A 110,000-nucleotide genomic window follows, 5' to 3' on the forward strand; every position below is an offset into this window, starting at 1 on the left:
AGAAAAATAGAAACAATTGAGAAAACACGACAACACACAAATTCTCACTACACCTGCAAATGCAGAAACGCACTGCAAATAGCACAGAGCACAACAGAAATGTGTCAAGGACCCACAAAAAATGTTCTGGGGCAATTCATCAGATTATTAGGGCTAAAACACACAGTCAAGCTCAAATTTATTTAGGTATGAATAATTACAGGCCTGACTGTATACAAATAATTGTATGTTCAAAACATCAGCCAGTTCAGTCTCAAAAATAAAACATTTACAAAATAAAGTTGATATATGCACAGCACAAATCGCAATACAAATTACAATTTGTATATTAAAAACTAAATTCATAAATACAACACACAATTTGAATTCGCAAGTAAAAATCATGAATATTTGCGCCAAATGAATTGGATTTGTGTATTTACGAATTGTGTTTCGAACTTTGTGATTAAATTTGTGTATTTACGAATCGTGTTTTGAATTGACGAATTGGATTTCTGTATTTTACGAATTAAATTTGTGTACTTACGAATCGTGTTTTGAATTGACAAACTGGATTTGTGTATTTACGAATTGTGTTTTGAATTAACGAATTGTATTTGTGTATTTACGAATCGTGTTTTGAATTAACGAATTGTATTTGTGTATTTACGAATCGTGTTTTGAATTAACGAATTGGATTTGTGTATTTACGAATCGTGTTTTGAATTAACGAATTGGATTTGTGTATTTACGAATCGTGTTTTGAATTAACGAATTGGATTTGTGTATTTACGAATCATGTTTTGAATTTTGTAATTGAATTTGTGTATTTACGGATTGTGTTTTGAATTAACAAATTAGATTTGTGTATTTTTGAATCGTGTTTTGAATTAACGAATTGGATTTGTGTATTAATGAATTGTGTTTTGAATTTTGTAATTGAATTTGTGTGTTTACGGATCGTCTTTTAAAATTGACGAATTAGATTTGTGTATTTTTGAATCGTGTTTTAAATGAATGAATTGGATTTTGCAAATGTGAGTTGTATTGTGGATGCGTGAATATTTTTTTTGTAAATGTATTCTTTTTGAGACTTGCTCCATAGTATTTTTCCGGATAATGCCTGGGAAACCTCATGTAATTCACTTTACACTATTTTTTCCATGTTTAGGAGATGGGCTTCGTCCAGCTGTTGTCAAAAATACAAACATCTCAGTTTAAGATGAGGAGCAAAGACCTGGTTCTGGATGAGGACATGCTCTGGGCTCTTTCTGATCTGCCTGATCACTACCATTTCGGCGCATATTCACAGTTTTTCAATGAATACGGCACGCATTACATCACGGAGGGAACCATGGGTGGGCTCATGGATTACGTCGCTGTTGTGAACATAAATGAAATGGAGGAAAAAAGTAAGTTAAATACGCATGATACATACAAATGACATGGTATTACAGGTTTTATTTTAAACAGCAGTTTTTATAGGAGTTGTTGAGATTTGTTGAGAAAATTTACTGACAATGTAGAGAAGTCTTAAGCTAAGAGTGAGGGCGGGGTTTACCTTGTTGCTATGAATGATGTCAGTATGGTTACTAACTATGTGCACAGTGATTGGCTGATGGGGCGGATCTCTGTCAGAATAATTCTTGGAAACTTTGTAGAGCTCAGTATTATTTTGACAGGGACGCCACTAGGAGAGGGAAGTTAGGATGATTCTTAGGGTCCATACACTTTAGGGGGCCCCAGGAGTTACTATTAGGCACCCCCAATCAACCTATGCATTTTTGGAAAATCTGAACTTCAGTGGATATTCGCGCTGCGTTAATCAATCAGGAGCTTGCTCTTGTAGGGGCATGATTATGACGTAGCACCTGATGTTGGTGTCCCGGGGGAAATCCTCCAGCCGACACCGGACAACAGCTCATCAAACTGGGCTGGCCTCAGTCTGAAGCAACGCTAAAAGCCTCTATCAGGTCTAGTTTCTGGAGGAGCTGAAGAACTCAGAGCTGCTGCACCTCTGAAAGGATCTAGTGGACTCAAGACACAGCACCGAACGAATCTATGCTGTTTTTCAGCCTTCCTAAAGCACATGAACACAGCTATTCTCACAGTAAAGTCTATGTTAGCTATTTAGACAGAAGCCCGCCCATGATGAGAATCCGTGTCTGTTGTGAAGTGAATGTGACACGCGAATAAAGCGGATTTGACACGTTGTGATGTTTTGTGAATATGGTCCCTGAGCTACAGTAGATGTTTTCATGTTCAAGCACAAGTGAGGTTTATTAATAAACTAATTTCGAGAGGATCACGTGCTTATAATTTATTACAGCCGGTCTCGTATTAAGCTAATCAGTATCATCCAATCATATGAGCCATAAGCTACTATAAATAACCACAGTTTTCAGGCCACTTTATCTTCGTTTGGAAGAAACCCCCCTTCCTCCCCATTCTCCTCCTTCACCTTAGATCGGGCGGCACGGAGGCCCAGTGGTTAGCACTGTTAGCCCCACAGCAAGAACACTGCCAACCCTGGTCCTGTCAGGTCGGTAGGTGTTTCTGTGAGGAGTTTGTATGTTCTCCCCGTGTCCGCGTGGGTTTTCCCCGGGTTCTCCGGTTTCCTCCCACTATTAAAAAAAAAAAACAAACAAAAAAAAAAAACATCATGCATAACAATGAAACATTTGTCAGCCCCCTTTCTTTTCCTCACGTGTTCCCTTAGCTACTGCAGACGGGGAGTTCTGAGATCCACCGAGCTCAGGCTCCCCTCTCGCTCTGCAAACGGGAGGAAGCCCCGGGCTCGAGGATCCCTTGAGCTCGGGGCTCTCTCCCGGGACAGCATGCCAAACAAGCTATTGATGAATCATCAGCTAAGTGTGAACTCTTGAATTACTTTTATTTTCTTACTAGAAATGACTGGGCAGCTAATGGGATCATGCATTGGTGGATCATTCGGGCTGGTGTTTATGGATAAAATCAAAGCTGAAGTAAAAGGAAAATCATGTGGAAAAGTTGCGACAAATGAGAAAAGTACGTGACCCGGAGCCCCATTTATTTTCATAAATTTCTCAGTGTTCATAAATTGTAAATTAAATACTCTTTTATAATAATTTTATCTTCAACAGCTGGTGATGAATCCAACAGCGCTATTAAGGATGTGTTTGGCTTTGTGAAGGGTGGAAACACAGCCTCCAGCGCTGGAACTTTGGGTATCAAAGATGCTAAAAGTTACAAGGATTGGGGGAAGAGTCTGAAATATAACCCTGCGCTAATTGAGTTTGAGGTGCTGTTTTCTTACCACCTAAATTAGTTTGTCATTTAGATGTTTCATGCATTGTACTGCTGGACGTCATTATGCATTGTGTTGCTTTTGGATAAGAGTATCGTCTTGATTCAGTCAGAAAAAAATAAATGCTAAATAGCCCATAAACTATATTTACATTAAGAACTGTGGCGAAATTCGTTTGGGAATTCAATTCTGCTTCATAGATTTTCAAAATACATCACTAATCTCTCTTGAATTAATTCTTAGCATATTTTATAACAGCAGATGGCGATGTAGGCTAGTTTTTAACAGCAGACGGCGCTCTAGGCTAGTTTTTAACAGCAGATGGCGCTCTAGGCTAGTTTTTAACAGCAGACGGCGCTCTAGGCTAGTTTTTAACAGCAGATGGCGCTCTAGGCTAGTTTTTAACAGCAGATGGCGCTCTAGGCTAGTTTTTAACAGCAGATGGCTCTCTAGGCTAGTTTTCAACAGCAGACGGTGCTCTAGGCTAGCTTATAACAGCAGATGGCGCTCTAGGCTAGTTTTTAACAGCAGACGGCGCTCTAGGCTAGTTTATAACAGCAGATGGCGCTCTAGGCCAGTTTTTAACAGCAGATGGCGCTCTAGGCTAGTTTTTAACAACAGATGGCGCTCTAGGCTAGTTTTTAAAAATATACGGTGCTCTGGGCTAGGTTTTAACAGCAGATGGCGCTCTAGGCTAGTTTTTAACAGCAGACGGTGCTCTAGGCTAGTTTTTAACATCAGATGGCGCTCTAGGCTAGTTTTTAATAATATACGGTGCTCTAGGCTAGGTTTTAAAAGCAGACGGCGCTCTAGGCTAGTTTTTAACAGCAGATGGCACTCTAGGCTAGTTTTTAACAATATACGGTGCTCTAGGCTAGGTTTTAACAGCAGATGGCGCTCTAGGCTAGTTTTTAACAGCAGATGGTGCTCTAGGCTAGTTTTTAACAGCAGATGGTGCTCTAGGCTAGTTTTTAACAATATACAGTGCTCTAGGCTAGGTTTTAACAGCAGATGGCGCTCTAGGCTAGTTTTAACAATATACAGTGCTCTAGGCTAGTTTTTAACAGCAGACGGCGCTCTAGGCTAGTTTTTTACAATATTCGGTGCTCTAGGCTAGTTTTTAACGGAAGACGATGGTCTAGGCTAGTTTTTTACAGAAGGTTGGACTCTATGCTAGTTTTCAACAGCAGACGGCGCTCTAGGATAGTTTTTAACAGTAGACGGTGCTCTAGGCTTTTTTTTCACAGCAGATGGCGCTCTGTGCTAGTTTTCAACAGCAGACGGCACTCTAGGCTTTTTTTTCACAGCAAATGGCACTCTATGCTAGTTTTCAACAGCAGACGGCGCTCTAGGCTTTTTTTCACAGCAGATGGCGCTCTATGCTAGTTTTTAACAGTAGACGGCGCTCTAGGCTTTTTTTCACAGCAGATGGCGCTCTATGCTAGTTTTCAACAGTAGACGGCGCTCTAGGCTTTTTTTTCACAGCAGACGGCGCTGCAGGCTAGTTTTCAACAGAAGATAGCACTCCAGGCTAGTTTTTAACAGCAGTTGTCGCTCTAGGCTAGTTTTTATAGCAGATGGCGCTCTAGACTAGTTTTTAAAATCTCAATAGAACTTTGAATGTAAATATGCCAAAAATTTGGCACAGTCTTACTCTTCTTGTATGAACAGTCAGAATGAAGGCTCTGGCCATACTAGTAGTTATATAATTCTGGTAGTTTCAATGTTAATATATATCATTCTGTCATAGATTCTACCAATCTATGAGCTGCTGCGTTTAAGCACCGCCGCTGAGCAGCTGAGCCCTAAGTTGCCCCATCTGAAGATGGCCTGGGAGGAGTACATGCAGAACTTTAACCCATGCCGCTGCGCCCCCTGCATGAATAATGGCGTTCCAGTGCTTTCCGGGACAGACTGCAGTTGTTTATGTAAAAATGGATACACTGGTGCTGCCTGTGAGGAGACTGAACGGAAAGGTAATGCAGCCCGTAATTTTCACTTCATAAATATTTGTAGTTATTAAAAAACTGTAGTAATTTACAGTAAATACTGTAGTGTTTTGACTGATACTTTAGCTAATTTTATTATGCTGTAGTATTTACACTTTATTTGTGAATGCTACAGCATACTGTAATATTTACTATGGTAAACAGATCAACTGTAATAGTACGCTTTGTTTTTACTACAGTATAGTGTGGTGTATTGTAGTATAATATACCCTGTACAGTATTGGGTCATTTGTTTATATTACTAATGTTGTTGTGTTACCATAGCAACAGTATGATTACCTTAACAAATTAAAGTCCGAAACAAAGCCATGTGTTGAATCTGCCACTATGCTGACACACAGGCATTAGTAGCTCCGCCCTCTTTTGAAGAGAGCACAATCTCATTTGAATTTAAAGCGACAGTCACCAAAATGGTACAATTTGACTTGAGTAGTGATCGTCTTTAAGGCTTTAAATGTCACTAATCTGTTGCAAAATAACTAGTTAAGCATTATGTACTGTCCCCTTAGCAAAGATCAAATAAATTAGTCATCATAAATGAGTTACTAAAACTATTATGCTTAAAATGTGTTGCAAACAACACTTTGGAAGTATTAGAAAATTATTGAAGGAGTTATTTTGTCCTCAACTGTATTAAACGAGGCCTTCATGAGTGTTTGTCTTCTAACAGGCCCCACAGATGGAGTGTGGAGCTGCTGGAGCTCCTGGTCTTCATGTTTATTTGGAAAAAAGACACGAAGTCGAGAATGCAACAATCCCTCGCCAAAAGACGGCGGTCTGCCTTGTCAAGGAAAGAGCACGCAGAAAAAATCCTGCTGAAATTTAAATAACTCTTTAGGATATACCTTTACCAGCTATTGTTGTGTTAAAGGTAGTTATTCTATGGTTATTTTTCATAATAAAGAAGACTTTTATTTTGAATAACATCTCAAGCGATATAAGCTGATTGCTAAATCAATGTATATTTTGGGAGATTTTGTCTTAAAAATATTAAAGCGTCCCACTATGCATATTTTTTGACCGTCTCCGCCTCCTGAATCATTCATTCTATTATTTTCATTTTATTTTATCATGCTTTTCTTGAATCCATTCTATCCTTTGCTTTGGTGTCGTGGTTTGGGAATCTCTCTGTCAAGAATAAAAACTCACTAAAGCAAATAGTTAAGTGGTCCAGTAAGCTAACTGGGGTGTCACTAGCTAATCTAGAGGCTGTGTACACCAAGCAGCTAAAGAGAACCACAAATTCAATTTTAAGTGACACTGCTCATCCCCTGCACTCAGAATTTCAGCTCCTTCCTTCTGGTCGCAGGTTTCTAGTATTAAGCTGTAGAACAGAACGATATAAACATAGTTTCATACCAGCAGCCATTAGATATTTAAATAAGGCATAGACTAAAGCAGAGGTATTTCGGTGACCTGTATATTTTTATCGATTTTGTTGTTACTGTGTGAGTTCCTTTGTGTGGCACTGTTGTGAGATGAGGACTCTTGACTGCAAACCAAATCTACCTTCGTGTATAAATAAAGTAACCTAACCTAACCTAACCTAATTCTTGGAAAAATATCTGTTTGAAGCAAATTTAATTTGGTATAATTTGAATCTTAATTTTAATATATATTTTTGTTGGTCAGTTATCTACTAGATAAAATAGAAGGACGAATAACAAATGATGTGAAGTGCTTTAAAACAAGTTCACTATATGCTTCAGTGCCAAAACACGAACTGGATTGTCAAATAAAATAATAATCTAGCCTAAATAAAATGAAAGTGAAATATTCACAGTTTCAGCAAAGCCTATATTAAGCTGTTTTCACTGTTAATGACAAAACTATCCATTGCACAGGTCAATTACAATTTAATTTAATCAACTAAGTGATTTGAATAAGCAGGACAGGCATTTACAAAGAACTCACAGCAGCACTGAATGTGTTCCCACATTACCTCAGAAGAACAAACTCTGTTGAAGGGGTGAGAGAACTCAGAAACTCGTTGTGAAAATGAAGATGTCTGCTTATTTGTGACAGTCTGCCAGATAAAATTGTTTGAAACACCTTGAATGGTAGCGGTTCCATGCGAGGAGGCTGCGCAGCTGGATCTGAAATGTCAGATGAAAGAGACACCGGCTCGGCCTGGAGTTTCCCCGGCTCAGGTGCTGTTGAGACTGCAAGAATTGTAATTTATAGTGTGGGGGAAAAACTGTGGATCCAAAGACACTTGGCGTGCTGGATTCACCTGGTTTGTTGGCAAACAGGTTGCGAATCCATTCCCTGGCAGTTCATGGGTCCTTCACTGGGTCTTTTCCCACTTTCCAAAGACATCTGTTTTTGCTGCTTGAGGATTAAATTTTAGTGCTCAAGTGACCGAGATGCAACCGAGAGATGTAGTTCACCTCAGATCTTGAAAATAAGATAGACGCTTAAAAACTAGCAAACACTTTGAAAATGAAAGTCAGAACTATGATTCAGTGCAAACAAACACCAGACACCCAGTAGCTTATTAATAATGTTAAAGAGCTTTAATATGTATTCATATACTGTAGATTACAACCCACATCAGTGCAGTGGCTGCTATTTAAATGTTTCTATCGTGTTGCATTGTGTTTAGTGCAGACAAATCGCTTGCAATTGGAATCTTGTCACATAGCATACAGTTAAATCAAAAATATTCACCCTCCAGTGAATATATTTTTCTATTTCAATATTTCCCAAATGATGTTGAACAGATTCAGGAAATTTTCACAGTATTTCCTATAATATTTTTTCTTCTGGAGAAAGTCTTATTTGTTTTATTTCTGCTAGAATAAAAGCAGTTTTAATTGTTTTAAAGCCATTTTAAGGTCAATATTATTAGCCCCTTAAGCAATATTAGTTTTGGATTGTCTCCAGAACAAACCACTGTTATACAATGACTTGCCTAATTACCCTAACTTTACCCTAATTACCCTAGTGAAGCCTTTAAATGTCACTTTAAGCTGAATACTAGTGTCTTGAAGAATATCTAGTGTAATATTATTTACTGTCATCATGGTGAAGATAAAAGAAATCAGTTATTAGAGATGAGTTATGTTTAGAAATGTGTTGAAAAAAATCTCTCCGTAGAACAGAAATTGGGGAATAACACTTATATATAACAGGAATAACAGGAGGACTCATAATCCTGACTTCAACTGTGTTAGGACACAATGTAATCAGTTTCTACCTAGTAAATAACACACTTTAGACACAATCCGCTGACTCCTCCTGAGCTCCAGCACATGTTACTCCACCGTTGTGTGGGGCTGGATTGTTACACTGACGGGTGCGATGTTGGATCTTTCCTGAGCAGCTCGACCATGAAGACCAGCAGCTCCAGTTTCCATCTATTGCCAAACCTGTACATGTTTGGATAACAAGAGAAATCAAATGACAATGATTAGCATTTGTTTGCAATTGAAGTTTTTGTCCTAAGCATTGACTGAAGGCCCTACACTGTGAAAAATATTGGTGAATTAGCAGTTTTATGTATTTAGTGATACATGTTTTTATTTTATCCCCATTTATTTATGCTTTTGAATTGCATTATGGGAGATAATGATCCAAAACACAGCCAAGGAGACTCTCAGATGCTTTCAGAGCAAGAAAATCAAGCTGCAGAATGGCCCACCTCACTCCAATCCAATAGAAAATACAAAAATAAAGCTCAGTTTGGATAAACAAAACTCATTGGATCATTATCCTGCTGAAATGTCCACCCTGGTTTCATCTTCATCCTCCTGCTAATGTAGATGTTGGACGGAAGCAGCTGATATTCATTTACACCGAGGAAGGGCAGAGGGTTGCTGAAGAACTGAGAGATTTCAGCTGCTGTCTGGGCGTTCACTGCAGAACTACACCTTCCTTTTTTCATGTGTTCAATACTTTTTCTCTGTGTCGTTTAGTTTTATTACACAGAACTTCATTTGTAAACTAATTGGATTTGTTTTCTTCGCATTTACAGGGTTTCTTTGGTTGTTATCAACATCTGGTGAAAATTTCAAGTCAACGGCACCTTTAAAAATATGTTTTCCGATAAAAATGGTGACATGTTCAACACTTATTTCCCCCGCTGTTTATATATTGTCTTGCTTTAAGTAATGATGTGTCAAAATTAAGTGAGTTGTTCCTTAAAACAAGCAAAGTAATCGGCCAATGAGGTAATAATAATTATATTCCAAACCACAACAAGCAAACATAGATATTGATTGACACTATGCACAATTAAAAAGTTCAATTAAAAATAGCTGAACTAAAGTGGAATTTAAATAGGGAGCTTGCAACCGTGCGTAAATGTGCAGATGTTAATAAATACCAATAACTGTCCAGTGAGTGTGAAAAGTGACTATAAAGGCGTTTTTGGCCATATCACCCAGCCCTAATGTGACGTATCAGTTTTATAATGCAAACTTGAGGTTTTATCAATGTTTTTTGACTTAATGGACATCCACATTGATTGCATTACATTGGATTTAGCAAAACAGCAGAGCACACTGACAAACCTTTTCTTTGAGTTATCTCACAGCTCACTCCTTTAACACCCGCTGGACAAACACAAGTACATCTTGTGCCTATAATGAGAAGAAATGAAGACAGAGAAAAAAATGATTCATAGCTATTATTAATGACTCATTACTCAATAATTCAATATATCATGATAATGAACATGCACAGTGTTTATACTGTGCATTTCAAAATGCAGTGAATAATGATTTATTATTTAAACATTTAGAGACCATTCATTAATTTTCCTTCGGCTTAGTCTCTGATTTATCAGGGGTCTCCACAGCGGAATGAACCGCCAACTATTCCAGCATATGTTTTATGCAGTGGATGCCCTTCCAGCAGGAGCAAAGTACTGGTTCATACACCTATACACACTCATACCCTATGTCCAATTTAGTTAATCAATTCCCCTAAACCCACGCCAACACAGGGAGAACATGCAAACTCCACACAGAAAAGCCAACTGGTGCATCCGGGACTCGAAATGGCAACCTTCTTGCTGTGAGGCCACAGTGCTAACCACTGAGCCACCATCTCGCCACTTTGGGGATAATTTTATCAATATTTAGATTGGTGTCCATAATAAATGATAAGGATAATCATAGTAAACAAATGCTTGAGTTTCACATTATTATTCTGGCCTACTGTCTGCTGAATTATTGATCATAAATATCATATAAAATAATACACGTCAAATATGTCATAAATACAATTTATAGGCCTATTGTTCATTAACACTGTACAGTATAAGGCTCAATTTGTTAACATCGGTTAATTTAACTAACAATGAAAATGAAAACAATCCATCTTTCTGTATTCATTTCTTAGTTAATGCCTAATAATGGATTAAAAATAAAATTCAGTTGTATTATTTTATCATAGTAACAATAGTTAAACCCCTACAAGTTCTGAAAGAGATCAAGCCTCAGCCAGGCAAGAAAAAGTAACGCAAAAGTAACTCAAAAGTAATGCAACATTACTTACCATAAAAGTAACTAAGTAGCGCAACTAGTTACTTTATTGGGGACTAACTCAATATTGTAACTCATTTAGTGGTCATTTTGAAAGATAATACATTTGTAAAAAAAAATAAATAGATAAATAAGTAAATAAAATTATTTAATTAATTAATAATAATAACAAACAATAAATAAAGAATAAATAATAACAAATAAATAAATAAAAATAGACAATAATAACAAATAATAACAATAATTATTATTTAATTATTATTAATAATAATAAATAAATAAATACAACAATAAATAAATAAATAACAATAAATAAATTCTAAATTATAACAAATAAATAAACAAACAATAATAACAAATAATACATAAATTAATTAATTATTATTAATAATAACAAATACTTTCCCAGTGACGGGTTGCAGCTGGAAGGGCATCTGCTGCGTAAAACAAATGCTGGATAAATTGGCGGTTAATTCCGCTGTGGCGACCCCAGATTAATAATGGGACTAAGCCGAAAAAGAAAATGAATAAATGAATGAATAACAAATACATAAATAAATAAATAAATAAATAAAACAATAAATAAATAAATAAACAACAATAAATAAATAAAAAATTATAAATTATAAAAAATAAATAAACAACAATAACAAATAATACATAAATAAATAAACAACAATAAATAAATAAACAAATAAACAAACAATAAATTATAACAAATAAATAAATAAACAATAATAACAAATATTACATAAATAAATAAACAACAATAAATAAATAAACAAATAAACAAATAATAAATTATAACAAATAAATAAATAATAATAACAAATAATACAAAAATAAATAAACAACAATAAATAAATAAACAAATAATATATTATAATAAATAAATATATAAATAAATAAATAAATAATAACAAATAATACATAAATAAATAATTAATCAACAATAAATAAACAAAAAAATAATAAATTATAACAATTAAATAAATAATAATAACAAATAATACAAAAATAAATAAACAACAATAAATAAATAAACAAATAATATATTATAATAAATAAATATATAAATAAATAAATAAATAAATAATAACAAATAATACATAAATAAATAATTAATCAACAATAAATAAACAAACAAATAATAAATTATAACAATTAAATAAATAATAATAACAAATAAATAATAATAAATTAATTAATAATAACAAATAATATTGTATGGCATTTTATTTAAAAGTAACTTTCCCCAACACTGGCCACTGACATAATAACGCATATGATCAGCCATTTTGGATGTCAATAGATAAGGTCAGATAATCATTATAGGTAATGTAAACGCCGCTAAGTTTTCTGTCTTTGGTGATTAGTGGTGTGTGGTTGCTCTCACCCTTGAGCACCGCCAGGCCGTTATTAAGACACGGTGAGCATCGGCAGGCGCTGCTTTCACTCAGGTACTCTGACAGAGCTCTCCTCAGGTTTCTCTTTAGGATGTTTGCGTTTGCGTCTCGTGGTGGCACCAGCTCATAAATCGGTTCGATCTGCAGACAGGATATTAAAGTTGAACACAGTGAAAAAGGGTGTACATGTGGTTTGGAGAACAGATGGAGCAATAATAGAGGCTCTTTACACTGCTCACTTCATGCTGTAAGTGTGTGTGTGTGTGTGTGTGTGCGTGTTTGTGTGCGTGTTTTCCACTGAAATGTTCAGTATTTGTCATTTGACTGACAGTCAGTGCACTTGTTTGAGCTCTTTCTACATCCTGCACTGTGTAATTGTTCACCTTCTTGCTTATAAACTCTGGATTGTAGAAGACGGCTTCTCCCCACATCTGCATGATGTCTGGAGTCGGCAGCTGTTTCGCCGCCAGACGGGAGACGGTCTCACTGTCGCCCCCTTTGACCACAATAAACACATCTTCCACCATATCCCTCTCCTTAGTGGAATCTGAAAGGCCAAAACAGGATTTTATATTAATGATGAGCTCAGACATTTATTGCTCACGCAGAAATTATTAGGTAGGTAATTCTCTCAGGTGGAGAAACGGCTCGAAGGTGTTTCAATTTCAACCTTTTCAACACGTTTATGAACATAATATTTATATACATAACATTTCTTTTGTCCTTTTACATAATAGTTTACAAGTTATTTAGCAAGACACTAGTACATAAATAAATTTGTAAAAATAATAATAAGTAAATAAAAATGAACAAATAAATAATAAATTAGTTAATAATAATAATAATAATAATAATAATAATAAACAAATTAAAACAAGAATAATAACAATAATTAATTAATTAATTAATAATAACAGGTATTAAGTAAATTAATAAAAATAATAAATTAATAAATAAAAAATAACATTATTTTAGTAATAATAATAATAAACAACAACAAATAAACAAACAAATAATACTAAATAAATTAATTACTTAATAATAAATTGTAAATAAATAAATAAATAAATAAATAATGATAAATAAAAATAAAGAAAAATAATTAAATGAATAAAAATTTATTAAAAAATGACAAAATAAATAAATAACAACAAATAAATACTAAATAAATTAACTACTAATAATGACAAACAAACAATAAATAAAGAAATAACAAAACAAATAATAATAATAATAACAAGACAAGCAATGTATTATTTAATTAATAATAAGTAATAAAAATAATTAGAAAAATGATAAATTAATAAATGAAATAATAGTTCTATTAATAATAATAATAATAAATAAATAAACAATAAGAAATAACAAACAAATAAATAATCATAATAATAAATAAACAAATTATAATTAATTAATTAATTAATTATTAAATAATAATAACAAATGATAAATAAATAAATAATTATAAATAAATTAATTACAAATAAATAAGGTATAATAAAAACTAAATAAATTAATTAATAATAACAAATAAATAAATAACTGAATAGATAAATAACAATAAATAATAATAAATAAATAATTAATTAATAATAAAATAATAATAAATAATAACAAATAATTAAGTAATAATAAATACATTAAAAATATAAAATAAATAAATAAATAAAAATCTGTTTACATTTAGTCATTTAGCAGATGCTTTTGTCCAAAGTGACTTACAATTTAATTACCGTAAATGTTTTTGAACTACAGTGGTTATCATGATACAATATGCAATGTCCCACATGTATCTTAGAAGTTAAGACGGTTTTCTGTTAGCAATTAATTTCTTTAATATTGTTGTTTAATCAATCTCCTGCAATGTCTGTGACTGGAAAGCTGAAGTGGCTGAATGTTTTTTCTGCTGACCTCCGATCTCTTTCAGCAGGCCTTCACAGCTTCCACCTGAAAGTCCTAGTCCCACATAGATCTTTTTAACTTGGACTCCAGCTTTAAGCCCAGCCTGCACACATTTCTTGGTTTCGTCAAGCGAGTAGCCTATAATGAAAGAAAAAACCCTCACATTCAGTACAAGCACAACCTTTAAAATCATAGGCCACATGACACGAAAAATACCATAGTAATTCAGAGCCAATACTACAGTGTTTTTGAATCATACTACAGTAAAGTACGGTATATTATACTGTATAATACTATTTACAACACTTTGGTTGTAATGAATGCTCCAGTATACTGTAGTATCAACTCTCATAGATTGTAATAAATACTGTTGTACACTTTTGTTTTTACTACAGTAAACTCTGGTGGATTGTAGTATTATATAGACTCTGTAGTTGTAGAAAACTACAGTATTGGGTCATTTGTTTAGATTACTATAGTTGCAGTGTTACTATAATAACAATATAATTACTGTAACAGATTAATGCAAGTACTTTACTATTGTATGGATCAAAAACACTACAGTATTTATAATAAATTACTTTATTACTATTATAAATGAGTATTTTTTATGATCTTATTCGTGTTTCTTTCATTTTCCTACCAGATTTCTCGAACTTCTCGTCATTGAGGATAACAGTGTACTCAAATTCTCCACCCAGAGTTGCTTCCTTGATGAAATGTGTGCCGTAGTCTTGGTAGATCTGCCGGTATTCTCCGTATGAGTACTCCAGCGGCAGCGCCTGCAGTCGGGACACAAACTCAGGGTGTAGCATCAGGTTTTGTGGTTTTAAAGCGTAGCGAGCGACCTCGAGCTCAGAGTGAGCACGGATGAACTTGTTTTTCTGAGGACAACACAAAACAAAAACTCATGAATGACTACAAAAAATAAATATATACATTTAAATAAAATAAATAATTAAAAATACAAGAGAAGCACCTGAGATCTACTGTATATAGAGAGAATAAAAAATAAATAAATAAATAAAAATCTACATTTGAAGCTAAAATAAAAAATAATTGAAAAATACAAGAGAAGCACCTGAGCTTCACCAAAAAATTATATAAAATAAAAGCACCTGAGATCATTATATGGAGCATAAAATAAAAATAAAAAAATGTTTAAATTGGCAAAAATTAAAATATTCAGATATGGCTTATTCACAAAATTCAACAATCAAACTAAACTAAACTAAACTAAACTAAACTAAACTAAACTAAACTAAAACAATATTAATAATAATAATAATAATAACATTAATAACAATAATAATAATAATAATAATAATAATAATAATACTAATAAACATAATAAACATAATAATAATAATAATAATAAACATAATAATAATAAACATAATAAACATAATAATAATAATAATAATAATAATAATAATAATAATAATAATAATAATAATAATAAACATAATAATAATAACAATAATAATAATAATAATAACAATAATAATAATAATAATAATAATACTAATAAACATAATAAACATAATAATAATAAACATAATAATAATAAACATAATAATAATAATAATAATAATAATAATAATAATAAACATAATAATAATAATAATAATAATAATAATAATAATAATAATAATAATAATAATAATAATAATAAACATAATAAACATAATAATAATAATAATAATAATAAACATAACTATAATAATAATAATAATAATAATAATAATAATAATAATAATAATAATAAACATAATAATAATAATAATAATAATAATAATAATAATAATAATAATAATAATAATAATAAACATAATAATAATAAACATAATAATAATAATAAACATAATAATAATAATAATAATAATAATAATAATAATAATAAAACATAATAACAATAATAATAATAATAAACATAATAAACATAATAATAATAATAATAAACATAATAATAATAATAAACATAATAATAATAATAATAATAATAATAATAATAATAAACATAATAAACATAATAATAATAATAATAATAATAATAATAATAAACATAATAATAATAATAATAATAATAATAATAATAATAATAATAATAAACATAATAATAATAATAATAATAATAATAATAATAATAATAATAATAATAATAAACATAATAATAATAATAATAATAATAATAATAATAATAATAAACATAATAATAATAATAATAATAATAATAATAATAATAATAATAATAATAATAATAATAATAAACATAATAATAATAATAATAATAATAATAACAATAACAATAATAATAATAATAAACATAACAATTAAAAACACAAGAGAAGCATCTGAACTCTCTATAAAAAATAACTTCATTAAAATTTTATTAAAATCCAACTGATTTACAGAGAAAAAAATAATTTAAACCTGAGCTCTATATCGGGAGCATTAAATAATAACAACAAAAACAAAATAAAATGCATTATTAAAATAAGAGAAGCACTTGAACTCTCTATAGAGAGCTTAAAATAAAACACTGAAATTTGCTTATTCAAAATAAAAATACAACAGATTTATAAAGAAGCACCTGAGCTCAATATATACAGCAGATCCCATATATAAGGATTAGATAGCCTATTATTAACCTTAAGACTAAAACTTAATATTAATATGTAAACATTTTAGTTTCTTCAAACACATTGTCTCATTTTCTGTCATAAACATTAACATAGTTCAATCTACAGTATTATTATCCCCTTAGCCTCAGAAAAACACTCACCGTCCCTGAATATGTGCGCATCTTCTTGACTGAGCGCTTGTATTTGTGGTCATTATAGGCAAAGCTGAAGTCAAAGGCATTGGGGTAAGCAAATCCAATAGACACACTGGTTTTGGACAAAGTTGCATGACTTTCGCTCTTGAAGTATTCACTGTAGGAATCATATTCCTTCATGTTGAAATCATACGAGCCCTTCGTCTGGAAGTAACAAAGACACATCATTTAGATTCACACACAGATATACCATAAAAACTGAACTTAAAGGCCACCAAAGTTAACAACCAATCATTCATTTTCCTTCGGCTTAGTCCCTTCATTCATCAGAGGTCGCCACAGCTTATCCAGCATGTGTTTTACACAGCGGACGCCCTTCCAGCTGCAACCCAGTACTGGGAAACACCCATATACACTCATTTACACACACACTCATACACTTCGGCCAATTAAGTTCATCCAATTCCCCTATAGCGCATGTGTTTGGACTGTGGGGGAATCCGGAGCACCCGGGGGAAACCCACGCCAACACGGCAAGAACATGCAAACTCCATTCAGAAATGCCAACTGACCCAGCCAGGACTCGAACCAGCGACCTTCTTGCTGTGAGGTGGCAGTGCTAACCACTGAGCTACCATGCTGCTCGGGATTTAATTGCAAAGTAAAAATAGTCACATATAAGCCTCAGCTTAGGTCAAACATGCCGCTTACCTCTATTGTGTACTGTTGTAAATTATATGGCTTCCTAAAGCGGACGTCCTGGATAAAATGAGGCAGGCAGCCGCCAGCGTAATATCGGTTGTCAAGTACCACAGCTTCCATTTTACCATTCAAAATGTTGAACCTATGAACAAAAAATAAATGATGTCCTCATATCTAGGGATTCAAGATGTTCTAGATTTGCAGCAAGTGCAAGAACAACAATGAAAATGCATATCAGATGCTATATTATTGCGCAACGTGAAATATTTTACATAAATATTTTACTAAAATCTGTTTTGTTGCACGCTTCAGATGACAAATCCACTAGAGGGCGCTTGTCTGTATTTTTGCGAATCTGAAAAACGATTCTTAGGGTGTGTTTTTGTTGCACGTTTCAGATTCACGTTGCTTCCTGCCACCATGTAGTTTTAGTTTGATTTTACATTACTTTTGGAAGCGTGCTTTACGTGAATTTGAGTACAAATACAAATACTGTTATTTTATTATTTATTTGTACAAAATTTATCTATTTGTGGATAATATGTCCTTGTAAATATCATTAGTGTGAAAAGGTTAGTGTAATTAGTGTTCATTTTAGCTAAAAACTGCAGTAAACAAACATATAACAATAAAACACACAATAATAAAATGTGTTACAATAAAAAATACAGATTTTTCATTGATTAGACAATTAATTTAGCTATTCTAATTACTAAATTATTAGTTAAGCAATTATATTTATTAGCATTATATAGATTTGTATATAAGAAGAACAACTAAAAAATAACAATAATAATAATAATAATAATAATAATAATAATAATAATAATAATACAGAGGAGGAGGATGGGAGATCAGGAAAATGACTAATAATAATAATAATAATAACAATAATAATAATGAGTTTGGGAGATCATAAAAATAAATAAATAAATAAATAAATAAATAAATAAATAAATAAATAAATAAATAAATAAAAACAACAATAAGAGGTGGTTGGGAGATCAGGGGAAAAAAACTAAATAATAATAATAATAATGAGGTTGGGAGATCATAAAAATGAAAAAATTAATAAATAAATAGAAATAATAATAATAACAATAAGAGGTGGTTGGGAGATCAGCAAAATGACAAAATGAAAAAATACATAATAACAACAACAACAACAATAATAATAATAATAATAATAATAATAATAATAATAATGAGTTTGGGAGATCATAAAAAAATAAAAATAATAAAAATAATAAAAATAAATAAATAATAATAACAATAAGAGGTGGTTGGGAAATCAGGAAAATAAAAAAATACATAATAATAATAATAATAATAATAATAATGATAATAATAATGATAAGAGGTGGTTGGGAGATCAGCAAAATGAAAAAATACATAATAATAATAATAATAATATATAATAATAATAATAATAATAATGATAATAATGAGTTTGGGAGATCATAAAAATAAAAAAAATAAAATAAAATAAATAAATAAAAATAAATAAAAATAACAATAAGGGGTGGTTGGGAGATCAGCAAAATGAAAAAATACACAATAATAACAACAACAACAACAATAATAATAATAATAATAATAATAATAATAATAATAATAATAATAATAATAATAATAATAATAATTACAATAATAATAATAAAAAAAAATTAATAAAAATAATAACTACAATAACAATAAAAATGAAAAGCACTGAACATCCATCAATGATGTGCATTTTCAAAGTGCGACAGGAATGGGTTAGTAGTACAGGAGTGTATTAAACACACGCACCCTTTGGCAAGATTCTCGATGCCGTAATACTCCTCTGTGGGCTGATTACAAGCTTTGTAGACTTTCTTACAGTCCTGTTCATCAGATCCGTCTCCACAGTCATCATCTCCATTACAGCGCAGATTCTCCAGCACACAGCGGCCTGACACACAACACACACAAATATTACATGTGCTTAGTAGCCATCCTACAAGAAAATATACTAATTTAAAGGTCCCATGAAATTAAAATAGTTGTATTTTAGATGTCAATATCAGTATTGTTAGTTTTTATGATGTCTACTACCTAGTGTGCTCCAAAACAGTGACAAAATTTGTGCTTAGAAGATATAAAACTGATATAAACATGTAAAGCTTGTAGTTTGTCACTTCAGCCTAAATGGATGAGCGGTTTTATTCACGTCACCTCATACTTCACAAATCATATCCAATTAAATGCTCTCTAGTGTTTGACATGTCCCGCCCCTTCTTCTCATTGGCTGTTCATTTGATGTGCTTGAGCTCAACCACTCTCACTGGGAGAGCGACGATAAAACAAAATGCTATTGGCTTTTTAAAAAGGGGAGGAGCTACTCTATGCCCCGCCCTCTCAGTTTCAGTTGAGAATATGTCAAACATTAAATAAAAAACTGCACATTTCAGAGCACTTTGTAGGACCTGTAACATCTCGAATATCTATTATTTTGATATATAGCTAAGGCTCACCTGTGACCGTGCAACGGAAGCCCTGGCAGACAGCAGTGGACTTCTGGCAGGCGAATCGAGCTGGAGCTGTACACGATTCCTCCTCTCGACCATTATTTTGACACGGTTCTCCTCCAAACTCAGATGGCTGGATCAGTGTGGCATAGCGAAACTGAAGATAGCAGAGCAGAACCATCAAAAACATGTACAAGTAGTGATTTCCAAATTGACTGTGACTAGTATCTCATTACAGACAATATGAATACAGAACATTTCATGTTTTGTCTGGTCAACGTCATTTCATTTGTAAATATTCATCCTCTCCTGACATTCAGACCTGCAACACACTCCAAAATAAGTTGTGACAGGAGCAGTTTGGGTGAACTGGTGAAATAATTATGTGATGTGAAACAGGCAGGGCCGGGATGTCCATAGAGGTGACCTAGGCGACCACCTAGAGCAGCATAATAGTGAGGGCGGCAAACCAACCGCCCACCCCACCACCAGGGCGGCAGGATAGTGAGGGCGGCAAACCAACCGCTCCTACCCACCCCACCACCAGGGCGGCAGGATAGTGAGGGCGGCAAACCAACCGCCCCTACCCACCCCACCACCAGGGCGGCAGGATAGTGAGGGCGGCAAACCAACCGCCCCTACCCACCCCACCACCAGGGCGGCAGGATAGTGAGGGCGGCAAACCAACCGCTCCTACCCACCCCACCACCAGGGCGGCAGGATAGTGAGGGCAGCAAACCAACCGCCCCTACCCACCCCACCACCAGGGCGGCAGGATAGTGAGGGCGGCAAACCAACCGCCCACCCCACCACCAGGGCGGCAGGATAGTGAGGCCGGCAAACGCGCAACCCTCCCCTCACCCGTCCTTACTTTCATCCGCGACCCCACTGTCCTCACTTCATGAAATGGTCACTTTTGTTTTCACTTTCAGGTTGAGGGCGGCGTGATAGTCCTTTGACTAGAGCGGCAGTTCATCTTGCTCCAGCCCTGGAAACAGGTGATGTCAACAGGTGATTATAATTATGATCTGGTACAAAAGCAGCATCCAAGAAAGGTCTAGTCCTCTAGGAGCAAAGATGGGCCGAGGATCGCCAGTAAATACTCAGTAAATGAGTAAGAACATTATTGAAATGTTCCTCAAAGAACGATAGGAAGACATCTGGAAATTTCAGCTTCAACAGTGCAGAACATCATTAAAAATCTGAAGGAATTTCAGTGTGTAAAGGACAAGGCAAGCCTAAGCTGAACAACTGTGATCTCCGATCCCTCAGGGGGCGCTGCATCAAGAATCCTCATTCATCTATAAGCCGTAACACCACATGAGCTCAGGACTACTGCAGCAAACCTTTGTCAAGTACCACAATACAGTTACATCCACAAATGAAATGTGAAAACTGTACCGTGCCAAAAGGAAGCCCTATGTTAACAGTGTCCAGAAGTCCTGTTGACTTCTCTGCTCGGAGGCATCTTGGATGGACCATCACACAGTGGAAACATGTACTGTGCTCAGATGAAGCAGTATTTCAGGTATTTTTTGAGAGAAATGGACACTGTGTTCCGGACTAAAGAAGAAATGGATCATTCAGACTGTTACCAGCAATAAAAACCAGGGTCTGTCATAGTCAAGTTCCGTCAGCAAAGGTAACGTACACTTCTGTGATGCTCCATTAATGCTAAAAACTACACAGAGATTTCTTTAGACACTTCTTCAGGGACGCCCATGCATAATTCAACAAGACAATGCAGAACAACATTCTGCACACATTAAGTCCTGGCTGCAGAGGATACAGGTATTGGACTGGCCTGTCTGCAGTCCTAACCTGTCTTCAATAGAGAATGTGAGAAATTAATTTAAATACATGAATGACCTTTAAAGTTCACATGAAGCAGAAGCTGCAATCATTTTTACTAATATTGTTATGCAGTTCCTGGATAAACGGAATATTAAATGAGTGGGCGTGGCTTGTTTTTTATACTGCGAGCAATGCACCCAATGATTTTGCTATTGTTAATAAGTCAATATTGAAACGGCCAGACAGAAAAGGGTACAATGTGCAGAAACTCACCCTTTTTTTTAGGCAGGGGTCACAACGAGTCCATGAAGACCACTCAGACAGTGAACAGTCCACTGGGTCTTTAGGCGCCGGGTCGGCACTGCTAAACGATGAACTACAGCTGCAAACAGATTGAAATTGAAACAACGGATGCACAGTGTCTCCAAAAATGCTGATATTATGCAGTAATATTCAATACACCTTTATTTCTGTAGTGCTTTTACAATGTAGATTGTGTGAGGGATGAGCAAAATATTGTTGAGCATCGATGTCTGATGGACAACAGTGAACTATTCTGCAGCCAATTGAAAAACTAAATTCTTAAGAGGGTTTTTAAAAATATATATATTTTTATTATTCTAGCCAAACTAAAAGAAATAAAACATTTTCCAGAAGAAAAATATTAAATATAATAGGAAATACTGTGAAAAATATCCTCACTCTTATTTTTATCATTATTAATCATTCATTTTCCTTTAGCTTAGTCCCTTTATTAATCAGGGGCCGCCACAGCGGAATGAACCACCAACTATTCCAGCATATGTTTCACACAGTGGATGCCCTTGCAGCTGCAACCCTACACTGGGAAACACTCATTCACACACATACACTACGTCCAGTTTAGTTCATCAATTCCCCTATAGCGCATGTGTTTGGACTGTGGGGGAAACCGGAGCACCTGGAGGAAACCCACACCAACACGGGGAGAACATCCAAACTCAGAAATGCCAACTGACCCAGCCGGGACTCGAACCATCGCTAACCACTGAGCCACCGTATTATTATTATTATTATTATTATTATTAATAATAATAATAATAATAATAATAATAATGATAATGATAATAATAATAATAAAAATAATAATAATAATAATAATAATAATAAAAACAACAACAACAATAATAATAATAATAATAATAATAATAAAAACAATAATAATAATAATAATAATAATAATAATAATAATGATAATAATAATAATAATAATAATAATAATAATAAAAATAATAATAATAATAATAATAAAAACAACAACAATAATAATAATAATAATAATAATAATAATAATAAAAACAATAATAATAATAATAATAATAATAATAATAATGATAATAATAATAATAAAAACAATAATAATAATAATAATAATAATAATAACAACAACAACAACAACAACAATAATAATAATAATAATAATAATAATAATAATAATAATAATAATAATAATAATAATAATAAAAACAACAATAATAATAATAATAATAATAATAATAATAATAACAATAATAATAATAATAATAATAATAATAATAATAATAATAATAATAATAATAATAATAATAATATTAATATTAATAATATGTATTAAAACCAGTTATAAAACTATTTCTTCTCTCCATTAAACAGCACTTTTTCACAAAATGTCGCATGAGGGCTAATTATTATTTAGATAAGACTAACACCTTAATTTAAGGTGATGTAATTACACATGTTCAATGCACTTACTATAGCATTAGAAATTACAACGAGTTATGTATAATATCATGCAACTAAACTTAAACCTCATTCTAACCTCAAGCAAGCACATATAATTGATTAATATTACTCAGTAGTTAATTTAATAGTGACACTATATTAATTCTCTGAATGGTGTGGACTTACTGACAACAACAACAATAACAAACAACAATTAATAACACTGGAAATTAGGAAAATAACTTTATATTAACGCTCAGAATTTCTAAATCGTACATACCATAAAATGCCCAGGCAAAGTACTGCTGAATTTACTCCTAGAAAGCTGTGCATTGTAAGTTAACGTCAGGCAAACCATTACAGACCAGATAATACAGTATTAGACCTTAAACCCTTGAACAACACAGCAACTCCTCCCCTGTCCAATGACAATGTTCAGAATAAGACAGAAGAATATCTACTACTAGCAATACTAGTTTACAATAAATCTTTAATTATTTGAAGTGTTCTTCAACAGAGAAAAGTATATTTCAACACATTTCTAATCATAATAGTTTTAATAACTCATCTCTAATAACTGATTTATTTTCTCTTTTCCATGATGACAGTAAATAATATTAGACTCGATATTCTTCCAGACACTAGTATTCAGCTTAAAGTGACATTTAAAGGCTTAACTAGGTTAATTAGGGTAAAGTTAGGGTAATTAGGCAAGTCATTGTATAACAGTGGTTTATTCTGGAGACAATCCAAAACTAATATTGCATGAGGGGGGCTAATAATATTGACCTTAAAATAGTTTTGAAACCTTAAAAAATGGTTGCAGCCAAACTAAAATACAAAATACTTTTCCAGAAGAAAAAAATATTGGAATTACTGTCAAAATATCATCACTAAAACATTTTATAAAAGCATAAAAATTTCACAGGAGGGTGAATAATTTTGTCTATAACTGTATATTAATATTTATATACAAATAACTTTTCAACGTAACTTTTAATATATTTAATTACATCGTATTTTATCAGTAAACAATCATTTGTGCACAAACTAAATAATAATTTCTTTTCCAGGATCTGTTTTTTGTTATTGTACTTCTCGTAAATGAACTCCTCCATCAAAAAGAATGAGAGAATCAATAGGAAACTGTTTGTTTAGCGCTGCATTCAGCCTAACCATTGAACCCTCAGTTAAACATTAATAATCTTATTTACAATTACTGACTTTGCGTTTTTTTACTTCAATCTTATTTACATAGCCTACTTTTACACTCTATAACGCTATATAACATCATGTTGAACATATATAGAGGACATATATTGCCATATTGGTTGTTCACATATAAAAATAGGCTACAGTAAGGAATAGGAAGTCAATTGAATACTATAGTGTTTAAAATCATGTGTGTATTTTCCTAAAAATGTCACATTTCAGCAGCAAACGTACCTTTGTGGGATGACATCTGTTTGTAATGTCGATAATATGCTTGAAAAGTCTGTTTGAAAGTGTGTTTCATCTCGACTAATTAGTTTCCAGTCCTGCATGCTGTGTGAAAACTAAAAATCCTGTTCACGAGCGTCCTCTACTGGCTCATAATGATACTGTGTGTTGTTGCTAGAAGGGATACAGCTGCGGCCAGAAGTTAATATTTATATTATTAATTAAACTATCAATTATTTAGCATTTTAATAACGTCTACCCCTACCCCAACCCTCACAGTAACGTAAAAACAGTAATTAATAGAGTATTACTCATATTATTAATTAAATTATCGATTATTTTGCATTTTAATAACGTCTACCCCTACCCCAACCCTCACAGTAATGTAAAAACAGTGATTATACAGAGTATTACTCATTTTATTATTTAAATTATCGATTATTTTGCATTTTATTAACGTCTACCCCTATCCCAACCCTCACAGTAATGTAAAAACAGTAGTTATACAGAGTATTACTCATATTATTAATTAAATTATCGATTATTTTGCATTTTAATAACGCCTACCCCTATCCCAACCCTCACAGTAATGTAAAAACAGTAATTATACCGAGTATTACTCATATTATTAATTAAATTATCGATTATTTTGCATTTTAATAACGTCTACCCCTATCCCAACCCTCACAGTATTGTAAAAACTGTAATTATACCGAGTAATACTCATATTATAAATTAAATTACCAATTAAGTTGCATTTTATTCACGCATAGCCCCACCCAAAACCAAAACCCAACCCTCAGTAACATCAAGAGTTATTATTGTATAGAGTCACAACTGACGTGTGTATCCACAGCTGTATCCCCTCTAGACGTCACCGTTTGTCAGTAGAGTCGATGAAACACATTTTGGGTGAACTAATTAATACAAACACTTGATTTTTATCAGAGGACTGTATCCGGCCCTTTAAATAAATAAGGACGGGTTAGTGACTGAAATAAATCAAGTTTATTTTTATTGTTCTTTTTCCCCAGTTAAAATGTCCAATAATGTTAGGAGAGAGCCACAGACTTTCCTCTTCCCAGACACTTCCTCCAGCTCCTCTGGGGGGATCCTGAGGCGTTCCCATGCCAGCCGAGAGACATAGTCCCTCCAGCATGTCCTGGGCCTTCCACGTGGCCTCCTCCCGGTGGGAGATGCCTGGAACAGCTCCCTAGGTAGGCGTCCGAAACAGATGCCCGAGCCACCTCAGCTGACTACTTTCGATGTGGAGAAGAAGCGGCTCTACTCCGAGCTCCTCCAGGGTGTCAGAGCTCCTCACCCCGTCCACAAGAGTGCGCCCTGCCACCCTGTAGAGGAAACTCATTTCGGCCACTTGTATCCGAGATCTTGTCCTTTCGATCATGACCCAAACCTCATGACCAAAGGTGAGAGTAGGAACGTAGATTGACCAGTAAATCGAGCTTTGCCTTTCGGCTCAGCTCTTTCTTAACCACAACGGACCGATACATCGACCGCATTACTGCTGCCGCTGCACCAATCCGCCTGTCAATCTCACGTTCCAGCCTTCCCTCACCCGTGAACAAAACCCCAAGATACTCGAACTCCTCCACCTGGGGTAAGAACTTTCCTCCAACCTGGAGATGGCAAACCACCTTTTTCCGGTGGAGCACCATGGCCTCAGACTGGTGCTGATTCTCATCCCAGCTGCGTCACACTTGGCAGCAAACCACCCCAGTGCATGCTGAAGGTCCATGTTCGATAAAGCCAACAGATTAACATCGTCTGCGAATAACAGAGATGAAATCCTGTGCTCTCGAACGGGACCTGCTCCAGCCCAAGGCTCTGAAATTCTGTCCATAAAAATTATGAATAGAACTGGTAACAAAGAGCATAATAATAATCTATTAGACGTCTAAACACAAAATTGCTTGGTGGGATGTTGATATAAACAATTGTCGCCAGTGACAAAATTGTGAACGTATTTGCTATATTGCGATTGATTTGCTGTAGATCATCGGAGTCTCTCAAGCAGCTAAACTGAATGAAAATTAGCATTTCCAACATTTCGAACATTTTCAGGTGTTAGAAAATCCAACAAAGTTTACCTGTCTCTAACACGACGCTCATTTATTTGTTTGTAGACAAAATCAGGCAAACTAAAAGTGTCAGATCAGAAAATAACTTAATAAAATTGGCACTTATTAGGCTCATTGTAAATACATACCTCAGCTGACATTTTCACAATATAAAATACGTTGCTCCGGATACGTTTTATTGCACGTTTCAGATAACAAACCCACCAGATGGCGCTGTTTACACGTTTGCAAATCTGAAATACGTTACTTAGGGTGTGTTTGGTCGTACATTTCAGATACACATGCTTCTTGTTGACGTCCAGGAGAAGGCAGAGCTTGTGGTACACATCAGCTAGCAAAACACTGAGCTAAACCCTTCGCTAAACCCAACCAATAGTGTTTTCTGAAGCAGACGGAGGAGAAAAGTGCACTGCCAGCACATTGTTTACCTTGATTTTACATTGCTTTTATTACATTGTGGAAGCGTGTTTCACCGGATTCAAACCCATGTAATCCACTGTACAAACACAACAAAGTGAGCTACGAGCAAACGCCAGAAAAGTGTCCGTATGGAGATAGATAGGTGACCCAAACGTGTTCATTACAGATCATAGACGGTGTTAAGATGTTTAGTAGTGTTTATTTGGTGTTGAGCAAAGAAATGCATGTAAATAATCCTTTATTCGTCAGTAATATGTGCCTGTAAATATCATTAGTGTGAAAAGGAACAACGGTTGACCTCATCATACTGCCCCCTAGTGTTCATTTCACCTCAAACTGCAGTCTAACATATGTTTAAGTACTTTTTTCAATAGTATCTGGATGCAGCCTGTATGATGCAAGCTGGGATTGCATCACTCGGCGATGAGATGTCAGACACAATGCACTCAAATGGAGCGAGTGACGTCACTTTGAGGGGTAGGGTTAGAGGTGGGGTTAGGTGAGCCCATTAAAAAGCATTGGATGCAGCTCAGATTGCACTGCACCGGGTCTGCATCCAGACCACTCTCACTTTTTTTTTTGCAGTTTCACTAAAATGTGGGCTGGAGAATGTATTTCCAATGAGTCTGTGTTGCAGCTACAATACAAAAAGAAAAATGTATTATACTGGGACAAAGATATTCAGACAGAAACGGTAATTAAACTGCTTTATCTACAACATTTGTTAATTCAGTGAAACTGGTACTTTAGCCCTTGACATGGACTTCTTTTAATCTGACAGATCCACATACAGCACGCCCACATGGAAATCTGATATATGGCCATTTATAAACATATATAGCAACTATATTTAAACATATCTATATTTAGAATCGGGCAGCAAGAAGGTCGCTGGTTTGAGTCCCGGCTGGGTCAGTTGGCATTTCTGTGTGGAGTTTGCATGTTCTGCCCGTGGGTTTCCTCCGGGTGCTCCGGTCTCCCCCACAGTCCAAACACATGCGCTATAGGGGAATTGATGAACTAAATTGGCCGTAGTGTATGAGTGTGTGTGACTGAGTGTGTATGGGTTGCAGCTGGAAGGGCATCCGCTGCATAAAACATATGCCGAAATAGTTGGTGGTTCATTCCACTGTGGGGACCCCTGATAAATAAAGGACTGAACCAAAAATGTATAAACGACTAAAATATATGTTGCATACATTCAGAGGAGCGCCGCTGGTCACCACGGGCCCTCTGACAAGTTATCGCATTTGAAAGGGAAAGATGGGTGGGGGCATTGATCGCATTTGAAATTGATTAGCGAGGGGGGGGGGGGCAATTTCGTTTGAAAGTGTAAAGGGGGGGGGGGGGGGTAATCGGATGCAAGTGACAAGTGATGAGCAGAGTTGGGGGGGGTTGGGGGGGGTGGCGTGCCATTGTAGGAGCGGGCCCATGACAATGTCTCTGGGGGCCCCCTAAATATATGGGCCCTTAGAATCATCCTAACTTACACCCTAACCCCCCCCCCCCAAGCGGCGCCCCTGCATACATTAGATATTTGTGAAATTTAAACATGACCTTGTATTTTAGACATGTAATTTGCATATATCAGATTTCTATAAGGGAGTAAAACAAACATGAACCCTGAAGAGAAACATGTATACAGTAAATTGCTCATGAACCACACTGAACTTGCAACACTGAGTAAAGCGAATTTCATAACACAGTCGCCGATTTTAGAAACTCGACAAATACATTTTGTCATTCGAAAACACAAAACATTAACAATATCGTAATACACAATGAAGATAAACAAACGGAGACGCTTTGATCATGTTAAAACGTTTAAATCGCTCATTCGCTTTTCAAAATAATAATAATAATGATATTAATAAAGAGTCTTTCCTTTGAGAAAAACCTCACCACGACGTCAACATACAGTCTCTTTCAAAAATAAAAATGAAAGCTGCAGTAGGTGATCGCCTTCAGAGGCATGTGTTGTTGTGCTGGTTGAAAGTCTCTTCACATTCCAATAGTACTGATTAAAGTAAATGCTCTAAATGTGTTTATATGTATTTTTATACTCTGGGTGAGGCGTAAGACTAAATAATGTTCATCCAATTAAATATTGATGAGTCGATAATTCCAACACAATCTCACGGCAATTCGTAACTTTTTTGATTTAGTGGCTAATTCGTATGAATTCATACGATCTAATTCGTACAATTCAGTCCGATTTGCTCATCCGCCAATGACGGTTGGGTTTAGGGTTAGGGGGTTAGGTGCCACGCCTCCTTTTTAAAATCGTACAATTTCGTACGACTGAACTCGTACGAATTCGTACGAATTAGCCACTAAACTGTCAAAACGTAAAATACTTACGTTTTCTCGTGAGATCAGGCTGATAATTCCCATAATTCTGATAAGTAGCCCAAAACGTCTGTCACGCAGATCTGCTGTTTGCACACCAGAGAGAAAGAGAGAGCGACAGCGGTAAAATCAAATGCTGAATCAAAACTTGTTAAAATCCTGAGTCAATATTGGAGTGAGTTTTGCACGCTGGAGGAAGGACGACACCATGACTGAAGTATTTCGTTTAGACAGGTCATGTTCTGTTTTAAAACTATTTCAGTCACGCAGAGCTGATGTAGGTTGTGTTGTTACGAATGGGTTATATGCACAGAAGTGTTGTTCAGCCACTGAAATCTTCCAGTGAAAGACTGATGTGACTATTTTCAGTTTCATAAGGTCCCCTCACAGCATCTATAATCAGACCGCCTAGTTTTTCACCATTCCCTGATCACTGAGTCCAACGCTAAATCAAGTAAAAGTCGCAAATGTTTGTGATCCTGCAAACTTCTTAATTAATAATCACATAAAACATCCATATGATCAGGTTATATTTATTTCAGTGTGCATTTTATTGTTTTAGATGACTTATAGATGTTGCATACGCAGCGCACGTGATGTATTTGAGTGTCTCTCGAAAAATGACGTATCATTACATGTAATGTGGGGCGAGGGGGGGGTTTAGCTTGTGCAGTAAGCAGACGCGGATGAAGCTTGTGAAGTCAATGCGAATACATCCTGTGCCGCGAACTAGGCATTTTGTGTGCGTTTGACGCACGTCAGACTGCAAGAGAAAGAAACTGCAAACAAAATGGAGCAATGGAACAGACGGAAAAGCAAGCAGCTTACAATGAAGATGATTGATTCAGTGATGAGGACGCTGGACGTGACCGAATTGAGGGACGTTATTTGTGCTTTACATGTATGGCTGGTATTATGGTGTGCGTAAAATCGCTAAACGCTTTCGTTGAACTCTTTTCCTGTAGTTAACGAGAGAAAACGCTTCCCTGCTATTAACGAGTATTACGGCAATCAGTGTTTTAGGTGTATTACGGTAGGGGAAGCTCTAACGCATGTCCTGAGTGAAGTACATGGCGTCAGATGCTCCAGGGAGTGAAATCTGACAGTAAGTACGATCATGAATAAAAATAAGACTCATACAACCTTCCTTTGGCTTAATCCCTACCGTTTTAGATCCTGTCTTGATAAGAGACCAAAATAAAGAAGCTGTATTTTTATGATTTGTGTCATTGTCATTGTGTCAGATTGCAGATCTAACATAGTAGGCTGCCTAATATGCTAAATAATATTCATTTTCTTTTCGGCTTAGTCCCTTTATTAATCTGGGGGCCGCCACAGCGGAATGAACCGCCAACATATCCAGCATATGTTTACACAGTGGATGCCCTTCCATCTGCAACCCATCACTGGGAAACACCCATGCACACTCATTCACACACGAACATTACGGCCAATTTAGCTTACTCAATTCACCTGTACCGCATGTCTTTGGACTTGTGGTGGGGGAAACAGGAGCACCCAGAGGAAACCCAAGCGGTCACGGGCAGAACATGCAAACTCCACACAGAAATGCCAACTGATCCAGCCAAGGCTCGAACCAGCAACCTTCTTGCTGTGAGGTGATTGTGCTACCCATTGCCACCGTGACGCCCTACCAACAATTATTTATAACTCAAACTTTTATAGTGCTTTTTAAGAAAATTGAGATTGTATTTGCAGTGATGTTCTTAATAGTTTGGCCACAGCGGAATGAACCGCCAACTTATCCAGCACATGTTTTACATAGCGGATGCCCTTCCAGCCGCAACCCATCACTGGAAAAGGTAAATAATATATATAAATATACAAATGTATACATATATATATATATATATTTATTTATATATTTTTTTTGTAATCGCAAAATTGTCTGCAAATTTCTGGGAATTACCACCACAAAATCAGTCAATTTTATTGCAAAAAATCATAAAAAATCATGAAAAACTATAGGGTCTGTATAATGTAGATTTATATTTAGTTTAACAATGAAACATCAGTAAATAGCTCTGTTCCTCCTAGCCTGCTTTACTGAGCTGAAGATGCTTTTATATTCACATTGGGTCATATCTGAACAATGACACTCTGTGATGCGCTCTCTATGTTGTTCACAGCTACTCTGAATATTCACTCTGAAACAGCATGTCAGTATGGCTTTGTAATAAGTGTAATTCCTGCACGCCGCCGGCTAAGCACTGAGAATACAGCAGTCGCTTTAGGACAAAGCGTGTGAGAGAGTGAGACCAGCGATTCTTGCATGCATGAAGTATTGCACCTTATGACAAGTTCTGCTGCAACACAACTGAAACCTGCTAGATGTAATACAGTGTTTTTTGGGGAATTGAAGTGTTATAAAGTACTGTAAAGTTTTTTAACTGGCGAATGACGTGATCTAGTGCAGGGGTAGGGAAACTACGGCTCGGGAGCCACATGTGGCTCTTTGACCAAAAAATATGTGGCTCTCCAACGGTCTCTCTTCAATAATATTTTAAAGCTGTCACTAGAAATCAGTTTCCAGTCAAAAATACAACTTTAATTCCCTTTTTAATGTATTTTTACAGCAAAATGAATAAGAACTCAGTTTACAATAAAAGCGGTGCTGTGGATTAACTTGAATCGCGACACTAATAAAGGGCAAGCAACTTACATTTTTATGGTCACCTCGTACAAGTCAAACAGCATTGATGAGTGGTGATGGCGAAAGTGAAAAATTCTATAAACTTTCTTCATTTATGGACTTGCACAACATGTGATGCTTCATATTTGTTTATTTTTTAGCTGTACAGGAAAATAAATGAAGAAATGATATAAGATACACCCCAATGGCTCTTTAAAAAAATTAATTTGATAAAAAAATCAGAAATGGCTCTTTGCTAATAAAAGGTTCCCAACCCCTGATCTAGTGGGTCTCTGTCATCCTTAACGCGCATGTTCGTTATTTCAGGAGGCGTGGCTTTGGGTGGCAGGGGAGGGACTGTGTTTTCAAAGATATTCTGCTAATGAATAGCATTTAGGCAGATCACCTACTGCACCTTTAAATAAGAAAGCAACATGATTTTAATTTGATTATTAATTTTTTTGGCTTCTAAACAGCTTCACAAGTGAATAAAATCCACTCTTTTATTCATCTTTGACTTTATGCGTTTGCACGTGCATCATACTTTAATCCCACTGGCCTCGTTTCCCATATTGCGTCAGTTTTTAGATTTATTTTGCAAAAAAATATTTAATTTCTGGAGTATTTCATTTCCGGCTATTGATAGGCAGTCAAACTCTGTCCTTTGCGAGCTAAAGGTGCACCTTATTCATTAAAATAGATTCAGTCTCTCAGTTTTCGGTCCTCAGAGTTTGTGAAACGTCCCACAAAGTTCAGCACAGTTATTTTCAGTCCCTTCTGCATCGCTGTGTTTCCTCTTCGGTGGCTCTTCCTGGAAATGCAAAGAAAAATAGTCAGCAGTTTATTTCGCTTTGGTTCCTTATAAAGTTCACCTTATAAATAACAAATCCATCATGATGCTAACACACATAGATATATACACTAGATATCGCATAGGGACCCTGAGCATGCGTCAATAGCGCTGCCAAATTTGTACAGTGCTCCCAGGACAAATGTCATTCAGCCAATGGGAAGATGCTGGACGATAGCACTGTGTACGGGTGTAGTGACAAGCAAACAAAGAAAACAAAGCACAGAGGCAGAACACTTCATAGGTAGGATTTCATTTTTTATGTTTTTGTATGTTATGAACTTTTGTGCTCAACAAGTAACGTTATTGATGATAATACAGTCTCTTACTGCACTGACCACAAGGTAAAGTAGCACTGACTCACACTAAATACTCGGCTTATGCTAGTTTTGTTGAATAAAATCAGCAAACAATGTAAATTAAATATGACAACAAGATGCTGCGGTGCTAGAAACTTGACAGCTAAGTGAACGAGTCGTTCATAACAGAGATTCATTCACAAATGAATCGCTCCCTCCGTTAGAATGAGAGGTGGAAGCAGGAGAGGGGGTGTGTTTCAGGACATGGATTAAACCAAATTTAACAGGGAGGGAGGCTATTGCATCCTTATGCACACAAACACACCCAATGCACACACAATACCCGTGCGATCACTTATCTATCCATCCATGATAATTTACCCAATTTAAATAAGTATCTGCATACTGACCACCAGGAAAACTCGCGATCATAGATATATGTAGTGTATATATATGCATATATCTCTGGCTCTGAATGGCCTGTCCTCCACTGCACATTGGTTCCACATTCATTGCGTGTTTTGAACCAGGCGTGCAATACCTAGTTCAACCACTGGGTGTCAAATCTACATACTGCACCTTTAAGTTAACTTTGTTTTGTGTTGGGACAACATGAAACATGGACTGTGTTTTCAAAAAAGATATGTTTTTATTTCCTAAAAACTCCACCTCAGTGTGGACGAAAGGCCAAAGGTGAAAGAAAAATAAGTGTTTTTAAATGTAAAACGTCGTAGTGTGAACACTGCCTGAAATGCACTGTATTTTGCTGCAATTCCTGCAAGCAGCACTGAACTGAGGTGAAGCTTTGGGATTATCCTGCGCTTCGCTGAGCATCTGTGACTAATTTGCAGAAGCAGAAAGCAACAGAAAACCCTATCCTCCACTCCCTGTGCATCCCCTGGTGTTTTCCTGAAAAAGGAAGCGAGGAGGAGAGAAACCGACCCAGAAGACGTCGCTCTTTAGGCATCCTGCTGGGAAGAGTCTGGAGGATTTATCTGAGCATCTGCTGCTTTCTCCTGCAACACAGAGAACGAGGGCATTGATGAGAACAAACATGACGATAGATATGTTACCTGTCCTGTTTTATATGTTCTCACTGTGAGCTATCACAGTACAAAACGCTTCATATAAACACAAACATGCACACACACTGCAAAAAATGGTGTGTTTCTTGTCCAAATATCTACAAATCTTAAATCAAGAAGCATTTTCAGGGTGAACACAAACTATTGTCTTGTTTTAAGAAATAATGAGTCAAAATTAAGCAAGTTCTTCTTAAAACAAGCAAAACAATCCGCCAATGGTGTAAGTGAAATCATCTTGTTAATGCAGATTATTTAGCTTGTTTTAAGGAAAATCTCACTTAAGTTTGTCGATAGTAATGAAGTGAGTATTATGAGAGGCTTGACAATATATTCATCTGGTTTAACTTGTTTTCAGAATTAAACTATAGACTTAATTTTTGCGATATATTTCTTTTTTTGGCAAAATGAGGGTTGGATATGTCAGCTTACACCTCATTAAATTCATTCATTCATTTTCCTTCAGCTTAGTTCATTATTTATTAGGGGTCGCCACAGTGGAATGAACTGCCAACTATTCCAGCATATGTTTTACACAGTGGATGCCCTTCCAGGTGCACCCCAGTACTGGGATTTAATTCACCTATAGTGCATGTGTTTTGGCCAGGGGTGCCCAAACTTTTTCTTATGAAGGGCCAAAATCCAAGCTTGATTGAGAGCTGTGGGCCGAAAGTAAATATAGCAGACTATATTACATTAAAGTTTCCATGAGTAATCCTATTTTATTACATAATATTTGTAAATAAATAGAAAAAATACTTCAACCGTATTTACTCTTTTTTTTCCCAAGAGTTCCCACTTAGATATGCTTGGCGTATAAAGCAGGTTTGGCATGCTGTCCCGGGAGAGAACCCTGAGCTCAGAGATATTTGAGCCCAGGGCTCCCGCCCGGTCGATAAGCATATCAGGAGATCCGAGATCAGGTAGGTCTCGAGAGCTCCCCCTTTAGAAAATGGAGGAAAAGGAGGAGATGGGGTGGAAGGGGGGATTCTTCCAAACGAGGATAGAGCAGTAGGAAGAAAATGATCCATTTATAGTAAACTAGGATCACTCTGATTGGATTATTACTGATTACAGATGAGCAGCCAGACGTGCTCAATCATATCACGTGCTCCTCTCCAAATTAGTTTATGAAACTTCACTTAGAAAAAGTGTATATTATTGTAACGAACTTATTACAATAAAACCATTAAAAAACATTTTAAAAATCCAAACAATAGAGTTCAATGCTGAATACACTAGTCCTGCTGTATCTGCCTTAGCCTTGATTTGCACGCTGATGTCTTCTGCTTTGTCCCCTATTTGTTAAGTGATCGAACATACAATTTTTTAACAAACTGATTCATGCACAACATTTCATTGAAACAATTAATTTCAGTTTGTAGTTCAACAAACAAACAAACAAACAAACAAGCAAGCAAGCAAGCAAACAAACAAACAAACAAAGAAACAAACAAACAAACAAACACAAACAAACAAACACAAACAAACAAACACAAACAAACAAACAAACACAAACAAACACAAACAAACAAACAAACAAACACAAAAGGTTCCATTAAAATAGAAATGAGAATCTCTTTTAAAGGCATTCCCCAACCCTTCCTAATCATTTTCCCTCTGGCAGGCCAAATCAAAGGATACAAGAGCCAACTTTAAGTTTGGGCATCTCTGGTTTAGACTGAGGGGAAAACCAGAGCACCCGGAGGAAACACACACCAACACGGGGAGAACATGCAAACTCCACACAGAAATGACAACTGGCCCAGCCAAGTCTCGAACCAGCGACCTTCTTGCTGTGAGGCCACAGTGCTAACCACTGAACCACCATGCCGCATAAGAAATCACAAACAATATAAAACTTTAAATGACAAATAAATTCCCTGATAAATCCCTGAAAAAAATACACATTTCAGTCAGTAATGGACCAGCCCTTTAACTTCTGTGATAATCCAGAAAAGCCATGACCTGTGGGAACCCTTAATATTACACAAAAACCAAAGGCATTTCTATCAATCTCAAAAAAAAAAAAGATCTTACCAAATCTTCTGGCACACTGACTGAGCTGTCCTTTAATTCCTCTACTGAAGGGGCATCTGTGGTGGTTTGCTTCTCCGGATCAGGAGTCGCACCTAGAGAACAGGATAGTAAGCTTAGTTTGTTTAAATAGTTTTTATTTTGTCAACACACTCGTTTTACAGCATACACAGTTAGAGACTGAATGATTAGCCCCCCTGTTTATTTTTTCCATAATTTCAGTTTAACGGAGAGCAGATTTCTTCAGCACATTTCTGAACATAATAGTTTTAATAACTCATCTCTAATAACTGATTTATTTTATCTTTGTCATGATGACAGCACATAATATTAGACTAGATATTCTTCAAGACACTTCTATACAGTTTAAAGTGACATTTAAGGGCTTAACTAGGTTAATTAGGTTAACTAGGCAGGATAGGGTAATTAGGCAAGTTATTGTATAATGATGGTTTGTTCTGCAAACTGTCAAAAAAAATTATCTTAAATGGGCTAATAATATTGACCTTAAAATGGTTCATAAAAAATTAAAAACTGCTTTTATTCTAGCCGAAATAACACAAATAAGACTTTTTACAGAAGAAAAAATATTATCAGACATACTGTGAAAATTTCCTTGCTCTGTTAAACATAATGTGGGAAATATTTAAAAATGAAAAAAAAAAAAATCAAAGGGGGGCTAATAATTCAGTTTAGTTGTTGTAATTCTAGTTTATCATTATTACATCTAGTTTATCATTATTAACAGAGTATGTCCCGTGTCGACCAGAACAGTTTAATGTCTGCGCAGGTTACGTAAACCTTTTGTGCAAACATCTTAGTTATAAAAATTCTATAATTATGTGAACAGTGAATCCAAGAACCAAACAAATGCATCTTAAAGAAATAAAAGTAAAATAATGAAGATTTATAAAAACTCCATATGAAAGTTCAGATATTTCTTCGTATACTTACTTACTCTAAGGGCTGTTTATATCAAAGTTGACATTTAGCCGCACCATGTTGGTGTTTCGTAAGATCTAATTTTATGAGGTGGGTCGATAGCCCAATGCTCAACCCCCAACTTGGAGGACCAGGACATACACATATACACTACAAACAATTTAGCTTACCCAGTTCACCTGTAGCGCATGTCTTTGGACTTAGAAACCGGAGCACCTGGCGGAAACCGACGCCAACGCGAAGAGAACATGCAAACTCCTCATAAAAATACATATATATATACTACAGGTATCTCTCTCTAACCAAATTTTCCACAATAGAACAAGCATAGATTTTTAAAATGATTATATACAGCCGGGAAAATAAGTATTGAACACGTCACCATTTTCTCAGAAATCATATTTCTAAAGGTGCCGTTGACTTGAGGTTTTCAACATTTGTTGGTAACAACTTAAGAAATCTATAAATGCAAAGAAAACTAAACTAATTAGTTCACAAATTAAGTTCTGTGTATTAAAATGAAATGACGCAGGGAAAAAGTATTGAACACATAAAGAAAGGAAGGTGTAGTTCGGCAGTGAAAGCCCAGACAGCAGCTGAAATCTCTCAGTAGTTCTTCAGCAACCCTCTGCCCTTCCTCAGTGTAAATGAAGATCAGCTGCTTCAGTCCAACATCTACATTAGCAGGAGGATGAAGATGAACCCAGAGTGGACATTTCAGCAAGACAATCATCCAAAACACAGCCGAGGAGACTCTCAGATGCTTTCAGAGAAAGAAAATCAAGCTGTAGAATGGCCCAGCCAATCACCTGACCCGAATCCAATTGAAAATACAAAAAAAAAGCTCAGATTTGATAGACGAAACCCACAGAACTATCAAAATTTTGACACTCTGTTGAAGTCTGTGAGAAACTCACACCTGATTGATTCATGTGACTTCATTCTCCAAATGAGAGGCGTCTTTAAGCTGCAGCACCAAAAAAGTCTTTTATATAAAGTGTTAAACACATTTCAGTAGTTCAGCTCTTTCCTCTTCTGTCATTTCATTATTATTACACACAACATTACTCATTATTCAGATTTATTTTATTTTTATGTTTGTATTGTTTGGGTTTTTAACAAAATCTGCTTCAGTTTAATGTCAACAGCTCCTTTAGAGATATGATTCCCAGGAAAAAACACGACAGTGTGTTCAATACTTATTTCCCCTCTGTATTTTTGCTAATTATTATTTCATTTCAATTAGGTTTTCAGTTACTCTTGTTAGTTCAGCTTAGTTTACTTTTTTATTCATTCAGTCATTTTCTTTTCGAATTATTCCCTTTATTAATCTGGGGTCGCCACAGCGGAATGAACCGCCAACTTATCCAGCATATGTTTTATGCAGCGGATGCCCTTCCAGATGCCCTTTTCCAGCTTCATTGGGAAACAGTCATACACACTCACACACACACACACACACACACACACACACACACACACACACACACACACACACACACACACACACACACACACACACACAAACACACACACACACTGCGGCCAATTTAGCTTACTCAATTCACCTATAGCGCATGTGTTTGGACTGTGGGGGAAACCAGGTAAAATAATCTTGGTAGTATTAATGCATTTCGCATGATAACAACCCTCCATCTCTATTCTGAACTCACAGGAATCAGTAGCGGACGTCAATGTTGACGACTCTGTAGTCTGCAGTGTCATCTGTGAAAGATCCAGCTCCTCGCAGCAGTCCACCGAGGGCGCAATAGTGTCCTGTTTGTTTATGCAAATCTCCGCAGTTATTACTTCCTCATGAGGATCCGTGTTTAGAGCATGCTCAGATTCTGTTGAGTCTGCTAAGTGCTGAGGGCTCATAAAGTTTGAGGACGTCTCCGGAGGTTCACAGGACTGAGGGCGCATGCTGGCGATGGGGATCAGACCCTGGAGCACCGCGGCTGAAATAGGGTGCGTCCCCAAACCCACGGCCTGCGCTGGGACAAATGCCCACTGCTGCTGACCCGTGGCTGGGGAGTGAAAGAGATTGGCCTGGCCCCAGATCACAGGCTGTCCTCCGGGGAGCATCTGGGCCATGTGGAGAGGTGTCTGAACCCCGAACGCCATCGGAGTGGCCTGGGGCGTCCAGTGGGCCGCCTGGAGGGCACCCATGGTCATATAACCTAAGGAACAAGAACAAGCTCTGAGAACCAGCAGGGGGCATATTGCAGTGTCTTATCAAACCAACACAGGTTCATTGTGAAAACGTACCTCCCCCGACGTTTCTGGAGACAGCGAATTACGTAGGCGGAGGTAAGTATGGCTGCGTTTCATTTTTTTAAACGAACACTGCGGGGCGGTGTGACGCCGTTCCTTTTCGCGCTTACCAGCTGACCAACCTCTTACCTCTGCATGGACGGCATTCTGGCTGCAACAAGTTTGTCCCGTTAGCGCGCCACGTACGTCAGAGGATTTGACATGCCGAGAGAAGTTGACCACGAAGACGGGGGTTCGAGTCCGGTTAAGAGCGGTTCCAGAAAGCAGGTAAGACAAAAACAATATCCGAAATATAAAACAAACAGGTGAATAGCAGGGTGAGGATGTGGTAAAATCTGAGAACGTGGTAACAAAAAAAATCAGACGAGGGCTTTTCTTTTTTTGGATTGCTTTTGAAACGTGTTGGTTGGGTTTAGGGAAGCGGGTGGGCGGTTCAATCGATAGAATTGGTTGGGTTTAGGGAAGGGGGAGGGTGGGTCAGCCGATCGTTCGCTCAATTAGTCAGAAAGTCTGTCAAAAAGTGAGTCGACAGCTATGGAGAGAGATTAGACTCAATAATAATTCACGCAAAAGACACGATGTACACATGTGTAGCCAAATTCACGTACGTAAAATATTTATTTATACTTACAAAAACAATTCACATGCACAAAATAAAAATACATTTTCATAAAATACGTTTCACAAATGCAAAACACCATTTGCAAATATATAAGAGTCTAATCTCTCTCCATAACAGCGGCCTCTGGTGGGTTTACGCTAGTACAGCAGGCGTAAATGGCACTTGCGAGGGAAATTTGAGATCTCAAAAAGCATACACAGTGACCTCTAGTGGATTTGCGAAAACAAAAACTGCAGAAAAACGTGCCGCAGGGATGTATTTCGCGGTCTCCAGAAACATTCGTGGAGGTACGTTTTCAGAATGAGCCTGGGTTGTATCAAACACAGGCTAAATGGAAATATAGTTGAAGGCAGAATTATTAGCCCTACTGTATTTTTTCCTTTTTCCTATAATTTCTGTTTAATGGAGAGCAGATCTTTCTTTAACACATTTATAATCGTAATAGTTTTAATAACTCATTACTAATAACTGACTTATTTTCTCTTTGTCATGATGACAGTAAATAATATTAGACTAGATATTCTTCAAGACACTAATATTCAGCTTAAAGTGACATTTAAAGGCTTAACTAGGGTAATTAGGGTAAAGTTAGGGTAATTAGGCAAGTCATTAGCCCCTTTCATACAGTGATACAGGTATCCGGAAAATTACCGGAACGACTTTACCGGTAAGTTCAAAAAAGCGCTGTTCACACGTTATGGGATTTTTCCGGAAAAGACTATTCACACATCCATTCCAAAATACTGGTAAATTCTGACATCATGTCTGAGCTCTGAACGGCTGCGCTTGTGTTTGTACACATAGAAGGGGTCGGGCTTTTATTGATGATTTCACTTTTATGTAAAGCTTTAGTATTCAAGCAGCTGTTTCGTCCAAGAGACATCCAAAGGCACTTGCGTGAACTGCAGCTAAATGTCTACACATTCGACTACATGACAAATTCAGTGGATGTGTAAGTATTGTGAACAACTTCGATGAAAAAACACGGAGGAACACTTTCGCATGTCGAGATGTACATAATATGTGTGTGTGCTGGCACTCACTGGAGCACTCTTGCACTGCACGTGCATAAGCAACTGAAGCAGAGCTTGAAGGTAAACAAACAACGGCTTATCATAAACAGTTTATCAATAATTTTTTACACAGTTGGCATTCAGAAGGAACATAGAAATGTTCTCTGACTAACATCTAGCAGCTGAATGTGTCTGGAAAAATATTTAAAGGCTTTTATTTTCGTAAACAGCGCGCATGTGAATGCGAGTGTTCTGATTGGCTGGAGTAGACTTCTCACGTCAGCGCGTTCTAGACGTGAACGTACTCCTACCGGCAATCTTCCTTCTGCGTTCACACAGCGCAGCATTCTCTTTCCTTGTTACAACTTCTCTTTACGGAAAATTGCCAGAACGAATTTACCGGTATTCACACACACAGACCTACAGACACATACAAAAAGGTCTGTATGTGTGAAAGGGGCTAATATATAACAGGGGTTTGTTCTGGAGACAATCCAAAACAAATATTGCTTAAGGGGGCTATAGTATTGACCTTAAAATGGCTTTAAATCAAATTAAATCTATGCCTTTGTTTGTTGTGAATACACGCCCTCTATTGGCCAAAATGGCGTACTGTGCATACACTGATTATAAAACATGCTGAACTAATAAAATGTGCTATATTTTAGCTACTTATATTATACTTATATATATGCTATATATTGGCTTTTGTGGGATACCTGTGGGCACAGCCGGTGGGCTAAAATGGGTGAAGAGTTCAGGTCGGACAAATCGTCGTCTCCTTCCGGGATCCAGTGTGGTGGCCGGGGACGCAGGCATCTGTGACAACATTGATGTCATATTGATACACTCAACACTTTGCTGCTTGTTCAATCTACTTGTTTAAAATAAGCTGAATCAACACAATTTTTTGAGTTGTCTTTTGGGGACAACTTAATTGTTTTATGTTCAATCCATTTAAATTTGTAAAAACTACAACCCAGGCTCATTCTGAAAACGTAGTCCTGTGGACGTTTCTGGAGACCGCGAAATACATCCCGGGTGGTATGTATTTATGCAGTTTTTGTTTTAGCGAATCTGCGAGAGGCCGCTGTCTGCGCTTTTTCGTATCTCGAATGTCTCTCGCGGGCGCGCTGTTCTCGCGTAAACCCACCAGAGGGCGCTGCTGGCCAACTGTCCGTCTGACTGACTAAATGATTGACTGGGCGACCGGCCAATTGACTGACCCACCCTCCTCCTTCCCTAAACCCAACCAATTTTACCGATTGACCTGCCAACCCACTTACTTCCCTAAACCCAAGCAACGATTTTACAAAAGCCGTCCAGAAAAAGAAAGCCCTCGTCTGATTTTTACCACGTTTTCAGATTTTCCACCGCATTCTCAACCCTGTTTATTCACTCGTTCATTTTATCTTTTGGATTCTGTTTTTGTCTAACCTGATTTCTGGAACCGCTCTTCCCCGGACTCGAACCCAGTCGCCCGGTCTGCGTCTCAAGTGCGCTGTCATACACGACGAGCTAATTGCACAAACTGGTTGCGGCGGGAAAGCCCTCCACACGGAGGTAAGTGCTCAGCTGGTAAGCGCCAAAAGGAACGGTGTTCGCTTAAAAAAAACGAAATGCAGCCATAAATACCTCTGGCTACATAATTCGCGGTCTCCAGAAACGTCCGCGGGACTACGTTTTCAGAATGAGCCTGTGTTGAAAAACTACCGAGCTAATGAGCTCAAATCGATTATGTGGAACCCTGCATTTTCTACAGTGCGTGACTCTACATGCATGATGGTATCATAATAAAAGGCACACATATACATGTATACACTCATTCAGACACATTCGACATTTCTCAAATTATCAGTTTATATGTTATAACTATTGAATGGGCTTTATGCACGGCGAGTGTTTTTCAGCCACTTATAAACTTCCGGTGAAAAGTTTATTTGACTTTTCAATATCATAAGATTCTTTTTATAGGATCGATAATGAAGATTAATCAAAATATAGTCCTTTAAATAGACCTAAGTAAACTAAAGAAGTATTCAAATGGATCATTTACGTGTTTGTGTTAGAAATGAGAGAAGTTTACTTACTGAAAGGATGTCTGGAGGGGTGGCCATATCTCCAAAAAGATCCACCTGGCTAATATTCTGCAATACAGTCAGTGAAGAGGACAAACGACACATTTTACACAACAGAATATAGGCATACAATCAATAAATGAGCTAAGAAATGAAATAATAATCAGATATTTGGCCTGAAAATGAAAGAGTGCTTCAATTTGAAGTACAATATTTGATTAGCAGCAGAAGACCTTCAATTAAGACAACAATCACTGTATGTTAATATATGTAAATTAACAGTTTTGCATATTTTGTAATTCGTGTTTCTTGATATTTGTTTATGCTTTTGAACTGCATTATGGGAAGTTTGAAAAAGTGACTTTTATTGACATGTTAAGTAGATTGAACTGATATATTGGCTGTAATTATGGTACATAAAACAGGTATTAGACTAGTTATTTCTTATACATTATATTATTCTAAACTACTCAAATGTCACTAAAAGTCACTTTTGTCACGGTCGGGTGAGGGGAAAAAGGGGCGAGGACCCAAGTGCAGGGTAAATAAGAATTTATTTATAATAAAACAAAATAAAAGGCAAAAACAGCAAAACAAACTACCCCGAGGGGGGTGGGGGGGGGGGGGTGAATAATAAAGCAAAAACAAACTTGACTGGGTTGGCTGGACAAAGTAGGGCTAGACACAACAGGACAGGGAAATATCGATGACGAACTGGCACAGGACAGCAGACATGAGGAGAATATAAGCAGGAGTAAATCAACACACAAACAGATGAACATAATTAACTAATAATGGGTTAACAAGGAGGGTAGGACTAGAGGATAGACGGGAGAGCACCTGACACAAGGAGACAACACAAACCAGGTGCTCACATTAAACAAGACTAGAACACGCAGCCAATGAGAGAACTCATTAAGCTACGGTCACACTGGGCTTTGTGTGTGCGAAATTCTGTCGTACGGCGCTGCGAAAAGGGGCGGGATTAAACATGATGATTAGACATTTAAAAAAGCCAGCCATCGGTCCATGTTTTAAATTTCTGTCCAGAGAGGTGCTGTTTTGATCCTGGATTGGTCTCACGAAGTCAAGTGATGCGATTTCGCAGGTCAGAGTTCACCAAGCTTGAACTTTGCACTGCTGCAACCTGCGAAACTCGACGCATGACCCTGCGTTTCCGGTCTGACGCATTCGCGTGCGTATGAATGGAAGTCTATGGAAGGAAAAGTCAAGTGTGACCGCAGCTTTAACCACGTGTTTGTATGACAAGACAACAACATTGAAGCACACAACAAAAGCACGTGACCAATGTAAACACAGAGCCATGTGCTTTGACAACAGACGCAAGACACGAGCACACGATAAGTGAAAACACCTTACCGTCCGCTCACATAAATGCAACGCGCATGTTTCATCTCAGCGCCAACCAAAACCGAAACCATCTAGACGGAGACGCTGAGAATGAAACAGCGCGATGCTGACGAAACAACACAAACACGAGTACAAGAGCGTGCGTCCCAAGGAAGCGGGAGCGCGCACGGTCCGCGCGCACCCTTGACGACGCGCACCCAGACACTAGCCGCATTTCCACTATCGGGCCAGTGCAAGCCAGGGCTTTAATCGGGCCAGGCCGGGCCAATAGCCCGGGAGGTTGAGAAATGAGGCCGAAATCATGTCGCGTTCCACTGTCGGGCTAGTTGCTCGCACCGCGTCACGCAAACACCGCCCCCAGAACGTCCCCCGAATCAAACATCACACAACCCGTCACACAACCCGCCCACTTCAGCGGGAACAAAGAACTCAAATTATAACCACAAACACAACCTGGCATCACTACGAGAGCTGGAAGATGGAGGACACCGAAGCGATTGCTTTTTTACTGTTTGTGGTCTGTTGGTGTAAGGCCAGACAGCGATCCCTGGATAAGGACATTCGAGTTCGGCGGCATTTACTTCGAACACAGATTTTGGCTGCAAGGCGCAAAAGAGCAGCCGAGCGACGAGAACGACGATAGCAAAACAAATGTAAGGGAAGAAAGCATCTTGTCTCCTTTTTACCTGACAGGAAAACTCCGCCTTTGTACGTAACCCCGCCCCGAAGCCCCAGTTGGCCCTCCTTGGCCCAAGGTATTCGGCGGGCCGAAAAAGGCCGGACGCTGGCCCCAAGGAAGCCCCGCTTTGGCCCGATTACACCCCGGAAGTGATAGTGGAAACGCGACTGGCCTTGGCTCGCCCTGGCTCGCTCGCTTTAGGCGCGATAGTAGAAACGCGGCTAATGACAAAACAAGTGCTCGACCCAAGAAAACTCGAGCCGAGCACTACAGGACAGGACAAGACAGAGCTAGAGTCCGGATTCTGCCACAAAACAAGAATTAACAAGACCAGAGTGGCAGAACCCTGACAACTTTGCTAAATTGAAGAGTTGATTTTTCAACACCAAAAGTCATCAAAGCAGAGATTAATGTCCCATAATGCAATTCATAAACATAAATAAACAGAAAACAAAACTGTGAATCACCAAATATGATTTATTATTTTTACATATGGCAATAAATGACACCAACAGATGAACAAAAATCGAGCATAAACAATGGGATGGATTATAACACCAATCTATGTCCATTTAGCCAGAACCCAAAGTGCATGCAAAACAAACACAACCGAAAGACAACACAATGGTCATATTCCATAGTAAAATGAGCAAGAAATCTCTGGTTTTGATGTACTCAAACACAAGCAATGTTTGTTAGTTGTACTCAAACATTGCAGAAGGAAGAATGAGATTTATGCAGGACTCCAGGCACTCAATATAGGCTCCGACTGAATGAACAGACAAGCAATAACACTCTGTGAAAAATGGACTGATAACAATATTTAACATGGATTCATTCAGATGCAAGCAATGCTCTGTCCGGACTGTTAGAAAAACGTCTATATCTGACTTTTTATTTTTCAACGTCATAAAGTGACATGATCATCTTTCTGAAATTTTAAATGCAGCCAATAATTTTTAGATTAGATTAGATTCAGCTTTATTGTCATTACACGTGTACAAGTACAAGACAACCAAATGCAGTTTAGGTCTAACCAGGAGTGCAGTAGCAGCTGGATACAGTTATAAGTGCAATTATACAAAACTATGTGTAATATTTACAGATGGGTGTACTATAGACATAATAAACAAGTTGTATCGATTAAAATAATCTTTAATAATCAATCATCTTTATTTTTTTATATCCAAAATAACTTTTATTATTAAATAGTTGCATTAATGCAATGCAGCTGCAGCACTAGCTTCTTCTAAATCCATGCTGGGGTGAACCACAAAAACAAAACCTCCGTGTGATTTTACACTGAACAAAGTGGACAGATGACTTTAAATTGAGTAAACCAGTTGTAACTTTTATAATTGTGCTTTTTTACTTAATACTTTTAGGGCAACGGGTTTACTCACGTTTTTGCAAAGTCAACTAATCGCTTTTAAAAAGTCAGTAAACCTATTGCTTGTAAAGTCAAGTAACACCTTTAAAAGCAATGGGTTTACTCACTTTTTAAAGTAAACTCAACTAATCACTTTAAAAGCAACAGGTTTACTCAAAGTCAACTAATCGCTTCAAAAGCAATGTATTTACTCATTTTTTAAAGTCAACTAATCCCTTTTAAAGCAACACATCTATTAAATTTGTTAAGTCAACAATCACTTTTAAAACAATGAGTTTCATCCCTCTTTAAGTAAAGTCAACTAATCACTTTTAAAACAAGTTCACTCATTTTAAGTAGTCAACTAATCACTTTTAAAACAAGTTCACTCATTTTAAGTAGTCAACTAATCACTTTTAAAACGAGTTCACTCATTTTAAGTAGTCAACTAATCACTTTTAAAACAAGTTCACTCATTTTAAGTAGTCAACTAATCACTTTTAAAACAAGTTCACTCATTTTAAGTAGTCAACTAATCACTTTTAAAACAAGTTCACTCATTTTAAGTAGTCAACTAATCACTTTTAAAACGAGTTCACTCATTTTAAGTAGTCAACTAATCACTTTTAAAACAAGTTCACTCATTTTAAGTAGTCAACTAATCACTTTTAAAACAAGTTCACTCATTTTAAGTAGTCAACTAATCTCTTTTAAAACGAGTTCACTCATTTTAAATAGTCAACTAATCACTTTTAAAACGAGTTCACTCATTTTAAGTAGTCAACTAATCTCTTTTAAAACGAGTTCACTCATTTTAAGTAGTCCACTAATCACTTTTAAAACAAGTTCACTCATTTTAAATAGTCAACTAATCACTTTTAAACAAGTTCACTCATTTTAAGTAGTCAACTAATCACTTTTAAAACAAGTTCACTCATTTTAAGTAGTCAACTAATCACTTTTAAAACAAGTTCACTCATTTTAAGTAGTCAACTAATCACTTTTAAAACGAGTTCACTCATTTTAAGTAGTCAACTAATCACTTTTAAAACAAGTTCACTCATTTTAAGTAGTCAACTAATCACTTTTAAAACAAGTTCACTCATTTTAAGTAGTCAACTAATCTCTTTTAAAACAAGTTCACTCATTTTAAATAGTCAACTAATCACTTTTAAAACAAGTTCACTCATTTTAAGTAGTCAACTAATCTCTTTTAAAACAAGTTCACTCATTTTAAGTAGTCAACTAATCTCTTTTAAAACGAGTTCACTCATTTTAAGTAGTCCACTAATCACTTTTAAAACAAGTTCACTCATTTTAAATAGTCAACTAATCACTTTTAAACAAGTTCACTCATTTTAAGTAGTCAACTAATCACTTTTAAAACAAGTTCACTCATTTTAAGTAGTCAACTAATCACTTTTAAAACAAGTTCACTCATTTTAAGTAGTCAACTAATCACTTTTAAAACGAGTTCACTCATTTTAAGTAGTCAACTAATCACTTTTAAAACAAGTTCACTCATTTTAAGTAGTCAACTAATCACTTTTAAAACAAGTTCACTCATTTTAAGTAGTCAACTAATCTCTTTTAAAACGAGTTCACTCATTTTAAGTAGTCCACTAATCACTTTTAAAACAAGTTCACTCATTTTAAATAGTCAACTAATCACTTTTAAACAAGTTCACTCATTTTAAGTAGTCAACTAATCACTTTTAAAACAAGTTCACTCATTTTAAGTAGTCAATTAATCACTTTTAAAACAAGTTCACGCATTTTAAGTAGTCAACTAATCACTTTTAAAACAAGTTCACTCATTTAAAGTAGTCAACTAATCACTTTTGAAACAAGTTCACTCATTTTAAATAGTCAACTAATCACTTTTAAAACGAGTTCACTCCTTTTAAGTAGTCAACTAATCACTTTTAAAACAAGTTCACTCATTTTAAGTAGTCAACTAATCACTTTAAAACAAGTTCACTCATTTTAAGTAGTCAACTAATCACTTTAAAACAAGTTCACTCATTTTAAGTAGTCAACTAATCACTTTTAAAACAAGTTCACTCATTTTAAATAGTCAACTAATCACTTTTAAACAAGTTCACTCATTTTAAGTAGTCAACTAATCACTTTTAAAACAAGTTCACTCATTTTAAGTAGTCAACTAATCACTTTTAAAACAAGTTCACTCATTTTAAGTAGTCAACTAATCACTTTTAAAACAAGTTCACTCATTTTAAGTAGTCAACTAATCACTTTTAAAACAAGTTCACTCATTTTAAGTAGTCAACTAATCACTTTAAAACAAGTTCACTCATTTTAAGTAGTCAACTAATCACTTTTAAAACAAGTTCATTCATTTTAAGTAGTCAACTAATCACTTTAAAACAAGTTCACTCATTTTAAGTAGTCAACTAATCACTTTAAAACAAGTTCACTCATTTTAAGTAGTCAACTAATCACTTTTAAAACAAGTTCACTCATTTTAAGTAGTCAATTAATCACTTTTAAAACAAGTTCACTCATTTTAAGTAGTCAACTAATCACTTTTAAAACAAGTTCACTCATTTTAAGTAGTCCACTAATCACTTTTAAAACAAGTTCACTCATTTTAAATAGTCAACTAATCACTTTTTAAACAAGTTCACTCATTTTAAGTAGTCAACTAATCACTTTTAAAACAAGTTCACTCATTTTAAGTAGTCAACTAATCACTTTTGAAACAATGAGTTTACTTGCTTTTAAGGTGGTCAAGTAGTCAGATTTAAAACAATGAATTTACTCAGTCAACTAATCGTTTTAAAAGGAGTATACTCACTATTAAGTAGTCAACTAATTGGTTTTAAAACTATTAGTGTACTCACTTTTTAATGTAAAGCTGACAAATCACTGTTAAAGCAACAGGTCCACTGATTTTTTAAGTAAGCTAATTGCTTTTAAAACAATGAGTGTAAACACATTTTAAGTAAAGACAACTAACCACTTTAAAAGCAATCGGTTTACAATTTTTTTAAGTAAAGGCAACTAATCACTTCTAAAAAATGAGTCTACTCACTTTCAAGTAAAGTAAACTAATTGGTTTTAAAACAATGAGTGTACTCACTTTTAAGTAGTCAACTAATTGCTTTTACAACAATGAGTGTACTCACTTTCTAGTCAACTAATCGATCTTAAAACAATGAGTGTACTCACTTTCAATTAGTCAACTAATCGCTTTTCAAACAATGAGTGTACTCACTTTTAAGTAGTCAATTAATTGCTTTTAAAACAATGAATTTACTCACTATTAAGTAGTCAACTAATCACTTTTAAAACAATGAGTGAACTTACTTTTAAGTAGTCAACTAATCGCTTTTAAAACAATGAATTTACTCACTTTTAAGTGTCAACTAATCGATTTTACAACGACTGTACTCACTTTTAAGTAGTCAACTAATCACTTTTAAAACAATGAGTGTACTCACTTTTAAGTGTCAGCTACTCAATTTTAAAACGAGGGTACTCTCTTTTAAGTAGTCAACTAATCGTTTTCACAACAATAAATTTACTCACTTTTAATTGTCAACTAATTGATTTTAAAACGAGTGTACTCACTTTTAAGTAGTCAACTAATCACTTTTAAAACAATAAGCATACTCTAAGTAAACCTGATTAAACGTAATCATGTTTAAAAAAACGAATTTACTCTATTTAAAGTAAACTCAACTTATCGCTTTTAAAGCAATATATTTCTCCCTTTTTAAACTAAAGTCACCTAATCACTTTAAAAGCAACACATTTACTCAATTTTTAAATAAAGTCCACTAACTGTTTTAAAAGCAACTGGTTTACTCACTTGTTTTAAGTAAAGTCAACTAATTGCTTTTTTAAGTGCTGTCATCCATTCCCTTGTATAATATCACTACTTTAATTAATACGGAACGTTTTGTAACATAACCAAACATTGACATATTTTGATCATGTTCATTTCCTACAGGACTCAAATTCTTTAACTGAAGAGTGGACGATCAGTGAGAGGTTTGTTTGAGGGAAAACAGGGATGGGGAGGTTGAGCAAATGTTTGAATTATGAAAAGACCTACAGCCATAAGATGGTGTTTTGGAACGTCATAGATCCCGTCTTTCTGATGACTTGTGGGGACCTAAAAATTATAGTACGTTTGTTAGCAACAAAAGACTCCTGCTATACTTGACCAATATTTCAATATACAGTTAAAATCAAAATTATTCGCCCTCTTGTGAATTTTTCCAAATATTTCCCAAATGATGTTGAACAGATTCAGGAATTTCTCACAGTATTTCCTATAATATTTTTTCTTCTGGAGAAAGTCTTATTTCTTTTATTTCGGCTAGAATAAAAGCAGTTCTTAATTTTTTAAAACCCAATTTCAGGTCAATATTATTAGCCCCGTTAAGCAATATTAGTTTTGGATTGTCTTCAGAGCAAACCACTGCTATACAATGACTTGCCTAATTACCCTAACTTTACCCTAGTTAAGCCTTTAAATGTCACTTTAAGATGAATACTAGTATCTTGAAGAATATCTAGTCAATATCTAGTTACTAGAAATGAGTTATAAAACTATTATGTGTAGAAATGTGTAGAAAAAAAATCTGTCCATTAAACAGAAATTGGGGAGAAAATATATAGGAGGGCGAATAATTCTGACTTCAACTGTACATAACTGGCAGATTATTACACATTTAAATAGTTTCCCTTCATGGGACATCTTGCAGGAATGCATATTTTTAGGTTCAGCTTTCTATGTGATTTTTCTAACAGTAAAAGTGTTGGCGAAGACGGACTGGCTCAAGGAAGTACCTGGTAAACGCTCTCCTCTGATTGGTGGCCATGCAGGGGCTCGTGTCCGGCTTCAAACACAATGTACTACAAGGAGTTGGAAAAGAAAATGAGAAAAGCCCCATATGGAACCAATCAACACTAAGAACAGTTAAATACTGACGGTTTATCAATAAAAAGTGTTTTGCAACCTAATCGAGAACCCCTTTTTATTGTTGTTGTTGTTTAAAACAACAGAAAATAACCAACTATTTATTCTTTTTTTTTTATTTAAGAAACCTGTAATAATTTTTAGTACACAGGCTCATTAAAAATACGCGCTTTAGCCTACATTTTTGCGAAACTGAAAACTGTGCACATTAGACTGTGGTTTGTAGGTGAAATAACCAGTAGGGGGCAGTATGATGATATCAACTGTTGTTCCTTTTCACACTATGATATTTACAAATTATTGACGAATAATTGTCATGTAGTTCTTTGCACAACACCAAATAAACAGCACTAAACATCTTAACGCTGTCTATGATTTGTAGAGAACGCGTTTGCGTCCCCTATCTGTCTCCATATGGACACTTTTCTGCCGTTTGCTCGTAGCTCATTTTGTACGGTGTTGTGTTTGTGCAGCAGAGCACTCGTGTTTGAGTCCGGTGAATTACATTTAAACAAAATAGATAAAAGCAATGTAAAATCAAGGTAAACTATGTGTTTTCAGTGCACTTTTCACTTCCGTCTGCTTCTGAAAACACTATTGGTTGGGTTTAGTGAAGGGTTTAGCTCAATGTTTTGCTAGCTGATCTATGTGTACAACAAGCTCTGCCTTCTCCTGGCCATCTACAAGAAAGACATGTATCTGAAACGTACACCGTAAATAACATATTTCAGATTTTTGCAAACAGCGCCCTCTAGTGGATCTGTCATCTAAAACGTGCAACTAAATGTACCCGGAGAAATGTATTTTACAAAATATTTGCAAAAATGTAGTCTGAGGTACATATTTTCAATGAGCCTGGGATTAAAAACATTACTATCAGGTCTCTAAATTTAATTAATGTAAGCCCTAGTTAAGAACAGTTAATCGAGATTGCTAATAAAAGCCATAAATCACAATTAGACGTCAGACTTAAAGAAGCACCAGTGCCTAAAATATGATTTTTAAAAAGTTAAATACAGAGAAAAGCATTTGAAATGACATTAGCTATGATAGACAGTCATGTCTCCTGAGCTGAATGAAGAAATAAAACGTTCTTCTGATAAAACAACCAAATAAACAAACATTTATTTTTTTTAAATAGACAACAGTCCAGAAAAGTACCACTTTAACAGAATAAAAAGCTCTTTTTCATGACTCAAAATGTTGCAAATGCTACACAGTCTAGCTAAACCAAATCTGAGAGCTTCCGTCTTAGATTTTCTGCTTCCGATATGGATGTTAGAGTTGTCTGTATTCAGTGTTAGCGAGATCGAGAGCACTGGATTCAACATATCCAAGCACATCCAGTGAAGACGGTTCTGACTCTTAATAGCACATAAACACAGAAGCACCGAACATGACTGCATATCAAAACACTATGGAGTCAGATCAGTCTCAAAAATTATACATTTAAGGAATAAAAGTCATACATGCGCACCATTATTCACATTTACCAATTAAAAAAATTCTGAAGTAAAAATCATAAATATTTTTGCCATATGAATTGGACTTGTGTATTTTTGAATCGTGTTTCGAATTTACAAATTGCATTTGTGTATTCTTGAATAATGTTTTGTATTTACGAATTGGATTTGTGTATTTACGAATTGTGTTATGAACTTACAAATAGGACTTGTGAATTTATGAATCGTGTTTTGAATTACGAATTGGATTTGTGTATTTAGGAATCATGTTTTGAACTTACAAATTGCATTTGTGTGTTTTTGAATCGTTTTTCGAATTTACGAATTGGGTTTGAGTATTTTTGAATCGTGTTTTGAATTTACGAATTGGATTTGTGTATTTTTGAATCGTGTTTTGAATTTACGAATTGGGTTTGAGTATTTTTGAAACGTGTTTCGAATTTACGAATTGGGTTTGAGTATTTTTGAATCGTGTTTTGAATTTACGAATTGCATTTGTGTATGTACAAATTGTGTTTTGAATTTACGAATTGGATTTGTGTATTTTTGAATTGTGTTTTAAATAAAAAATTTGATTTGTGCATTTACAAACTGTGCTTTGAATTTACGAATTGGATTTGTGTATTTATGAATCATGTTTCGAATTGATGAATTGGATTTTGTAAATGTGAATTGTGTTGTGCATGCATGAACTATATTTTGTAAATGTAATATTTCTGAGACTGAACTGGCTCCATGCATATTACACTGCCAATGACAAGAGTTGAACTTCTGTGAATAGTAACAGCAAAAAACAAAACAAAAAAAGAATATTGACGACATTTAAATGGAGGGATTAAATGAGAATAAACTCAAGCTGGATGTAAATAATAATAAAATCAGGTTAAAGAAGCACTCACCTGATACACCGGATCATCAACCTCATCTTCCAGAATAGTCTGTGTCATCATTAAGAGAGACAGGCCATATTTTTAAAAGATCTCATTAAGAAATCCCAATAAATGTAATAAATAAACCAACAACTTTAATGGTGACAAAAGAAAATGTATTCACATGGGTGTCGATTGATTTTCTGGGAGGAATGCCCACATTTATAATTTCAGTATTTTTGAATATATTCGGTAAAGTTTTAGTTTGTGTACCAATTCTCACAATTAACTAGTGGCTTATTACTCGCTTATTATTAATATATTGGCAATTTATTAGTAGACATTACAGGGTTCCAGTTAAAAATAGAAAAATAGATCTGAATAGATATAAACATTGTTACCTTAGGATATATGGTGATGGTGAAATCATTTTGTTTGTATATGGTTGTGTATTTCTTGTGTATTTTATATGTCGCAAACAAACTTTCTTGAAAAAGGACAGCATAAATAATACTAATTTATAAAACAGATATCCTGCACAATCTTATTCTACATTTCTACTCCTACCCAATACCTAAACCCATCCACGACCTTAATAACTATTAATAAGCAGCAAATTAGGAGTTTATTAAGGCTAAAGTCATAGTTAACACTTTATTAATAGCGAAAATTGTACCTTAAAATAAAGTGACCACATGTTGATTTATATTCTCATTTCTGTCTGGCATGAAGCATATTAAAAATACGGTTCCATTAGTTAATTTATTAATAATCTTACCTGATAGATGACTTGTTCACAGTGTTTTTCCTTCTGGCTCTTTTTTTCTGCTTCTTCCCTTTGTTTTATATCATGAATGAGGGTGAAAAGGTCCCGCAGATCCAGTATAACTGGCGCTGCCTACAAGAAAAACAGCACAAGCTCACTGGAAATATGCCTACAATTTTGTGAATCTGCAAAAAAACGTACTTAAATACAGGTTTGGCTGTCAGTTTGTAGGTAAAACGAACACTAGGGGGCAGTATGATGACAAACATTTGTTCCTTTTCACACTAATGATATTTACAGGGACATATTATTGACGAATAAAGAATTATTTACATGCATTTTCTTGCACAACACCAAATAAACACCACTAAACATCTTAACGCTGTCTGTGATTTGTAATGAACGCATTTGCGTCCCCTATCTCCATATGGACACTTTTCTGGCGTTTGCTCGTAGCTCACTTTGTTGTGTTTGTGCTGCAGAGCGCTCGGGTTTGAGTCCAGTGAAGCACGCTTACACAAAAGAAAGTAGAGCAATGTAAAATCAAGGTAAACTATGTGTTCGCAGTGCACTTTTCCCATCCGTCTGCTTCTGAAAACACTATTGGTTGGGTTTAGCGAAGGGTTTAGCTCAGTGTTTCGCCAGCTGATCTGTACCACAAGCTCCATCTTCTCTTGGACATCTATAAGAAGGATGTGTATCTGAAACGTACAACTAAACACACCCTAAGTAACGTATTTCAGATTCACAAAAATGCAGACAGCGCCCTCTAGTGGATTTGTTATCAGAAACGTGCAATGAAATGTTCCCGGAGCACCATATCATATTCTAATGAGCTTGGACAGTCATATCTTTTAAATGCTCAAACAATAGATATTTTTATGAATATTTAGGAATATTAAAAAACTATAAGCACTTACCGCATGGCTTGTTTTGATTGCCACAAATTTGTGGTTGCCTTTTTTCCCGCACACATAACCGAAGGCGCGATGGTCCCGTGAGTCTTTGGCAATGTAGGAGATTTCATGTACAGAGTGGTGATGCTGTAAGACCTGAGGATTGAGGATGTTCTCATCATTAAACAGCTAAAGTCAGAATTTTCCCCCCTCCTGTGACTTTCTTTTTACTTCTCAAATGTTTCCCAAATGATGTTTAACAGAGCCAGGAATTTTTCACAGTATTTCCTATGATGTTTTTGCTTCTGGAGAAAGTCTTATCTGTTTTATTTCAGCTAGAATAAAAGCAGTTCTTAATAATAAAAAGAGACATTTTAAGTGTTTTTTTTTGTAGATAACTGAACGAAAAAAAATTATACTTAAAGAGGCTAATAATATTAACCTTAGTAGTTTTTACATTAAAAAAAATCTTTAAGACTTTCTCCAGAAAAAAGATGATTTAAGTGACTCTGAACGTGGCATGGTTGTTGGTGCCAGACAGGCTGGTCTGAGTATTTCATAAACTGCTGATCTACTGGGATTTTCATGCACAACCATCTCTAGGGTTTACAGAGAATGGTCCGACAAAGAGGAAATATCCAGTGAGCGGGAGTTCTGTGGGCGCAAATGCCTTGTTGATGCCAGAGGTCAGAGGAGAATGGCCAGACTGGTTCCAGCTGATAGAAAGGCAACAGTAACTCAAATAAGCACTCGTTACAACCGAGGTCTGCAGAAGAGCATCTCTGAACACACAACACGTCCAACCTTGAGGATGATGGGCTACAGCAGCAGAAGACCACACCGGGTGCCGCTCCTGTCAGCTAAGAACAGGAAACTGAGGCTACAATTCACACAGGCTCACCAAAACTGGACAACAGAAGATTGGAGAAACGTCGCCTGGTCTGATGAGTCTCCATTTCTGCTGACACATTTGGATGCTCGGCTCAGAATTTGGCATCAACAACAGGAAAGCATGGATCCATCCTGCCTTGTATCAACGGTTCAGGCTGGTGGTGGTGGTGTAATGGTGTTTTCTTGGCACACTTTGGGTCCATTAGTACCAATTGAGCATGGTGTCAACGCCACAGCCTACCTCAGTATTGTTGCTGACCATGTCCATCCCTTTATGACCACAGTGTCTCCATCTTCTGATGGTTACTTCCAGCAGGATAACACACCATGTCATAAAGCGTGAATCATCTCAGACTGGTTTCTTGAACATGACAATGAGTTCACTGTACTCTAATGGCCTCCACAGTCACCAGAGCTCAATCCAATAGAGCACCTTTGGGATGTGGTGGAATGGGAGATTGGCATCATGGATATGCAGCCGACAAATCTGCAGCAACTGTGTGATTCTATCATGTCAATATAAAGCAAAATCTCTGAGGAATATTTCCAGTATCTTGTTGAATCTATGTCACGAACATACATATATATAAAATAGGAAATATTGTAAAATATCTGTTAAACATTACTTGGAAAATATTGGAAAAATGATTCACATCACAGTAGGGCTAATAATTTTGTCTTCAACTACTGCATATATCAGATATATATTTATCCATATATTTTTTAACATTTCCAGCAGTGAGGATTACAGCTACGGTTAAACAGATGAAGGATTTACACTAAAACTCTTACCCCTGATCGCTCATCATAAATCTTGATTCCACCAAAAGACACGGTCAGGAAAATCCTCTGCTTGTGTTTCCCTTTTGAGCGTGCTGAGGCAGCGATTCCCTGCAGCAGTGAACAAAGGAGAAAACCAAAGCATGAAAACCTGCAGTAAACGTCTCCTCACTTTATCAGAAAGACATTGGCATACGTCAGACTGGGGATGTTACATCACTGTGCTGGTTGCTGTCATTTATTTATTTATTGACTGAATATTTTTGGGTGTTTTACAAAATAATAAAGTCACCTTACATTATTGCACAAATAAAAATGAATACAAATAATAAAAATATTAATAATAACGACTATGGAAGTCAATGGTTACAGGTTTTCAGCTCTCCTTCAACAAAAGAAAGATTGCTGGAAACCTGTCACCACTGATTTCTATAGCATATGTTTTTCCTTCTATGGATGTCTACAGGCTTTCAGCATTCCTCAAAATATCTTCTTTTGTGTTCAACAGAATAAAAAACTCAAAAAGATAGTGAGGGAATTTTCTATTTTAGGTGAACTATCGTTTATTTAGTTTGAAGTCTAAAAGCTGGAGTGTCTAAATCAAGTCTATGAAGAACAGGTTAAAGCTTGGGCAATCTAAGACTTCACAAAATGAATTGAGTAAAAAAAAAGGGAAAGAGAAAAGCCATCTTTGCTCTTGGCTGCTTAAAGATCCGCTTCTGCTGCCAGAATTTTGAGCCAAACGCCAGAGCTTTCTGATTAATGACTCTACAGCCAGTGAAAAATGACAACACTGGAGCCAAACGCTTCAACACACATGATAATGAAAAGTGCATCCCAATTCACATACTATACATACTAAATAGTAGAATACATACTAAAAATATACATACTATATACATACTAAAAAATAGAATTAGCACACTGCAAAAACTGCTTTTCTTACTTAGAGTTTTTGTCTTGTGTCCAAATATCTAAAATTCTTAAATCAAAAAGCGTTTTCTAATGTCCTTACTTTCTTTTTACTGACATTATTACTATCATTACATTACTATCATTGTTGTCACTCCTTACCACTGATTGATTTCTTTCTATCTGTTTGTTTGTTTGTTTGTTTGTTTGTTTGTTTGTTTGTTTGTTTGTTTGTTTGTTTGTTTGTTGTTTGTATACTTTATTGTCCCTCAAGGGGAAATTTTCTGTGGACTCACACAGCACATCAGCAGGTTCTGACATAATAACAATTAAAAATAAGTCAACATGCAAAAGAATTAAACACACTATTGATCAGTGTTCAACAGTCTGATTGACATTGGAATAATCTGTTTTATTTATATCTGTTATTTGCTTAATCTATTGACTGTTATACATGTATATATATATATATATATATATATATATATATATATATATATATATATATATATATATATATATATATATATAATTTCTTTTTCTCCCTTATGTATGTACTCTGACCTGTCCATCTAAATACCCCCCCCCCCCCCCCCCGCACACACACATTCATGCAAACACACACATCTGCCAGTACATGACTGTATTGTTGTTGTTTCTGTTATTTTTTTGTGTGTGTGTTTTTCATCTGTTGTTGTTGTTGTTGTTGTTTTGTTTTCTTTGTATGTGATCCCAATTTGTGTACCTTTTGCATATCCTAATAAAAAAAGCTTTTTTAGACAAGCAAAACATAATGTTCTTTTTAAAGAAATAATATATACAAATTTTGTGAGTTTCTTTCTTAAAACAAGCAAAATAATCTGCCAATGGGGTAAGAAAGCATGTCAAAAGGAAAAACAAGATTATTTTTCATACCCTATTGGCAGATATATAGTTTTAATTTCTCACTTCTAATAACTGATTTCTTTTATCTTTGTCATGATGACAGTAAATATTAGACTAGATATTCTTCAAGACACTAGTATTCAGCTTAAAGTGACATTTAAAGGCTTAACTAGGGTAATTAGGGTAAAGTTAGAGTAATTAGGCAAGTCATTGTATAACAGTGGTTTGTTCTGGAGACAATCCAAAACTAATATTGCTTAAAGGGGCTAATAATATTGACCTTAAAATGAGTTTAAAACAATAAGAACAGCTTTTATTCTAGCCGAAATAAAAGAAATAAGACTTTCTCCAGAAGAAAATATATTAGAGGAAATACTGTGAGAAATTCCTGAATCTGTTCAACATCGTTTGGGAAATATTTGATAAAGAAATTCACAAGAGGGCGAATAATTTTGGCTTCAACTGTATGTCTTATTGTGATGCAGCTGGGCTGAAGAAAACAGAAACACACGTCCAGCTTTACCTTCAGCTTCATCATGGAGTCCTGGCACAGTTTGTCTCCTCGCGTCGCCGTCACATCATCAATCCCAATCAGTTTAGCCTTATAACGGACGCCGTCGCCTCTGTAGCGCTGAATCAGGGCCTGTTCACTGCGATCCTGACCTAAACATCCCCACAGAGAGAGAAATACTGTAACACATTCAGGATAAACACATCTCTTACAGAGTGTTATGCTGGAATAATTAAAGATTTGTGTGCATATGGCTGAAGTCCCTTTAAGGCAAGTCATCACCGTCTTTGAAACACCATTCAGGCATTCTGTTTGAATGGGGAAACATTAAGTTCTCCAAAACTGCTTGCCAAGCTTATGATTAAATTTCACATTAGCAATCACCAATACAATTAAACAACAACTGTCTATTTAGTTTCATTTCTAAACGTTTGAATTACGCAAAACCTGCCGAAACAAGCCCGTCCACCAGACAATTGTCAGTCTATAGTGATCAACGATTGGCTCCTGTACTGACAACAGTAAAAATGACAATTGCACCTCCTCCCAACAGGGAAAACCAGCAACAATCAGGAATGCATGATTATATGCTGTCATGGCTTTGCAATCAAATAATGTGATCATAATGGAAGTCAATGGGGCAAAACAGCCCCCAACACAACCAAAGGGGAGTCAATTTACCCAGTGTGTTATTAAATTTTAGAAAACCTTCAAAGCATTTTCCCAAAGACCACTCCATTTGCTGAAACACAGAGAAAGCTATGGCCAAATTAAGACTCAAAATCCCCCCAGAGTGGATGAAAACCACCCAACAGGTTTGATCCATATATTAAGATCAGAAGCATGAGACTCAAGTGAAATGTTGGGAAAGGGTTAATCTGCTTGTGTTGCTGATATCTGGTGATGGTATTGGATGATAATGGATGTGGATCAGTGAACGGGCAGCAGGACAGATGGCAGCATATGGGGAGGACCACGGTCTCAGACTCCTCAATCTGTCACGGGACGCTTATGTTTTGAAGACCTGACACAGAAAACTCATTCACCTCTTAACCCCATCACACAAATGATCAGATATGTCTCATTATTGGTGAAGAATATTTTGCCTTTTATTAGGGGTTTTATTATGTGTTCCGGAAATGCTGATGGTAATTGTATTTATAGATAAAATAAAATCTATATTTTAAACTTTTAATTTAATTTGATCTTGTTTTTAATAAATTTTATAATTGTTAATAATTTTTATTATTATTTATTTTATTTTATATTCACTATTATATTTTCGATTTTATTTAATTTGGTTTTATTTTTACTATTATCTTTTCTATTTTATTTTATTTTATTTTATTTTATTTTTAATATTATTTATTTTACATTTATTGTTATATTTTTTAGTTTAGTTTATTTGTTATCTTTTCAACTTAATTTTATTATTTTATTTTTATTATTTATTTTTTATTTTGATTATTGTCTTTTCTATTTTATTTTAACAATTATGTTTTCTGTTTTATTTAATTTTATTTTTCTTTTATTTTTACTATTTTCTTTTCTATTTTCTTTTATCTTATTTGTACTATTATCTTTACTATTCTGGTTTATTTATTTTTAATATAATTTATTTTATTTTTAAAATTTATTTAAATTGTACTATTATATTTTCTATTTTTTATATTATTTATTAAAAATTCTATTATATTTTATTTTTACAATTTTTTCTATTTATTTATATAATTTTAACATTATTCATTTATTTTTTACTATTATCTTTTCAAGTTTTTTATTTGTACTATTATCTTCTATTTTATTGTTTTTTAATATATTTTTATTTTTATTATATTTTTACTATTATCTTTTCTAGTTTATTTTATTTTTTATATTATTTATTTTATGTTTACTGTTATATTTTCTAATTTATTTTATTTTATTTGTACTATTATCTTTTCAATTTTATTTTTTAATTTTATTTTTACTATTATTTATTTTATCTTTAATATTATTTTAAATTGTACTGTTATCTTTTTTATTTTTAAATATTATTTATTAAATTTTATTTTATTTCATTTTTATAATTATTTCTAGTTTATTTTATTTATTTTTTATATTATTTATTTAATTTTTACTATTATATTTTCAAGTTTTTTATTTGTACTATTATCTTTTCTAATTTATTTTCTTATATTATTTTTTATTTTGACTATTATCTTTTCTATTTTATTTTATTTTATTTATTTTTAATATAATTTATTTATTTTTAACATTAAATTGTACTATTATCTCTTTTTTAATATAATTTATTAAATTTTTTCTATTATATTTTATTTAATTTTTTATATTCTCCATTATTTTATTTATTTTAATAATCTTTAGTAAATTTTTACTATAAAATTTTCTGTTTTATTTATTTTTAATTTAATTTAATTTAATTTAATTTAATTTAATTTAATTTAATTTAATTTAATTTAATTTAATTTAATTAAAAAATATATTTTATTTTATTTTATTTTATTTTATTTTATTTTATTTTATTACTTAGACTAGTAAACTCTAACTGAACTCTTAAAATAAAAAGCTTTCACTGGGATCCTTTTAAAAGGATTTTAATATGATATGTATAATTTACTCTTTTTATTATATGTAAGCAAGCAAAACAACAGCAAACAATAACCTGTACATTTTGCACATCAATAATGCTAACAGATAAGAGGTCACCAACTGACCGTGACCTGAACACAAGAAAGACTGCTTGCATAAATAAATATTAATTGGTTCCATAAACAAATATTAATTCCCAAGAGTATATTTACAATCTAGTATAACCCGTGTCAGATTTCCAACACAAACTATTTGAGTTTAGAGCTCTTAAATCACTATTTTCCCCCATTTATTGTGCAAAATAGTTCTTCATATCTTTGCAATAGTTATTTTGGATCCCAATTTTGATCTAATTTTGATCAATTTGAAGTTGTAAAGGAAAATAATGCATACAAACCATCAGCATATTACAGAAATTATTTCATTGTTGTTTATTTATGACTTTGAATGGAACTGAATTAGATTTTTTTGTTGACAAAGTGACAAAAAGAGGAATTTAAGATTGAAAACAAGTGATTGTGTGATATATTCACAGGTAAACAATGTTTCTCCTTATTGAGTCCTTGACGGATGGAGTTTGTGTAAAGTTTTTCTGCAGGTGGTTTGTCAAGCCCACTCACCTGTGTGAGGCACACTCAAAAATGCACAGTGCTTTTATAGAGATACAGTTGAAGTCAGAATTATTAGCCCCCCTTTGAGTTATTTTTCTTTTTTACATATTTCTCAAATGATGTTTACCAGAGCAAGGAAATTTTCACAGTATGTCTGATAATGTTTTTTCTTCTGGAGAAAGTCTTATTTGTTTTATTTCGGCTAGAATAAAAGCAGTTTTTAATTTTTTATAAACCATTTTACGGTCAAAATTATTAGCCCCTTTCAGCAAATTCTTTTTCCGATAAACATTATTAGCCCCCCTGTTTATTTTTCCCCCCAATTTCTGTTTAACGGAGAGAAGATTTAAGATTTTTTCAACACATTTCTAAACATAATAGTTTTGATTCCTCATTTCTAACTGATTTATTTTCTCTTTGTCATGATGACAGTAAATAATATTAGACTAGATAATCTTCAAGACACTTCTATACAGCTTAAAGTGACATTTAAAGGCTTAACTAGGTTAATTAGGTTAACTAGAGAGGTTAGGGTAATTAGGCAAGTTATTGTATAACGATGGTTTGTTCAGTAGACTATTGAAAAAACATTTTGCTTAAAGGGGCTAATGATATTGCCCTTAAAATGGTTTATAAAAAATTTAAAACTGCTTTTATTCTAGGCGAAATAAAACAAATAAGACTTTCTCCAGAAGAAAAAACATTATCAGACATACTGTGAAAATTTTCTTGCTCAGTTAACATCATTTGGGAAATATTTAAAAAAGAAAAAAAAATTCAGAGGGGGGCTAATAACTCTGACTTCAACTGTATATATATATATATATATATATATATATATATATATATATATATATATATATATATATATATATATATATATATATATATATATATATATATATATATATATATATATATATGTGTGTGTGTGTGTGTATGTATATCTCAAAGATGAAGATAAATTGTTTTCAAATTTTAATATTCACCATTTGTAAAGAAAAACAACAAGCTTTTTATATTATACACTACCAGTCAATAGTTTGGGGTCAGTAAGCTCTTTAAATGTTTTAAATTAAGCTTCTCCTGCTCACCAAAACTGCATTTATTTCATCAGAAACACATTGTACAATTATGAAATGTTATTGCACTATAAAATAACTGTTCAAAAGTAGATTATCATTTAATTTCATCAGTAGTGTATATGCTTCATCATATATTTTAATAATGTCCTGGTTAATAAATCTGATGATGTATTTCAGTGTGTTACTTTCTGCTGCTGTTATTTGACTGAAGTGCTCATTTAATGGGAGTCTGACGCTCTGCCAGAACTGCCATAGGTTACTGTGTGTGTGTGTGTGTGTTTGTGTGTGTGTGCGTGTGTGTGTGCGTGTGTGTGTGTGTGTGTGTGTGTGTGTGTGTGTGACAGCTGTGCTTCTGAATCAGTTTTCAGATGGATTTTTGTCAGAATGCAGCAGTTGCTATGGAGATGGGGGGGAAAATCACGGTCGGGGCGAATTTCATTCATCATTTATTGGCACTGAATCTAGAACATTTGTTTATTGTTAGAAAATCACTGAACGCCACACTCCTATCTGCATAAGTCTGTGCTCTTTATCATGCTGCTTTTTAAATGTGTCTCTGATGTCTCTAGTGTGTGTGTGCGTGTGTGTGTGTGTGTGTGTGTGTGTGTGTGAGTGTGTGTGTGTGTGTGTGTGTGTGTGTGTGTGTGTGTGTGTGTGTGTGTGTGTGTGTGTGTGTGTGTGTGTGTGAAGTTTCAGCTCAAAATATCACAGTAATAATGTTTATAACTCTCTGAAACTGACCCTTTCAGGCTTTGATCCTAATTGTGTTTCGTTGTATTGACTTCTCTGTTAAATGATTAGTTAATTGATTTGCTATTAATGTTTATAATCTGCTTTTGTGGTACATTTGAACTATAACTCATGACACATTCTTTGTAAAACTTGCATCTGGTTATATTTCTGGAAGCACATTGTGCATTCATCCAAATAAATATGTCAAAAACACAAATAAACTAACTAGTGTTACACTAAAAATTAATTCATTGGATATACTAAAATATTTTAAGGTAGGTGGTTGCAAACAATTGATATGGGCTGAATTTAAACAAACAAATTATATTTAGAAATATTCAACTTAATTTATGTTTATGATAAAAAATAAATTGAATTAAAGTTTAAAATAAAATAAATAAAATGAAATAAAATAAAATAAATTAAAATAGGATTAAATAAAATACAATAAAATTAAATTTAATTAGAAAAATAATAAAATACATTTTTTAAACAAAATAAAAATAAATAAAATAAAAAATAATTATAAAAATAAAATAAAATTAATTAATTAAATTAAATAAAGTAAAAAATAAGATAAGACAAACTAAAATAAAATAAAGTAAATTTTAATAAAAAATAATAAAACAAAAATTAAATGAAATCAAAAAAATTTACAAATATAAAATAAAATAATCTAATTAAATTAAACTTAAAGTAAAAAATAAATAAATAATTAAAAATAAAGCAAAATTAAATAAAAATTTTAAATAAATTAATAAAAAATAAAATTAAATAAAATTAAAACTAAAATTAAATTAAATTAAATTAAAAATAATGATAAAAATTGAATTACATTTTTTTAATAAAATAAAAATATTTAATACATTTTTTATTAAATGAAGTTAAATAAGACAAACTAATAATAAGACAAACTAAACTAAAGTTAACAAGATTAAACAAAAAATATTAAAATAAACAATTTTTTTTACTAAATTAAATTTTAAAATAAATTTTAATTAAATAAAAAATAAATAATAATAAAAAAAATCTAATTAAATTAAAATACATTTAAAAGTAAAATATAAAATAAAATAAAAAATAAAATAAAATAAAATAAAATAAAATAAAATAAAATAAAATAAAATAAAATAAAATAAAATAAAATAAAATAAAAAAATAAAATCAATTGATGTAAAAATATATGAAAAAAATCCTTCTCCCTGACTCACGATGTACATTCATCTTGATAACTTTAAACAAACATGTCAAATAAATACATGAAATTGTTACCTGTCACTGTAAAAACGCTGAACCGACCTCTTCTCCTGGACTCCTTCTTGACGGGGACTTTAAGATCTGCTTGTAGTTCGGCCTCTGTTGACATCCTCCCGTGTTTTTGCTCCTCTCCGTATCATGGAGCTGCTTCTCCTACAGTGACTTCTAGTCGTCTTGAGGAAAATTCAATGTGCTGCCATACTTTCCAAGTCATCTGAGATTATATCCAGTATCACACACACACACAACTCCAGTTAGTGAGATCCTCTGTGTTTCTTCTGCTTTCTTTTTCACAGCTGATCCTCTGAAATTCACATATTTCTCCGTCTGATATGCTGTTGAGACAGACAGAAACATACAAGATGCATTTACTGAACTTAAAGGGATAGTTCACCCAATAAAGAACATTTCCTGTTAATTTCCCCTTTTTTCTTCCTCAGTGGCGCATTAAAGAAGATTTTGAGCTGAATAAATAAATAATATACAAATAAGTTAAACCATGTATAAAATGTAAAAATAAATAAATAAAAATAATAAACAAAGAAACATATACATATATGTATTAATAAATAAATATGCAAATAAATAAATATACTAATAAAAAGAAAATAACTAAATAAAAACATACATATAAAATATATAAATAAATATACAAATAAAATATTTGAATAAATAATATGCAAATAAATAGAAAATAAATAAATAAATAAACACATAAAATATATAAATAAATAAATAAATATGCAAATAAATTAATTAATAGTATGCAAATAAATAGATATAAAATATATGTAATATTATATAAATAAATATATATATTTATATATAAATATAAAATAATTATATAAAATTTATAAATAAAAATACAAACAAATAAAAGAATAAAAAATATACAAATAGAAAATAATTAAATAAAAAATATACATATAAAATTTATGAATAAATAAATATACAAATAAATAAATGAATAAATAAATGAATGAATAAACTGTAATAAATAAATTGTATAAATAAATTTAATACACAAATAAATAAAAACAATAAATAAATAAACATATAAAATGTATTAATTAATAAATATACAAATAAATAAATATACAAATAAATAGAAAATAAATAAATAAAAAACATACATTTAAAATATATAAATGCATAAATATACAAATAAATAAAATATAAATAGATAAAAAATCTATAAATTCAAAATAAATAAATAAAAACATACATATATAATATATAAATAAATAAACAAATAGACAAAAATATATAAATAAATAGAAAATAAATAAATAAAACCATACATATATAATATATAAATAAATAAACAAATAGATAAAAATATATAAATAAATAGAAAATAAATAAATAAAAACATACATATAAAATACATAAAATAAATAAATATACAAATAAATAAATGAATGAATAACATACAAATAAACAGAAAACAAATAAATAAAAAAACGTATATATAAAACATAGAAATAATAATTATTCAAATAAAAATATATACAAATAAATTCATTAATAAATAATATACAAATAAACAGACAATAAATAAATAAAAAACATGCATATAAAATTGATAAATAAATAAATAAATATACAAATAAATTAATAAATAATATACAAATAAATAAATAAAGAAATATACAAAATGTGGTTTTTAGAATCCAAATCAATAGCCAAGGCTCCCGAGGTCTTGTGTAAAAAAAACGAACATTATTTTTAATATTATTAGCTTTAATTTTGTCAGACAAATATCAGCGCATGTGGGAATGTAGTCCGATTTTAGTCCATAATTTCACAATTAAAGTGACCGGACTACATTCACACATGCACCGAGAATTGTTTGACCAGCTAATAATATCATAAATAAGGTTCAATTTCATACACAGACTGATCGTTTCGCTTCACAAGACCTCAGTGTGTCATCAGGAGCCTTGGTTATTGATTTGAACACGTTTGTATGTGTTTATTTTTAATCTAAAAAACCGGTCACCATTCACAGCCATTATATGAATCTCCAAACACCACAGATTCAGCTCAAAATCTGCTTTAATCTATTACTGAAGGAGAAAAAAGGTCCCCGCCATTGTAAATCAACAGTAAATTTAAATTTTCCTTCGATTTTTATCAGGGATCGCCACAGTGGAATGAACTGCCAACTATTCCAGCATGTTTTATACAGCGGATGCCCTTCCAGTCACAACACAGTACTGGGAAACACCCATACACACTCATTCACACACACACTCATACACTACAGCCAATTCAGTTCATCAATTCCCCTATCGCGCATGTCTTTGGACTGTGGGGGAAACCGGAGCACCCAGAGGAAACCCACGCCAACACGGGAAGAACATGCAAACTCCATATAGAAGCACGAACTGACCCAGCCGAGACTCGAACCAGCAACCTTCCTGCTGTGAAAAAAACATCTGAAAGCTAAAACTTTGCTCTGCACTTCGTTAGAGATCTGAAAGTTCTGACCACAGAAACCAAGAGTGTTATTTTGCGCTCTTCAAAGACTCTCGCAGCTCATGCTGAAGTCATGCATAATTAATAAACAAGCTTTGATTTTATTTTTTTTGCCAAGAACTGATGAAGGTTATGAAAAGCCGGCTGTGATGATCAGACTCCAGAAACACCGCCGGCATGAAGCAGATCAGAAAACACGTGCATGTCCGGCTTTACATCAGAACACAGAAAAGAGAGGTTTATATTGTCACTCCGGCACAATGTGATCTGTATTATACTAGCGTGTCTGTGTCTGACAAAAGAATGATTTAATGTGATGAATGAAGGCTCTTTAAAGCTCTTTTTAACTAGGTCAGCGCACCGCTCAATCCTCATGTGGGTCAGAGTCGAGAAGAGCAGATTTTCTCCCTCTAAACCATCACAGAAAACACTTCTGATCAGTGTGTTTGCTTATATTATTCATTAGAACAAATCTGACTGACATGTGTCTCTGTACAGATTTGCATGTACAAATAAATCAGCCATTTTTTTCTTGACATTCAGCAAATATGTACAAGTCAAAATGATTCGCCCTACTGTGAATTTTTCAATATTTCCCAAATGAAGTTGAACAGATTCAGGAACTGCAGGACATTTTCTGTTATTTTACAGACTTATTTCCTCATATATTATTTCTTATATTATGTAAAACGGCTAAAATGTCAATTAAAGTCGCTTTGTTAAACTGTAGTGAAATTATGTAGTTGAACTGTAGGTGCATCAAAAGTCGACAGAGCAGAGTTCAACATCCCATAATGCAATTCACCACTGTTTTTGTGGCATTGTTGCGCATATTTCATTGTTGTGATGGGTCAGAGTAAAGTTTTTGACTGTATTTTTGTTTAAACGCATGCTAGTGTGTCAGATAATTCAAAATAAAGCAGTAATTTAATTCCTAAAGGTGTAGTAGTTAGGATTGACAGTCTTGTGGTCCATATTCAAAACATTTGAAAACACTGAAGCCCCAGGTTTTACTTAATATACATTATATTTGACTGGATGTTTTTCAAGATACTACTCAAGATACTCAGCTGTAAGTGACATTTAAAGGCTTAACTAGGGTAATTAGGGTAAAGTTAGGGTAATTAGACAAGTCATTGTATAACAGTGGTTTGTTCTGGAGACAATCCAAAACTAGTATTGCTGAAGGAGGCTAATAATATTGACCTTAAAATGGCTTTAAAACAATAAGAACTGCTTTTATCCTAGCCGAAATAAAAGAAATAAGACTTTCTCCAGAAGAAAAAATATTAGAGGAAATACTGTGAGAAATTCCTGAATCTGTTCAACATCATTTGGGAAATATTTGATGAAGAAATTCACAGGAGGGCGAATAATTTTGTCTTCAACTGTATGTCTTATTGTGATGCAGCTGGTCTGAAGAAAACAGAAACACACGTCCAGCTTTACCTTCAGCTTCATCATGGAGTCCTGGCACAGTTTAAAATGGGTTTAAAACAATAAGAACTGCTTTTATTCTAGCCGAAATATAAACAAATAAGACTTTCTCCAGAAGAACACTATACACTTTCAGAAATAAAGGTGAGGAAATAAAGGTATTTCAGAAAATACGTGAGTTGTCACTGGGGTGGTACCTTTTCTAAAGGTACACGTTTGTACCTAAACAGTCCATATTAAAACCTCAAGGGTACATATTTGTGCCTAAAAAGTACAAAAGTGTTCCTCTTAAATGTTTTAGATACTAATATATACTTTTGAGGTACCAATATAGACCCTTAAAGTACAAACGTGTACCTTTTTACCACCCCAGTGACAACTTGTGTACCTTTATTTCTGTATATATTAGTGTATAGTATTTTTTTCTTCTGGAGAAAGTCTTGTTTTATTTCGGCTAGAATAAAAGCAGTTCTTATTGTTTTAAAGCCATTTTAAGGTCAATATTATTAGCCCCCTTAAGCAATATTAGTTTTGGATTGGTCATACAATGACTTGTCTAATTACCCTAACTTTACCCTAATTAACCTGGTTAAGCCTTTAAATGTCACTTTAGGCTGAGTATCTTGAGTAGGATCTTGAAAAACATCCAGTCAAATATAATGTATATTAAGTAAATCCTGGGGCTTCAGTGTTTTCAAATGTTTTGAATATGGACCGCAAGACTGTCAATCCTAACTACTACACCTTTAGGAATTAAATTACTGCTTTATTTTGAATTATTTGACACACTAGCATGCGTTTAAACAAAAATGCAGTCAAAAACTTTACTCTGACCCATCACAACAATGAAATATGTGCAACAATGCCACAAAAACAGTGGTGAATTGCATTATGGGATGTTGAACTCTGCTCTGTCGACTTTTGATGTTGAAAATTCAACTCTACAGTTTAACAAAGCAACTTTAATTGACACTTTAGTCGTTTTAAATAATATAAGTAATAATCTATAAGGAAATAAGTCTGTAAAATAACAGAAAATGTGCTGCAGTGAAGTGATGTTTTGTAAACAAAATTCAGTATCGAATACGTCATTGACAATTATTCTATTATCAAATCAGTTCTTGACCAAACCCCTTTATATACCAAAGCTGTCTTACCTGCAGCATCTCACGACTTTAGCATCCCTCAACCACCCTGACACCTCACCTCTTAAGCATTACATTCCCAGGGAGAGCGTTCTGGGGCCGGGCTAGATACTTTGCTCGAATCCCAACTCCTCTCTGTTTCCTGATAAGAGGAATAACTTGAGTTGGGGTGTCTCCTCGAGCTCAGAGCCCTCTCCCCGGACAGCACGCCAAATACGCTTTATTCTGAAACCATTGCAAGTGTGAACTCATGAATTACAAGGTGTTTGTAGAGTAATAAACAGGCAGTACAGCACTGCACACTATTACAAATGTTTATAAAAATCAATCTGGCAACCTGAAAAAAACAAAAACCTTTCCAATGTTTTGAATACTGTCAATGCATACTGCTTCTTTAACAATCAAATTATTGATTTTGTCACATATAAAGTAAATAATTGTGTTTTTAAGCTAATTCCATGCATAATCACCAGCATGAGATGTTTACAAATGTATTGAGAATTGACAGAAAACACAAATTAAAATCTTTTCTGTTTTTAAAAGTGCTGTATGTAGGTTCTTCTACAGCAGTGTTTCCCAACCCTGTTCCTGAAGGCACACCAACAGTACATCTTTTGGATGTCTCCCTTATCTGAACCATTCATTTCAGGTTTTCAAGTCTCTTCTAATGTTCTGATGATTTGATTCAGGTGTATTTGAATAGGGAGAGATGGAAAATGTGTACTGTTGGTGTGCCTTCAGGAACAGGGTAGGGAAACTCTGGCCTACAGCATAAAATACAATAATATGTTTTCAGATGTTTAAGAAACATGCTAAATGAACATATTTGTTTATCTGAAAAACAATGCTAGTCAGTTATTCTCCTTTCATAATGTGTGATTCATTAAAAAACTCTTTAACAGTTTAACAAAGTGACTTTTGTTGACATTTTAGTCATTTGAAATAATAATATAATGCGTAAGAAATAATATATCTAGAGAAATGAGTGTGTAAAATAACAGAAGGTGTGCTGCAGTTCATTACAAGGTGTTTGTAGTGTAATATACAACACCAACACAGACAATACAGCACTGCAAACTATTACAAATGTTTATAAAAATCAATCTGGCAACCTGAAATAAACAAAAACCTTGCCAATGTTTTGAATACTATCAATGCATACTGCTTCTTTAACAATCAAATTATTGATTTTGTCAATGTTTTTAAGCTATTTCCATGCATAATTACCAGCATGAGATACAAATGTATTGAGAATTGACAGAAAGCACAAATTAAAATCTTTTCTGTTTTTAAAAGTGCTGTATGTAGGTTTTTGACTCTTCTACAGCATAAAATACCATAATATGTTTTCAGATGTTTAAGAAAAATGCTAAATGAACATATTTGTTTATCTGAAAAACAATGCTAGTCAGTTATTCTCCTTTCAAAATGTGCGATTCATTAAAAAACTCTTTAACAGTTTAACAAAGTGACTTTTGTTGACATTTTAGTCATTTGAAATAATAATATAATGCGTAAGAGATAATATATCTAGAGAAATAAGTGTGTAAAATAACATAAAATGTGCTGCAGTTCATTACAAGGTGTTTGTAGAGTAATATACAACACCAACACAGACAATACAGCACAGCACACTATTACAAATGTTTATAAAGGTCAATCTGGCAACCTGAAATAAACAAAATCTGTCCAATGTTTTGAATTTGGAGCACAATACTATCAAAACATGCTGCACCTTTAAGAATTAAATCATTACTTTATTGAGGAGTCACATTTTAAGTAAATAATTGTGCGTTTTAGCTATTTTTATGCTTTCATGAGTTCATAAAGCGGGCAGCACGGTGGCTCAGTGGTTAGCACAGTGACCTCACAGCAAGAAGGTTGTTGGTTTGAGTCCCGGCTGGGCCGGTTTGCATGTTCTCCCCATGTTGGCGTGGATTTCCTCCGGGTGCTCCGGTTTCCCCCACAGTCCAAACACATCCACTATAGGTGAATTGATGAACTAAATTGGCTGTAGTGTATGAGTGTGTGTGTGAATGAGTGTGTATGTGTGTTTCTCAGTACTGGGTTGCGGCTGAAAGGGCATCCGCTGTGTAAAACATATACCAGAATAGTTGTTGGTTCATTCTGCTGTGGCGCCCCCTGATAAATAAGGGACTGAGCCGAAGGAAAATGAATGAATGACTGAGTTTATAAAGAGATGTTGTCATAACCTGACTCTCTGCAATGATAATAAAGAGCTTTACTCCATGCATCAGTATTAGTCAGTAAATCCAGGGGCATGTGGTTTGCTTCAGCTGTAATAATGAGATCAAGCCTCAGAGTTTCGACATCATGATGCCATTTCCCTGCGGATCCTTTGCGCTAAAGCATCAGATCTGTCTGTGTTTCTATTTTTGTTTCCCTTTCGTGGGAACTATTCGACAAGTTTAATCAAAAATACAGTCAAAAATACTCACAATTTGTGCGACTTCCCTGTGTTCTGAAGGGAATTACACTGTAAAAAAGATCTGTCAATAAACAGTTTTCATATATTGTAGTGTTTATTGTTATGTGTAGTAGTTTTCAGTGCTATATTGTCTGTGTTGGTGTTGTATATTATGCTACAAACATCTTGTAATAAACTGCAGCTCATTTTCTGTTATTTTACACACTTATTTCTCTATATATTACTTCTTATACAATATATTATTACTTTAAATGACTAAAATGTCAATAAAAATCACTTTCACATCTGTAGAATTGAATTTTTAACATCAAAAGTCGACAGAGCAGAGATCAACATCCCATAATGCAACTCACCACCGCAAATAAACACTGTTAATTAGCAGATCTATTTTTTTACAGTGTATGTAACTAATGTGAAGCTTCAAAACTAACCCCCTGAACTTATTCCAATCCAATTTATGACTTGTTGGCTAAAAACTCATAGCCTGAAGTTTAATTTAGGCTCATCCAAGCTCTCACTAATTGATTCATCAATCATCCATCTCTCCGTTTCCCAAACTGCTTGTTCTACAGAGCGATCAGCCAATCAAAGAAAAGGAAAACAGAGAGTTCCTAACGACCAGTTTAATTTATTTAAAGGCCAATTAATTTTATTTGAGCTGTTTAAATAATCACTTAGTCCCTTATTTATCAGGGGTTGCAATAGCGAAACGAACCGCCAACTATTCCAGCATTTGTTTTATGCAGCGTATGCCCTTCCAGCTGCAACCCAGTACTGGGAAACACCTATACACTCTCACTTTCACACACACACACACACACACACACACACACACACACACACTCAGTTTAGTTAATCAATTCCCCATTAGCGCATGTGTTTGGACTGTGGGGGGCTCCCGGAGGAAACCCATGCCATCACGGGGAGAACATGCAAACTCCACACAGAAATGCCAACTGACCCACCTGGGACTCGAACCAGCGACCTTCTTGCTGTGAGGCCACAGTGCTAACCACTGAGCCACCACTCCGCCCTCAACAGATAATCTCATTTTCATAGCATATGTTGACATTAATACTGATGCTTTGTCTAATGCCTGTATATAAATGAATGCTTTTCTCCTCAGGGGGATTTATGAGTACTTGGCCAATAACATCTGCCATTTAGGGTTAAAATATGTCATATGTTGAATAAGCATATGGGAATTATAGGGTGCACTTGACAAATCTACAACTTGGCCTCCTGAAGCAGTGGTTTTTCAATCCTGGTCCTGAAGAGCCACAGCTCTGCACTAGGCTTGGGCTGTATCCATATTTTGATACCGTCAAACGTCCTCCCTTTTTTACCTCGGTATCTGGTATTACCGTGCATAATAAAAAAATTATGACGTAAGGGTTAGACCAGTGTTTCCCAACTCTGTTCCTGGAGGCACACCAACAGTACATATTTTGTATGTCTCCCTTATCTAACCTATTCTTGTCAGGTTGTGAAGTCTCTTCTAATGTTCTGATGAGTTGATTCAGGTGTGTTTGATTAGGGAGAGGTTGAAAATGTGTACTGTTGGTGTGCCTTCAGGAACAGGGTTGGGAAACACTGGGTTAGACAGCGTTAGGAAACTGTTGTCTTGTGCCTAAACCATTCAGAAACTGAATACGGTATATGCGACCTTAGGTTTGCGGTCACCTGCTTGTCTTGTTCGGATTAGAGATCTGCGCGGGACGCTCTCTCTCATTCACACACACAGACACACATAAACAGCATCCATGCGCGTGTGCTCGATATTGTTAGACCGCCCGTTCAAATTACACCAGAGTTACTGACCGCTCCCGCGCTTTATTCGGAAATGTATTCCCACACCGCAAGAAATCTAGTCGGGTCCCACGGCTCCCGCAGACCTCTACTTCGCATTTACCACGTCTCCCTTCTCGTTCGGTTGAAACCCGAAATACTGCCAAACTGCTGAGGTTGTGTTCTTTTTCGAGATCAGGTCACTTGGTGCGCGACTCGCCATCTTACCTCACCTCTCTCTCTCTCCTCCACACTGTCCCGTGATGACAATCACGCACACGCATTTTTAGGCATTAAATAAATAATATTTACTACTTAATACTTGTCTCCTATTTAAGTGCATTGTTTTTTATGACGGTATAACGGTATTGAAACTTACACCGTTGGTATTTCTAGATCCCGCGGTATACCATATTACCGTATTACCACCCAAGCCTACTCTGCACATATTTTGTATGTACAGCTGACGTCAGTTCGCCCTCCTGTGAATTTTTGATTTCTTTTTCAATGATTTCCCAAATGATGTTGAACAGATTCAGGAATTTCTCACAGTATTCCCTCCAATATTTTTTCTTCTGGAGAAAGTCTTATTTGTTTTATTTCGGCTGGAATTAAAGCAGTTTTTAATTGTTTTAAACTCATTTTAAGGTCAATATTATTAGCCCCCTTAAGCAATATTAGTTTTGGATTGTCTCCAGAACAAACCACTGTTATACAATGACTTGCCTAATTACCCTAACTTTACCCTAATTAACCTAGTTAAGCCTTTAAATGTCACTTTAAGCTGAATATTAGTGTCTTAAAGAATATCTAGTCTAACATTATGTGCTGTCATCATGACAAAGAGAAAAGAAATCAGTTATTATGAGTTATTAAAACTATTGTGTTTAGAAATGTGTTGAAAAAATCTCTCCGTTAAACAGAAATTGGGGAAAAATATACAGGAGGGCTAATAATTCTGACTTCAACTATATGTTTTCTGAAACACTCATGAAGTTCAGCTCTTTCATAACTAGCTGATGATCTAAATCATGAGTTTATTAAAGGAGAAACATCAAATATGCAGTCCCCAAAGACCAGGGGGCAACATTTGGAGTGTTTTTGCATCTTTGATGGGCACTTAGGAAGGTGAAAATTTACATATGTATACTTTAATAGGGGCTTACAAACAACTGTGAACAACTCAATCCCTTAATGGGGAACCCTTCCATAAGTCCACTAGCAAGTGTACAGTAATTCATTCATTCATTTTTCTTTCGGCTTAGTGCCTTATATATACCACAGCGGAATGAACCACCAACTATTCCAGCATATGTTTTACACAGCGCATGCCTTTCTAGCCACAACCCAGTACTGGAAAACACTGTGGCTCAGTGGTTAACACTGTGGACTCACAGCAATAAGGTTGCTGGTTCGAGTCCTGGCTGGGTCAGTTGCCATTTCTGTGTGGAGTTTGCATGTTCTCCCCATGTTGGCATGGGTTTCCTTCGGGTGCCTCCCACAGTCCAAACACATGTGCTATAGGGGAATTGATTAACTAAATTGGCTGTAGTGTATGAGTGTGTGTGAATGAGTGTGTATGGATGTTTCCCAGTACTGGGTTGCAGCTGGAAGGGCATCCGCTGTGTAAAACATATGCTGGAATAGGCGGTTCAATCCCTGATGAATAAAGGGACTAAGCTGAAGGAAAATTAATCAATATGTAACTTTAAGGACCTGTTAGGAACAAAAATACTGAAAAGGTACCACCCCCTTCTGTACCTTTATTTCTGAGAGAGCAGTGTATTTTTGACTACAGCCAAAAATGTACCCAAACATAAGACTCTTAAAAAAAAGAGTTCACAAATTACTGCTCCCTTTGCAAAGAGCTTTCCAAATAATGTCATTTTTGAGATGCTCCCTCGGAAGACCACACTCACAGCCCTTCACACTCACTAGGGATTCTCACTTCCGATTAGAAAATGCCCCTGGGGATTTAAAAACACTGCTTTAAATATTAATGTGTGAAAAACTCAAAAGAAAAAATAAATAGTCCGGGATCTCAATGACACAGAGAGCAGAAAGTACCGCATCACCTGCAGTTAGCGCACACTCAGATCCCATGAAATTAAAAGAATGTTTTTTAGATGTTAGTATCGGTATGTTAGTTTACAAGCTAGTGTGCTCCAAAACTGTCACATTTAGAAGATATAAACATCCAAAGCTTGCAGTTTGTCACTTCCGCCTAAATGGATCAACCATTTTTTGACGTCTTCTCATACTTCAGATTCTAATAAAATCTTCTGACCAATCAAATGGTCTTTAGTGTCTGACATGCCCCGCCCCCTTCTTCTCATTGGCTTTTGCCCCGCCCTCTCTTCATGTTTCAGTTAAGGTTACGTCAAAGATCGAATAAAAAAAGGTTCATTTCAAAGCGCTTAGGGACCACACTATAATATTTGACTAGATATTCTTCAAGATACTCGTATTCATCTTAAAGTGACATTTTTGTTTAAACGCATGCTAGTGTGTCAAATAATTCAAAATAAAGCAGTAATTTAATTCCTAAAGGTGTAGTAGTTAGGATTGACAGTCTTGCGGTCCATATTCAAAACATTTGAAAACACTGAAGCCCCAGGATTTACTTAATATACATTATATTTGACTGGATGTTTTTCAAGATACTACTCAAGATACTCAGCTTAAAGTGACATTTAAAGGCTTAACTAGGTTAATTAGGGTAAAGTTAGAGTAATTAGACAAGTCACTGTTTAAAAGTGGTTTGTTCTGGAGACAATCCAAAACTAATATTGCTTAAGGGGGCTAATAATATTGACCTTAAAATGGCTTTAAAACAATTAAGAACTGCTTTTATTCTAGCTGAAATAAAACAAATAAGACTTTCTCCAGAAGAAAAAATATTATAGGAAATACTGTGAGAAATTCCTGAATCTGTTCCAACATTTGGGAAATATTTGAGAAAGAAAAGAAAATTTACAGGCTTCATTTTGACTTCAACTGTATGTCTGCATATATAGCATTTAACATTTGACATAAAAAATATGAAAAGAAAAATCAATAATTTTGACCCTTACCATGTACTTTTTTGTCTAAATGCCAAAAAAAAAAAAAAAAAAAAAAAAAAATATATATATATATATATATATATATATATATATATATATATATATATATATATATATATATATATATATATATATATATATATATACTCGTACAACATATATACTGGTTTTGTGATCCAGGGTCACATGTACTTGGTTCATATCTACTTTTCATTTGTCTTGTCTATTGAGTCTTCTATTATGTAAGCATCAGTCAAACAAATGCTCTTTTCAGGCGTGTTCAGATTCACTCGTCAGTTTTCATGTCAGTCTAATAAGATTTCACATCACAAGATCCAAACCCCCAGCACCAAAACCCACTGTCTGTACATTGCATATAGTGGTAGATGTGCAAGAAAATATATAGTCAGGAGTGAACCACAAGCAAATGTAGTCTACTTAAAATCTTTAGACAGTTTGAACAGCAAATCTTTAAATAGCCATTTTTATATGATCATTTATATGAAGATTTAGGTTTTTTAACTGCGTACATGGCGTCACAGTGGGTAGCATGATCGCCTCACAGCAAGATGGTCGCTGGTTCGAGCCCCGGCTGGGTCAGTTGGTCAGTTCTGTGTGGAGATTGTTCTCCCCATGTTGGTATGGGTTTCCTCCGGGTGCTCCAGTTTCCCCCACAGTCTAAACACATGCTCTATAGGGGAACTGATGAACTAAATTGTCCGTGGTGTATGAGTGTGTGTGAATGGGTGTTTCCCAGTACTAGGTTGCAGCTTGAAGGGCATTTACTGTATAAAACACATGCTGGATAAGATTCCTGATGATTAAATGGACTAAGCCGAAGGAAAATGAATGAATGAATAACCTATATGTCTTTTTTTATATGGTAATATATATGAAGATTTAGGGCCTGGTGGGAGGCTGATCACACTGAATCCTTTACTTATTTATAGGGTGACTGATATGATATGACAATCAGAACTAATATTACAGCAGTGAAGTTTCTAGATCAAACTATTTTCATGAGTATATAAATGCATTACATTTTTAAAAATGAGGGATATTTCAACCCAAATATGGGGGAAAATATGGACAAACTCTAAAGGTTGGGTTAAATTTGTTCTATAAGTTTTATAAAAATAAACAACAACTAACCAAAAGAAATCAAAAAGTTGGATTATGCATATTTTACCCCAAATTTTAACTTTCTATGTAGTCACTCTGCAAAACACATTCATTCATTCATTCATTCATTCATTTTCTTTTTGGCTTAGTCCCTTTATTAATCTGGGGTCGCCACAGCGGGATGAACCACCCAAACACATTCCTATTCTGCTATTTTTGTATAGCTAAATCATACACTATAAACAATGTCGGGTTATTTTAACCTAACGTTGGGTAAAAGTTGGACAAACCCAACCTACATTGCAAAAATGTTCCTACTAAAAGAGTTTGTGTCTTGTTTAGTCAAGATTTATTCTTAAATCAAAAAGCATTTTCTAGATGAGGACAAGATATTGTTTTAATTCTGATGCATTATTTCTAAAAACAACACACTATTTTTAGCTTGTCTAGAATTTTTAAATATTTGGACTAGAAACAAGACAAAAACTCAAAGTAAAAAACTCATAAAACTCATTTAAATTTAATAGAATAAATAAATAATAACAACGACAATAACATTTGATTTGACCCAACATTGGGTTAAAATAACCAGCATTTTAAAAGTGTAAAATAACAAATTCTGAGAATTCCATTTGGCAAATTAAGCTAAAAGTTATTAAATGTCCGGGTTTAGTTTAATAGCCATAAAACAATGTTAGATGAAACCACAACTATAACACAACCATATTTTACATAGACAGACTCAGATTTAGATCATGTGATGTGAAATATTATTAGACTGACATGAAAACTGATGAGTGAATCTGAACACGCCTGAAAAGTGCATTTGTTCAACTGACGCTTACATAATAGAAGACTCAATAGACAAACCAAATGAATATAAACCAATGTTGTTTGATAAAATGAAATGAAAATCATATGGGAAAAATGACCCTGAACCACAAAACACAGATATAATAAATAAAAATAATCAGAAATACACTGTAAGCTCTTATTTTATAGCAAAATGATTGGAATATTAGGTAAAGATCATATTCCATTAAGATATTTTGTAAATGTCCTACTGTAAATATATTAAAACTTAATATGTGTTTATTGATATGCATTTATAAGCAGTAAAACAGGGACAAAACCAACCGCTGGGTTAATAATTGATTACATTTATCGCACTAAATTGGGTTTGTCCAAATTTTGGGTTGAAGCTTCTAACTATTCTCAATCTAACCCATTTTTTACTAAAAGTACATAACGATTCACTTACAATTCAGTAAATTACAGAACAACTAAAAAACAAACAGCAAATTATAACGTAATATTTCTATTTTGCTGCGATAGTCATCATCGTTTCAAAGAAATCTCTTCTAATTTAACCATAATGGATGATTATTTTCACACCAATCTATCTTCAATACTGATAGAATAATAACTATACCCAAAATAAAGAGTTTGAAAATTAAATATCACGTCTATAATCCTTACAAAGGTGTGTTTGTGTCTTATAAACACACTGCGCACCTGTAACGCATTGCTACTCACCTCGTCGCGGTCACTTCCGATATACATCCATTTATTTCCAACCATTATCAACGTCCAGCAGCTCGAGTGCTCGGATTACGAGTTAAATCCATATTTCTACACATACATATACATGCGAAAGTCAAATATCAAGAGGCAGCATGTGAAGTTGCTCAGTTTCAGCTTCGCGACGCTGGAGAGAAATGAAAAAAGCAGAATAAACGGCTGAGGGGAGAGAAATGAGGCGATGGGGAGGGGGAGAAAAAAAAAGCAGAAAGACCCCCGTGACAAAATCATTCAAATGCACGGAGGATAATGCGGAGATGAGTTGAAGGGGGATGGGAGAGGATTAAGTGGGAAATGGGGGAATCAGAAGCCCACCCTTTACATATATATAATAACAGATGCCCAAATCTGTAGTGCTTTTGACGGTCCATGTTCAAAACACTCAGGTGATGTAGGGGAAACAAATGTACGTATTTTAATTTGGTGTTTAAAAAATTGGCTGGCGTCCAACATAAATAAAATTATCTGTAGTTAATATTGTAGTGTTTTTAATTGAATTGTGTGGTTAATGTGTTATACAGTTGCTATGGTAACGCGATACATATAGAAATACAAACAAAATCACCGGTTGATGGTTGTTGGATAGCTGCGGTTGGAAGTTAACGCTATGATTTCTATTATTTATTAAATCAACCATTAATTGTACTTTATTAACGAGTTCCCCTAAACATAATACTCACAGTAATATAAAAATAATAATTACACCGAGTATTATTCATAAATGTAGTAAACTACCCATTAAATCGAATAACGTCGACCACTCTTAGGTAAGTCTGGAGGGGATACATCTGCGGTCGGAGATCAACGATGATTAAATTAACCATTAATTTTGTTTTATTAACGACTACGGACTACCCCTAAACACAATCTCACAGTACTGTAAAAACATTATACCGAGTATTCATATATTCAGTAAACTACCTGTTAAATCGAATTTTAACGTCCACCCCTACACTCTGAGGTAAGTCTAGAAGGGATACATACGGTCATAAGTCAACGATGGTTATATTTAACCATTAATTGTGTTTTATTAACGACCACCCATAAACATAATCCTCACAGTAATGTAAAAACAGTAATTATACTCAGTATTATTCATATTATTCAGTAAATTAAACATTAAACTGCATTTATGTCTACCCCTACCCGCTGAGGTAGTCTAGAAGGGAGACAGCTGCGGTCGAAGGTTAATGAGAAATTATTTCTAACTAGATATTAAAGTTTGAGGACAAACTTTATGGTGGCTTGAAAAGCCGAGTCTGAATTAGCATGTTACTAGCATGAATTAGCAAGTAACTAGCATGATTCTAACATAAATTAGCATGTAACTAGCATGATTCTAGCATGAATTAGCATGTTACTAGCATGTTTCTAGCATGAATTAGCATGATTCTAGCATGAATTAGCATGTTACTAGCATGTTTCTAGCATGAGTTAGCATGTTACTAGCATGTTTCTAGCATGAATTAGCATGTTACTAGCATGATTCTAGCATGAATTAGCATGTTACTAGCATGTTTTTAGCATGAATTAGCATGTTACTAGCATGTTATTAGCATGATTCTAGCATGAATTAGCATGTTTCTAGCATGAATTAGCATGTTATTAGCATGATTCTAGCATGAATTAGCATGTTACTAGCATGATTCTAGCATGAATTAGCATGTTACTAGCCTGATTCTAGCATGAATTAGCATGTTACTAGCATGTTTCTAGCACGAATTAGCATGTTACTAGCATGTTTCTAGCATGATTTAGCATGTTATTAGCATGATTCTAGCATGAATTAGCATGTTTCTAGCATGAATTAGCATGTTATTAGCATGATTCTAGCATGAATTAGCATGTTACTAGCATGATTCTAGCATGAATTAGCATGTTTCTAGCATGAATTAGCATGTTACTAGCATGATTCTAGCATGAATTAGCATGTTACTAGCATGATTCTAGCATGAATTAGCATGTTACTAGCATGATTCTAGCATGAATTAGCATGTTACTAGCATGATTCTAGCATGAATTAGCATGTTACTAGCATGATTCTAGCATGGATTAGCATGTTACTAGCATGATTCTAGCATGGATTAGCATGTAACTAGCATGATTCTAGCATGAATTAGCATGTTACTAGCATGTTTCTAGCATGAATTAGCATGTTATTAGCATGATTCTAGCATGAATTAGTATGTTACTAGCATGATTCTAGCATGAATTAGCATGTTACTAGCATGTTTCTAGCATGAATTAGCATGTTACTAGCATGATTCTAGCATGAATTAGCATGTTACTAGCATGATTCTAGCATGAATTAGCATGTTATTAGCATGATTCTAGCATGAATTAGCATGTTACTAGCATGATTCTAGCATGAATTAGCATGTTACTAGCATGATTCTAGCATGGATTAGCATGTTACTAACATGATTCTAGCATGGATTAGCATGTAACTAGCATGATTCTAGCATGAATTAGCATGTTACTAGCATGTTTCTAGCATGAATTAGCATGTTATTAGCATGATTCTAGCATGAATTAGTATGTTACTAGCATGATTCTAGCATGAATTAGCATGTTACTAGCATGTTTCTAGCATGAATTAGCATGTTACTAGCATGTTTCTAGCATGAATTAGCATGTTACTAGCATGATTCTAGCATGAATTAGCATGTTACTAGCATGTTTCTATCATGAATTAGCATGTTATTAGCATGATTCTAGCATGAATTAGCATGTTATTAGCATGATTCTAGCATGAATTAGTATGTTATTAGCATGATTCTAGCATGAATTAGCATGTTACTAGCATGTTTCTAGCATGAATTAGCATGTTACTAGCATGTTTCTAGCATGAATTAGCATGTTACTAGCATGATTCTAGCATGAATTAGCATGTTACTAGCATGTTTCTATCATGAATTAGCATGTTATTAGCATGATTCTAGCATGAATTAGCATGTTATTAGCATGATTCTAGCATGAATTAGCATGTTTCTAGCATGAATTAGCATGTTATTAGCATGATTCTAGCATGAATTAGCATGTTACTAGCATGATTCTAGCATGAATTAGCATGTTACTAGCATGATTCTAGCATGGATTAGCATGTTACTAGCATGTTTCTAGCATGAATTAGCATGTTACTAGCATGTTTCTAGCATGAATTAGCATGTTACTAGCATGATTCTAGCATGATTCTAGCATGAATTAGCATGTTACTAGCATGATTCTAGCATGAATTAGCATGTTATTAGCATGATTCTAGCATGAATTAGCATGTTACTAGCATGATTCTAGCATGTTACTAGCATGTTTCTAGCATGAATTAGCATGTTATTAGCATGTTTCTAGCATGAATTAGCATGTTGTTAGCATGAATTAGCATGTTTCTAGCATGAATTAGCATGTAACTAGCATGATTCTAGCATTAATTAGCATGTAACTAGCATGTTACTAGCATGATTCTAGCATGAGTCAGCTTGTTTCTAGCATGAATTAGCATGTTGTTAGCATGATTCTAGCATGAATTAGCATGTTACTAGCATGACTAGCATGTCACTATCGTGTTGCTAGCACCTTTCTAGCAAGATTAGCATGTCAGTAGGATGTTAAAACTGTTAGCATGTGTTAGAATAGCTAGTCACAGTCTCTGGGACAGTTGCTAGGGTGCTGAAATTGGTTGCTAGGGAGTGGCTAGTAAGTTTAAAGGTAATCAGTGATTGGCTGCTGGCTAGACTGAGTTGAATGAGGCCAGACTCTAGTCTGTAGGACAGTCTGATGCAGAGTTATGAGCTCACAAAGGTTGATCCAATGTTAAGTAAATGGGAGTCTTTTACAATGGAGGTATATGGGACAGTTGCTAGGGTGCTGTAAGTGGTTGCTAGGGAGTGGCTAGTAAGTTAAAAAGTCATCAGTTATTGGCTGCTGGCTAGACTGAGTTAAATGAGTCCAGTTAGAAGTCTGTAGGACAGTCTGATGCAGAGTTATGAGCTCACAAAGTTTGACCCAATGTTAAGTCAATGGGACTTTTGGGATTTTTCTGGGTCGTTTTTCGGAAAACCCAAGGTCGGATCAGTTAGAAAAGATATAGCAACCCGAGTCAGACCAGTTTGAAGGTTTGACGAAAGTTTGAAGTATGTAGCTTGAAAGGCCTAGGAGGAGATACACTTAGAAATTAGTCTCAGAAGAATAAGAAGAAGAAGAAGAAGAAGAAGAAGAAGAAGAAGAATAATAATAAGTTTAAGATAGATAACAATATGCTGGCTTTTCAAGCCACCATAATTATTTATTAAATAGCCATTAACTGTGTTTTATTATCGACTACCCCTGACCCCAACCCTCACAGTAATGTAAAAACAATCATACACCGAGTGTTATTGATAATATTAATTAAATGACCCATTAAATCGCATTTTAATAACGTCGATTCCAACCAGCTGAGATAAACGTCTAGAAGGGATACATCTGCGGTCGGAAGTTGATAATTATTTTTATTATATATTAAGTATTAATTGTGTTTTATTAACGACTGCTCCTAAACTTAACCCTTACAGTAGTGTAAAAACAGCAATTTATACAGAGTATTATTCATATTAATAATTAAATACCCATTAAATTGCATTTTATTAACGTCTACTCCCATACGCGCTGAGGTAAAACAAATCTAGAAGGGATACACCTGCGGTCGGAAGTCCACGATAATTATTTATTGATTTATTTATTAAATTAACAATTATTGTGTTTTACTTACGACTAGCCTATCCCTCAGTAACGTAAAAAAATGTTATTAAATAAATTACCCATTAAATTGCATTTCTTTAATGTCAACCTCTGCTGAGGTAGTCTAGAAGGGATAAAATTATCTATGGATAATTTACTAAATAATATGAATAAATCAATACTCGGTATAATGACTGTTTTTACATTACTGTGAGGGCTGGATTTAGGGGTAGACGTTAATAAAATACAATCAATGGGTAATTTAATACATAATATAAATAATTCTCGTTAACTTCCAGCTGCAGGTGTATACCGTCTAGCAACCTCCAATACTGTAGTTTTCTACACACTAGATACTACAATACACCACAGTTTACTGTAAAACTAACGTATACTACAGTATTTATTAGTTTGTCAGTTCACTAATACTACGGTAGCTGCATTCATTAGCAAATAAATATTATGTAATATATGATGAATCCATAACACTGTTGGATTTACTGTAAATTACTATAGTATTTTTTCATATGGGGTGATGCAGCAAAGTGGTTAGAATAACATCCTTCATTCTCTGGCTGACTGTTTTTGGCAGTAATTCACAACATTTAATGTCCAAATATATAATTTAATGATTTGAGTTAGTCAATTTACAAAAATTGCTGTAAAATTTGTACCGTAATCTTTGTCTGAACCCCGTTTTTTTTTACAATCAAAGCAGCCGCAGTCAGTGTCCCGTGACATGACTGACGCTAAACACTAATCCTGATATTTAACAGATGCTTTCGTTCCCAGTTGTGTCTGTTGTGTCTGCAGTGATGTCAGCGCCGTCTGTGTTTGTTTTTGTCCTACATTTTAATCCAGCTGGACGTCATTTGAACGTGTCATTTACAGTAGAAGAGCCTAATCTATTCATATGATTTCTAATACTGCAATATAGTGACGTTTTGAATAAATATATATCCTAAAAATGGTCTCAGTGAATGCATGAGCTAACTGAACAGCTTATTTTAGAACATTGCATATTTGGTAGCTTTTTTATTTGGTTACACTTTATATTTTGGTTTTAATATAACTAGTAATTTAAGTACTTATATTAATGAATTCATATTAATAAATAATTAACCTTATATTAGTTAATATTAATTAATTACATATACTTAGTGGTTAGAATGTGCACTGTAAAATTATACGAGAGTCAGTTGGACTGATGTAAGTGGACTTGACTAAAAATGTTCATTTAATTCAACTAAACAATATGCAGCAATAGTTTTAACAGTGTGAGTTAGGTTTAGCTATGTAATTATGCATAATTCATTGCATTTACAATTGTAAGTGCATGCAACATGTGTAATTACGTTATGCTGAGTTCACACTAGATGCGGATGAAGCATCAAGCGCGAGTGATATACATGTTAAGTCAATGCAAAGACGCAGAATAACATCCTGCGGCGTTATACGCAAACGAAACAGCGCGAGTTGGGCGTTTCGCACGATTGACATGCTTAACACGTGTATCGCGCCATGTTAACTAATCAGGAGCTTGCTCTAGTATGTGCGTGATTATGACATACCACCTGTTGTTGGTGTCACGAGGGAAAATCCTCGTGTAGACACCGGATAACAGAACAGTTCATCAAACTGCTCAGCTCAGTCTGAAGCACCACTGAAAGCCTCCATCATCCAGGTCTACTTTCTGGAGGAGTTGATGAACTCACAGAGCTGGTGCACCTCTGAAAGGATCTAGTAGACTGAGACACGGCGCCGAACAATTCTACGCTGTTTTTCAGCCTTCCTAAAGCACATAAACACAACTAATTTCTCAATAAAATCCATGTTAGCCATTTAGCAATGAAGCTAGAGACACCGGGCAGACAGAAGCCCTGCCCATGATGTGACACGCGTTGTAAGCGAGTAAACTTAAAATGTTCACCCATCTATTTGCGGCTGTCTATTTAAGGTGTCTTTGTTACATACTAATTATAGTAATTAAAGTTATTTATGCAACTAAACCCATATCCTATGGGAGCATGATTCATTTTGAAAGATAATATACAAACTAGCAATGCAATAAGTGAAGTTTATAAACTAATTTCGAGAGGATTACGTGCTTATGATTGATCACAGCTGGTCCCGCATCAGCTAACACATGATTCACCAATCAGACGATAACTCACTATAAATAACCAGTTTCTTACCTCAGTATCTTCATCTTGAAGAATAGCCCTCTCCCACCCCCCCTCCTCCTCCCTTTTCTAGATAGGGTGGCTCTGCGGCCTAGTGGTTAGCACTGTTGCTCCAGCAAGTATGTAACTGGTTCAAATGCTTACCAGGCCTTCAACATTTCAGTGGGGAGTTTACACTTTCTCCTCATGCTTCAGTTTCCTCCCACCATCCAAACACATGCAACATAAGTGAATCGACCAAACCAAATTGGCACCATAGATGAGCTCTTAATCAGCAGTATATCTCTACATAGCAATCCCTAATTTGCCATTAGCCATAAATAAGCCAAGGGAGTTCTCAAGACATACCTGAGTTCAAACGCCTGTCTTGCCCTTACGAAGTTAGGGCTCTCTCCCAGGACAGCATGCCAAACTCACTTTATAATCAATTATCAGCTAAGTGTGAACTCTTGAATAATTAGTTAATTAATGTGTTTACGTACAAGCAGCAAAATGACCATTTAAATGGTAGCAGGCCAAATTGCATCTAGTGTTAGGAAAAATAGGATTACATTTACATCATGTTACCTTTCATTTTAGTTATAAACCTAACCCACATTTGAACCCTTGCTATTAATTAAGCATATAAATAATTAACATTAGTTAAACGAGGAGTCACTCTGGAACGAGGACACTTAAAATAAAGTGTAACCTTATATTTTAACAATAATTTATTCAATATCTTTCTTTTATGATTTTCATTCATTCATTTTCCTTCAGATTTGTCTATTATGTATCAGGGGTCACCACAGCGGAATGAACCAACAACTATTCCAGTATATGTTTAGGCAGTGGATGCCCTTCCAGCTGCAACCCAGTACTGGGAAACACCCATACACACTCATTGAGACACACACACACACACACACACACACACACATATGGCCAATTTAGTTTATTCAATTCCCCGATATCGCATGTGTTTAGATTGTGGGGGAAACCGGAGGACCCGGAGGAAACCCACGCCAATACGGGGAGAGCATGCAAACTCCACACAGAAATGCCAATTGACCCAGCCGGGACTCGAACCAGCGACCTTGCGACCTCATCCTTCTTGAAATATGTAATAAAATGCAGACAATTTATAAAAGCCTGACAGATCCTAAGAAAAATAACACATAAAGAATGAAATTGTGAATAAAGCAAGCAAAGTTAACACATGTTTTTATTAAAAAAGCTTTCACGTTTGAGTGGCTAAATGTTCATTGTGATGGTTTCAGGCAACTTGCCTAATAATTGCATCTTATGAGAAATAAATGAGCAGTGTCCTCTCTTTGGCTGTTGAGGCGCTCGTGTGGATAATCAGAGTCTATTCATATTCATCCTCAGTGTGAAATTTCCACTGGTTAAAGGAACTGACCCTTGATTTTGCCTTGCTGTGATTGTCGCTGCTCTGTTGTGTCAATTCATACAGTAGAGTATTACAAAAAAACAAAAATGACATTCATTTTCTTTTTCAGCTTAGTCCCTTTATTAATCAGGGCTCCCCACAGCGGAATGAACCGCCAACTTATTTAGAATACGTTTTACGCAACGGATGCCGCAACCCAACACTTGGAAACACCCATACATACTCATAAACTACAGCCAATTTAGTTCATCCAATTCCCCTAAAGCGCTTGTGTTTGGACCGTCTTGCTGTGAGGCGATCGTGCTGCACTGTAAAAAATGGCCGAGATTTCAACGGTAAAAAACTGTAAAAATGCTACTGTACAAATCCGTAACCTGGTTAACAGTATGCTTCCTTAATATATACGGCGAATAACCGTAAATTGACTTTCCCAGAATTCCCAGCATAACACATCACTTTTTATGCTTTTGTTGACATTATTATGGATCTTTTCCTCATCAGTGATGTACATTAGAGATTTATGTGACATCTAATGTTGATAAACAATGTTTATTTCATGACTTTAATGTTGTGTGTTACCATACTGGTGTTTAGTAGCTGTGTGAATGACACTGAGCACCTTCTACACACTGATACACTTTCCTGCTTGAGGGAAAAGTAGTTTGGCATGAGCATTGGTTTATTGTTTAACTTACTCATCACCACCTGCATATGACTGTGTTAACGTGTCTAACTGTAACAAAAGATGTGTAGATGTTGGTAATTCAAAACACAGACATATTACATCTATAAATTACTGAAATACGGTAGTTTACTGTAAAAATGAGCAATTACCGTATATTTAACAATTAAATTACTGGCAACCAGAGCTGCCGCGTTTTTTACCGTAAATTTTACGTATTCCCCTGCGCCATTATACGCATATTAAAGAAATTTTGATGGTAGCATTTTTACAGTTTGTTTACAGTTGAAAAATTGCGGTCATTTTTTACGGGTGAAACACAAGCCTTTCCCTGTGGCGCTCGACTCTGTGGACAGGTTATTTTTAGACGACCTTATAGGTTATGGTGAATTAGTGCTGCTGGCTGAAGAGGAGTGTGTGTGTTTTTCGTCTGGTTCATAAGCGCACCCACTCGTTCCCAAAAACATCCACCTTCATGAATAAAAAATGACTTGGTGGGATTTGAGTGTTTTGGGATCAGAACAGTGGCGCAGCTCCTCACCATGCACAACATTAGTGGCAACATTAACAAGAGAGCAAGACAATAGTCTAATTATTCGGCCTAGTTCAGCTCAGTGTTCATTCAATTCAGTGTTAATAATTTATGCAGCAAACTCCAAACGCAGCTACAGAAGACAATTGTGTCATTATCCGATTGTCTGTTCAGCTCAGATTCTTGTTTCCATCTAGTATAGTGTAAGGTAAGATTAATAAAATTTTAGGACTACGAATTGGGGGTGACACGGTGGCTCAGTGGTCGCCTCACAGCAAGAAGGTCGCTGATTTGAGTCAGTTGACATGTTACATGATAAGTCAATGCAAAGATGCGAATAGACATCCAGCGGCATGATTCGTGTGAATGACATGATTTGCAGGAATGAAGAAGCGTGAGTTGATCGTTTTGTGCGTTTGGCATACTTATCGCTCAAATCGCTCGAGTTGGAAAATCTAAACTTCAGCGAACATTTGCGCCACGTTAATCAATCAGGAACTTGCTCTTGTATAGGCGTGATTATGACGCAGTGCCTGTTGTTGGTGTCCCAGGGGGACATCCGAGAGGGGTCTGGATGCAGACCTGGTGCAGTGCAATCTGAGCTGCATCCAATGCTTTGTAATGGGCTCACCTAACCCCACCCCTCACAGTGACGTCACTCGCTCCATTTGAGTGCATTGTGTTTGACATTGCATCGCTGAGTCATGCAATCTCAGCTTGCATCCTAAAGGCTGCATCCAGATACTATTTGGAAATCTTCCTACTGACACCAGACAACAGTTCATCAAACTGGGCTCGGCTCAGTCGGAAGCCCAGCTGAAAGCTTCTATCATCCAGGTCTAGTTTCTGGAGGAGTTGATGAACTCACAGAGCTCACCTCTGAAAGATCTAGTGGACTGAGACATGGTGCCGAACGATTCTACACTGTTTTTCAGCCTTCATAAAGCACATAAACACAGATAATTTCTCAATAAAATCCATGTTAGCCATTTACGACGCCGAACGAATCCGTTTTCTAGCCTTCGTTAAGCACATAAGCACAGCTACTCTCAATAAAACCTACGTTAGCCATATAGCAACGAATCTAGAGGCCCTGTCCTGCCCATGGTGCGAATCTGGATCTATTGTGAAGTGAATTTGATGCACGAATGAATCAAGTAAACTGAAAATGATCATGCGCCAATTACGCTCAAATAAAACGATTTATTCACACGTGCCGCATCTGGTTTGAACACAGCATTAAGAGACTTGTTCGTCTTAGGCTTAACAGAACCAGCACAGCTTGATTTAATTTTATTTAATTTCAGACAGTATGTTTTTGTGGATTGAAAGTAATTATATTTGATCAGAAAGCACCACAACTAAATAAAAACATCAGCAGGATCTCCCCCAACAGCTGATTGTGTAATTATAGATATTTCTCATTAGAAAGTCTTTTATTAACATGTGGGAAAGCTATTGATTTCAGAATAACCAGCCTGATCTCACGAGGAAACTATTTTTTACGAAAACACTATTGGTTGGGGTTAGCGAAGAGTTTAGCTCAGTGTTTCATTAGCTGATCTGTATGACAAGCTTCGTCTTCTTCTGGACATCCACAAGAAGGACATGTATCTGTAGCTTACAACTAGATACACCCTAAGTAACTCATTTCAAATGTGCAAAAATATAGACATCACAGCGCCCTCTAGTGGATTTGTCATCTGAAATGTGCAATGAAAGGTACCCGAAGCAACGTATTGTTTACATATTCCAAAGGCATGTCTTTCCAATGAGCCTGGGTTGGTTTTATAGTTGAAAAGGGGATTTTATGTCTGATAGAATAAATTTTACAAATCATATAATTATAACAACTGTTCTTATGTTTTTATAAATAAATACTTGTGTTTCATGGCTTTCCTGCTCATAATGATATATATGCTCTGACTTTCATTTCAGCATCTATGGAAATGAGGGTCTCTGGATCCACTCAAGCATGTACATGATGTAATTCCATCAAGCGGAGACGTGTGTCATGCCATAAAGCCAAGCTGTTCTTGTCAAGAAGCCTTGTTGTAGCTTTGTTGGATGGGTGGGAAAATTCGACCATTTTTCTACACCGTAAGCAATGAGCCATGCAACAAATATGAACATTATTAGTTATGGCCTTGTTCATTTTGTCAGCATTATCACTCATAAAATAGCTCACGGAATACAGCTTCTTCAGCCAAGTGTGTATTTTTAGTGGCATGCAGCAGCATTTTCCACTGTGTACAATGGCAGTACATCACTATAAATAACATTGGTCATTTAAGTATAAGCAGAATGATTGGTTTGATAATTAACACCTTTATTTATAACTTGACGATTTGGAATCTCATCGAGACAGATTGTTTTATATTTCCAGAGACTGGAGATGCAAATAGTCTTCTGAATCATTTTAGTGCACTGTACAGTTGAAGACAAAATGAGTAGACCTACTGGGAAATTTGTATTAAGTGACATTTAAAGACTTTACTAGGTTAATTAGGGCAAAGTTCGGGTAATTAGGCAAGCCATTGTAATGTGAAGTGGGATGCTGACAACAGAAGTGCGGATCCAAACGCAGGTTTCACAGGGAATCCAGAGTCGTGGTCGAAAAACAGGCGATAGGGCAAAACAGGTAGGCAGCAGGCAACATAAACAAACAAAACAAAGCAAAGATAGGTACACAGCAGGACAAGGCAAGGAAACCATGTCGCAAAGTTCACTAGACAGATAAACAAGACTCAGCAATGAATGTGTGTGTGTGTGTGTGCTGTGTATATAGTCCTAGTAATCAGTCTTTGATTGTGTCTTTGACTCTGGCTGTGTCTGTCTCCAATCATGGGGATCGAGGCCAGGTGTGTGAGTGGTGCATAACTGGATCTTGTAGTCCAATTAATGGCGGATTTGTAGTTCTATGCAATACTGTGCGTTTACCAGCGATTTGCACAGGCTGGATCGCTGGTGATCGTGACAGTCATTGGTTTGTTCTGGAGACAATCCAAAACAAATAATGCTTAAAGGGGCTAATAATATTGACCTTAAAATAAGTTTAAAACAATTAAGAACTGCTTTTATTCTAGCTGAAATGAAACAAATAAGACTTTCTCCAGAAGAAAAAATATTATAGGAATTACTGTGAAAAATTCCTGATTCTGTTAAACATCATTTGGGAAATATTTGAAAAAGAAGAAAAAAATTCACAGGAGGGCTAATAATTTTGACTTTAACTCTATGGAGCTGCTGATACCTGTCAGGCTTTACATTATTCCTTATGTAAAATGCTATCTCCTGACTCGGGAGCAAACTGACTGTCTGTCCTATTACTCTGCAGGATTTGTTACTCACTCTGAAACCTGTTTGGAGGCAGGAATAGTGTGTTACCTCACAGTCACCTTGCTGCAGGGGCTCTGAAACACTAAACATGTAGCTGGTATTTGAAGTGACAATACCAAAAGAAGATGCCAAAACTCGCCTCGTTTGTTCAGGGATTCTGTGGTTGTTCAGTGGTCTTGTAAGTGGAACAAAATAGTGAACACAATTCATGATAAGATGACATGCATAAGTCTGGTTTCTCTAAAAACTAAAAACAATAATAAAAAAATAATAATAATAATTAAATGGTTAACCCACCAAGCAGTTTTTTGGTTAAAAGACATCTTATAGATGTTCAAACATAGACTAAAAACAAGTCTAAATTTGGTCTGTCATTTGACATCTAATAGATGTCTAATGTTAGTCAAAAAATATGTCTTTGCCATATCTAAAATAAATGAGAGGTTAACCCACCAAGCAGTTTGTGTTTAAAAGACATCTAATAGATGTCCAAACATAGATTAAAACAAGGCTGAATTTGATCTGTCAGTAGACATCTATCACTAGTCAAAAAAGATGTTTGTCTTTGCAATATTCAAATAATTTGATGGCTAACTCAACAAGCAGTTTGTGTCTAAAAGACATCTGATAGACGTCCAAACATAGACTAAAATCAAGGCTAAATTTGGGCTGTCAGTGAACATCTAATAGATGTCTAATGTTATTCAAAAAAGATGTTAGTCTTTGGAATATCTCAAATAAATTGATGGCAAATTCACCAAGGAGTTTTGTGTTTAATAGACATCTAATAGACGTCCAAACAAAGACTAAAAACAAGGCAAAATTTGGTCTGTCAGTTAACATCTAATAGACGTCTAACAATAGTCAAAAAAAGACAATTGTCTTTGCAATATCTAAAATAAGTTGATGAGTTAGCCCATTGAGGAGTTTTGTGTCTAAAAAACATCTAATAGACATCCAAACATAGACTAAAAACAAGGCTAAATTTGGTCTGCCAGTGAACATCTAATAGACATCAAACATTAGTCAAAAAGGATGATAGTCTTTGCAATATCTAAAATAAATTGATGGCTAACCCAGTGAGCAGTTTTGTGTTTAATAGACATCTAATAGACGTCCAAACATAGACTAAAAACAAGGCAAAATGTGGTCTGTCAGTTAACATCTAATAGACGTCTAACAATAGTCAAAAAAAGACAATTGTCTTTGCAATATCTAAAATAAGTTGATGGTTAGCCCATTGAGGAGCTTTGTGTCTAAAAAACATCTAATAGATGTCCAAACACAGACTAAAATTAAGGCTAAATTTGGTCTGTCAGTGGACATCTAATAGACGTCTAACACTGGTAAAAAAAAAAGATGTTAGTCTTTGCATTATCTTAAATAATTTGATGGCTAACAAACCAAACAGTTTTGTGCTTAAAAGACATCTAGTAGACGTTCAAACATAGACCGAAAACAAGGCAAAATTTGGTCTGTCAATGTACATCTAATAGACGTCTAAAAATAGTCAAAAAAAGATGTTTGTCTTTGCAATATGTAATAACAATCAATGGCTAGCCCACAGAGCAGTTTTGTGTTTAAAATACATCTAAAATATGTTCATACATAGACTAACTAAAAACAAAGCTAAATTTGGTCTGCCAGTGGACATCTAATTGATGTCTAACATTAGACAAAAAAAATGTTAGTCTTTGCACTATCTGAAATAAATTGATGGCTAACTCACCAAGCAGTTCTGTGTTTAAAAGAAATCTAATATACATCCAAACATAGACTAAAGACAAGGCTAAATTTGGTCTGTCAGTGAACATCTAATAGACATCAAACATTAGTCAAAAAAAGATGATAGTCTTTGCAATATCTAAAATAAATTGATGGCTAACCCAGAAAGCAGTTTTGTGTTTAATAGACATCTAATAGACATCCAAACATAGACTAAAAACAAGGCAAAATTTAGTCTGTCAGTTAACATCTAATAGACGTCTAACACTGGACAAAAAAGACAATTGTCTTTGCAATATCTAAAATAAGTTGATGGTTAGCCCATTGAGGAGCTTTGTGTCTAAATAGACGTCTTTGTGCCTAAAAGACGTCTAACACTGGTCAAAAAAAAAGATGAGAGTCTTTGCATTCTCTTAAATAATTTGATGGCTAACAAACCAAACAGTTCTAGTAGACGTTCAAACATAGACTGAAAACAAAGCAAAATTTGGTCTGTCAATGAACATCTAATAGACATCTAAAAATGGTCAAAAAAAGATGTTTGTCTTTGCAATATGTAATAACAATCAATGGCTAGCCCACCGAGCAGTTTTGCGTTTAAAATACATCTAATATATGCCCATACATAGACTAACTAAAAACAAAGCTAAATTTGGTGTGTCAGTGGACATCTAATAGATGTCTAACATTAGACAAAAAAAGATGTTAGTCTTTGCACTATCTGAAATAAATTGATGGCTAACTCACCAAGCAGTTCTGTGTTTAAAAGAAATCTAATGGACATCCAAACATAGACTAAAGACAAGGCTAAATTTGGTCTGTCAGTAAACATCTAATAGATGTCTAAAAGACATTTATTAGACATCCAAACATTTGGGCTGTCAGTTGTTTGATTGTTTAAAAAATCAACATACTAAAAGCATATTGACACTACAACATTGCACTAAATACTTATAAGTAACTTACATATTTTAAGCACAAACAAAACGTTAAATTCTGCCTTATTCTTCACACCTTCCCATAAGTCTGGTTTCTCTCCCTCCTGCTGGCAGTGAATGGCAGGAGTGTTAATCCTGTGAGAGGTCAGATAAGAGCAATGCAGAGGCTTTCAGGAGTGGATTTGTCACAGAAACACTAGTAAGCTTCTTTCCTGCCAGTTTTAATAGCAGATTAAAGCACCAGCTAATGCTGAAATGCTCTTTAACTCATCTGACACTATGCAAACACTGCTGTGCCCTGCTGTTTGACTCGTGCGGTTTCTTCCAGCACAAATTACAAAGACTGAAGCTGATTTACTGTTGCACCACATTACTGTACTCTAACATGCAGGTCTGGTGGTTTAGACAGATGTTTGTCTTTGCAATATCTAAAATAAATTGATGAATAACCCACCAATTGTCACGATACACTGAGGACTGGACACAGGAGGGATATAAAGGAAGTTTGGTGGAGGAGTGGAGGCTCACCTGACAGCTGAGAAAGAACAGCTTCTACTCCTGTGGCAGAGGCGTCCACCTCCATGGTAAAGGGACGCTGTGGATCTGGATGTTGCAGGAGAGGGGCTGAACTGAAGGTGTCTTTTAGCTTCTCGAAGGCTTCGTGAGCAGGCTGATTCCAAACTAGGAACTTGGGTTTACCACATAGGAGGGAGGTCAAAGGAGCAGAAAAGGCGCTGCAGTCTCGGATAAAGTTTTGGTAGAAGTTTCAGGAAACATCCTTCACTGAATGTGGTGGTTGCTATTCTCTTATGGCCTTTACCTTCCCCTGGTCAATCTAGATGCCTCCGGCGGAGATCATATAGCCCAGAAACTGCACGGAGCTTTTAGGGAACTCACATTTCTCAAGCTTTAGGAAAATTACCTTAGTGACGTGATGGCGATGTTCAGTCAAGTTTCGGAAGTAGTCTCCTGTCGATATCTAAAATAAATGAATGGTTAACCCACCAAGCAGTTTTGTGTCTTAATTACATCTAATAAACGTCTAAACATAGACTAAAAACAAGACTAAATTTGATCTGTCAGTGAACATCTAATAGACATATAACAATAGTCAAAAAAAGATGTTTGTTTTTGCAATATCTAATATAAATTGATGGCTAACCCACCAAGCAGATATAAAAAATAGTTTTTCCTTTAATTCTTTTCATGAGGAAACCTGAGCCATGCCAGACTTGACTTTATTCTCCATCAGATCATGATTAATGTGCCTTAAACTTGGGATTTTTCCCACAGAGAACAGGCGTGTGTGTCTGCATTACATGTTGTGTTTTAATAATTAGGTAGGCTTGCAGTCAGAGATGTTTGATTGTAAATGTCGGCTTACAGATGTTGATTGCATGCAGTTCGTGGGTGCGGAGTTACATTTGTTTTAGTTGATTGTTTACTTGACATTGCAGAAAATCAAAGCTGTCATATAATCAAAGCTGCTCTTGAGGCTGTATTTGAATGTGTCTAGCATTTGAGTGGATTTGCATCTACTTCAATGGCCTCCGCTCGCAGAAAATAAGGTGATTTGAGATCAATTATCATAACAGCTGCTATATTTCTGATTTTGTTTATAGGTTCATATGTGAAATTGAACAGTGAGAATTAAATGTACGCCTTTGTGGTAACATTATATAATACTGGTGCACTAATATGAAGTAAATAATGCTAATTCACAGATACTTATTAGTTAATATCTGAAACGCACCAACTTTGCATTATTTTAAAATGTTGATTAAGACACATTTATTTAAGCTTGTTTTTAGTTGACGGTTTATTTTTGTACTGTTTTTGTATTTTGTACTTTTTTATGTGTCTAATATCTTATATTGTAGTGCTTTGGGGGCTAATAAAAGTGCATTACAAACAAAATGCATTATTCATTCATTGTCCTTCAGCTTAGTCCCTTATTTATCAGGGGTCGCCACAGCGGAATGAACTGCCGCCGAGTAAGGAAAGCGGTAACCATTGACTTCCATAGTATTTGTTTTTCTAATATGTGAGTCAATGGTTACATGTTTATAACATTCATTCATTCATTTTCCTTCGGCTTACTTCCTTATTTATCAGGGGTCGCCACAGTGGAATGTAACCGCATGATGTAAATAACCACTCTCGTTCACTAATCCCTACATCAGTCCACTAATATAGTCCATTTAAAAGGAGTGAATGAAAGCGAGTAAGGAAACCGGTAACCATTGACTTCCATGGTATTTGTATTTTCACCTATGTGAGTCAATGGTTACAGGTTTATAACATTCATTCATTCATTTTCCTTTGGCTTACTCCCTTATTTATTAGGGTCGCCACAGCAGAATGAACCGCCATATGTAACCGCATGATGTAAATAACCACTCTCGTTCACTAATCCCTACATCAGTCCACTAATATAGTCCATTTAAAAGGAGTGAATGAAAGCGAGTAAGGAAACCGGTAACCATTGACTTCCATGGTATTTGTATTTTCACCTATGTGAGTCAATGGTTACAGGTTTATAACATTCATTCATTCATTTTCTTTCGGCTTACTCCCTTATTTATTAGGGGTCGCCACAGTGGAATGAACCGCCAACTATTCCAGCATATGTTCTACGCAGAGGATGGCCTTCCGGCCGCAAACCAGTACTGGGAAAAACTGCATTATTGTTATTATGAATATTATTAATGTATAACTCATGATGAATTCAACTATTCATTAATGATTACTGCATTAAGTAGTCTAAACTTTAACCTTTAAATCTGTCATAATGTAAATAACCACTCTCGTTCACTAATCCCTACATCAGTCCACTAATATAGTCCATTTAAAAGGAGCGAATGAAAGCGAGTGAGGAAATCGTTAATCATTGACTGTGGATTGATAATCCATGCCACTGCGGAATGAACCGGCAACTATTCCACCATATGTTTTAAGCAGCAGATGCTCTTCCAGCTGCAAACCAGTACTGGGAAAATGCATTATTATTAATATTATTAATGTATAACTCATGATAACTCATTAATTCCTACATCAGTCCACTAATATAGTCCACTTAAAAGGAGTGAATGAAAACGAGTGAGGAAACTGGTAACCATTGACTTCCATAGTATTTGTTTTTCTACTATGTGAGTCAATGGTTACCAGTTTCTAACATGCTTCAAAATATCCACACAATATATTTTGTGTTCAACAGAAACAGGTTCAACAGGTCGCTGGTTCGAGCCTTAGCTGGGTCAGTTAGCGGTTCTTTGTGGAGTTTGCATGTTCTCCTCGTGTTGGTGTGGGTTTCCTCTGGGTGCTCCGGTTTCCCCCACAGTCCAAACACATGCGCTATGTTGTTTGTAGTGTATGAGCCTGAATGAGTGTCTATGGATATCTATGGATGTTTCCCAGTGATGGGTAACAGCTGGAAAGCCTGATTAAGTTGGCGGTTCATTCTGCTGTGGCAACCCCAGATTAATAAAGGGACTAAGCCGAGAAAAAAAAAATAAGAATGAATAATAATAGAAGATATTAATAATAATATTAATAATTATAACAATAATGATAATCATAATCAAAATAATAATAGTAATAATAATAATAACAACAACAATAATGTAATCATAAAAATAATATTAAATAATAATAATGTCAATGACAATACTAAAACAATAACGATGATAATTATTATAATAATAATAACAATAATAATATCAATAATAATACTAAAATATTGATGATGATGGAAAAGGTGACTATATATATATATATATATATATATATATATATATATATATATATATATATATATATATATATATATATAGTCACCTTTTCCATCATCATCAATATTTTAGTATTATTATTGATATTATAATAACAATAATAATATCAATAATAATACTAAAATATTGATGATGATGGAAAAGGTGACTATATATATATATATATATATATATATATATATATATATATATATATATATAGTCACCTTTTCCATCATCATCAATATTTTAGTATTATTATTGATATTATAATAACAATAATAATATCAATAATAATACTAAAATATTGATGATGATGGAAAAGGTGACTATATATATATATATATATATATATATATATATATATATATATATATATATATATATATATATATAGTCACCTTTTCCATCATCATCAATATTTTAGTATTATTATTGATATTATAATAACAATAATAATATCAATAATAATACTAAAATATTGATGATGATGGAAAAGGTGACTATATATATATATATATATATATATATATATATATATATATATATATATATATATATATATATATATATATATATATAAATATATATATATATATATATATATATATAAATGTAGCACACATAATACGGTCTGTGTGTTGTGTAATCTGCGTGTATAATGCGGTGCCACTCTGACCTACATTCCTCAACCTTCATGTTCAGCGCATCTGAATATGCAAAACGCTAAACCATGTGACAGAGTGTCATAATGCTGCAGGACTACTGTACATACAGGCCCTTTCAAACAATCTGTCACATCAATAAACAGTATTGATATGCACGGTGGCTCAGTGGTTAGCACTGTGGCCTCACAGCAAGAAAGTCGCTGGTTCGAGTCCTGGCTGGGTCAGTTGGTGTTTCTGTGTGGAGTTTGCATGTTCTCCCCGTGTTGGCGTGGGTTTCCCACACATGCGCTATAGGGGATTAGATTAACTAAATTGGCCGTAGTGGATGAGTGTTTCCCAGTACTGGGTTGCGGCTGTGTAAAACATATGCTGGAATAGTTGGCGGTTCATTCGGCTGTGGTGACCCCTGGTAAATAAGGGACTAAGCTGAAGGAAAATGAATGAATGAATGAATGTAAATTAATATTCTCAGTGAATATAGATAATATATTTTGGTGCATGTTATTAAAACAGATTGATTAGTCCGTTAAAGGCGCGTGAAGTGCTTTCAAATGTGCATTTTTTAATCTGATGTTTGCCATAATCTCAACCAAATCATGAAGAGAGGGCGGGGCATACAGTAGCTCCGCCCCCTTTTTGTTTTCTCAGCTCTGCCGGTGAGAGTGATTGAGCTCAAGCGCATCAAATGAAAAGCAAATGTGAAGAAGGGGGCGGGGCATGTCAGATACTAGAGACCATTTGATTGGTCAAAAGACTTGCAAACAGTATATGGAATAACTAACACCCACTTCCAAAATTTCTTTATTAATCTTTACAAACTCAACAATCCAGGGCTTATAATGTCTAGATCTGGCAACACGAGTGAGCAGAGGCTGCATCAGCAAGTCATTTTTCATTTATAGAACTCATTTATTAGGCCCAGAAAAACATGTAGTAGCTGGCGTCACCCAATGCGCACTTCGGTTCAATGTGTTTACGAGCAGCTTTGAACCAGACGTGAGCCTACAACATAGTTAAGTTGTAAGCCCTGTAAGTTACAACCCTAAATAAAAAAAAGACAGTACTGAAACACAAATTAAAGAAAGTAGTGATTTCTAAATTGACTTTGACTTGTATTTAATTGGAGACAACACACAAACATTATTTCATGCGTTTCTCATGATTTGTATTGCTTTTTGTTTATTCAAAATAAACATATTACAGTTTTGATTCTTGCAACGTTTCACAAAAGGTTGTATCAGTAAAGCATTTACCACTTTGTAATGTTGCCTTTCCTTTTCACAACACTTAAGGGACGTTTAGGGACTGAAGACACCAAGTGATGAAGTGTTTCAGGTGTCACTTTGTCCCATTCTTCCTGCAAACAAGTCTTAAGGTGGACAATAGGTAACAGTCTGGATGGTCCGCTTCTTATTTTGTCCAGAGCAAATGGTGTCCATTTCTCCCAAAAAATACCTGAGAGACTGATTCATCTGACCACAGTACACGTTTCCACTGTGTGATGGTCCATCCCAGATGCCTCCGAGCACAAAGAAGTCGGCGGCTCTTCTGGACACTGTTAACATAGGGCTTCCTTTTGGCACGGTACAGTTTCCACTGCCATTTGTGGATGTAACTATGTATTGTGGCACTTGACAAAGGTTTGCTGCAGTAGTCCTAAACTAGTGTGGTGATATGGCTTATAGATGAATGAGGATTCTTGATGCAGCGCCCCCTGAGGGATCGGAGATCACAGTTGTTCAGCTTAGGCTTGCCTTGTCCTTTAAACACTGAAATTCCACCAGATTCCATCTTTTAATGATGTTCTGCACTGTTGAAGGTGAAATATCCAAATGTCTTCCTCTCTTTCTCTGAGGAACATTGTTTTTAAATATTTTAATCATTTTCTCATGTATTTGTTGGCAAACTGGCGATCCTCGGCCCATCTTTGCTCCTAAAGGACTAGACCTTTCTTGGATGCTGCTTTTGTACCAGATCATAATTACAGTCACCTGTTGACATCACCTGTTTCACATCACATCATTATTTCAGCAGTTTACCTGATTACAGCGCTGAACTGCTCACAGGAAAGGATGAATATTTACAAATGAGATGAAGTTGACCAGACAAAACATCAAATATTTTGTGTTTATTTGTCTGCAATGAAATACAAGTCAAATTAAATTTAGAAATCACCACTTTGCTTTTTTATTTGTGTTTTCCACACTGTGCCAACTTGTTCTGATTAGGAGTTGTGCCTCCATTGTTTTTAAATCAAAAGTTGAGGTCATCCCTTCTGTAAACTACCCAGGCATGTCAAAAAGTCATGACCCTTCATGAACACCATGTGGTTTCTTATCTCCATTCCTACACATTGGCTGTTTCTCAATTCCGAGAACGCAGACTTGAGACCGCTCTTGTGAAGTTACCTCGGAAGAACAAACTCAGGAGACCGCAAGAACAGACAACGCGTCCTGTGAGAAATGAGATGCAGCGTTCTTCCTGATGGTCACGACTTATTTTTAATAAAATTATTTAAACATTACAGCGTTCAACGATATATTGTTTTCCCCTTTTCAATATATATATACTATGCATAAAACATTATAAATACACTTTGCACAATACAAATAAAACCAATTTTAATATGAATTCCTTAACGTGTTTATGCCTTTATTAAGATTTTCATGCTGATGTTTACTTTCACCATCTCATTTAGGGAAACTCCTGTGACAAATAAGTTATATCTCTGAACTTTAATCATAAATCTGTATAAAATGCTGGATTTCCACCTCCTTTATTCAGCCGCAATGACTTCTGGGACTTCTTGAGTGAGTTTTGCTCTCAAGTCTGCATTAATGCGTCCTCCATATCAAGAACACATCCGGGAAGTTTCACGCATCCTCCGTTCTTGAGTTTTGGAACTGAACTTTGGCAGTGGATGATGACGTTACACGAGAACACGAGGACGCAAGACCGCTGAAGAACGCATATTGAGAAACAGCCATTGTGTATATCTGCCTAATGAAACACATCTGATTCAGGTTATCATCACATTAGTACAGATGCCAAGACTCCAGCAACAGGGTTATTAGGAGCACTGCTGTGTAACACACAAACATATCATCATTTGAATGTGCCATGGTGCTGTATGCCTGACTGAGTCCTGGCAGAATCACAATCATGCTCCATTTATTTTAGAGTAATTGGTTTAGATGTTCATCCTCCGCCTGAACTAGACTCTCCAAACAGAGTCTCCCAGAAACAGATGCGCAAGACACGTGTGTGCTGTTTCGGAAAGTGGGAATTCCACTGCGGAAAACTGGGGCAGAGAGAAAAGAGAGAGAGAGAGAGAGAGAGAGAGAGAGGTGTGGGCAGAATGAATGCTTTGATCTTCTGTTGCTGCGAGCTGAATAACATAGGGTTGAAACTCACGTTTCTTCTTCTTTCCCATCGATTTGGTTTGGGAATGCTCATTAGCATTGCAAATAGTGCGAACCGTATTTCCTTTTAGTGGCACAGCAGCATGTTCCACATTGCAAATCTCAGATGTCTTTTGAAGAGGAATGAAGAAGTGTTTAGGGACCCTAAAAATCACCGTATATGTTTTGCTGAGCCTAGAGTTGGAGAAATTGTATATAGAAATTGTATGTGGCTCGTGATTACTGGGCCTTGCATTTTAATTCATTACTCAAAAAAAAAAAAAAAAAAAATGGTTCATTCCGCTGTGGCAACCTCTGATAATTAAGGGACTAAGCCAAAGGAAAATTGATGAATGAATGAAAATAAAATAAAATTATATATATATATATATATATATATATATATATATATATATATATATATATATATATATATATATATATATATATATATATATATAAAAATAAATATAAAATAAAACTGAAAAATTTAAATAAATAAATAAATACATAAATAAATAAAAAGAATAAAAAAAGAAAATAAAATCTTAAATAAAATAAAACATTTAATAAAAATGTAAATAAAAAACAACAGAACAAAATAAAAATGAAAAAAAAATATAACATAAAATAAAATAAAAATAAATAAAATAAAATAAATAAAAACTAAAAAAAATAAAAATGAAAAAATAAAAAAAACATAAAATAAAATATAAATGAATAAAATAAAATAAATAAAATAAAAAAATTTTATAAAATAAAATAATAAATTAAAGAAATAAACCTAAAAAACAAAACAAAACAAAAAATTAAAATAAAATAAAATAACAAAATAAAAATAAATAAAATAAAAACAAAACAATAAATAAATAAAATAATCTAAAATAAAATTAAAATTTAAAAAAAATTATAAATAAATAAAATAAAACAAAAAACAAAACAAAACAAAACAAAAATACTAAATAAAATAAAACTACATTAAATAAAGTAAAACGTTGTTGAACAGATTCAGGAATTTTTCACATTATTTGCTATTTCCTATAATATTTATTCTTCTGGAGAGAGTCTTATTTGTTTTATTTCGCAGTTCTTAATTAATTTACTAATTTGTTTTATAAAAGCAGTTCTTAATTTCTTTGAACCCATGTTAAGGTCAATATTATTAGCCTCTTTAAGCAATATTAGTTTTGGATTGTCTCCAGAACAACCCACTGTTATACAATGACTTGCCTAATTACCCTAACTTTACCCTAATTAACCTAGTTAAGCCTTTAAATGTCACTTTAAGCTGAATACTAGTGTCTAGAAGAATATCTAGTTAAATATTATTTACTGTCATCATGGTGAAGAGAAAAGAAACCAGTGGTTAGAAATGAGTTATTAAAACTATTATCATTAGAAATGTGTTGAGCAAATAATTTCCCCTTAAACAGAAATTGGGGGAAAAAATATACAGAAGGGCTCATAATTCTGTCTGACACCAACTGTACATCTTGCTATTTATTTCTTTGAAAACCAGTTGGTTTCTCCTGATATTATTCATTCCCAAAATGCATCTATATCTTCCATCTTGTCAACTATAGTTCCCTTGTAGACTAACACAGTAGTTGCGCTGTTCAGTTCTGCGTCTACAGCAGTTAATTTGGCTGTTTTATGCATTTGTGACTTCCACAAAGTGTGCACAAAAAGATTTGATATTCTCTGTCCTATAAATACGGCTTCATCCTTCAGAGAAAATCCCATTTGAATGGCATGGTGATGAGTAACTGAAATGACTCAGTTTTGATCTGTGGGTGCGGTATTATTGGAGCGCGCAGACAGACAGTACTGTGGGTTTGTGTGGTGAATCTAAACAGGGTAGAATTGTAAAATCACACGGAGGAAAGAGCTGAGATGCGGATCTAATTGCAGCTTTTTTATTCCGTAAACAAGATAAAGTTAATCCAGAGACAGAAAAACAGTCCATCTGGAACATGCCAAAACAAAACGGCTTAGCAAGGTATTATACAGACAATAAACCACCACCAACTGAAACAAAAGGCTATTTATAAACACAGGTATAATGGGTGAAAGACAAAACGGGGAAATGGTTCTAAACAGCATCAAATTAGGATTCTCCGACTAACAGTATTGAGCTTATTCATGACGTACAGGCGAGCGCAGCCGTTGGATTATTTTTGGCTCCACACATCCGGTCTCATTCACTTCTATTGATTTCTAGATGTTAAAAACAGCTCGTTATGTTATGAACTGACCTTTTCTTACTATGTTATTCTACTTTTTATGTATAGTTTGTATGTTTGACCATTTATTATTCCTAGTCATTTCCCCCATAAGCAGCTAACTCTGAAGTTCTAAAGCAAACGCAAAAATGAGCGCACTTCATCGTGAAGTACTTGAATTAGTCTAGTAACACAACAACTATAGTAATTGGTTTGTTTAGCTAATTTTACAGTTGCTATGGTAACACAACAACTATAGTAATTGATTTGTTCGGCTAATTCTACAGTTGCTATGGTAACACAACAACTATAGTAATTGGTTTGTTCGGCTAATTCTACAGTTGCTATGGCAACACAACAACTATAGTAATTGATTTGTTCGTCTAATTCTACAGTTGCTTTGGTAACACAACAGCTACAGTAATTGATTTTTTCGGCAAATTCTGCAGTTGCTATGGTAACAACAACTATAGTAATTGATTTGTTCGGCTAAGTCTACAGTTGCTATGGTAACAACAACTATAGTAATTGATTTGTTCAGCTAATTCTACAGTTTCTATGGTAACAACAACTATATTAATTGATTTGTTCGGCTAATTCTACAGTTGCTATGGTAACACAACAGCTATAGTAATCGATTTGTTCGGCTAATTCTACAGTTGCTATGGTAACACAACAACTATAGTAATGGATTTGCTTGGCTAATTTTAAAGTTGCTAGGGTAACACAACAGCTACAGTAATTGATTTGTTCGGCTAATTCAGCAGTTGTTATGGTAACAACAACTATAGTAATTGATTTGTTCGGCTAATTCTACAGTTGCTATGTTAACACAACAACTATAGTAATTGATTTGTTCGGCTAAAGCTGCGGTCACACTTGACTTTTCCTCCCATAGACTTCCATTCATACGCACGCGAATGCGTAAGACCAGAAACGCGGGGTCATGCGTTAAGTTTCGCTGTTCGCTGGGTGCAAAGTTCAAGCTTGGTGAACTCTCACCTGTGAAACCGCATCACTTGACTGAGTGAGACCAATCGAGGATCAAAACACGACCTCTCTGGACAGAAATTTAAAACATGGAGCAATCGCTCGCTTTTTTAATGTCTAATCATCTTGTTTAATCCTGCCCCTTTTCGCAGCGCTGTACGACAGAATTTCGTACACACAAAGCAGAGTGTGACCGTAGCTTTATTCTACAGTTGCTATGGTAACACAACAGCTATAGTAATCGATTTGTTCGGCTAATTCTACAGTTGCTATGGTAACACAACAACTATAGTAATGGATTTGCTTGGCTAATTTTAAAGTTGCTATGGTAACACTACAGCTATAGTAACAAAAACGAGTTATGCTAATATGCTACAAGCGAACTCAAATAAAACAAGAAAGGGTGAGACAGAGTAGCTCCACCCCTTAAAAAAATACAGCCAATAGCATTTTGATTTAATCACAGTTCACCAATGGTCAAGCTCAAGTGCAACAAATGAAGCAAGTGAGAAGCATCTTGAAGGGGCGGGGAATATCAGACACTAGAAAGCATTTGATTGGTCAGAAGATTAAACTAAAGTATGATGTGATATAAGTGGAAGTGACAATCTGCAATCTTTGGATGCTCATATCTTCTAAACGTGAATTTTGTCACGGTTTTGGTGTGCACTAGCTCATAGATAACCCTGACACTAACATACTGATACTAACGACTAAAAAAACTTTAGTTTTATTTTACGGGACCTTTAAGTGTTATAGCAGACTTGAATATTAGGAAATATATTTATTGATTGGGGTGATTTTGTAGGAGAGTGCATCAGTGTAGAATATATAATAAGTAAAAAATCACAAGCACAGATAAATTCAATAGAAGAAAAATACAAATGATTTAAACAGTACTGATTCATGCTACTATGGAGTCTAATAGATTTCAGTTAAATAACCTGAATAATCAATTGTAAAATAACACAATAAAAATATACAATTAATATTTTCAGTGAATCAAACTTGATAGAAAAGCTTACATTGTCACAGTTTTTAAAAACACATGCAAATTATAAACTGATATCTTACATGACTTTACAAATGATGAGACTCCTAATAATATCAAAACTCTAAATATGCCACTGACCATACATAAAACACTTTTTTAACATCACTGTGCTTTATAGACAGGTTTTTCTTTGCAAATAACTGTGTATTGGTTTATAAATATTCAGTTAACAACAAAATATACATCATCTTACCTCAAGATTGGCAGCACAGCTAACGTTAGCATGACGTCTCATATTAAAAACAATGGACGCAGCAAAATCCTACAGAAGTGAGCCCTAAAGCTGTGAAATTAATTTAACAAGTTAGATATTACTAAACAGTCTGAAATAAACATTCAGTTGTAAATCGACGGACTTTCTTGAGTATGTCAAGTATACTTTTTAAATTAGCAACTTAGCTTAAATTGAGTCCCCCCGATCTGTTAGCAAAACGAAAACAGCAGCACGAGCTTTCTGTTTTAACCTCATATCCCTCTTTTTTAAATTGAATGTGAAGTTTGATAGAAAAATGGTAGAGTAAAATATCTATACACAACCACATAAATATAATTAATAATATACAAAATCTTTAACCCGATATAGATGCGGCCGGAAGTTAACGCTAATTATTTATATTAATTATTCAACCCATTAAATTGGATTTTAATAAGGTCTACCCCATGCCAACCCTAAACCCATCCACCAGTAATGAAAAGACAGTGATTTGCCGAGTGTTATTGATACTATTTATTAAATTACCCATTAAATTGTATTTACCCATACCAGCCATGTAAAAACAGTGATTTACAGAGTATTATTGATACTATTTATTAAATTACACATAAAATTTGATTTTATTAACGTTTACCCCTACCACAACCCTCGGAGTACTGCAAAACAGTAATTATACAGAGTTAATGTTATAAATTACCCATTAAATTGTATTTTATTAAAGCCAACCTCACAGTAATGCTAACAGTAAGTATACT

At 34.7% G+C, this 110,000-nt stretch overlaps 3 protein-coding genes across 3 annotated transcripts; 1 reads left to right on the plus strand and 2 right to left on the minus strand.

Annotated features, from left to right (window-relative positions):
- Positions 1–1,153: 1,153 nt before the first annotated feature.
- c8a (complement component 8, alpha polypeptide) lies at positions 1,154–6,276 on the plus strand. The gene is made up of 5 exons (XM_056465532.1): positions 1,154–1,391; positions 2,887–3,006; positions 3,102–3,259; positions 5,016–5,241; positions 5,945–6,276. Exons 1-5 carry the CDS (start codon positions 1,154–1,156, stop codon positions 6,091–6,093), a joined length of 891 nt encoding a protein of 296 aa, XP_056321507.1. The 3' UTR covers positions 6,094–6,276.
- Positions 6,277–8,432: 2,156 nt separating this feature from the next.
- Positions 8,433–23,961, minus strand: c8b (complement component 8, beta polypeptide). The gene is made up of 12 exons (XM_056465547.1): positions 23,856–23,961; positions 22,109–22,217; positions 20,048–20,198; positions 19,344–19,485; positions 17,562–17,694; positions 16,857–17,054; positions 14,715–14,955; positions 14,081–14,209; positions 12,553–12,716; positions 12,160–12,310; positions 9,789–9,857; positions 8,433–8,645 (listed from the first exon to the last, which is right to left on the minus strand). The coding sequence occupies exons 1-12, from the start codon at positions 23,906–23,908 to the stop codon at positions 8,491–8,493; spliced, it is 1,695 nt and encodes a 564-aa protein (XP_056321522.1). The 5' UTR covers positions 23,909–23,961; the 3' UTR covers positions 8,433–8,490.
- A 7,846-nt stretch (positions 23,962–31,807) lies between these two features.
- dab1b (DAB adaptor protein 1b) lies at positions 31,808–81,539 on the minus strand. Its single transcript, XM_056470632.1, has 15 exons — positions 81,377–81,539; positions 66,369–66,688; positions 60,089–60,228; positions 57,781–57,879; positions 56,122–56,253; positions 55,214–55,333; positions 54,466–54,504; positions 51,974–52,039; positions 51,234–51,293; positions 43,746–43,802; positions 42,375–42,474; positions 39,420–39,926; positions 36,808–36,899; positions 34,628–34,701; positions 31,808–33,347 (listed from the first exon to the last, which is right to left on the minus strand). Exons 2-14 carry the CDS (start codon positions 66,460–66,462, stop codon positions 34,645–34,647), a joined length of 1,563 nt encoding a protein of 520 aa, XP_056326607.1. The 5' UTR covers positions 66,463–66,688; positions 81,377–81,539; the 3' UTR covers positions 31,808–33,347; positions 34,628–34,644.
- Positions 81,540–110,000: the final 28,461 nt, after the last annotated feature.

Source organism: Danio aesculapii, chromosome 2, assembly GCF_903798145.1.
Source record: "Danio aesculapii chromosome 2, fDanAes4.1, whole genome shotgun sequence".
Lineage (NCBI taxonomy): Eukaryota > Metazoa > Chordata > Actinopteri > Cypriniformes > Danionidae > Danio > Danio aesculapii.

Bases quoted from the DNA above. Each gene is read 5' to 3' on its own strand.
- c8b (XM_056465547.1), bottom strand. From the start codon at position 23,908: ATGCACAGCTTTCTAGGAGTAAATTCAGCAGTACTTTGCCTGGGCATT. The intron at 22,218-23,855 runs GTATGTACGATT...ATCTGTTTGCAG, and splicing joins CTTTGCCTGGGCATTTTATG to CTGTAGTTCATCGTTTAGCA. The intron at 12,717-14,080 runs GTCAGCAGAAAA...TTGGCCTTTCAG, and splicing joins CCTGCTGAAAGAGATCGGAG to ATTCCACTAAGGAGAGGGAT.
- c8a (XM_056465532.1), top strand. From the start codon at position 1,154: ATGGGCTTCGTCCAGCTGTTGTCAAAAATACAAACATCTCAGTTTAAG. The intron at 3,260-5,015 runs GTGCTGTTTTCT...ATTCTGTCATAG, and splicing joins CTGCGCTAATTGAGTTTGAG to ATTCTACCAATCTATGAGCT. The intron at 5,242-5,944 runs GTAATGCAGCCC...GTCTTCTAACAG, and splicing joins TGAGGAGACTGAACGGAAAG to GCCCCACAGATGGAGTGTGG.
- dab1b (XM_056470632.1), bottom strand. From the start codon at position 66,462: ATGTCAACAGAGGCCGAACTACAAGCAGATCTTAAAGTCCCCGTCAAG. The intron at 54,505-55,213 runs GTAAGATTATTA...ATGATGACACAG, and splicing joins GTGAACAAGTCATCTATCAG to ACTATTCTGGAAGATGAGGT. The intron at 52,040-54,465 runs GTGAGTGCTTCT...AACTCCTTGTAG, and splicing joins TTGATGATCCGGTGTATCAG to TACATTGTGTTTGAAGCCGG.